General features: G+C 45.1%; 3 protein-coding genes across 8 annotated transcripts; 2 read left to right on the forward strand and 1 right to left on the reverse strand.

The window, feature by feature from the left end:
• Positions 1 to 4,848: 4,848 nt before the first annotated feature.
• SCAI (suppressor of cancer cell invasion) lies at positions 4,849 to 85,591 on the reverse strand. Of its 5 annotated transcripts, none has more exons than XM_033137352.1 (18): positions 85,498 to 85,591; positions 83,043 to 83,087; positions 45,617 to 45,748; positions 36,299 to 36,394; positions 34,378 to 34,464; positions 34,030 to 34,128; positions 31,035 to 31,131; positions 28,085 to 28,183; positions 26,344 to 26,496; positions 23,934 to 24,035; positions 23,630 to 23,731; positions 20,737 to 20,815; positions 16,654 to 16,753; positions 15,992 to 16,073; positions 12,725 to 12,797; positions 7,251 to 7,424; positions 6,893 to 6,993; positions 4,849 to 6,218 (listed from the first exon to the last, which is right to left on the reverse strand). In XM_033137352.1, exons 1-18 carry the CDS (start codon positions 85,542 to 85,544, stop codon positions 6,069 to 6,071), a joined length of 1,818 nt encoding a protein of 605 aa, XP_032993243.1. In that variant the 5' UTR covers positions 85,545 to 85,591; the 3' UTR covers positions 4,849 to 6,068. The 5 variants fall into 5 exon arrangements, 4 of the variants coding, with proteins under 4 accessions (XP_032993243.1, XP_032993242.1, XP_032993244.1 ...); XM_033137351.1 differs by having other exon boundaries at positions 34,009 to 34,128; XM_033137353.1 differs by lacking the exon at positions 83,043 to 83,087 and having other exon boundaries at positions 34,009 to 34,128.
• An 8,148-nt stretch (positions 85,592 to 93,739) lies between these two features.
• RPL35 (ribosomal protein L35) lies at positions 93,740 to 99,486 on the forward strand. The gene is made up of 4 exons (XM_033137899.1): positions 93,740 to 93,846; positions 96,563 to 96,699; positions 97,480 to 97,561; positions 99,283 to 99,486. The coding sequence occupies exons 1-4, from the start codon at positions 93,844 to 93,846 to the stop codon at positions 99,430 to 99,432; spliced, it is 372 nt and encodes a 123-aa protein (XP_032993790.1). The 5' UTR covers positions 93,740 to 93,843; the 3' UTR covers positions 99,433 to 99,486.
• A 24,428-nt stretch (positions 99,487 to 123,914) lies between these two features.
• Positions 123,915 to 137,985, forward strand: TOR4A (torsin family 4 member A). Of its 2 annotated transcripts, none has more exons than XM_033137867.1 (2): positions 123,915 to 124,079; positions 135,664 to 137,985. In XM_033137867.1, the coding sequence occupies exons 1-2, from the start codon at positions 124,073 to 124,075 to the stop codon at positions 136,944 to 136,946; spliced, it is 1,290 nt and encodes a 429-aa protein (XP_032993758.1). In that variant the 5' UTR covers positions 123,915 to 124,072; the 3' UTR covers positions 136,947 to 137,985. The 2 variants fall into 2 exon arrangements, with proteins under 2 accessions (XP_032993758.1, XP_032993759.1); XM_033137868.1 differs by lacking the exon at positions 123,915 to 124,079 and adding an exon at positions 132,476 to 132,494.
• The last annotated feature ends 4,741 nt before the right edge of the window (positions 137,986 to 142,726 follow it).

The following is a 142,726-nucleotide window of genomic DNA, read 5'->3' on the forward strand; positions in this document are numbered from 1 at the left end:
TCTGTTACTGTGTGAGGAGCCCAACAGGCCCTGCAGACATTTTTCTCCAGACCAGAATGTCTTATATAACACCATCAAGAGATGGTTTGGGCAGCTCTTTAGGGGCCCTTTAAGGGATTTCATTTCTGTCACTATCAGCAGAAGCAACAAAACAAACAAAAATGGTGGGGTCGGAGCCATCCTATTAACTGAATGCCCTCCACTCCTCTCTTGACTATGGCACTGCAGGAGATGCAACACAGAAAGGCTGCCTGTGTCTGGTGATCGAATTACAATACAAGGGTTCACCCAGCTGCAGAAATTTATGTGGCTAGACCACTGAGTATTATATGATGAAAAGACCTAAGAGGAAAAAGCATGCACAAGAGAGTATGCTTTGGAAGCGCCTACATTTTTTTTTAAAAAAATGTGAAGCTCATTAAATGAAAAAGGAATCAATCCCTAACACAGCAGGAAGTCTTGTCCAAACCCTATTTTTTTCCCTTCCACTAAGCATAAGACACAACCTTGATTCAAAGCAAGTTCACAGGGGTACATGAACATCAATTTATATTTTTGGAGCTCCACCTAAATTCAAGACTACTCTCAGCTTTTCCTTTTGCCTTTCTGGTCTCCAAGACATGTCCAAGCAGCCATTTCAGATCAAAATATCATTTCTCTCCACACTCACAAAAGAGCAGTTTTTCTATTTGGAAACCATTAATAAAATACACTGCAAAAAGCAAGTTATGGCTTTAAGGGTCTCAACCAGAGCTAATTTATTATTGCCATGCCAGCATATAGCAGTGCTGTAATATACCGGTATTCAGAACAATACAGTTAAGTGCTTGAAGCCCCAACAAACTCTAAAACCTACTGCTCACTTTCCACCAGAACCGCTAAAGCAAGAAGGCAGGAGAACTTCCATTTTTCCTGGGTTCAAATCTGTGAAGTATTACAACAATATCAGTCTATGCTGAAGGAAAAGCTTACTTGACCAAAGGCTACTACCACACTGGAGGCAAAAAAATCTATGTAACAGGTGCTAGTCAGGTTTGCATATTTGAAAGTAGGGTTGCATGGGCGTAGCAGGATTTTTGTGGGGGGGGGCAGCTACATATTTTTATTGTTATTGATTGGGGGCAGCTGCCCCTCACTGCCCCCCTTGGCTATGCCTATGCAGGGTGGGCTCTGCAAATGCAGAGCAATGTCATCAAGCACGTCAAGGAGAAGCAGAGAGATATCATCAAGTGCCAAGACTGCAGGATAAGGAAGACTTATTACTAGACTCTTCATTCTTACACCTCTGCTTTGGCCAACAGTACTGTTTCGCTTCTCCAGTATCAGGGCTTGTTTAGTATTACATGAACTACAGTACCTACATTTTTTTTGCTCTGTGGTGTGTTTCTGTGTGTGTACAAACACACCATGGGGGGCGGGGAAATATTGGTGGTTTATGTAATACTGATTCTATACTATATATTCATAAAGAGCTGTACCATGTACTGAGAAGATACTCCTCTTAGGCAAGGTGTTGCTGGAAACTTAAACCCAACAATGCTGGCTCAAAAACAGCTAGTGTATTGGCCCATATTGAAAATCAGCAAATAGTCTCCAGAGTCTTTTAAATCCTTGTGATCATCTGGCCCTTCAGATGATCACTGGCCATGTTGGCTGGGGCTGATGGAAGTTGGAGCCCAACAACTGGATTCCCACACCTTCCCCATCTCTGACAAGCATTTTCACTGCCTTAATTTGTCTTTCTGGATTTTAAAGTTGCCTGCACCAACATAATAAATGGTTGACTCACAACTTACGAACATAGAGTTTTAAGCACTTGGCCGAAAAAAACAAAAATAAATTATAAAGGGGGCAGGTGTCTGGGGAAAAATATGTTGGCAATCCCACCTGCCACTGCACTCACCTTGAGAGAATGGTCAGAGGGGCAGGGAGAGTGTTCAGAAGCCATGGGTGAGTACAGGTGGCCTTGGGATGGCATTTGGAGGTACAGGAGGAATGGGTTGTGTGTGGTTTTTTGTTTACTATACATGATTTTGGCTTTCTGTGCTATACCCGCAACGTAACCTCTACGTAAGTTGAGAGTCGATTGTACAAGCAAAACTGAGAGAAAATGTTCCTGTTTACAACCTGTGCCTTATGTAGGCATTAGAGAAGCCAATTTCAGCTAGAAACATAAACTACAATGCCAGACTTATTCACTTAAATCTAAGTTGCTGGTTGATTTTTTTTAAAAAGAAGTCGTTCAAATAGAATATAGTACTTTTGTAGAATATATGAAAGGGGGGGATCTGGATACAAAGACCAATTCATCTGGTAAGGTCTTTCAGTATCTCTCCATCATATTTTTCTAAATTTAAAGCTAGTAGCATTTTTTTTTTAAATGGATGTCTTCATCCAGCAGAATTGTTCCCTTTGCTTGATGTGGAGATCAGCCCAAATAGTACCACATGATCACTTGAGCATTTCCTTGAGCAGTATGTGGTATGGAAAAGGAGAATGGTTGCCTGTCTTCAATTTCAGCAAACATTCCCTGCCATATCCTTGTGGCCATAATGATAGGAATATCCTGTATTTGTGTAGTTGGTACAGTGAAGAGTGTCCCTCACTATTCATTTGATTGTCCTACACGTAATTCTATATCAAGCCTGCAGATCTTTGCAGGCAAACCATCAGGCTTGTTACAGAAAAGAAGCTGCAGCAGAAAATAACAAGATTACATCAATGTGGTAGATTGGATATTCTTAAAACAAAATTGAAATATCTGTCCTTATTTGCTTTTAAAAATATAGTCCTTTAATTATTTGAACTTTGCATATCTGTTATGCTGGACTATGTATGGCTGGGATCCAGTTTTAACCTAGATCTATAGTTAAAGCAAAACTGGAACAGAATACAAAATGCAAACTCTAAAACAGAAATCTCATTTCCAAGCTTGTGGACACAAGCTATTTCAGCTAAAATGGGACAACATGGAGTAAGGTAAGTCAGAGCCAACTGTGGAAACTGACGTATGATCACCACAGGTGACCAGAGAAACCTTTGGACCTTGAAAAGGAAGAATCTACTTGATGGAAACCTTGGTTTCCAAAATGAACACAAGTGTTCCATATTCTTGGTAAATTTCCCCTAAGAACCATTTGCCATTTAAAGCCTACTCAGAGGTACATCGGCGGTATAGGGAGATGTACTGGCACCAGAATGTTTCAGGGACGTCAGTGTGTGTCCATCGTCACAAATCTAGAATTTGGTTTGCAAACATTACAAGGTCACAGTTCAGTAAGAATTAGATGAAATACTTGTCCCGAGTTTAAGGCCTACACAAGTCCCTAATCTGTTTTTGGACAGTGAAGTCCTCCAATAAGAAATTTACATTGCTGAAACTACGCTTCTGAATTATGGACCCATGAAACCACCGTCTTGAGCAACGGCACTCTTAATTATGCTCTCACAATAGAATGAATTCTGCTCAGCACCTATGCTTAATTTTTTTTAAAAAAAAAATTCTGTATTCACATGGTTCTCAAGCTATCACACACACACACACACAATTTACAAGAAGCACCCCTCCACAAGTCAGCAGACTGTGCATATAATACATATAACAAACACCTTTTACCTACATTGTTGTTATTTTACTTTTTTAAAAATCAGGAAAATGGGAGCACCCCAGAAAAAAAAATGCAGTAGTGCCAGTTACCAAACCTAACTTGATGGAAACAACTTGGCAATTAAACTGTACTTTCCAATTGCCTGTCAAAAGTGAAGGCATTTTGGAAGCAAGCTCACTGAGGAGCAGGGAAGAGAATAACATCTCTGCAAAAACTCTGTATCTACTTGCCTATGCCCCATTGCACTTTTTTGCCCGACCTAAGGCACCTCTCGCTACACCTCCCAAGCACTGCCTTCTCAGAGTCTGGAATGCATCTCAGTTCTGCTGCTGTGCCCAGCTTGTTGGCTATGGCATCGTACTTTGGGCAGCGGCGTACATGGCAGCAATATTTTATGTGGACAAAACAGATTCAGGAAGAAAAAGAAACACTTACTCCATTGTTCTCTCCTTGGCCTCCACGAAACCCAAGCTGCAACAACAAAACTCTTGTTTTTCCTATCTGACACCTCAAAGATACCCCACAACTGCAGAATTACAGCAAACACTCAATAAGCTTAAAAAAATAGAGCTTGAAATGTGTGCTCACTGTGTTTGGTGGGTTAATCCTGAATGTACTGGCCAACAGCTCCCCACAACACTCCCCCATTTGCAAGATGACCACCAAAGGAGTCTTTATCAGCAGCCCTTCCAGGACTATCTGGAAGACACTTAACACACAAACCTATGCTGTGTAATTTTGCCAGGACTTCCCATCCATTTTCAAATGAAACAGAATGTGTTCTTTACATTCTAAGTCCTTAAAAAGCTGGGTGCTGAGGACAATTTGAGAGCAGCACCCTTCCCCAGCAACCCTTTCCTTCTGCTGCAGCATTCCTGTTCCATCATAATTATATGCTAATATCTTCCTAACATATGCTGAAAACAGACATGCTGCCTTCAGGCAGTTTAGCTTCCCTTGCATTGCTCCCCCCACCCTTGACACCCCAGCAAAAACCCTCCGGCAACAGCCTTCAGATTCCTGTAGATTGCCCCTCTAGATTGCTGCTGGACTACAACTCCCATCATCCTTGGCCACAGGCCATATGCTTGCCAAGGCTGATGGGAATTGTATCCAGCAACACCTGGTGGGCTAAAGGTCCCCTGCACCTGCTGTGTAGACAGAATACTTAAGGGCTCAAATGAAAAGTCAGTATGTTGCCCCACACCTTCTCATCTAAACACAGCTCTGGCAGGGAAGATTCATGTTTTACACAGGCAGTGAGGGGAGGGACATGCCTTTCCCACAACTATAAACAAGGTTTTATTTTGAGCAGGTCAGCCACAGAGGCAAGGCAGTGATCTTTTCCCCACTACACAGCATCAATGTGTGTTGTCAAATCACAAAAGACTGGGTAGGATGTGGGGGGGTAAGAAAAGTGGCTCTCTTGGATCTGGGGAACACCACAAACAGCTTAAGGGTTTATTCACAGTTCAAGTGTGGCAGTGGTAGTTTGAAGCAGTTCCTTGCCATGTGTTCATGTGCAGAGAGAGGCTGGCATTTTCCATCCCTAGATACAACTCTCTGGGCAGAAGCTGAGGAATGATACTTCATTGTGTGGCGGAGGAAGGCAGATTGTCTCCTTCTGAGGTTTCAGAACCCAAAAACTGACTGGTTCTGACCTTCCTTCCAGGGCAGGAGGATCGTCATGGCTCTGCAAGAGGCACGGAGGGTGGTCCAATAAAGAGATGGGGCCAGTCTCTTGATGCGATTCATATGTCAGGAGACGATTCCTTCACAGGCTGAGATGGGATAAAAGTCCTGCATTCTTAATCAACATGCAACATAGCTTTAACATCTGGATAAGGGGATTTATGGGAGTAGGGAACACTACATTTTCTGCGATCCCTTCGAAAGTGATGCTCCTTCTTGAGTTGGCCATACATATCTTGTTTTGAAAGACTTTTTATTATTGCTATTGCTGCTTTGCAATGAGTGATCCCACGTTTCACATTTCAAATCCAGAATCTTTGGGGACAGAAGAGGTCTTCTTCTTGGTTTGTTTGTGTTTTGTTTTTGCTTCCAAATTTTTAAAAATCGTACAAAAATAAAGAATTTCCACATACAAGGGCAAAAAGTGACCAATAGCATTTTTTCCCTAAATACTTAGGCTCATTTATGATGTGTCGCTGGTTTTCAACCACCAAAAACCAAAATTTTAAACCCAAGGGATTCATTTAAGTCTTTAATTTTTTTAAAAAGATGCAGGAGGGATTAGTTTATAAAATTGACCCCATACAGAATGGAACAGCCATGCCCACAGCCATTCCATTTGTTTAAAAAAATAATCATTAAGTTTAAAAATAAAAATCAAGTAAATTCCTTTTGTGGATCTTCACATTAGAAAACTGCACCATTTCAAAAATCTGTGGCTGGGAAACACCCCATTGCAGTAAGAAAGCCAGAATGTGTATTTCCATTTTAATAATCATCAAGCGTGGTTTCCAGGAACACATTTCGAACATCCAGCATTGAAGCCAACTCCAAAATATGCTTTTGGAGGTGTGGATTCTCCACAGTTTCATCCCTTGGCAACTGGGGGTAGGATTCTGGATAATTTCTAGTTTCCTGCTATAGGAAGGGGGGAAGAGGAGAGAAAAAAATAAAATTTCAATTTTCCAGTAAAGTAATCATTGCAATTTCATGAAAAATATCTAAGTGGTCCTCTTTTCAGCTTCTACGGAAGACCTTCGTCTTCCAAGAAGCCTTTTAAGTAGAGATTCTTTTCCAGTTTATATCTGGAATTGTTTTAAAGGTGTTTTTATTGTTTTATTGTTTGTTTGCTACCCCTGAGCTCCTTTGGGAGGAACAGAGGGACAAACAAGATATATTTATGCTGATGATCTGTGATTTTAAATTTTACCTTATATTTTTAACACACACACGTGAAAAAAACTGTGTAAAATTTTAATATAATAATCAGCATACCTATCATAGATGTTTTCTTAATTGTCTATGCTTCGTGGCACAGAAAGGTTTATGGCAAATTTTGAAAGGTTAAAATAGAAGGTGCCTGCTGAGTCTCCTTAGGGAGAGCATTCCTACAGGACTGGGCCTAATGTTGCTAAAAACTTGACGGCTGCTTTGATTTCACTGGGTCTACTCCAAGTAGAGCTTGGTTGGATACAATCCACAGTCAGCATCTATCAAAGAGCTGTTTCGACAACAAGAAGGGAAGAATTCATTGCCGCTTTGAGATTTTCAAGCAGTATTTTTTTTAAATAAAATAAATAATAGATAAATACCCGAAAGATTTTGTGCATCCTCATGGTAGCTGAGCAAAAGATGAATCTTGTTAGAAGTAAGCGAAGGAATTCATCTCCAAAAAACTGGAGAAAGGCCTGATCTGCAGAAAGTAAGAAGGCAGCTCTTAAAGAAAAGCTGAATCCAGAAAGTTATTTTTTTAATTTCTGGAGTTGGAAAGGAGATTCTGAGTTGCATCTAATGCTAGTCAGGCTCATTAACATCAATCTGTCTACTCTGAATAGGACTAAGATGTGATACAACCTCAGATGTGGCCCTTTATAAAAATAACAAACTCATCATCTTTGTTCATTTTCAGCTGCATGGTCCCCTTGGCCTAAGCATACCTACAGTACATACCTATGGAACGGGAATGAGTCAGCAATTGTGCAATATCCCGGTTGATTTTGCGAAGGTAATCATGACACTTGTCCCACAATCCTTTGCGCATGCTTGATAATCCAGAGACAAATAGGAATGCCATTAAAGGATTGTTCAGGAAGAAGGTGAAGAGGCTGCCTCGCTGAGACTGATCTGGAAGGAAATGAACACAAAATGCACTTAGCATACGAAACAGGAGAGGTGGTTGCCCACTGTTAACAGCCATACAACCCTCTACCATGACACATAAATAGGGAGGCACTATTATAAATGCACCAAAGGTGCCCTCCTATCCAAGTCTCATAAACTTTGCTTAGCACTGAGCAGCAGCAAATTTATGTCAAGGGTCTAACAGGTTCCCTATAAACCCAAGGTTGTATCAAAAGAAGTTGTACTCAGAGCAGACCCACTGAAAGGAACATGCCTAAATTAACGATGCTCATAAATTTCAATTTACCTAATCTGAGTAGGATTGGCTACAACCCTCAGATTTATTTCATTTTGCATACAAGCTCACATTTTCCTTTTATTATTTTTTAGACATACAGTCTGCTTCATCCTTACGGATGGCATTAGGAACTAAAGGTGGGGTTTTTCTGTTTGTTCTTTTAAGCACCAACAGAACAATTGCTCACTTGACTGAAATCTCCACATGTTCATGATCTAACCTTAAGCTCCAAAAGACCGGTCCAAACAAGGTAGATTTTACACTGCTGAAAGGTGCAGGGCCGTCTTAAGCATATCAGGCGCCCTGGCATGGCCAGCGAACTCGTGCTCCTGCGCTCCGCCGGGCAACTGGAGGGTGCAGCGTGGCCGGGCAGCTCGCACTCCGCCGGGCAGCCGGAGGGCACTGCCAGTGGGGCTGGAGGGCGGAGGTGCCATCCAAGCCATTGTGCCCTGGCGCCTTGCACCAGTAGGCTCAATGGTTAAGACGGCCCTGGAAAGGTGTTCAGGCTTCAACTGTTGACAAATGGAGGGGGGAAACCAAAAGCCATTCTATGTTGTGAACTATCATTCTGTAAGGTACCAGCAGAAATCTGTCTATCCCAAAGATGTGGAACCTTAGGCCCAGGAGCCAAATATATCTGGCTTAGGGAAATCTCCCTAGGTCACACCCCTCAGTGACCCTGCTTCACACCTCAACATGCCTTGCTGGAATATGCCCTTCATTTCTGAGACCACCTTTTGCTTGTATGGATGGAGGAAAAAGAAGGAGCATGTGTGAGCATGTGAGGAAACTGTTCTGCTGTACAAAGGTAAAGTTTACATTTGTTGCCCTGCCCACCACTGGCATATGGCCCCTAGAAGATTTCTTAGAAGGGAATGTGGCCCTTGGTCTGCAAAAAGGTTCCCCATTTCTATTCTATCCTACTGAGCACTGCAGACACCCTGGTTGTGGCAATCAAGGAGTGTTTCCTAATTATGATGTACCCACTGATAGCTATATTATTTGATTATCTGGTTACCCAATGCAAAACGTTTCTCCAAAGCATCATCCAATACAAAGAAGCACTATTACCCCAATGGGGAGAGGAAGCACAATACCTTGAAAAAAACTATCCCCAACCCAATCCCCAGGACATGTATATGAATTATTATTTGCCAGCAATCACCATCCCAATTATTCACCAGAATGAAAGCTGATCCTTCAAACTTGACTAGCTCTTAGTTCTGTTTCAAATTTGTACAACTAAGTAAAATGAGAAAAAGGAGAGATTTAAGGTTTTGATCAGCAGGAACATTACACTAAACAAGATACGATCTTCCTCCCCTCTCCCGCTGGAGACATTCACCAGTTGGTAGGTGTTTTCTGCTTTAAAAAGGGTAAGTTCTATTATTTTCATCATTCCTTTGACTGAGGCTATGTACATATTATACATTTAAAGCACACCCTTCTCTGGGACAAAAAAAGAAAAAGAATCCAGGAGCTACAATTTCAAAGCACCCACAACAAACTACAGTTCCTGGGTTTCTTGGGGGGGGGGGGGAGATTTATTTATTTTTTTAAAATGTATGATGTGTACTCAGCCTCATTTAGTGTTATTTTCACAGGAACAATATTTATTTATTTTTACTCAAAACCTCTTGGCACATAATAGAACTTACCTCAATAAGGCCAAAGGGTGAAGTCTCCAGCTCCTTTCATGCATTCACTGCTGACCACCACCTTCCTGTGTCACAAATTATGTCACCAGACTGGACTTCATGCTGGGAACCAGTAGCAGTAAAGGGGCTGCTCTCTCAGAGAGCGACACACCAGAGAACCACTTACAGTTATGGGGACTGGAAAAATGGGTTGGAAAGTTAATAGAGAGCTTTCGAATCGATCAAATATTTCGCTCCCTAATTAGATTACAAGGCACTCCAAAAAGACTTCCGTTAACGTTAGTCCAGGCAAGGAAGAAACCCTAAGAGAGAGTGCCCACCACAGTTACCGCTGCAAAGGAAGAGGAGATGATACCGCCGCCCCCATCCCACATTTTATCTGTATAAACCAAAAGGACAGCGGACATTAAGGAGAAAAGGAGCTGTCGTATGCTCTGTCTGCACTATACATTTAAATCAGTATCATAGCACTAGAAACAATCACAGCTTCCCCCCAAAGCATCCTGGGAACTGAGTTTCTTAGGGTGTTGAAAGTTGTTAGATTTATTCCCCTCGACTTCCGGCGGCGACGCCATCGCCGGGTGGTCGAAGGCTGCTTCGGGTCCGAAGCGCCTTGTCCATCCCGGGGGTTAGGAGCCGCGCTACCGCAGCGCGCGGCTCCGGTTGGGGTGCGGGAAGAGCGTCCCGCACCCTGGGCTCCCCGGCTGCGCCCGCGGAGGCTCCGAACCCTTCCCCTGCCCCCCTGTAAAGGGGGAGTGGGGGTGAAGGGACAACGGAGCCGGGCTTACGGGGATATGCCCCAACCGGGATGCAAATGCGGCGGCAAAGCCCGCGGTGAGCGTCTAAGTTCTACCTGTGAAGAATGGAGCTAAAGGAACCCGGTGGTCGTGAGTAAATAATCTTGGCAGAAATCGTGTTTTTGGAACGATCCGGGGGGAAGGAGAAAGGCAGCCTGCCTCCCTCCCTTCGAGCCTAAGAAATTAACCAATTTGAGGGATTGCTGCCACAGAACTGGTTATAAAGTATTTAAAATCGATACATGAGACTGGCAAACTTTTTTCTTGGGAAGCTAACTAGCGGAAAATATCTCTATTTAAAGTTGCGGTGTTTGCGCTCCAGCTTAGGAAAATGGCGACGAACAAAGAGACAGGAGAAGAAATATGATACCCACTTCCTCCTCCTCTGCCAGTATGCTGGGTTTCGTCCTTGAACTGGTATTGAACTCTGGACTAACAGATGAACAAAGGCTCACTGCCTTGAAGGTGGAACTACTTTACAGAAAAGTTAAAGTCTTGTGTGGGGGTCTGAAATGGAACCAACTGCCCACAGAGGAGGCTAACAAAACTTTTGACACTTTGGAAGAAAATCTTGTCAAAGAGCTGAGAGGATGGATGGAAAGATGGAAAGAAATGAGTGAGCTACTTCGGAGAAGAAATTCGCTTGTTGGGGGTGGCAGCCCCAAGGCGATGTCAAGATTTGCTATATCCAGTCCCCGAGGTGTGAGCTCGGGGGCCAGGGACAGAGAATTAAGGTATTTACAAGAAGAAAAGGAATGCTACAAAGAACCGGAGAAGCTGAGAGAGGGAGAGTTGGACACCTCGGAGCTCGTGGCAAGGAGAGCTTTGGACTATGCCTGGATCTGTGGACGTTTGGAGAGGGAAGATGCATGGAAGTTCAGTGCTGATGCCATCAGGAGAAGAAGAATGGACAGAGGGGGTGTGGGGTGATGTATTAAGCAAAATCTAAAAGTAATCTGTTATGGTACTTTGAAATTGGAGGGTGAACACTGTCAACAATAGTTTGTTTTATTATCTGTTTGAACATGAAAAGAGATATTTTAAGCTTTTATGTTATTAGCAGCAGTTCAAAGGACAGAAGAGATAGATTTGATGAGGATGATCTGTGAGGATTTATGAGGATGTAGTATAAATAAAGTCGATTTAAGTGGTTTAAGTTTATAGATTAAGACGATTAAGATTAAGATGAAGATTAAGATGAATGTTTTTCTTTATATATATAATTAAGTTTAATTTCTTAAATGAAGAGGTTAAAAAGTAGATTATGGATATAAACTCGAAGGTGAAAAGGCAGGGGAAGTCAACTGTCAAGATTGGAAAAAGAATTTTTTTTTTTTTTTTTGGAGATGTCTAATTAAGAAGGAAAATCATGGCAATTTTTGTATTAGATGTGTAATTGTATTTGTTTAGTATGTGTATAAATGTAGGTGTGGTTAAGGTTGTATGTGGTTATAAGTAAAAATGTCAATAAATTCTTATAAAAAAAAAAAGATTTATTCCCCTCACAGAGATACAATTCTCAGTGTGGTTTAACAATCAATTATTCTTCCCAGGGAACTCACTCTATTTATTTATTTTGAGAAAGGGACTAATAAATATAATAAATAACAACAATAACTCTAGGAATTGTAGATTTGTGACGTGAATAGGAATCTCCTGTCAGCACCCGTAACAAACTACAATTTCCAGGATTCTCTGGGGGAAACTGATTGTTTGAAGTGGTATACTACTGCTGTAAATGTATAGCGCAGAGGGTCCTTACACAGACCCCTGGTCCATCTAGGTTGGTACTGTAGACATCGACTGACAGCAGCTCTCTAGGGTGTCAGGCTGGAGTCTCTCCCAGCCATACCTAGAGATGCCAGGGATTGAATCTGGAACTTTGTGCATGCAAAGAAAGGGCTCAACCCTCTGGCCTATGGTCCTATCCCTCAAGAAAAGAAAGAGCCTGATTGCACCTTGACCTTTAAAGCCCTACAAGGCTCAGAAGCACAATAATTCAGGGACTGCCTCTCATACAAACCAGCCCTGTCCCTGCAGTCTTCATTTGAGGTCCTTTTCTATGTGCCCCACCTGAGCATCTGAGAGAAGTGAGGAGGCTGGCAACACTTTTCAGTAGTACCACCTGCGGAATGCTCTCCCCAGACTCATGCCTGGTGCTATTCTTATCAATCCCTCGGTGCCAGCTTTTCATTTGCCCAGCAGTGGAATGAACAATGCAACAGCAACAACAGGACTAAGCACCAGAGTTTCACCAAGCATCCAGGACACATGTTTGCTTACAGGCAGCCAATTTCAAGGCTCAACAAGTATGTCAGTGAAATATTTACTGCGAACTTCCAGACGACAAATGCCCTGCTCTTGCCAAAAAAATTGCTCACTGTGGTTCAGGGGATCAAATGGGGGTCGGGAGATGGGGAGGTGTCATTGCAGCTTTTTAAGCTGGGGAGCTAATACCCCCTTTTCCACTGACTTTTTGTTGTTGTTGTAAAATACAGGAACACAATGCCACACCTCAACTCCTGTTACAGAGGAAAAACACCTTCATACCTTGCAACGCTTTTGGATATGCTGTTGGTGAAAGTAGGCACACCAGTGGTTGTCCGAATAAGTTTGTGAAATTCTGGAAGAGGAGCGAGAGAAAGAGAGAGATCTCAGCAGTTTGGTTTGAGAACACATACAACAATAGGAAGCTAAGGGAAAGGTAAACCTGAACAGTTGTTTGAAGAGGAGGGCAACTGGGAGCCCCATACAAACCCCTTTCTTTCAAAAGAAAGAGTGGAGTGTTCAGTATAAAAATAAAATTCCCTAGCAATATGTCTATGCTTCTGCATCACAAACATGTACTTCTCTGCCAAGGCTAAACACAAGGTGTTCTGGAGACATCCAAGGTCAGGCCACTGGAACCAGAGGGAATTGACTGTCACCAGGCGATCAGCACTAAATTGTGTTAGTGTCACTCAGAACTACCACAGTGCTGCTTGCAACCTGGATTACTCACTGGTGGCAAGCAAGATCCATCTCTAGTCAAAAAGGGCCCATAGTACAAAGCAGAAAGTGTGGCCCAGAATCAACACCACCAGAACAGTCATACCTGAACTTTGTGAACACTTCTCTCTTTTTTTTTTAAAAAAATATCCAAATATTTTTATTGGTTTTCATGTAAATACAAGAACAGCATATAAATACAGTAACTTTGTGCAGTGGTACCTTCTTATTAAGTTTCATATGCAGTACACAGTACATGAGCAATACGTTTATTTATGCATTGTCCATTCAAGTATCCTCTCCACAAAGATTATTGTGTTGTGTGTGGAATAAAAGTATATTCTGTCTCATTTATAAAGGAAAAGAATGGAAGCCAAGTCTCACCAAAAGGGTCTATCATTGAAATGCCTTTAATTACCTTTCTATGACAAGTAAGGTGTCCCGACAGAGCCACATTCCAAATTTTATTTACTGAGATTTCAATGGGGATTTCAATAGGTTTCCACTATTCCCAGCTACTGTTAATCGGGCTGCTGATAATATAAAAAATACTAAGTCTCTGTATTTAAAGTTATTGTTTAAACTTGAGTCTAAAGATAACAAGGCAAGAACTGAATTGGGTGGAAGGGATTGCTGCATTATTCTGAGACATGGGCAACTTACATCCACCAGGAGCGACACCTCAATGCCTTCCACATGTGCTGTGTCAGAAAGATTTTGGTTATCACATGGGAGGACAGAGTTTCAAACAAAGACATGCTCTCCCAAATCCACATTCCCAGCATGTTCACACTCCTGCCTCAGACATCTATGCTGGTTTGGCCATATCCACAGAATGGAAGATGGCAGGATCCCCAAGAATGTGCTCTATAGGGACCCGGTTTCAGGCACTAGGCCTATTGGCAGACCAAATCTGCATTTCAAAGATGTCTGCAAATGAGACATGAAGGCTCGCAACATCAACCCCTTGGAGTGGGAATCTGTTTCAACTGCAGTGCCTACAGAAAGTCAAGTTGTGCATCCCTAGCAGTAACCAGAGGAGGAATGACCACTGGGAGAAGCACAGAGATTTTAAAAAAGCCATGGCACATCTGCAGCAGCACAACTGGATGCTTTTATCTGCTCCAGATGCAACAAAACATGTCTCTCCCATCTCAGTCTCTACAGCCACAGCAGGTACTGTAACCTTCCAACAGCTTGACTTCACCCCAAAGGCAAACTGCTCCATTGTCTCAGGAAACAGAAGGATGTCAACATTAAGAATTGGTGCCTGAGTTTGATTCCCCACCCACCTCTTTTACTTCCCTGTCACTTTGCTCTTGTGTGTCATGTTTTTGTAGATAAGCCACCGTGGGAGCCTTTTTGGCAGAAGAATGGACTATAAATGTTCTAAATAAGTAACAGAAGTCTATGCAGTGCACCAGGGGTTGTGATGTGGACAACCCAACGTGAAAATTAACTTTCTGTATGCAACAGCTAATGAGACAAAGCAAAATTTTTTTGAGGCGGATGACTGGTCAGTTTTTCCAGCCAAATGAGAGTTTTCTAACATGCGGTGGAAAAGAGATGCTGGGGGAAGTTGGAAATTTAGGCAGGGGAAAGGAAGGGAAGCATCCTTCCAGTTTCTATCCAGGACTCAACCTGTTAAGACAGCAAGCGCTCTTCCAAATGTGTCAATTCCACTAAAATTCATTAAGCTAATTCCTACTAAGCTGGTTAACATATTAAAGAGCAGCTGGGTCTAATCAGAGTAATAGTCACCCCCCTTCTCTCCCTCCCAGTGTCAAAGTGATGATTAAGCACAGAGCTCTGTGCTGCTCTACCCAGGGCATGTGATATAGCTTATGTGCAATAAGCTAACTAGAATTAGCAACAGCAAAATACAACTGAAATAGTCAAAACAAGGAAGGAAGGAAGTTACAGCACAGCTGCTGGCACATTAACATTGCTATGTCTCTTCAAAGGGGCTAAAGTTATCCATGGGTTAACACATCACACCACCTTAGAGAACTCTAAAAAGGCCAGGAACATGCACAGTTGCAATTGCACTTTAAATCTCAGAAGCTCAGTACCAAATCCCAAATGTGTTGGGTATTTCACTGTTTCATAAAGGACATTTTAGTGTTTTATAAAAGTCAGTTACTCACTACTACTAAGGCGTTAAGTTTTTTAAAAAATTTGTTTGGTTTTTTGCTTTGTTCCTTTGAATAAATTTTGTGTATACACATTACAAGAATGTTCTATTTACAACAAATGGCACACGTAAAATGCATTTTTTAAAAATAATAATAATATTATTTTGGTGTAGGGAGGGGGCTGACTTTAGAAGCACTCAAAACACAGACACCTTAAAAACCATCTTATCTGTGAGTCCTGCAAGACCCTCCTCCCTGCTTTGCTGGGCTGTGGGGGGCAAAAGCAGCTGGTGCTGGAGAGGCCAGAGACTATCTGACCTGTGAGGCCAGTAAGTCCTGCTGTCCAGTATGTCTAGAAACTATTGGCATGGGGGGGGTGTTGCTTAGGAGTTATTGCTGGAGTCAAGATTTTATTCTGACATACATTATTTTAGCTGTTATTGGGATTACGTTGCTTAGTTTTTATTCTCAGATCTTATGATCTACGTAACAATTGTTAAATTTTGCTGTATACTTACTGAGAGGTTTTCATTTTTTATCACTTAAGATTTTGAATTTGGTTGCATTTTTGTATCTACTAGAGCAAATTATGTTGATTTTCTGGGGTTGTATGCCATCTAGAGCACACCTTAACTACAGAAAGGAGGCATATAAATAAATAATGATGGTGATAATGATGGAGAAAAGGTGTTACCTTGTAGGCAACGCTGTTAGAGGAGTCCACTATGATAAACAGAGGCTTCCTCGTGAAAGGATAGAGATCACCAGGGTGTAGACTGAAAGAGAGAACAGAAACGGTTCAAAAGTATGCTTGGAAGCTGGGAAGAGATGGTTGCTTCCTTAGTAACATAACATCATTCCAGGGGTCTCCCCACCCCCCATCACAACTGTCCATTTACTTATTTATAAAAGCACTTAAAGGAAACTAAGCAAACCTAAACAGGACCCTCCACCCACCAGTTTAAACAGAGAGGCCTGAGGTCATGGTCACAAGAACCTAAGAAGAGCCTGCTGGATAATGCTTGCTTGCCTGGATGGAGAGATGTAGGTGTGTGTCTACAGCATGAAGGTGTCACCTCCACTGCTCCCCCTACTGCCTTTGGGCCCACTCACCACTGGCATGCAGCCACCCAAAAATGTTGCTATTGAAGGAATGTGGCATGCAGGTTGAAAAATACCCAACACTGCCCTTGAGGTTAGGGATTTATAGGAAATGTGTATGAGTTGTCAGCCTCAAAATCCCAGTTGGAAGAAGCCAGTACAAATGCTGAAACCATGGGGCAGCAAAAGTCCCGTAACTGAATTCCAAGCGCTGAGTGCTCCTGCCACCTGCTCTTCCAGGTACATGGTACTCACCAGTGCATCTCTTTGTACGACTGGTTCCGCTTGTGGATGCCATCCCCATTTATGATGTCCCGGTTGCTGTTTGTCAGGACACCCCCAAAATCATAGGGACCTGCAGAAAATGCAAACAGGAGGCCAGAATGAACAGCAGCTACACAGCTAGGTGTTAGCAATGAAACAAACACGGGATATGGACAGCAGCCCCCACTTGGGAGAAAAAGGAGAATCTGGGAGAGCTTGCAGATTACTAATGGATTATGGGTTTGGAAGTTCACTTGACCAATGTCTGCCCCCCCTCTTGACAATACAAGATGTCCTTTAGCTTTTGATTCATTTTAGCCTATGAATTCAAAACACAACACAGATTCACTTCGTCCCAATATAACTTACTATGACCTTGATTAGAATTTGGTACAGCTGCCATAGGTGGAATAAAAAAAAATCCTCCAAGAGCTGGAATTGAGGGCTGCCAGCTGACTATCCCTGTTTTAGATTGTGTAGGGCCAAAAGGATTGTACCCATATCATTAGAGACCTCTGTAACTAAAACCGTGTTTATTTCACATACAGGTATATACAGAAAGGATCAATATACGCCATGTTTAAACCCACACACCACAATCAAAATCAATACAACCAAGAACTAGAAATCCATCCTTCCACGTTAGCAGGTCAGGAAGAACCTTTCCAGATTTGCTGTGGATACCAGCCACCAGCATAGTGAGAGAGAGAGAGAGAGAGAGAGAGAGAGAGAGAGAGAGAGAGAGAGAGAGAGAATGCTGATGGGAGGATGCCGTGGGAAGCTTTAAAAAGGGAAAGCTGGTTTTTTGACCCAACTCTGGGCAACAGCCACTTACACAACACACTTCACTACCAGCTTCACAACTGCCTAGTGGGAATTCAAGCATTTTCCACAACAAGACAATGGGATTTTCCAAATTGTCTTTGCCCTTAACCATCTCTTCCCAATGGAGACAGTATAATTTGTCTAGTTTGGCCCTAAGAGTTTACTCCATCTCCTGGAGACCCAGTTACTCATTTCACATTGCAAAGTTGACAGGTGTCAAATGTGGTCTTTAGAATCACATCTGCACTATACATTTAAAGCAGCATCAAACTACTTTAAACACACAGGGCTCCCCCAAAGGATTCTGGGAACTGCCGCTTGTTAAGGTGGTGAAACTTGTTAGGAGATCCCCTATTCCCCTCACAAAGCTACCATTCCCAGAGTGGTTTAACAGTTCCCTCTACCTGGGGTACTCTGGGAATGGCAGCTCTGTGTGAAGAATAGGGGGGTCTCCTAACAAGTCTCACAACCTTTAATAAATTGCAGCTCCCAAGATGCTTGGGGGGAAGCCATGGGTGTTTAAAGTGGTATGGTACTGCTTTAAACATGCAATGAAGATGGCGCCTCCCTCGAATGCTGCTTTCCATGCTCCTGAAGCTGTAACATTCTAGGGAACAAGAGATACTGTTTGCCCTTCCCAGTACGTTCAGCTCAGAAAGCCAATCATGTGGACTGCAGGTAGCTATGTGCAAGTCCAATATTTTTTAAATTGTCATTACAAGGCTGAATTCAGCAATGCCACAATGGTCTGTCCTGGCCACATGGATTGACAAGGATCATCTTCAGCTGACTTTTGTACATGGGTACAATTGGAAGGGCTGAGACAACAATCCTGGTTCTTCATTTACTTCCCAAATTTCACTTGCTGATTAATAACCAGTTTACCTTCCCAAGGAAAGACCAAAGCAGCTAACAAAAGGAAACATTGATTAAATAATAATAATTTTTTGTTGTGCAAAAGCAAATATCAGGAATGTTGCCATTGCAACTTTGCCTTACTGAGCTCAGAAGATTACAGGGCAGTTTCATGGGAGAGGCAGAGCCTATCCTCCTTCTCTTTTTCTTAGACCTTTCCTCCCTTTCTCTTTGTCCGATACTCCATCCTTCCATGGTTCAAGCGCTCTAAGATTATCTGCCTTGTTGTGCGTCAAGAGGCAGGGCCCATTCCTCAAACTCTGTTCAATTACAGAAGACAAACCCACTCTTACCAGCTATCAATTTACCCCTTCCTCAAATTACCCCTAATTAATTTTTACCCCTTCTGCTTTCTCCCCATGTCAATGACTTAGTCAGTCCAGCTCTCTTTCCCTCCTAGAGGTCCCAGCTGCATTAATGTAATCTCTGGAGCTGAATGGAGGAGGTTGACATTTTGCACAGATGGTCCCCAAGGCTCACCTCCCACTTTGAGCCAGAAGCGTTAACAGAAAATCTAGAAAGCTCTACAAAGGGTGGAGATGGACGTTTGTCCTAGTGTGTGTTGGGAACAACCAAAGCTCATGCAGCAGGCACAAGACCCACCCACCCACAAAAACCAGTCAAGCGAGAGGACAAAGATTTGGCACCAAAGTACACAGCAAAAAAAACCTGTAAACTTTTTGTTACAGGTGTTTTTGTGGGTTTTTTAAATATAAGTATCTGGAAAGGTTTATGAATCATGCAAGGAAAGATGAAACAAGCATGCATTTTATAAAGGAATGCAAGTCTTTTAAGTGAATGGAGCAGATATAATACGACATCTACTAGGAGGAATTTTTGTTATTGTTGAATGCAAACATGGTACCATGAGAACCAAATTCTTTCACTTTGTATGATCCATTCATTCAGCTTCAGCCAATTTTGGGAATGGATCATCTTCATGATTGTATTTTTTGAGGGGGGTGGGGAGTTGTCTTAAAAAACAAAACAACAAACAAAGCACAGATGGCAGCTGCATCCCAATGTTCTTCCAGGTCTGATAGGTGGGGTGGAGGTGGAGGTTGGGTGGAGGGAAATTACCAAAGTCATGACAAGGGCTTGAATTGTGAGGAAATATCCACCATCTCTACAGCAGGCATACCCCTCCCCCAGCAGTCATCCTGTGGCTGCACTTGAATACTATCAACATGGCTTTGTGTTCATACTGCTTTGTTTTGTTTTTTAAATAAAAGGGACAATGAGCCCCAGAAGCATTCAGGAGGCACCATTTACCAAACACTTACAAGGCTGGTTATCATCTTCGTGTAGTGAAGATCAGGCACACACCACTCCCCAGTACTGTGATGTGCTCCTTATGGAGCCTCGTAACACTTTAAGACCAGGTTGGACACCAGAGGTGGGGAATTTCAGGCCCGGGGGCCAAATGAAACCATCCAGGGCTCTTTATCTGGCCCTTAAAACTTTCTCCCTCTCTCCAGGCCATAACCCTCACTGGCTCTACTTCACACTGTGAATGGTTTTGGCTGGCTGGAATGTGTCCTTAAACTCTGATAATGTCTCTTGTTTGCATGGATAGACGCTGGGTGTTTGTGTGTATTGTTAGTGCATAGAAACTAGCCTACTGCACAAAGGTAAATATTCACAATCATTGTTCCACCCACCAGTGGCATGTGGCCCCTCAAAGCCTTCAAAGAAGGGAATGTGGCCCTCAGGCTGAAAAAAAGTATTGTTGTCCACTCTTTTCTCCCTGGAGCATGAAAGGAGAACCAGTCTGGTGTAATGGCTAGAGTGTTTGTCAGACTAGGATCTGGGAGGCCAGGGCTCAAATCCCCACTTGGCCATGAAGCTTCTTGGGTGAACTTGGGCCAGTCGCTGCCTCTAAGCTTAACCTACCTCACAGGGTTGTTGTGAGGATAAAATGATGAGAGGGAGAACCGTATAAACCACCTTGAGCTACTTGGAGAAAAAGGTGAGAGAGAAACTAATGGAGACATATGGGATACACATCTGCTGGGCATTACGCAGTATGCATGGCATAGGAGTTCGTACACCCCACTTCTTCACCACACAAAGAAGATCTTCCAGCCCAGTAAAGCACCTGAACCGGGTGCTAACATTTCCAACACCTGAAAACTTAAGGTGTGCCACAAAGGTAGACATGAGAAGAAAATCCAAATGCCACTTCCTGTTGGGTAGCCATACTCAGCAAAGGCAATGCCAGTCCACAGCTTATTCTCCAAGAGAAAAAGCATTTGGAGGCTTCCCCCATCAGATTGTGGATCATAAAGAGAATTCAGGCCCTGCTCATGACAGGGAGCATTCCTTTATTTGTACCTTCACTATCCGAACGACCTGAAGGAAACACGCCAGTGGCTGACAGGTAGATGAGCAGGACACTATTTGCAGGCAGCTCCTGGAAGTTTGATAGGAGAAGGGGGGGAGTTGGTGAGGGAAAATTGGAGAGAGGGAGGTAGGCATTTGTTTATTAATGCACAATACAGATGCATATCATTTATTTTAAGCTGTCTGTATCAAGGATAACCCAATATTAATATTAAAAATGTTTTTAAAAGTAAATGTAGCAGTAGGACTTGCACTGGATTGAAGGAATAAGATAATAAGAGCACTGCTAGAAGCACTTGCCCCTCATGTGGCTTCCAGCAACTGGTATTCAGAAGGTTGTTGATCAGAAAGTTGGCAGTTCGAATCCCCGCGACAGGGTGAGCTCCCATTGCTCTGTCCCAGCTCCTGCCAACCTAGCAGTTCGAAAGCACACCAGTGTGAGTAGATAAATAGGCACTGATGCAACGGGAAGATAAACGGCGTTTCCATGCACTCTGGTTTCCATCACGGTGTTCCATTGCGCCAGAAGCAGTTTAGTCATGGTGGCCACATGACCTGGAGAGCTGTCTGTGGACAAACCCCGGCTCCCTCGGCCTGAAAGCGAGATGAGCACTACAACCCCATAGTCACCTTTGACTGGACTTAACTGTCCAGAGGTCCTTTACCTTTTTATTCAGAAGCATTTACTGCCTCTGACCATCGAGAAACAGCATAGCCTTCGTGGCTAGTAGACATAAATGGTCTTATCCTCCATGAACTTCTGTAATACTCTTTCAAAGCCATCCAAGTTGGTGGCCTTTGTTGCCTCCTGCAGGAGTGAGTTCCATAGTTTAACTACATGGTGTAGAAACACTTCCTTTTATTTGTCCTGAATCTTTCAACATTCAGCTTCATTGGATATCTGTGAGTTCTAGTGTCCTTCTCACTGCTAGCTCCATTGAGACTCCTCTCCTGTTTCCACACAACTGGGGCAAAGGCTCTTGTCCCCCGTTTCACTCATCTGGAAATTGCTGGTAGCTTACTTCTTAGCCCTCTGGTCCAGTTTGGTGTAGTGGTTAAGAGCGGCAGAAGCGTAATCTGGGGAACCGGGTTCGTGTCTCCACTCCTCCACATGCAGCTGCTGGGTGACCTTGGGCTAGTCACACTTCTTTGAAGTCTCTCAGCCCCACTCACCTCACAGAGTGTTTGTTGGGGGGGAGGAAGGGAAAGGAGAATGTTAGCCGCTTTGAGACTCCTTCGGGTAGTGAAAAGCGGGATATCAAATCCAAACTCTTCTTCTTCTTCTTCAATGGTGCTGTTATTGAATGCCAGGTCAGTCCACAATAAGACCATGCTCACCCACAAACTGGTGGTGGATAAAAGGGCAGATGTGGTACGCATTACCAAGACTTGGGTGAGTGAGTTGGCTGGGCCAGACCTAACTCAGCCGTGTCCATCTGTGTACTTGGTACAGCGCTAGGCTAGACTTGGGCAGAAGAGGACAAATGGGAGGTGTTGCTATTGTCTGTAACAATACTATTTCCTTTACCAGAAAACCTATTGATCTTGGAATGAGCTTAGGAGATCTGCACCTGGTGCTGGGCCAGAGAGACAGACAGGGGATGCTGTGGTCTATTGTCCACCCCGTTGCACAGCAGCACCCCATCCATGCTGTCCAGGAGGGGCTCTGGAGTTGTGTTGGCAAACCCCAGGGACAGCAAGTCTTGATGTTTTTCCATTAAAATGATCAACACAAAACAGTTAGGTTTCCTATTGATCTTTTTAATGGTTCCTGTAAACAGAGGTTTCGTTACAACCAAGCGGCATATAGTGCTGAATGAATGAATGAATGCTTGGGAGGGGGCAGAGCAACATGGAAGTGACGCATCTCACTCTTATGCCACTTTCAACTTTTTTATTTAAAAAATATTTGCCAACCTCGAGACAATGCACAAAGAAACCTCTTTTGTCTTGCTGTTGCTTCTGTTCAAATAGGTTTGACAAGTCTTTTTAAAATTATTACAACAACCTGTTCAAGTCAGGATGGCTGTATACAAACCAAGAACAACAATCCTTCTTTCAACCCACCCATCTCTTCCTAATTCTAAATTTGTGTCCAACTGTACAAAATCTGAGGGAAACCTGCCTCATCTCCTCTTGCAGTAGCCTTCAATAGGCTGGTATAAAAAAATATCTCTCTTTAGAAATATATTTGGTCTGGAAACTGCTCCCTTATCTAATGGTGGTGGTGGTTGTGCCCCCCCCCCATTTGAAACTGTCTTTGGTTTTGTGAATAATTTTTTATTGCTGCTGTATTCAATTGTCTTCCACTGCTGCTTTAAGCATTCACTGCAGGGTAATTTGAAAACTAAATTGCTGTTGCTTGCTGCCTTGAGCTCTCCAAAGGAAAGGTGTATAAAACAGTTTAAATAGATGAATAAAATTCAATTCATAGCAATGATGGTATTTTTTTAATTTGTCATTATTCATTTCAATTGCGCTCCATAAACACCTTCTGTTTTCAGGAGACACACCTGTTCACTTGCATTTTGACTCAGCAAAATGGTATTTTAGGAGCAGTAGTGGCTGGTGGGGCGGAAGGCATGGAGGCCAACAGTAGATAGTGCCAGAGCCAACAATATGTAGAACCTCCTAATTCTAGTTTTGCTCCCATTCTCATCCCTGCTGAGTTATACAAGGCACTACACTGAGACTAATGAAGGAGCTGACAGGCAGCCCCCCCACCCCACCCGGAGTGGTTGCAAGTAAGAAGGCAGGAAGGTGGCGGCTGACTCATGGCAGACTGAGGTTGGTGGGGCAGTGCCTCATTTAGCCTACTGGATGAGCCTTCACTATTTGGGATATTCTGTCACCAGAAAGAGGCACCTCCTCCTTTGGCACAAACCTTAAACGACGCAGCCAAGAAGGTGTACAGCTGGCTGAAGGTTGGCTTGTACAGCAAGTACTTGTGAGGGTTTTCCCTTCTTGCTGGCTTTTCAGTTGTCTCCTGTATAAAAAAAGAAAGAAAGAAACAAGTAGCACATGCCATTAAAAGAAAGGAGGTTATGGATTGTTCCTCTCAGCACAGCTGCCCCTCAGATCTATACAATTAGCCCAACATGGAATTCCAACTGATCTCAAACCAAAGTTAAAATAAATTTCCACTGCCTCGCCTGGTGAGTGCAGGGCTGAAAGACGAGGGGACTTGCCTGCAGCCCTGGCTTGCTCATTTGTGATGCCAAGTTCATAGGTTCCCTCTCCAGAGCTTGCAGCATCCGGAACATGTCGATTGTCAGCTCGCTGAACTTCACCTGCCAGAGACACAGTTGTAAATTAAAGGTTTTTAGGATAATGAAAGCCATTTCTGGTGGGTAATTTTTTTTTTTTGTATATAAATAGGCAATAATAATTATATAACAGATGGAAATTAGAACATAAATAGCCAAACCATAAAATAGGCACATAGAATAAGTACAGTTACATGCAGGTTTTTAAAGTAATGAGGTCCAGGTCATTGGGGCGGGGGTGGGGAGTAAGAATAAAATGTGTCCTCACATAAAGAAAGAATATTAAGCATTATTTGACTGTCAGGTATAGTTCCAGATGGGTCAGGCTTGTGCCAATGGTTGCCTTGAAAATGATGGCTCTGCTGTACTGTATATGTAATCAAGAAATGTCAAATCATATATATATAAAGGTCTGGAACTTCTAGTCCTTGTTGAAAGCTCAAATTATGTGTAATTCCATCAATTAGTGCTGGAAATGAAAGTCTTTTGAGCTACCAAGTAAGTGTGTGTCTGTATCAGCTTTTTTAAAAACAAAAACGAAACCTTGCATACCGATTTACAATTATTACAATAGAAGCACAATGCAGTGCAAAATACTAAAAATAGTGCCAGAATATATTTAAAAGTCAAATCATAAAGCCATATAAAGAAGCAAAACATTCACCCTCTAAAAAGTCTAGAATACTGGCAGAACACAGACATAAAGGCAATGCAGGAGGAAGCCCAGAGCCCTTTTCAAAATTATGTTTAAAATTACCGTTGGGGGCCTATATCATTACCAGCTAATTAATCACTCTCTCTTCACAGATAATGCTAAAAATTACAGGTGTGTGTGTGTCTCTGTGTTAGGGATCTTCAGTATACTTCATAGCATCCTCATTAAACCTCTATTCCCAGAATTCTTTGGAGGAACCATAGATACTTTATGCTATATATAGTAAAGGGGCAACCAACATGGTGCCCTCTGGATGTCATTGGACTACAACCCTTACCTCTGGGCTGTGCTGGTTGGGGATGATGGGAGTTGGGGTCCAGCAACATATGGAGAGTGCCTTGTTGGCTACCACTGCTATATTAGAAAGCCAATATGTTTGTCAAATAGATATACCTTTTGTCTCATTATTTTTTAAAGCCTGTTCATATGGTTAATGCAGCTTGCAACATGGCAACAGGCTTTTTAAAGCTCAAGTTGTGATTTTGACATGTGTGACTTTTATAAATTAATCAGCATCTCTATACAGTCATACCTCAAGTTGCATACGCTCCATGTTGCGTACGTTTGACTTACAGACCTCCGCGCAAACTTCCCCCCCCCCGGGCCTTCATGTTAAGCACGCCCATGTTACGTAGCGCGATCCGGAACGGATCACATGCGTAACATGGGGTACCATGTATAGAGCCTGATCAATGGTTCTTTCAGCCTGGTGCCATCTGTTTCTGACCTGCAACGGCTCTCTCCAGGGTCTTGAGCAGAGATTTTCCTCCCAGTTTGTTTAAAAGAAATGTGGGTGGTAGGAAGTGTCAAGGGCTGCTTTATGAACCTGTGCTCTACACTCTGTGTAGCCTGGAAGACCACGTTCATCCCTGAGGACAAAGATTGGTTCAGTTCAGACATAACACTGAGCCATGATTATGGAAACTGAACCACGATTCAGCATGATGTCCAAGCTGGCAAGAGTAGAAGCATTCTCAGTGGCCAAACTTTTCCAGTTTGATAAATCTCCTATAGCGTGCATGTGTGTGTGTGGGCATGTGCGTGCATGCGCACGCGCACGCGCGCGCGCACACACACACACACACACACACACACACACACACATGTCAAGCGATATATATATACATTTCCCAAGTCCTGTTGGAGATTATGTATACTGACTGGGAAATATGCACAACTCCCTCTTCACAGACAGCTTATGTGCATGTTCTCCACAAGATCTGGTGAATGTGTGCCAGTTGTGATGCACATTAATTTTTTTTATCACTTTTTAAAATTTTAAATTCTGTAACTTGAATGTAAAATAAGTCCATCTTGTGACCTATCATATTAAAGCATATGAAGTTCTGAAGAGAATGGTGTTTTCAGTTTCTCAATGCTGGACTGAGCTTTTAAGGTTTTTTGTGTAGTCAGACAAAGCCAAAATTGTCATTTATTCTTTTCATTTCCAACCCTCATAACTCAAAAACAGGATGAGATAAAAAAATAAAATTTTAGATTTAAATTTAGTTTTGATCATTAACAAGTGTACAAACTATTAAGAAAACTGGATGACATGAGGTAAAAAAGTTGGATCGCTTGTGACATGGGATGAAAGGCTTGTGTACAGGATCCCACCTGATTGTTGCAGTTGCCAATAATAAGTGCATCTGCAAGAGTCAGCTGCCCTACGATCATCCCCTGCTCCAGCAGAGGGGCTCCCGTTTCAGAGAGGCGGTTGGAGAGGATCACAAGGGTGTTGTCATCATTCAGCACCATCACAGGGTCTGCCTGGAAAGAAAGGGAGACAGGCATGAGAATGAGGGTCCCTGGCATGAATAATCTGGACTCAGGTTAAGCCTTGCTGGAAGTAATAAAAACACAGCAACAAAAGAACAAGCAATTAGCAAGCCTCGTATTTTCCCAAATATTCTCCTGGGAGTATGTGGGTGTGGGTGTGCGGGTGTGTAGAAATTCAGAAGCTCTTTCCCATAAAGCCAACTACATTAAGCTGGATGAAAGGGGCAATAGGGCAGGTTAACACTAATGCTAACTGCCACTGTGATTTGGGATTCTGTTTGCCAATTATCCTGTACTAAGCTTGTTTCTTTTGGAGAAGACTCGCTTTACCAAGAGGATGGAGCAGCACCAGGTGAACTGCAAATCAGCCTCTGATGTATTACTGCGAGCCTCGGAAAGTCCAGGAGTAATAAGAGCAGCTGCGATCAAAGGAATGCTCCCTGCAAGATTCTAGTCTTAATTACATATATTTCCCTCACAAGATTTTGCATTCTATTCCTGCCCACTCAGGAATAAATAATTCTGTTTTTTGTATATATACACATACACACTGGCAAAAATTTTATTATCTTAGGAACACTGGATGCTACCTTATACCACGTCAGACTATTGGCTCATCAAGCTCAGTATTGCCAACACTCTTTGGTTATGACTCTTTATGGTCTCAGACAGGGGACATCTCTGGAAATGCCATATTGGGGATTGAATCTGGGACGTTTTGCATGCAAAGCAGATGTTCTACCACTGAGTGATGTTGCTTCCCTTGTATAATGTTGCTCAATTTACAATTTACTATGAAAGCAATTGTTCCTATTTGGAAAAGGCAAAGGACAATACAAAAGCAGAAGGTGAGTTACTAGGAGGGGGAATGAGTAGTAGAAGATGAAGGCACAGAGGGAAGACAATGCCCTCCCATTTCTTTCAGCATTTAAAAGCTTCTACTAAAACAATGAGAACTAGAAGCATGGGTGTGTGGTTTGCCTTTTAAACAAAAACTCTGCTTCCCAGAATAGCAAACTACAGTGGTAACTCGGGTTACATACACTTTGGGTTACAAACTCTGCTAACCAGGAGGTGGTTGCTCCAGGTTAAGAACTCTGCCCCAGGATAAGAATGAAAATCACACGCCAGCAGCGCAGTGGCAGTGGGAGGCCCCATTAGCGAAAGTGCGCCTCAGGTTAAGAATGGTTTCAGGTTAAGAACACACCTCAGGAATGAATTAAGTTCTTAACCCAAGGTACCACTGCACAATAATGGTAACTAGCTCAGATGGCTTGCTAAAAATATCCATTAACAGAGAAGACAAGAGGTATTAGTTGTAAGAATTAAGGGCCTACATAATCTGCAGCAGCCTTTAACTACCAGATGTTGGGAACAAATGGGAACACTCTATCATCCTTTGCTTGCCAATTTCTTAGGGCATTTGCCTAGCTACTGTAGAAGATAGAATACTGAGCTAAATGCCCCTTTTTGCCTGAGGATTGTCGCAGAAGATGTAGGATATTAGTCAAGATCTGGGAAGACACTGAGCTCTTTCAGAAAGAAAGGAAAATGCAGAGATTCACTTTTAAGTCCTCACCTCGACAAATGCAGCCACCTCTTGGAGAACCAGATTCCACTCCACTTGGTCTTCCGTGTTGAAGCGGTGGGTGTAGTCTTCAATCTCATCTGACAATTCCTAGAAAGCACAGAGAGCAACAAATGAGATGATTTAGTGCTGCTTTGGGTGGGGGGGCTAACTTGATTAGATTTTGTGAGTAGGCATGTGGAGTAAGTAAGCAAACATGTGGCAATACTCAAAAGAAATTGTTTAGAGTGTTCAGGGAAGTAGTAACAGCAGTAAACTAGAGGGAAGGAAGCGAGGATCCATGGTGCACGGCCACATCCACGCTGGTTGGCACATTTCCACTTCCTAGTAAGCTGTGCTACATCATCATCATCATCATTATTGAATTTTTTCAAAATATAATATAATAAAAAACAAAGTAATCAAACTAATCTAAATAAAAATAAAAGCAAAAAACAAAAAAGAGAGAAAGAAAAGAAAAAGAGGAAGCGGGCCACAACAACAACAACAACAACAACAACAACAACAACAACAACAAAAAGCCCTCCCCCAAAGGTAGATCCTTAACCCTTGTCACCCATAGAAAGGGGTTGACTTTCCTATCTCACCTGGGAGCTTCCCTTTCTTCTCCCAGCCTCCAACCCTGGGAGATCTTCCCTTCCCTGCCTCTCAGGCAGGGTCTTTCACCTGCCAACCATCACCTTCCAACCTCATTAAGTCAGAGTAGAGGACATAATGAACAAAACGAAAAATAAGCAAAAGCATAGTGGATAAAAGGAAAAAGGAAAAGGAAAACTACATGAAGAAAATAATAATAAATCATTAAAAGAGTGGTGAGAACTTCTGATTCTCTGTCTCTCAATTATGTAAATAAAGATTATTCAGAATATTCAAAGTGTTCACTGCAGGATGGTATCTAGCTGTATTCCATGATAATATCCAGCTGTTTCTCATTCAGCTAGATTATGTTTTCTCAATCTTCAACCCCAGAAACCCCAAGTTCATTCTCATTTCCACAAAAAAGTCCAAAAGGGGCTCCCCAGTTGTTATTATCATTACATGCCTAGAATAGTCTTCCTCCAATCCGGGATGTCGACCTTATCCCGAAAACAAAAACCCAACATCCATTATAAGGATAATAATTCATAGTTATGCACTTGTTGTATATTCATTAATTCATACCCAGTTCCATATCTTCCAATCCCATTTCCTGCAGGCCATGATTTTCCGTCCTAATATGGAAAAAAGTTCATTCCATTTCCTCTTCTTCTATTCCCCCCCCCCAAGAGAATTGCCACAGGCTTGGTAGCTTTTTCCTCTGAATTCACTCCAACGTACTCAGGATCATTTCTCTCTCAGCTTTATCTCTGCCATCTCAAGGTGTTTCTTAATGTCTGTCAATGGTTTCATTCCCCTCCTCCAGGATCACAACTTAATCATTTTGTCTGTTCCACTCCTCCAGCCACCTGTGTGAAGGTCCTCTCCATTTCATTATCTGCTGCCTCTCACTTTACCATTCTACTCTCATATTCAGGCAGATCTTGATCAGTATTTTTTTCCAAAGGCTCTGTGTTTTCTTTGGTCTGATCTTCTCTGATCCATCTTCGTTCACCATTTTATGCATCTCGGCTCTGAACTATCATATTCTCAAATGCGCAACTGTTCTCACAGAGCAGTGGTTCCCAAACTTCCACTCCCCCCCCCCCACAACTACTTGGAAAGTGCTTTGGGTGTTGGCAGATCGCTAAATTACTGTGTAGCTATTGTAATGCAGAGTAAGTGTGGTGTAGCAGTTAGAGTGCTAGACTAAGACCTGGGAGACCAGAGTTCTAGGCCCCACTTGACCACAAAGCTCACTGGGTGACCTTGGACCAGTCATAGTCTCTTAGTCTAACCTACAGGGCTGTTGTGAGGATAAAATTGAGAGAGGAAGAACTATGTACACCACCTTGAACTCCTTGGAAGAACTGTGGGATATAAATGTAACAATAACCATAATAATAATGCACTATGCTAGATGATTTTTAATTTAATCAAGAATGAACTCCTTAAATCCAGCCTTCTATTAAATCCACTGCTTTCCACTTCTTTCAAGTGCCTCCTCCCCTCCATCACTTCAGGTCCATACCACCTGGCTTCCAGGTGAACTGCTGAGTTCTGAGAACAACAGAGCAGTAAGTTGCACCCTCCATTCACAACTGCTGCTCCTGCAGACATGCTGTGGGCCACCTGAATGAAGCTTGCAGACCAGACCCCATCATAGAATACTGTGCCTGATATTATTATTTTTATACAGGCAAGACAAACTTCACCACCACCACTTCAAATTAATAATAGAAGCACTGCTGTTTCACTCTTACACTTGGAGAGGTTTACAGTATAGCAGAATCATTACCCCACTCTCCGATGTTTCTACATGCACTATTGTACTCCTATAACTTTCATAACAACCCCGTGAAAGAGGAAAAACTGAGAGGAAGAGAACAGCCAAAAACCTGATTGGAAAAAGAAGAAAGCCCAGAAAAGCCACATAATCCTAAGAGTGGGCAGTTCTGAGGCTACTCTGTACGTGAATAGGTTGAACAATCCAACTGCACTTTATACCCAAAGTACAATCTGCACCAAGCCAGGGGCTGACTGGAAGGAGGCAAGAACAGGGCAATGATTCATACAGCAACACAACAAACAGCCTCTTCCATGGATGGATACCCTGGGATTCCAGGACCCTTTCATTAATTTCTCACTGCAAAGAATTTGGGAATTGCTATTGGACAGTCAAGGTGGCATAGTGATTAGAGCGCGGAGCTTCAGTGGGTGGAAAGCCAGGCACAAATGCTTTCTGGCCATCCTCAACGTAACATGCACTCACATGGGCATTGCAAAGCTAATAAAAGGCTCCAAGCTCCTTGGAGCATGTGCAAAGTCTTGACTACACACATCACAATGGTACTATTGGCTTTACCTTTACAAGATCCTTGACGACATCCATTTTGTTCAGTAAAAGGCAAACCACAATGAATCGTGCATAATAACGCAGCTTCTTAACTACCAGTTCAGGCCTGGGAGGGAAGAAAAAAAGAGGGAAGAAAATTGGAGAAGGGAAAATTATTTAGCAGATGGAAGAGAAATGAAGAGGAACATGGCTCCTGTGAAGGAATATCAAGTGATGCCCATGTTAGATTTTAATCACAGTTGTAGTATAGGCAGAAAATATTTCACTTTCAGCGCATGTAGAATTATTGGAGCTTGAGAGGATGAATGCTTGGAGGACCAGAGATAATTTACTCTGGAGGTCTACATGCCTCTCTACTACCTGCTAGCACAGCTATCTGGTCAATGGGAGGGATCATAGCTCTACAGAACAGGATTTGCATGCAGAAGGTCCCACATTCAATGTATGGTACCTCCAGCCAAATAACTCAGGTGGCTGCAGATGAGGAAATACTTTTCCCTGCCTGAGACCCTGGAAAGCCATGGCCAGTGAGATCGACAAATAGTTTGGCTTGGAATAAGGCAGGTTCCTCCATTCCTAAATCCAACTTCTGACAGAAAGGAACAAAATGGCTGGATTTAGAGCATGTAAGAAGAAAGTTTGTATCCCTTAAGAAAAGGATTGGGTAAGCTTCAGCCTGTGGGGCAATCTTGGCCCCCAAGGCTGTATTCCCCAAACCATGCCTGCCACCCCATCAGCTGGCATCACGAGTGACACATATGATGGGAGGTAGGATTAAATCCTGCAATGCCTGTGGCATGCCTGTTCCCACCAGTGTTTTTATACTATAAACCACTCAGCAATCCTCAGGTGAAGGGCAGTATACAAAACAAACAAACAAACAAACTTCCACTCTTCAGCTGATGAGAAGTTAAATCCTGCTCAAGCTTAGCAGGATTCCATGAAAACCCCTTGCTGAACCAGGAAAGGGCTTGCATGGGAACCCCCTGCTAAAACAGGGGGGGGGGCTCTGTTTGGCAGCACCTTGCAAGATGTTTGAAGTCTCAAGTTTGTACCCAGTGTTGTGACATTTCTTGCAGTTTATCATCATGCATTGTGGATTTTTGAACAGATATTCCCTAAGACCTTTTGTGGGTGGCACAGAAGGTAGTGGCAGGCATCCTGGCACCCAGGAGTCTCATGTAGACGATCCCTAGCAAAGAGCACCCCAGGACTGGTTTCACACCACTGATGAAGATATCAGACAGGTATTTCCAAAACACTATTCCCCAAAGCAGCTAGCGTTAAGGCATGTTTGGTTGGGAAGGGGGTTCCAGGTCAAAGATCCAAAGCCCTTCACCCTCTCTGCAGTAGCCACTGGGGCTCCTGTCAGGAACCTACAGTTTTGTATTCTGCTTTCCCTGCAGTAAAGCCCACCAGGGGTATTATTATGATTACTGTTGCTGCTGCTGTATTTATTTATACCCCGCCTTTTCCCCTAATGGGACTCAAGGCGGCTGACAACTAAAATAGAAACAGCTAAAAACATATTAAAAAGCAATCATCAAAAAACAATTAAGCGTTAGTAGAATTAATATATATATGTATATGTTAAAAGCTGTATTATTTTGTAATAAATAAATACACACACACAAACACCATTAAAATAAGAAACATCACAGCACCACCCCTTTCCTTAAAAGTAAGCAGCCATAATAGGGAAGACAGTTCCAAAGGGCTGATTGCAGCAAGTTGCTGATTCTGTAGGTTCACCCTATCTACACTGTAATTAGTTAATAGGATCTTATTTCCCAAATGACTCCGGAAAAATGGGCTTGTAAAGCCGGCTTGACATATCATCCAACAGATATCTGCTGTGGCACTTGGCTTTGGGTTCTTGCTTTTACCCTAAGTTCTTTTCCCAAGTACAGAGTTGCCTTACTCATTATTCCATGTATTTGTGTCTTTTCTTTCTCTTTATCTACTTGCTGGCCAAAGTGTTGGAGGGGCCATTGCTTTGGAACGTTGAGCAGAGATAAATCATATTTCTGAAGAACACCTTGGAAACCCTGTTCATTCACAGGCTGGAATGTTACATCCGCTGGAAAGGGGGATGTGTTTTAGATGGAAGCAGTACCCTGGGCAGTGATGGGCTCCTAAATACCCAAGTGGCTCCACCAAGCCAGGGTGGTAATTGGCTCTCCCCAACAGAAAGGGCTTATAAAAGATTTCTGAATGAGCAGTGATGAGAAACCAGAACCACATCTCAATGCCAAAAAGGATCTGCACCCTCAATGTTGTGGGCCCAACTCTATGGAACTCCCAACAAGAAGTTAGACAGGCACTTTCCCTACTGAGTTTCAAACACCTGGTCAAGACCATTATGTTTCAGGAGGCCACTGTACCCTGAATGCTTCTTGGATGTTTTGCATTACTTTCTTTTTTTCTTTTTAGATTCTTTAGGTTTTAACTTTCGGTGGTTTAATTTAGTTCTTAAATTATGTATATGGTATACCCTATTGTTGTAAGCTGCTTTGAGACCTAGATAGTGAAAAGCAGGATACAAACTTTGAAATAAATATAATAATCTGGAGTCTAAGAACAACTGGAGAGCCACAGGTACCCATGTGGTACAGTTTTGGATAATAATAGGTTTCTCCTGGATCTGGCTCACATAAAGTCTTGGCTTCTTCCCTGACTGACTCACTTGGCTACTACTCCTGGGCCCTCATTCAACAGCTGCCTATGACTCATCAGAGATAGGGAACTTGTAGCCCTTCAGATTCTGCTGAACTGCAACTCCTTTACCCCAGACCCCAGATGGGGCTTGATGGGCATTACAGTCTAATGACATCCAAAGGGCCACAGGTTCCACATCCCTGCTCCTGCCAACACCCGCACTCCAAGGTATGCCAACTGAACTGAAAGTGGCTGCCCACCAGCTGCCATGTAACACAAGTTTGACAATACAGCACTTCTCACTTTTAAATTGCAAAAAACTCACAAGACTGAGGCATGGCCTGACCTGTCTTCTTTGTTGACTTGGGAGTAGTAAGACCTCTGGCGGATAGCAGAGTAGAAGGAAAAGGCTTCATTCAGGTAGCTGGTTTCAGACGTGCGAAGGCTGTGTGGGAAGAAACACAAAGGGCTCAGTGCTCTGCTAGATGAACATGTACCCCTCCTGCCCTTGGCTGAGAGGGCTGCCCATCTCCCAGCGGTCCTCCTGGCACTTCTGACATTCCACTGAACTTTTTGCCACTCTTAATTGCTAAGGCCAGCAAGACTTTCACTAGAGAGAGACTGAGACAGACAGACAGACAGACAGACACACACACACACACACACACTGCATCCAGGAAGGGCTATCACTTACTAGTAGTGGTAGTAAAGCTGCCCAATCTTGGAAGCGATTTCACCAATTTGCCAGCGCTTTAATCCGTACCGATTGTCCAGAACTTGCCTTTATTTTTGCGGAGAAGAAAGGGAGAGTGTCACGTTCTATATGTTTATATACATACCGGTACATATTAATTTAAAAAATAACAAAATATAATGCTGAGTGCCCAAAATAAAAGGAATTGAACATAGTAGGATATATTTATGTACCAAAATCAAGTACAGCAGATCAATATTACAAGGTTCCAAGCAACACAATTATTGCTCCAGTACATTATAATGAGACTCCTTTCTCCATTATCTTGCTGTCTTCCCTCTCTGGTTCTGATTAAAAGTGTGAGCTTTACTATACCCCAGATTTTAGTTACCCATTCTCTCATGGATACTATACTCATCCCCCCCCCCCCCAAGATTGTCAGTAATAATTCTGGAACCAGTCAAGAAATGTTGCATTAATTCCCTGAGAGATCCTCAAACTCTCAGAAGGCAGTATTAAGCTCATTTGCTGATAACCACATTTCTCCCTGCCTCCCTCTCATACACACACACACACACACACACCACCTCAAGGAGCATTTCTATACTACATGCTTCCACCAATTTAACTGGCATAGTATCCCCTCCTCCCCACAGACATTTCTGGATATTGTAGTTTGGCAGAGGTGCTGAGAGTGTATCATACAGATTCCTAGCCTCCAACAAGTAACTACCTACTCTGTGAGAGAAGATGAACAACAAGGGAAGTCATACTTCTGCTCTATTCTACCTTGGTCAAGCCACACCTAGAGTACTGTGTCCAATTCAGGGCACTGCAATTTAAGAAGGCCATTGACAAGCTGGAACATGTTCAGAGGAGGGCAACCAAGATGATCAAAGGTCTGGAAACAAAGCCTTATAAGGAACAGTTGAGGGAGTTGGGTATATTTAGCCTGGCTAAGAGGAGACTGAGAGGAGATAGGATAGGCGTCTTCAATAGCTAAAAACGGCTGTCACATGTAAGATGGAGCAAGCTTTTTCCTGCTCTGGACTGTAGGACCTAAACCAATGGATTCAAGTTACAAGAAAGGAGATTCTGGTTAAATATCATGAAGAACTTTCTGACAGGAAGAGCTATTTGACAGTGGAACAGACTCCCTCAGGAGGTGATGGACTCACCTTCCTTGGAGGTTATTAAGCAGAGGCTGGATGGCCATCTGTCACGGATACTTTAGTTGAGATTCCTGCACTGCAGGGAGTTAGACTAGACCAGTGTTTTTCAACCACTGTTCCGCGGCACACTAGTGTGCCGCGAGATGTTGCCTGGTGTGCCGTGGGAAAAATTGAAAAATTCAAAAGATTTTTTTTAAAAAAAAGATTCCAGCCAGAATATCAGCTTTGTGTTCAGCCAAACAGGCCCTGGTTGCACACTGAATAAAGTATTTTATAAATTTTCATATTTCTGTTTACTTACTATTTCATAATAAAGTAATTATAAAATACTTTCTTTGTGTTTATTTGATTCCTATTCAAGAGAATTACTTTATATATAGTCAATATAGGCACAGAGTTAATTTTTTTAACATTTTCTAATGGTGGTGTGCCTCGTTATTTTTTTCATGAAACAAGTGTGCCTTTGCCCAAAAAAGGTTGAAAAACACTGGACTAGACGACCCTCAAGGTCCCTTCCAACTCTACAATTCTATGATTCCATGACTGCAAAACAGTTAACTTGCACTATGAATTGTATTTTCTCAACTGAGTTAATGCTCTATTTTTCTGAGGGTTGCTTAAGGCTCTCTTGCCCAGGAAAGAACGGTGGCCTGGGCAACCTAGCCAATTGGCACCATCACACACACCACTCTGGCCCACATGTTCCTGGAAGAGGTAGGCAGCCATCTCGATGCAGAGTTGGCTCTTACCGGTGCTGCTGCTGGAACTTCCAGAGCTTGGTGTAAACATCAAAGGTCCGCCCAAAATACGATTGCCACTGCTTCTGTCCATACTGAGGCAAGTCTCTGCAAGAGCCAATAGGAAGAGTCCATGTTACCAAGCAGGGAAGAAAGGAGGAGGGGCATTCACTGTGGGAAGAGACAGTCCACAGACAACCTGGTGCAACTTATCTCATCATGCCTGCCTCATAATCCTAATGCTAACATTCATGTATCTACTTTACATTATGGAAAATTGTCCATTTGCTTTGCATTTGGACATTTGGACACCTTTTAAGGCAGGGGACAGCAACCAAAGGCCCATGGGCCAGAAGCGGCCCGCAGAGGTCGTATGACCAGCCCATGAGCTGCCCCCCAACTGAGTTGCCTAAACACGTGCTGTGCTAAACTGGCACAGCGCACTGCGGGGACTTGCTTCGGCAGCGCTGAAAATTGCATCTGCACAGACGCCAAAAATCACGTCTGCACACACACAGACACCGAAAATCGCGGGCGCACGCATGCACGAGATCCAGCCCATGGAGGTATCTCCACAGGACTGATCCAGCCCAGGCAAGATAAACCTTGCTGACCCCTGTCGTAAGGTATCACAATTAAATTTGGCACGATGGTTCCTGAGATCAAGCAGCAGGTTTTCATCTATGCTTGAATAGAACTGGGCACCATTTTGAATCAAGATGATAGGTGGAGCCTTTCAAAACTGCACTGATTTTAACCACTGATTTCAACACATACTATACTTCATACTCCATAAATAGTAGGCTTTATTTATTTATCAATGAATAAAATGGAATTTGTCCCACTACTTTCACCAAAAAGAACTGACACAAAAACTTATAACAGCAGCAGCTTTGGTTTCCTAGGTATCAAGATATACCTTCCCATAGGGTTATCAGTAACACACTTTAATATGTGAGTGACCACGTTCAACAACAGGTCCCTGGTTCAATTTTTTTGCATTCTAATCTCCCTGACAAAACTGACAGGTATGGCCTTGAGTACTTCCAAGCCTATTCACAAGACACAGCAAGTCCCCTCCCATTCTTAAAGCCAGCACCACTCAAGCTTAGGAAACAATCTTCTCCCCTCTTGAAATGCTCTATCCACTTAACTGCTATATAATTTAAGAACATAAGAAAAGCCTGCTGGATCAGGCCAATGGCCCATCTTATCCAGCATTGTGTTCTCACAGTGGCCAACTAGATGCCTGTGGGAAACCTGAAAGCAGGACCTGGGCAAAAGAGCAACACTCTCCCCTCCCTATGGTTTCCAGCAACTGGTATCCAGAAGCATTTACTGGCTCCAACTATGGAGACAGATTACAGTCATCTTCAGGCTCTGGGGAGGGTCTCCTCATGACCCATGAGGACTCTCCAGGGTACTCCCCGCTTATGCACATTTCACTTTTGCGCATGTGGCACATAACATAGCCCCCCACATGAATGGGGAGTCACCTGTACTGCCTGATGGGCAGCAGCTCTCTAGCTTCTGAGCTTTCAGTAGGCATCACCCATGCATATCTTTCGCAGCCAGAAGGGTTACAAAAAACTTCCTTTAAACATTCAGAGCTGGGTTCTACTTGCACCAACACATTCTGGACCTTTCCTGTGGCCCCACAACATCAATGCAGCCTACTGCTGCCAATGCCTTAGAAATTTTTCCAACACTACCTAAATTTCTTGAAGAACACTGGTACCCACAAAGGGAGGCGCATGTCCAGCATTGACAGCACAAAGCCTACTGAGGATGCACCACATCCTTCAGCTGCAGGAGGGGACACCCTCTTCCTCAGCACACTGATTTTCACACACACAATTCCTGCTTCCTCACGGTTTATAATAGGAAGAAGCTATTAGCCCAGCGTGCAGCCACAACAAGAAGCCTTTGCAGAAGGAAGGCAATTATGGGGCAGGTGGTGAAGGAATCCGCAGTGCGTCTTAGGCTTGGCTATTCTTCAGGGGAAACAACATATGTGGCCCAAGTGCTTGTTTTGGCCCTGCAGGGAACCAGGTCCATACAGGGAATGGGATCACAACGTGGTTGCTTTTCATAACCTTCCCATAGACTCTTGCACTTTCCCTCTTCTCACTTGCTTTTACACCAGCACTGGGGTCTCAGACATGCAGCTTACCAACAGTGTCATTAATGAGCAGTTGGGACAATTTGAAAGAATCCATGCCATATTCAGCACAAAAGGATCTTTCTTCCCCAAGATAAGCTGAAACACAACACTGTTTCCTGCGAATTTCAGAGTGAACCAGGGGAAACTGGCTGCGGAAGATGCCTACTGGCTGGTATCCGTGACAACACAAAGATCGTGAGCAGCTCTGAAACTATTTCACTAGAGATCCTCTTGGGTGCTAAGATTGGCAGAGCTGGCCTTCTTAGTGGTTTCTCTGCTCTCAGGAGCTTGGGGTGTTGTTGTTTTTTGCAACGACACAAGAGAGGATGTTTTATGTGGCAGCCCCTAAGTTGTAGAATTCCTTCCCCATACAGGGCCTCCGCCACCTTCATTATAATGATTCCGGTCGGAGTGCTGAAGACACACTTCCTTACTGCAGCTTTTGACATCTGAGGTGTATACAGTAGTTTTAGAATCCACCTTATTTCTGTGATTGTAAGTTGGTTTTAAACTGTTTTAATATTGTATTTTAATGTTGTAACCCACCTGGGACGTTAGGGTGAAGGGCAGGTAATAAATTTTAATAATATTAACAACAATGACAATTATTAAGCTTGTGACTTTGCCTGGGGAAGGACAGGAGAGAAAAAAAGGTGCAATATGGACATTTTTTTATTTAACAGGATTTGTTTAGCAATTGTGGAAACCCCTCTAAGTGATTTACGTAAGATGGACATATTATTAACGCGTCACTTTAAGAAGAAAAAGTGGACAGTCAACATGACCTGCCAGCCGAGGGGTAACACCAGCCTTGTATTTCAGCTCTTGCCTTGTAGCCTCTGGACAGAAGAAACAGCATGCTGGCAAGTGAGAAGGCTGGCAGAGTAGGGCGAGAGTAATCTACCCCTTCTCTGGGCCCAGCACAGAAATCAAGGCAGGAAGGCCCCCTTTCCTTTCCTTTGCCCAGAAAATGCTGCTGGCCAAAGGCCACTCAGCAACCTGCACCTCTTTTGCCAGTCAGTTCCCTTCAGGCTAGTCTGTTAAAGGAAAAATGAAACTGCAGACGAACACATTTTGTGGTCTTATTTGCACATTTCCAAGGGTGATACTAACAGAATTCAACTTGTGGGGATAACATTACGCTTGCAATACAAGTTGTGAAGGCAGAACAAGAAGGAAGAGCCCACCATTAATTATTATGGGTTACTGCCAACTAAGTCCTACTCAGAGAAGACCCACGGAAATTCATGGGCCTAAGTTTGCCATGGGTCTGAGTAGGGCTTACTTTTGCCACAACCCTATACATTCTGCACCAGATATCAGATCACCCTTGACTGGTTTGAAAATGCTGCTAATTCACATTACACACATAAACCTAAGATTTCTTGGCCAAGGATTCAAAAAAAATCATTGTCCTGGAAAGCACAACATAGGCAGCTTCCCATCTGTCTATCCTGCTAGCATAGTACCGCCTCCTTTCATTATCAGCAGCAATTTAGGATCATGGACAGAGGCCTTTCCCGTTACCTATTACCTGACCCTTTAAAAAAAAATCAGCATCTATATGCATTAGCCACTTTCCTTACAAAAGATTAGGAGAGAACCAGAGATGCCTAGGACTGAAGCTGTGACCTTTTGCATAGGAACATGGGTAAATGACTACGGTGAACACCACTACTAAAACACTCCATGCAGCAGGTACGAGGGCATCCTTTTCCTCCTCCTCTTCCTGAGCTTAGAAATACCCCAAGTGCAACCCAGAGGAGAGCTTTCCCTCCTTCTGAGCGTAGCAGTCTTGGGGTTAATCCATGATCTCCTCTGGGCTTCAAAGGTAACCTGAGTGCCTCCAAAGCTCAGTGCAGCACAGACATCAGATCCTCCCACCAGGGCTGGGTCAATAGAAACTATACATCTCTTTTCTTCTTCTTTCGCTTTCCAGGACACCCAGCTCCCCCACCCCACCCTAAATTGTGTGTGTCCTTGCTCATATACCGGTAACTTGATTTCAAAGCTGAATGGGTGAACTTAATTCTTCAGCATTAAAGTATTACTCAAATCAGCCAGACCCCTGGGGGTTTGCCAGCAGTTTCTCCATGACCATCTCCTTCAGTTCTACAACCTAGTTCTTTCAGCAGTGTCAGGATGAATGATTGAAACGTTTTATTTCGGTCACTGACCAGAGTGAAGCAGTGTCAGAAATGGGCTGGATTGGTATGGCTCCCCTTTATCACATGCAGAGCCCAAAAAGACAACAACACAAACTCACCGACAGCATACAATTCAATATGGCTAACTTAACCCAACAATACCCCCCTGCCCCTTCACACAAGCACAAACAAATCCCACTGCAGCCAACCAAACAAAGAGAATTAACCACACCCTAGGCCGCTCCAACCGCTCTCACCACCAAGGAAACATAACAAGAATAGAAAGAGAACCTATCCAAGTGAGCTGACACAAAACCCCTACACATACACTAAGTAAAAGAACAAAAGCTTTACCACCCCACCCCCTCTCCCTTGTTCCCCCCTCTTTTCTTCCCAACCCTATACTGCATATAACACCAATGTCTCACAACAAATGTAACTGGTAGAAAACACAACCTGAAAAAAGAGACAGCGCATGTGCTTTTGTCAACGAGGAAAATCTTTCAATACAAATTGCTTAAAAAAGAAAAAAGAAACAGGCGAGATTTATTCCGCCCCAGATTTTTGGTCTAACACTAAAAGCAAACAGCCAGTCCAGAGCAGGCTGGATATTGACTGACATTCACCATCCAATCCCCCTCCCCCACTCGCCACTGTAAACAGATACTGCTGTTGTGGTGGGTTGGTGCTCTGTACCTCCCCTTCCTGCTCTTACACTGACTATTATCCTGGGAGAGAGTAACTCAGGTAACTGCTGCTTACCCACAGGCACCAGCGAGTAAACCTGAGCCAAGAGCAGCAAACACCAAGTGATCCCCACAGGCCTGCAGGCACCAAGCCAGTCAAACACAGTACCATTTGCTCCAGTTTTCATTTCTGGAGAAATGTATTGGCTCGTGTTTTTCTGAGCCAAAAGATACAGCCAGAATTCTGCAGCAGCGCACCCTCCCCTTTCCACCTCTCACTCGCAGGCAGGTTGATGTACCAGACAGCATACATGTATGATTAGAGGGAGGACACACACACACACAGCCACACAGCAAAGACTATAGATGCTTGCACTCAAGAGCTCTTCTACAAGAAGCAGTTTTGTATGCGCAGCTGAATGAAGTGGCAATGAGGCCACAGCATGGACTGTACCACTGTGAGGGGAGGAAGGGAGATCACATTACAACAAAGCAAAGCAAAGCAAAAAAAAAAAAAAAAAAAACTCCTTCAAGCAGAGTAGTAGCACAGCTTGAAGCAGGCAAGGCAAGAACCTTTGTCCCTGATGTGGGACTTCATTAACATGTATTTACAAAGAAAATCATGTAGTGGAACATTCAATAACGTGAACCTGCTTCTGAAGCCTGACATAAGGAGCTGAGACCCAGTTACTGAACTCAATTCCAAGTGGCAGGGGTGGAGCAAGGTGGGGCAGGCTGCCCCAGGTACCGCCCTGGGGGGTGACTCTCAGGGCGGTGCCCCGCCCCCGCGATTGGTGCCGCCGGCGTGCAGCAACTTTTAAGGCATCAGCGCGTGCTGCAGCCTTAAAACTTGCCGTGCCGCCACACAGAAGGGCTGCTGGTCACTCGTGCCCGCCACCCAAGATGGCGGGTGCGAGCGACAAGCACCCCTCCCGACCGCGCGATGGCACAGCAAGTTTTAAGGCTGCAGCGTGTGCTACAGCCTTAAAACTTGCCGCACGGTCGGGAGGGGTGCCCGCCATCTTGGGTGGACTGCACATGTGCGGACATGCGCAGTCCACCCGGGATGCTGCACGCACGCCATGACATCATGGCGCATGTGTGCTAAGGAGGTGCCCCAGGGAGGTGCCCCCGCGTTTTCCGCCCTGGGCGGCAAAGCAGCTCCCTACGCCCCTGCCAAGTGGTATCAAGGCAAAGCCCATCTCTAGTCTCTTTCAAATGGGTCTTAAATATGTTTTTCTTTGCTGTGGCCTTTGGGGGTTAGTTTGATTGCAGTTTGAAATGGGCTATCTTGCCTTATATATTTCGGGATGTGACTGGTTATTTTATGTGTTTTCAATGTTTCATTCCTGTGAGTGTGATTATAAACCATACTGAGAGGCAGTCTTCTCTGAAAACTGGTATAAAGCCTTAAATACATGCTTACCAGTGGAGCCTGATTCATTTGGGCTAATAGGGGGCACTGCCCCACTAACCTCAGTCCACCCTCAGCTGGCCCCCACCTACCTACCTTCTGACTCACAACCAGTCAAGGAGGAGACCCTCCCTGCCGTATTCATCCTCCTTGGCCTCAGGGATGCCCTTGTGGAACTCAGCAGGCAGGAGGCTGGGAGCAGAACTCCATCTATTACTGGCTCTGGCTCCATCTACTGTTGCGCTCCCAGTCTTTCACTCTATAAGTCCCAATGGGCATCAGTCATCATTGATGTTTACATAAATACTTAACAGCTCAAGATTCCACCACCTTACTCTGCTGCCATGTGTCCATTTAGGTTATGAGAAGGTAGTTTTGGGTCATACCACTTCAGACAGAAGGGAACTGCATGTGGAAAAGTAGGGTATAAGCTTAACTGTATCTTTGATGCAGACAGAAACTGGTGTAAAGAGAGTCTCTCTCTACCTCTCCTGCAACGGAGAGGTATTCAAAACTATCCACTTGCTTGTAAACTGAAAAGATGCAGTTCACCACCTCCACCATTTCACTCTACCAAGCTCTCATGCAGCTTCCAAGAGGGCTTGCTCAAGAGCATTGGCTCCTTTTTCCCAGAACAGATCCTTCTTTCTACCTTCCACTTGGTGGACCTTGACAGTGTCAAAAACAACAACCGCTGCCTATAGGAGGCTGCTTCACATAAAGGATGGCTCTGGCACAAAGGGAGGAATTTAGTATTTGAGCTACAAAAAATAAAACATTTGCCAGAGTCACCTTGGCTAAAAGAGGGAAGGGAAAAGCAGATTCAGTACGACATAAAAGAGTTTAAATGAGAGGATCCTTGGATGCACACCTCTTAGATGCCTGCCAATGAAGCAGCTACAGGGCCGATCACTATCTTGCTTTTCATTAATTAGGTTTTTTCAGCTTGCCATTGAAGTTATAGCAACAGGTAGTGCGGTTTGAAGCACTGCCCCTCTCCTTACCTGACAGCTCTTTGTGAATATTAGCTCTAAAGCAGGAAGGTACAGGATCATCATACTGGAGCAAGCAACTGGTTAAGGCTGCAGAGGCAGTTTATGGGAGACAAATTCTTGCTGTGTGTGCCCATTTTGAGCATACCTCATGCACCAAAATTTTGAGGTATGTTCAGCACTTTACAAATCCCATTTACATCTAATTATAACCAAGGATCAGTCTTTAACACATAGGACCATAGGCAATCCAGGATTTTGGATGGGGGTCTGTCCTAGTCCTTGTTCTTTCTAGAGATGCCAGGGACTGAACCTGGGACCTTCTGCATGCAAGACAGATGCTCTACCACTGAGCTGTGGTCCTTCCTCAAAACAACACAGGGGTGGGAAACTGTGGCCCTCCAGATGTTTTGGGAGACTCACAGTAGGAAGACCTGGATTCAGGTCACTGGCTAAAGCTCACTGGGCAATAGAGAGCAGAGAATTCCAATGAAAACAGAAACAGCAGCAGAAATTGTTAATGTTCACTTATTCATCCCATGTCAAGAATTGGTATAAATCCAGCAAATATGATTGGCATTTGTCATTGTTGCTGCTTTCAGTCTGCAAATGGTATGTAACTGGCTGCATTCCTGCCTCCACTACCATTTGCATTGTGTTTCCTTTGCATTAAAATGAATGGGGTGGAATAACATAATGACAATATAATTTACATAACTATTTAAGCAAGTTACATAATTTTGCCACAGCAGACAGCAAGATGAATAACAAATTTTTTGGTAGAAAACAAACTGCAGCAGAACAGAAACAGTGTGTCATGAAATTACAGGGCAGAATGGAAAACAATGCCTTCCTACATGCCAACTGGGCTACTCTCTATGTCTGTCTCTGAAACAGGTTAGGCTGAGAGGGAAAGAAAGTTGGTTGGGTGGATAAAATGGGGTTGGAAGAAACAATCATGAATACCACTCTGAGATCCTTAAGCGAAGGATAAAAATGTGAATAAAATAGAAGTGTCCCCCCAAGGAGGCAGAGGACAGAGGCACCAAGATTTTGCAATTGTATAGCAGACACGATATCTAAACAAAATAAAAAAAAATCCTTCCAGTAGCACCTTAGAGACCAACTAAGTGTGTTATTGGTATGAGCTTTCTTGTGCATGCACACTTCTTCTGTTCTTATCTAAAGGACAATTTGGCAGCTCTGGCAGAATCCTAAGAGTTTGGGTGGTCACTGTTTCTAAAGCCACAAACACACAGCCACTGACTAAAATGATGTTCCCAAGAAATAACTTCTAGCTCTTTAAAGAAAAAAGAAAAGAAAAAGCCTGAAAACCAATTGTTTTCTTCCACATTTTAAAGTTGAGTTTCTTCACACACAAACCCATCTGGCCTCACTTGTTAATCCCTGCTCTTTTTCCTGCAATGGACACAGTCACTGCCCAGTCTCCTGTTTCATCTCCCCAAATCCTTCTGCTCATTTATGTCAGCTATGTACTCTTTTCCCAAGGAAAAACATTATATTATGCATACAGGCAACCCAATGCTCCACACCAAGAATCCTGTAAGCTGTACACACTTCAGGAAACTGAGGGTGTTCGGGTGATCTCTTATTTTGAATCACATACTGCATTATATCCTTGTGGTAGCTGGCAAGCACTTGAGAACTTCCAGATAAAGCTTCAGAAGCCAGAGGGGTGGATCCAGGAAGGTTTCTGGAGTGGAGATTCAGCATACTGCATAGCTCTGTGTTAATAGCAAAACTAGAATTGTGCAAAACACGAGGAATGCAAAATCTGCATAATTAATACAGTTTGTAGATTTAAACTTTTCCCAGGAAGGAATCTAGATTGCCAGATTCCAGAATTTTTATTGGTTTCTCCACCAGCTCAAGCCCTACCTATACAAAACACTTGAAACGGACTGACCTTAAGCCATTGAAGAGCTGTTTGGATTTATCCAGCAGATAACAGAAGTCCGTGACAGTTTTCCTCTCTCCCTGAGGGATGTCATCCTCCATGCCGCCTGTCGACATGGCTTCTTTCAGGGCAAACTCAGTCCTAGAAAGGGAACACAGGCAAAAATCTAGATTAGCCATGGGTGGCAGGAAGGTCAGAATGAAAATGCTGCAGCTGGGAGTCTGGTACATACAGTGTCATAAGAATGAAAAGGGGGGAAAAACACACATGCAAACACACATCATCCTCCCCACAGAGGCCTACTAAAATCAGCAAGGAGAGAGTCTCAGCAAGTGACTGTTATTTGCTGTTTCTTTGCTCTATTCACTACTGAACTGCATACATCAACGGGGCCTATTAAAGTTGTGGGTTGTTTTGTTTTTTGTTTTTTAAAGGATCCCTGTGCCAGTGCAGTTAAGTCTCTCTAGCTTTGTCTGCTGTAGAGCTGTAGGTTTATCCCACAGCAAGAATTTAAGAACAGCCCTGATAGATCAGGCCAATGACCCATCTAGTCCAGCATTCTGTTCTTGCAGGGGCCAACCTGGTGCCTGTAGGAAACCTACAAGCAGGACCTGAGCACAACAGTACTCTCCCCTCCTGCAGTTTCCAGCAACTTATAAGTAAGTGTAGATGTGTGGGTGCACACACACACACACACACACACACACACAGGTTTTTCATGGTAAAATAAGATAATGGCTACAAAAACTACAAAAAGAACAGGTAGAATATGGAATCCTCTCCTAGAGGCAATTTGCAGCCCCCACCACCTACAGAGGGTAGCATTCCTGCCCAGATCCTTCCTTTCTCCTCCCAGCCTCTCACACTGGGAGACCAACATTACCCTGTCTCCCACCCAGGGCACTTCATCAACCATCTACCACCCCCATGCGTACACAATCCCCAAAACTTAACAAAGGACCCAAACATAGGACTCCAAAAGGAAAAGGGAAACAGAAGAAAAAAAGGAAAGAAAGAGGGAGAAAAAAGACAAAAGACGAAAGAAAAAGAAATATCAGAGATAGATTAAAAGGGCTTCTGATTTTTTGTCTGCTGGTTACATGTCCGTGCTAAAATCCCTCCACTATGTGATTACATATTGCAGGCATGTCTAACAGGCAGATCGTGATCTACCGGTAGATCACTGGACGTCTGTGGTAGATCACTGGAAGATCAGTGGCTCCCCCCAAAGAAGCTAAAAAACTTTGGCTCCCCTAAAATCTTTGTCCTGCACCCCTAAAATGACCTGAACCACCAAAAATAGGGCTTTCCTTCCTAAAAAAAAGCTCAATATCGCTTTCCTCTTCCCTAAAGCTCAACAACTTTCACGTGAACCCCCTAAAACAGGGCTTTCCTTCCTAAAAAAAAGTTCAACAACTTTGACCTGAACCCCCACTGCCAGTTTTTAACTCTGTGAGTAGATCTCAGTCTCTTGGAAGTTGGCCACCCCTGACATATTGGAATAGTATTCCATATTTCCCCATTCTATATACCGGTACTTTAATTCAAACCCATTTCCTTACGTTCAAATTCTATTTCCTGTTGTTTTCTGTTGTATTTATGATAGAATCCCAATCTCCTCCTCTAGGACCTTCCATTTTCATTTCCCCCAGCCTTTTTTCCAGAGAGAGTACCGTGAATTTAATAGTATCATTCTCTGATTTCACCCCAAATCGTATGCAGAGTACTTTGTTAGAACAGAAGAGAGGCCAGGACTGAAGTTTTCCAAAGCCTCCCCCCACCTCAGCTCCATCAATGCCATATCCAGTTAATTTTCCATCACTCCATTTATTACTCCTCTCCTTCTTCTCCAAACCCTTGAATGGAGGGCATTTCCATTTCACCATCCAGCAACTGGTAAGTTACATGAGCAAGTGGAAGAATGGGGAGGAGAGAGGAAAAATTGAACTTGCTTGATGCAGCTTCTAAACACCAGCTTGCCATACTGCAAGTGGCTTCCCAAACACTTGATAGCTGAAGCAAAATAAGATTAAAAGGCACCCAAGAACATGCACACATCACCTTCCACCTCCCAGTTGTACAATCAATTGCTAGCTTCACTGTTCTTTACAACAGCCCCATCCTGCAGTATTCACAGTGCTAATGAATGCTAAAAGGGGAAATTAAGAAAAGTAAAGTCAAGACCACAAGATACCTTCAATTAGGGCTGTTAAACTTGAAGCCCTGCAGATGTTGTTGGACTCAAACTCCCCAGCAGCCCAAGCCACCAAAGCCAAGGGTCCAGAATGATGGGAGTTGCAGTCTAACTGTGCCTGGAAGGCTACATACAGGTTCCCCACCCCTGCCTTTGATTGACAGGTTTTTCCTCATCAGCAGACCTCCTCTGCCAGCCATACCACACTGAGTATCCCCTGCCTGGATCCAGCCATACTTTCCAACATGTGGCAATAACCAGCAGGACAAGTCACCAACAGGTAAAATGGAAAGCAGGCGAGTTAAAGGGTCAAGGGTGCTGGTTACACCAATGCAACTTCTGCAAAGATTTGCTTCAGACGTGAAAGGGTGCTGGCCAGTCATCTCTTGCAGGTTTTTGCTTAATTATGCTCCAGGAGCCCCCAAATAATTACTGTTTGAAATAATGAGGTTTGCTAATGAGGTTTGAAAAGCTCTGGTTTCAGCGTAAAAGTGATTGCTGATTTAATGCCAAAAGCTGTGCTTAAAACACACCCACACACCCACACCAGGGTTATGAACAGAAGACTGATTTTTTCATTAAAAACCCCCAAACCAAATCATTTATATTTTCCAACTCATTTCCCACCCTTATTATTTTTCCTCTTGAAAAATATTCAAATTCACACTACTATCTGGAGTTCCATGCCCACTTTACTCACAAACATGGCACTGCTCGACCACCCCCACAAAAACCCCTACCCTGTCTCACTGGATATATTCTAATGTGTGGTAATGGGCTTCTTCAGGCCATACAGTCTACCAAGTGCTGATTTAGACGGGAAATAACTCCATGTTTCGGGGGGGGGGGGGAATAGAGACCAAAGGGACTGATGGGAGGATTAGCAAGAGCAACCAGGAGACACTGTTAATGCTGATTATTTTAATTTGGGGCAACATTTCTTTTGAATGGGATGTGCATGCATAAGCAAAGGAATATAGGAATGACCTGTGAGAAACACAGGGAAGTCTTTCTGGGCCTCAACAATAGTTGAGGAAGAAATGGTAGTGGGTACTATTTTTTTTTTTTTAAAGAGCAAAGCAAAAGAGAAGAGAAAAGAAAAGAAAAGAAAAGAAGACTGTTTAACCCTGTGAGGAGGTTATGTGGAGACAGCACCTTGGCCACACATAGTGAGGATCACAGACAAAACAGGTTTGAAAACACTTTTCCCATGTCACTTTCCCAAACTGTTACTATCTATCACCCACCTTTTCCTTCAAGGAGCTGAAAGCAATGTACATGGTTTTCACCCTCCTAATTTAATCCACACAACAACACTGTGAAGTAGGTTAAGCTAAAAGGCTGTGAATGACCTAGGGTCACTTAATCAGCTTCATGGCCAAGTGGGGCTTTGAACCCTTGTCTCCCAGGTTCTAGTCCATGGGTAGGGAAACTAAGGCCAGAGGGCCAGATCCAGCCCAATCACCTTCTAAATCCAGCCTGCGGACGGTCCGGGAATCAACGTGTTTTTACATGAGTAGAATGTGTGCTTTTATTTAAAATGCATCTCTGGGTTATTTGTGGGGCATAGGAATTCGTTCTTTCTTTTTCTTTTTCAAAATATAGTCCGCCCCCCCCCCACAAGGTCTGAGGGACAGTGGACCGGCCCCCTGCTGAAAAAGTTTGCTGACACCTGTTCTAGTCTGACACACTAACCACTGAATCTCAGTGTGTCTCTACATAGGGTTGTGCTAGAGGCAAACTGTGACTCTTGTGGTGGCAGGAGTGAGGCAGGCAGTTGCATAGCAAATAAACAAGAATAGGGGCAGGAAAAGTGTTATGGTTTATTTATACACCATGTTTTGCCTCCCTCCCCCTCCAAAGTGTGTGGAGTTGGACATTTTCCCAGGTAAGTACAGAAGTGTTAATCGGGAGACGGGTTTAATTTCTCTTGTGTAATGGGAACAGTATTTTTCCACAGTCCTCAAACATATGACATACTATACACCTGCCACTCATCTTCTCACTTGAGATAACATCAGAATACAACATCACATCTTCAATGTTTAAGTCAGCAGCTGCTGTATTATTCAAAGCAGCAGTGCAAATTGCCTAAAAGTCATCAGGTCACACAGGGCCATCTCGTCATAGATGCTGGGTGGCGCAGCGCCCCCGCAAGCTCGCCGGCATACCGGACGCCCCCTCCCCAACCCTGCCCCCACGGGCGGGCGAGCTGCAAGCCGGCCACCCTCCGGAGCCCCAGCTGGAGTGCTGGGAAGGGTGCGCAAAGCCCCGCGCCACTCCAGCGCCACACCCCTCATCCCCCGCCTGCCCGCCCCCCCTCCCGAGGGGCGGCCAGCGCGGGAGGGAGGCGGGCAGAGAGGCGGCACGCCGGGGGTGCCGAGGGATCGTTGCGCCAAGGCAGCCGATCCCTTTAAGACGGCCCTGAGGTCACATCACAGTGGTAGAACATCTGCTTTGCATCCAGAAGGTACCAGGTTCAATCCCCAATGGCACATCTTTGCTGTGCTGAGAGAGATCTGCTGCCTGAAACCCGAGAGCTGCTGCCAGTCAGAGTAGGCAACACTGAGCTAGCTGAACCAACAGCCCAACTCTGTATGAGGCAGCTTCCTATGTTCATAACAATGAGGACTAGAATGCCACTGGAGTCAGTATGTTTCTGTATATCAGTGCTTGGAAATGGAAGGAGGGAAGAGTGTTATTGCAGACAAGTCCTGCTTTTAGGCTTCATATTGGGGCATCTGGCTTCCCACTGTGAGAACAGGATGCTGGCCTAGATGGGCCACTGGATTGATCCAGCGGGGCTCTTCTGATGCTCACTGCCCAGTCCTCACCAGAAACACAGTCCTCACTTTTGAGACTGAAAATCAGCCCATTAGGCAGGGTGGGGATGGAGGTGGTGGGGATGGAGGTGGTGGGGATGGAGGTGGGAAGGGGGGGGGAGAGGAGAGAAGTTCCTTCCTTCCTTCCTTCCTTCCTTCCTTCCTTCCTTCCTTCCTTCCTTCCTTGAAATTATCTCTGGAAAATGTTAATACCACTGTATTTGCATTAAAAAGAGCAGAACATGTTGCTGTAGTTCTATCCCCAGAACCTTTACATGAAGTGTACAAAAAAGAGAGAGTAAAAGACTAGGTGGAAAACACCAAGATTGAATTTACTTAAATAAGCAAGTAAACAAGATGGTGTGAACAAGCCAATGGAAGCAGAAACAGATGGAGAAATGGCAAGGCAGACCCAACAGAGCGGGGGGGGGGGGGTAGGAATGAGAAAACTGAGAAAATGCCAGTTTCCCTGCCTCTGACAGAAAAGCAAACTGGGAAGGGTGGGTGGGTGCGGGGAGAGAGAGAGAGAGAGAGAGAGAGAGAGAGAGAGGACAGAGAAACAGATATACAAAGCAGGCTAAAAATATCCAGACGCAGAAGGAAAATGGGGCAACTGGAAAGAAAAGGCAGCGGAGGGGGAACAGAAGAGGATGAAACCCCAAAAGAAACAGTGGAACCATTCTGCAGAGAGGTTGTTTCTCAAGGTGTTTTAATAAGTGACACACCCAGGGTTGCATATATGTGTGACTCTTAAAAACATGCTTAGCACAAATTTTGTATAAAATTGAATTCTGCAATCAGTTCAGTATAACACGCACACACACGTGGTTTCATTACTATCATTCTGTCTAACAACACTTCAGGCAAGCTTGCTCTGGATCAGGGTAGTCCAATGTGCTTTTCGGGTGGCCCTCGGAATCATCTGATACCCCCTCCCAACCCTTACACTGCGTAAGCAAGGCGCTGGAGTTTGGGAAGGAGGTGTGAGTGCTCTGACAGGTTCCTAGATTTCTCCTACGTCTTTCACAAAGCCTAGTTAGCCAGAGGCTTGTGCCTCATCCCCGAAGCCTGGAGCCTCACTAAGCCAGCTTTGGAAAGGCAGTGCAAGGGCAGAGGGGGGCGTCGAATTTTGACCTTGCTCCGCCACCCCCACACAACAAGGCATTGTGCATCCTATGGGTTTTGTGTCAAAGTAATCTTGCAACCCACTTGGTATGAAAAGTCTTCATTTTCCTGATAAGGAAGGGCAAGAAAATGGAGACAGACAACTTCAAATCTAGCAAGTTTCAGGAAGATTAGTCCTCCAACCTTGAGCAAAAACAAGGAGATTATAGAAGGCTTGTGGCAGGAGAGAGAGATCAGAGAGCCAAATGTGTTCCCCATGCCAACTCAAGAGAGCATTTGTAGGGAAACCTCCTCCAACCTGGTGCCTTCCGAGTGTTTTGGATCTCAGCTCCCATCAACCTCACCCAGTAAGACCATGCTGGATAAGGTTCGTGGAGGCCACCAGGTTGGGTGAAGCCTGCTGTAGAGAGTGGTGGCTGGAGGAGTGGGCTAGCACTAGGATGCTGGATAACTTTAGCAGACATAGAAGCAAAAACTGCTGGTGTTCACTTAGCCACCCCATGTCCAGAACAGAAAACAATGCAGTGAAGATAGAATCATGATTCACAATGAGCTTAACAAATTGGAAAACTGGGCCAAAACCAACAACCTTTTCCCAAGACATTATGTTGAAGACACCAACTTATCAACTACAGATTCTGTCATCAGGTGACATGCCAAGGACCAGGGAAGAACACAGTGAAATACGGTAATAAGGGACAAGGAAAGGCCATACTTACAAATACTGGCCACCTCATAGGCACAAAGCAATTGGAAGGGGGAACAGCGTCCTTTCACAAACCTCCCTGTTAGTTTGGCACAGATATTCCCTTCCTGGTTTCCCCCAAAGACCCTAATACAATGCCTCATTTCTCTACCATCTGCAACACGTTCCTTCCGGGGATCTCAGGTTATTCACAAATTAGCAGCTGCCTTCCTAGCTACCTACCTGCCTAATCACAGCTAAATAAGCACTTTGTGTTCTAACAAGTATTGTGTTTTTGCAGGCCACAGTTGGTTCCCCTTTACCTCAGAGGGGTAATGCTTCTGAGGCAGATGAAGTGGTCAAAATCTCCACTCACAATTTGGGGAAATGAACAGAACAAAGAATGAGAGTCGGAGAAGGCTTCGTATGCCCATCCACCTTCTGGCTTCATGCAGGAAATCTAGCACTAGAATATCCTCACAACAAGAGTCCAGACCAACTGCCAGATGCTGCTTGAAGAGATCAATAATTCAGCTCACGGGCACTAACTTAATAAAATATGGAAGGGGGCTAGATAAGCCCTGCCCCCAATCCTAGCCTCTTTAGGCTTAGTCATTGCACTCATCCTAAATCACCTGCAGCGCCTTCACCTGCTCCATGGTGGTGGGTGGCATGCACACCTTGCACTGGGACCAGAATCATGTTCAGGCTTTCCACTCTCCACCAGCACCTCCTTCAGCCCCTGAACCACAGGCCTGGCCACCACCCCTGCCAATGGACAACACCACGCTGAGAGCAGTGGGAAAGGTGTGTGGCACCAAGGCAAGCTAGTAGCTGCCACCACTTTGTATCAAACGTGGTGCTATGGAACTTGCAATGCACTTTTTTGACTAGAGTTTATTCAAAATGGGGATTCAGGTGGTTCACCTGCCTATCTTAAGTCACTCCTACTGGACATAATACTCTGAATTCTTAAACCTAAAAAGGGACTTGAACCCAGCTGTCCCCAAACCCAAGTTTCTAGTATCTGGTTGCCTCCCCCCCCCCATCAGCCCCAATTTTGAGGGCTGGCTGCAAAATTATGTGTATGCCTGCTTGGACACATTTTTAGGACCTGCCTTATTTCTGTGACAGTAGGGTGTTTTAAAATGCTTTTAAATATTTTGTTTTAAATTGTGGTGAAATATTGTGTTTAATTGTTGTAACCCGCCCTGGGACTATGGCGAAAAGTGCTGATTAATAACTAGAATGATAATGAGAAAAAGTGGGGAGCGTTATCCTCCAGTCATCTGAATAAGGCACTCCTAGTTGAATTGTTTAAAATGGTGAATGACCAGGAGCTGCTTCCTCTCTCCTCCTGGCAGAGCTCTGTGAACCCGCCCTGTGAAGCAAGCAATTTGCATTCTCTCCCAACTCCTCTTTCTCTGTTCAAATCACAAGGGCCATCAGAAATGATGTCAGAGGCTTTTGCCCAATCCCAGGTCTCTTGCCATCCAGCATGCCTATTACAAGTTCCTTTACAGCAGGCATAGGCAAACTCCGGCCCTCCAGATGTTTGGGAATACAATTCCCATCACCCCCGACCACTGGTCCTGTTAGCTAGGGATGATGGGAATTGTAGTCCCAAACATTTGGAGGGCCGGAGTTTGCCTATGCCTGCTTTACAGGGCTTGATGGGAAATGGGGTCCAAACATGGAAAAGAAAGAAACATAGTACTGTAATGCCCATCAAACATTTTATTGCCGGGACCGAAGGGACCTGGGCCCCTAGGAGTTGGTGCCTATAATTCAGCTTCATCTGCCTCATTCTCTACCTGTGACCTTGGTTCTTACCTACCAACCAACTCTAATCTCTTCTCTTAAGTTTAATATGATTTCTTTCTCAAATTTGTATCCTGCCTTTCCAGTTCTTTTCCTTGCTGTTCCTTCTAATAGCCTAAGACTCCCACCAAGAGCTACATCTCTCTCATCCTCAAAACCCATCTCAAGGGAGGTGCACAAAAATCACACAGTAAGGTAAGTTCTTCCACATTCTGAAAGGTCTCCTCCTTGGGAGGGACAGGTAAACAGCTTCATGTGTTAAAGGACAGTCTGAGCAGGACAGTCAATATTACCTCAAGAGACAGGTGAGTTTACTAAGGCTTTGTCCCATTTGAAAAGCTGGGAGTGGCTAACAGATCCATGTAGTTTACTACTGAGGAACAGTCCATGCTGAAAGCACATGGCAAATGGCATGGAACCATTAATGTTCAGCCCAGAGAGCTTGGCAGGCACAGGCTATGAAGACTCTAGTCAGACAAATGATGGCAAGAAGCATGTGGCTGGACGCTCAAAAAAACAGCAGTGACAGTATCAAAAGAAACCCTTGTGATGCAAGGAAGTGTGTGTGTGTGTGTGTGTGAGAGAGAGAGAGAGAGAGAGAGAGAGAGAGAGAGAGAGAGAGAGTGCGCAAAGCCATAATATTATTCCCCCTCCCTGCCCACCTCTAGCCTCCTAGCCAGCAATTTGCCTGGCTGTGCCATTCAAAAAATGCAGTATGATCTCAACTGCCAGGGCAAAGCTTCCCTTTGCACAGCCCACCAAGATTACCGAGCAGCATTACAAGGAACAAGATGTCAAGCTACCAAAATTAGTTCAGAATAAGCGCTGGCAAAGGAGGTGGTAGCCATTTAAAGGGAAGTGGGGTGTGCATAAAACACATTCCCACCCCCACCCCCAAAAAGCATCAAAAAGTAGCCAGGAGAAAAGCAAATCATGAAACTCCAGATGAGGAATCTGGGGGGTGAAGGCTGCGAAGGTTATGTGATGGGTGTGAATATATACCAACTGAGCTCTTGGAAAATATAATGCTCATTGTGCCAATATATTTTCATCTAATTATTTATTACATTAAATTTACATACTGCTTGACAAAAAAATGCAAAGCAGTTAACAAGGAGAATAAAAAATAAAATTATTTTAAAAACGATTAAAACCAGCTATTTAAACACTCAAGGAATAATTAAAATCAAAGATAAACTAAAAACAGGTTAAAGCACATCAACATTTTATATATCCAGATAGGTTTCCCTAGACAAAAATGTTTTCAGAAGGTTTTCAGAAGGTGCTGAAAACAGTAATAGTGAAGGTGCCTGTCTGATACAAATAGGCAAGGAGTTCTAAATCATTTAGTGCAAAACGGGCATTATGTTGTACCTGTAATAGTGCCAGTTCCACAAAATGTGGTGACCGAATTGACATATATAGGGTAAGGTGATCTCAAATCTGACTCTGTAGCAAATCAACAACTTGTGCAGGTCTCTGAGCTGACAAGTTATCACTCCTGTTGGCAATTATGCTGCAGCATTTTCCATTAATTGCAGTTTGCAGATCAAGTGCAAGGGAAGCCCCACGCAGAGCACACTGAGTAATCCAATACATGGGTGAGGTATAGAACATTTAAAACCAAAAGTGTCCAAGTACTCCAGCCCAATGCAGCCCCCATCCTAATTTCATGAAGCCTCTGGGAAGTGCACAATGAAAGAACTAGAGTTGCAGGGAGACCTCTCTCATAGAAGCATAGAGTGAGAAGATAGCTCAATGGTCACCTAGTCCAACCCCCTGAAATGCAGGAATCTCAGCTGCAGTATCCATGACAGATGGCCATCCAATTAAAAACCTCCAATAAAAGAGTCCACAACCTCCTGAGGGAGACAGTTTTCCACTGTTCTTCTCTACAGCTCTTACGGTCAGAAAGCATTTCCTGATCTTTAGTCGGAATCTCTTTTCTTCTAACTTGAATCCCTTGGTTTGAGTCCTAGCCTCTGGAGCAGGAGAAAACAAGTTTGCTCCTTCCTTCATGTGACAGTCCAAGAAAGGAAAAGAGGTGGTAAGGGAACTCCTAGCTAATTTAAATGAATTCAAACCTCCAGGGCCCGATGAGCTGCACGCACCCAACAGCACTAAAGGAGCTTGCAGATGTAAACTCATAACTTCTGTCTATAATCTTAAAGGACCTCACCTGTTCTTCAAGAGTTCTCTAAGACTGGGTGCCTTCCACTTATTTCTGACAGAGTTTGAGTTCCAACAGATTGGGGGAGAAGTGAAGTCTGCCATACTACTATATCTCTTCTTTATGAACGTTAAGTAATCTGCTGTACTAAAGCATCATCCAAGTCTGGCAGATGGTCTGGCTTGGAGGCCTATAGCAAACACTGTTGTCTCCCTCTCCTACAATTTTTACCCATAATCTCTCAACTTGCTTTCCACACTCCAAGTCATGGATCTCTTCACAAATGCACACATCTTCCCTATTCTTCCCTTCCTGTTTGATCTACAGTGGTACCTTGGGTTACATACACTTCAGGTTACATACGCTTCAGGTTACATACTCCGCTAACCCAGAAATAACACTTCAGGTTAAGAACTTTGCTTCAGGATAAGAACAGAAATCATACTCTGGCGGTGCAGCAGCAGCGGGAGGTCCCATTAGCTAAAGTGGTGCTTCAGGTTAAGAACGGACCTCCGGAACGAATTAAGTATGTAACTAGAGGTACCACTGTATTTCTTATAAGCAGGTTGTACCCCTCAGTTTCTACATTCCAGTCGTGAGTCTCATCCCACCTGGTTTCAGTAATTAGGCCTATTGGGGTCATATTTGCCAGCCTGTATGAAGAGTTCAAGTTCTTCTGGCTTGTTTCCCCATACTCTGTGCATTTGTGTAGAGAATACTGAAACCATGAGTCATTCCTCCGAGCACTGCTGCTGGCTAGCCCCGTATTTCTCTCCCTCTCCCTCTTCACCTCTCTCGGGGCTCTCGATGGCCCACCTACAAAGGAGTGAGAGAAGCATCTATTATGCCTGGAAGGTTGAAGTCATTGTTAGGGTGGGAGGAAGAGAAGTGGTGCTGTAGAGTATAGGGTTTGGGGGTTTTCAGTCAACTTGGAGCCACCTTGAGAAGGGCAAGAGCTGTCAGACCCACCCTTGCAGTTTTGAGGGTGGTGATGAGGACCTCAAAAAGGGGGGGGGTATCCAATTTGAAAAGCATGGTTCTGTTTTTCTAGGGACAGGTGGTAAACCCACATCTTCCACACCCAAGGCAAAAAGAAACTCAACAATGCATGTGTGCAATCTCTCTCTCTCTCTCTCTCTCTCTCTCTCTCCAGGCTATAAAAGCTGTCAAAAGGAAAGTGAGAGGACAGCACACTACAGTAGGACATTTCTGGCCCACCAAAGTCTTGCTGCTTCTCTCTTCAGCCCGAATGGTTATGTCAAAGCAGCTTCCCTTTTTCTTTTTTTTTTTTAAAAACTACTCAGCTTGGGGAGGGAGGAGAGTGGTATTCAATATGCCACTTACTAGACTTGGCACATTTTAAATGCCAGTTTAATTAGATGCCAAATTATTTCCCCCGAGTTATCAGCCAAGCTCTGGACAGCGATAAACTTCTCATGACCCAGGGAACTGATCGATGTGACCCAGTGAAGCTCCTTAAGCTAAAATTAGAAGAAAGAGGGGGGAAAGATTGGGGGGGTTCTTTATTTTATTTCAGGCTCCAGCAGTTTCAATTACTTTTGCTTCCGGCTCTGTCCCTTAATAACCTGCCAGCATCTCTGCAAGACAGAACAGAGGGGGAAAGGACAGCAAAGAGTTTGGTAATACTGATGGAAAATGTATATGATAAAGAATACACAAATGTTGGTTGTGTTTTGCTTTATACACCATAATGGTGGGAGTGATAGGCAACCTCCAACCTCTAGGCATGGCAGATATCCTAATAGATATTCCCACCCCCAAAACACAGCAGCTTGCCCTACACCTGATGTCATGTGTGGGGCAAGCAAATTTGCACCTGCAAAGTATTAACATATGGAGCAAGTGCATGCTGGCTTAAAAGGTTACAAGAATAGCCCTTCTTATCAAGTTTGGGAAAAGGCATCAGCCAGTAGGGCTGGGAAAGAATCTTTCTCTGCCTGAGAGCTTGGGAAAGTCACTGCCACTTGGGAGTAGATAGTACTGGGCCTCATCAGCCTTCCCCAACGTAGTAGTACCTGTCAGATGTTTGGGACTAGAACTCCCATCAGCCTCAGCCAGTGAGACTAATGATCAGAGATGACTGGACTTGTAGTCCAACAACATGTAGAGGATCCCAATTTTGGAAGAACTGAGCTAGATGGGTCATGGCTCCATACAGCCGATAGCGCACTTAATCCAGCATCCTGTTCTCACAATTGCCAAACAGATGGCTATGGGAAGTCCCCAAGCAGGACTTTAGCACAAGAGCACTCTCCTCTCTTGCAGTTTCCAGCAACTGGCAATCAGAATCATTTCTGCCTCCCAACAGTGGAAGTAGAGCAGAGCCATCAGGGTTAGTAGCCACTGGCCCTCCTCCACTAATCGGGCTATTTCTCTTTTAAAAACAATCAGGTTGGTGGCCATCACTGCGTCACGTGGAAGCACATTCCAGAGAAGGTAGATTACCCATTCCGCCGAAGCAGATACCCATGGAGAGCAGTGGGCCAGGCATGGCAGAAGCAACTTTCTAAACTTCCTTTTGGGTATACCAGGTGCCTTCCTGTTAGCAACACTGGTTGCTACTCACAGCCAAGCTCTCTGCACTGCAAAGTAGGACACAGGATAGGTAACAGCAAAGGGCCTAGGTTCTACAGATGAATGAACTTCCTTCCTGCTGTGGACCGTCTTTGTGGAATGTCTTTCAAGTGGCTGTGGTGCTACTCATCTCCCTCACAGACATGATCTAGCAGTCAGATCTGCTTTTTGCAGGTACGCTGTTTAGCACTGGAGATGGAGGAGGGAGAAATCTAGTGATAGATTATGCTGCAGATCGAAGCAGTTTAGCTAGGCAGTCAGGCAGAACTGCAATAATAGAAGGGGGGAAGAGAGGGACCTGGATGATACATTAGGCTTAAGAGAACCAGGCCTCTACCACAACTCAAAAGAAATTCCAAGTAGAATATAGGGAGGCCAGACATTTTGTTCCTCAATTCCAATAAAATCTATTCTAAGGAGACACCCACGAGAGATGGTGGAATCTCTTTCCTTGGAGGTTTTAAAGCAGAGGTTGGATCAGAAGTGTACGTAGGCTCCCTTGTACCCTCAGAAAGGAGATGTATCGGCACCTTTGAAGCTGGAAGAGACAATGTACTGGAACCATTTTTAAAAAAAGTTTTTTGCCACCTTTCCCACTTACCCAGTGATTTCCTCTGTGGCCATCAAGGTTGGATCTGCTCTCCTCCATCTCTATCGGTCCATCTGTCTGTTCCTGCCTCTCTCTCCCTCCCTCCCTCCCTCCACTCACTGCTTTCTCTTCGGTCTCCTCCCACCCTCCCTTCGTTTTTTTTCCTCCTCCCTTCTAATAGCACCGCCAGTCAACTGGAGAGGGGGCCCTGCAAGGTTGTTGCAGTGGCCCATGCCAGTGACCAGATTCCTCTGCCAAGGCTCTCAGAGGAGCCTGCATGCCTCACCCAGCTTCCCACAGCTATGGAAGAGCAGCACAAGAGGAATGCATGGACAGACTTCTAGCCACTCTGAGCCAGAGTGGAGAGGCATGATTTTTGCACCCTCTGCTGGGCCTGTGCCCTGGGTTGGATGGCCATTTGTCATGTATGATCTAGCTGAGATACCTGGGTTGCACTAGATGAGGAACCTTGGGGTTCCTTCCAACTCTGCAATTCTATGATTCTATGACTCAGAAAGAGAGGGCTGACAACTCTTAATCACATAAAAAGCACTAGTCTCGGGCCTTTGCCTCAAGCAACATACTACCTTGCATACAGATCTCCAGCCTTACTAGAGCACAACCTGCTGTTCCTTGGGAGCACGTGATCCTATCTGCCTTCCTATCTGTGTTTTCAGCTATTAGCCTCATGGACACACCTCTTTCCACTACTGAGTTTAACTGGACACCTGGCTATACATCTGCCTCTGGCCACCCACTTGAAGAGGGCCACCTCCCTTGCTTTGCCTAGGAGCTACTCTAGTGGTATCTGCCACTCCATCCAGCTCTGAATTCATGGGGGCTTTCCGCTATAGGCACAAATTTTAGAGATGGGAAGGCCAGGGGGGGTCTGGTAAATTGGGGGGGGGGACCAGTTTTTTCCCCAACAGCTTTGGGAAAAATAACAGGGAAAAAATCCTGCCCCCCTTTATTTTTCTAGTTTTTTTCCCAGGCCTTACCATCTATAGGCCCAATATAGCAATATGGGGAGCAGCTTAATATCAAGTCAGACCATCTAGCTCCATATTGTCTATGCAGAATGGCAGCAGTCCTCCAGGATTTCAGATATTGTTTTCTCCCTGAACCTGGGACCTTCTGCATGCAAGGCAGCTTGTCTCCTAGTGAGCTACCTTCAGTGCCAGCAAGTCAGCTGAGGACTTAAGGAAAGTGTGTCAACTTCTTTATATTTTTGATTATAGTCGTTTTGCTGCATGAGGCGGTTCACAGTTTTCTGCCGAGCTCTGAAGTTCCTTTGTGGCACGAAGCAATGCAGATATGCAGGTGATGCACATTTAACATTTATATAAGCCAGCCGTTTTTTCAGACTGTGTTCCAGAGAATCTTATCAGCTCCTCAGCAAGAGGATCAGTAACAGCAAACAAACTTCCTTAAAGACAGCTTGCCCGCCCCTACAGATCTTCCTCACCTGCTGGGGCGCATGAAGCATGCCCTAGATTGCACTCCATTCATGCAGGGCAGGAGCAATTCCCAAAAAGAGCAAGTATCCTACACAAACCAGAAGTATGCCCTAAACCAGAAGCAGGGAACCCCTGTCCTGCCTAATGACCTAATCCAGCCCACCAAACTTTCCAGAGTGGCCTTCCACAGGCCCCAAGCCCAATTTAGCTGTGGTGGTGATAGCATAACAACTTGGAGAAAATGTGACAATGGAGCTTCATGGGACCTTCATTGGGGATGGAGGAAATCCATGGATGGGCTGTCCCTCCCAGTTAATCAACAGTCAGGAATATGCAAATTAGACAGATCTTATATCATAGTGGGAGGGCAACTGGCAGGGCCTTGACAAGTGTGTGATGGAGGCTGACCCATGAGAGAGGTCCAGTGATTTATGGGCAGCGAGTGGGGGGGGGAGGGGAAGGGTTTGAGCAGTCAGAGACAGAGATAGGGATGCAGGAATAGGCTGTTCAGGTAAGGGGCAGGCCAGCCAAATCCCCACTGCCCTCTTCCCTGCTGTCTCCTAGAACCAGAATACAGATGTGAAAATACAGTGGTGCCTCGCAAGACGAAATTAATACGTTCCGCAAGACTTTTCGTCTTGCGGAAATTTCGTCTTGCGAGGCACCGTTTCCCATAGGAACGCATTAAAATTTAATTAATGCATTCCTATGGGGAAAAAAGTCCGTGGGTGCCGGTCGGAAGGGGCGCCGGCCGATCTTGGCGGGCGCGATAGGCTGGCGCCCCTTCTGACCAGCACCAGAGCCACACCGCGTTTTAAGGCTACAGCGAGCGAACAGCAACGCTGCTGTTCGCTCGCTGCAGCTTTAAAACGCGGCGTGGCACGGTCCGGTGCCAACTTACAGTGGTACCTCGCCAGACGAATTCGTCTTGCGAGTCAACTAAAAACTCGCAAAACCCTTTCGTTTTGTGAGTTTTCCGTTGTGCGAGGCATTCGTCTTGCGGGGTACCACTGTAGTCCTCTAAAGATTTGTGCTTGTGCAACAGAACATCTCCCACTGTGCCTCCCACCCTTACCAAACCTGCTCCAAAGGGTTAGGTCCAGACACAAAACAGATAGATATGTGAGAGAAACATAGGTGAAGAAGAGGGGGGAAGCTCTGTTGCACAAACATGTTTCTTTGTGCTAACAGATCTACGCAGTTACTTCACACTACACTGAATACCACCCAGAGAGTCTGAATGCCACCACTATGAGCAAATATCAATAAAATATGAAGCGTGGCCATCCTAAAGCGTCAACCAAAGAGAAGCACAATGCCAGATTGTGAAAAGAAGATACATGCAAGGCACCAGAAATCAGAGAACCATAAGGGGGTGTAAATGAAATGCCTTGTTATTTTTAGCATTTAATAGCAGCTGATGGCTGGTGGTTAGAGGCAAACAACAGAGCCCAATTAAGACAGCAAGAACAAGACTAGGCCTCACCGGAGCCCCAATCAGCCTTTGCGCATATATTCCAAGAAATAAGTAGCTATTAATTCTATTCATCTTAGAATGCTATTCCTTCCACTTGTCATTTGCTTTGACAATCTCTTTCTTTCTCCCCGCCCCCTTCTGTGTACCCCAAACACCTGTACAGACAATACAATTTGATATACAAAACCCCTCATACAGTGAGTTCCTCCCTTTCAAGACTTCTATTTCTAAATACTAAAACACAATAAATGCAACTTATTTTGAAAAGGGCATATCTGCAGCAACAGAATTAGCCATCTATATTCCTTTAAGTCGGGGATAACTGGCTCTTCACTCTGCAGCATTATATACCACAAATAAGGCACATACCCTTTCAAAGCAATCCACTGGTGTGCAGAGGTGCAAACGACACGTTGCAAAAGGGGTTGCACAAGCGTGTAAGGTTGCAGTTTTGGGGAGGAGCTGAAGTAAGGAAGAGACATACCGGTAGTTTTCACCTCCCGTAATCATTTCTCCATGTCAGTTGCACCTGCCCAAACTCATGCAGGATTCCACATGTATATACTTCATAGGACACACAGTACAATTCAGGTACTGCTACAAGCCCAGCAATGAAATCATCGGTGGAAATGGGTGGGTGGGTTTCTATTATTTAAAAAAAAACTACAAATAAATTAGGGGGGAAAGCTAAATCAGTGCATAATTCTGTATCTCCAATCCCCCCAGGACAAAATCTAAGCACAGTGGATCCTATTGACATCTAAACAAAAACTTTTATATAGCCCCAGCAAGGTGATGATCCAAGGAATACAGAGACCTAAAAACAAATCTGCAAGGTTAGATTTTCAGGAAGAAATAGATGGAGCCTCAGACACTGACATGACCAAAGGCAATATGAGGACTCCAAAAGGCAGGAGAGTATCTGCCACAATAGAGGAGGACAGATATTCAGATGAGTACAGTATGTAAATTTTTAAAAAGGCAGGCACTTGCCTTGGACTGGGGAGCAGCCCTAGCTCTGCTTGAGCAGAAATTTGATATGCTATCTAACCAGCTATCAGATATTTCTAAAACAGCAAATGATGCACACAATCTTGCTCTAACCAATCAGTCTGAGATCCAGCTCTTACAAATGATGACTGAAGATTTAGCTATGAAGCTAGAGGAACAATTGGACAAGGATTTCAGGGGGGGAAGTCTACAAACCTACTAGAGAACCAGGAAGTGGGGGACATGGTTCAATTCATTGATTGGATACTCTCTCTGAATATAAACATACCAAGTCTGTCCCCCAATGACACAGAAAGAGCTCATTGGGTTCCAGGAGGCAGAAGCAGAACTGGGGAAGCCCTAAGAGATGTGGTAATTTGCTTTGAACACTATAGGTTCAAAGACTCAATTTACAAAGCATTTACAAAATGTTAAAAACATAAAATACAGCAAAGCCACCATTGAAATATTCCAGGACATCAGCCTGGCCACACAGGGATGGTGGTGGTGGTGGTGGGAGCTCTCTGGCCTTAAACATTGGCACTAAAAGAAGTGGGCATAGCATATCACTGGGGCTTCCCTTTCAAGCTGATAGTCCAGCACAAAGGCAGAACCTGGGCTGTGAGTGATAACCAGCAGGCTGACAACATGCTCAACGAGCTCCAGCTCCAAGCAGCAGATGACCCTCCCCAGCGCCTCTCCCCATCTCAAGCACCACAAACAACCATAATGACCTGAAGGGTGCTGCTTCCCTAACATACAGCAATCTATTATATCATGAAGCAGGGGGTGATAGAGGTCTTTAACTGTATGAAAATCAGATTTTGGCCATCTAGTTGAAGATCACAAATGGAAAGGTATTTGGACACACACACACCCCCCAAAAAATCTGCTCCTTGCAGGAGGACTTGCTCAAGGACATCCTCCATTGGCACTGGACACCAATCAGGCTGGCAAAAATTAATTCCTCACTTTCATACTGGAAGGGCTGTGAAAATCTTGGGTCATTTTTTCTTATTTGGTGGGAATGCCCCCATGTTAAAAAACTTTTGGAATAGAATATTGTCACTTATATCTGCAATTACAAGCCAACCCCTTTCTCCAAATCCTGCCTTATCCCTACTATCTTTGGACATTGAATTCGATTCCACCCTGCACCACAGAGAACTTGACCACAGCACGACCAGCGATAGATCAACGATAGAAGAACCAGACTGAAATAAAAAATAAAAAGTAGTATGTTTGAATGCTGAATGCGAACATTTATGTCTAGAGTAATGGATAAAACAAACACCATTAGATGTACTACTAGATGGTGCTTAATGCTTCCTGTATTTATATCTGTATAAAAACCAATAAAGTAATAAAAATAAACCAGGCAAAGCAATGAGATCAACCAGGATTAAACTGCAGTGCAGATGTGAGCTAAGAAATATATGAAACTTCATTGGGTCTTTTTAAAGAAAGAAACTGCTTCCCCCCCCCCATAAACCTAACTGAACCTCAATACATTTCACCTATGACAAAGTGACCAAAGGGAAGGTCTCTCTGTATTTACTGAAACTGCCAGCATTTCAATCCTGACATGCCGAGAAAGACAGTTGGGTGGAAGGATATAATTACAGGCACCATTCCTTTTATTCCATATGCATGTTACACAATCTGCTTTCAAGCTGGTTTCTCTCTTCCTCACCCATAAATTGTTTCAGCATATAGCAACATGATTTGGACTCAACATTACTACAGAGGAGAAGCTAATCCTATCAAGGGTCCTTGACAGAGCTCTTAAGACCCCCAGTGTTTAAATGGCAAGGGGGAACGAGAACAGGTCAAGGGAGATTTACAGTTAAACTGCAGCTTGCCTAAGGAGCAGGACTGCACCAAGAATACCAGAACCAGTGAAAGGTGCAGCCATGTCTACCTGGGATTTGGTTTGCATCTGTAACCCACAAAGCAATTGATGAAAGAGGTGAAGGGCAATCAAGTAGAAAGTCAAGTGTAGAATGCTTCAGCCAGATGTTAAAAGAGGAATCCTAAAGAAGCATTCCGGACAATCGTCTAAGGGCTACATGCTAGTTATGAGTTGAGGCAGAGGCAAAGGTGAGCAGAGAAATGGATGCAATTTTTTTCTTTGTATAGTAAGTTCGTTTCCACCCACCCACACACACACACACACACACACACTATCCTCTATCTAGACAAGGGAGATGCATGATCAGAGCTCAAAGATGCAAAGAAGGGCCAGCGCAACCTGGAGAGACTTCCAAGGGCTATAATAGCCGAAAAGCCTGAGGCATTGCATTTAGTTCCGAGGACTTGAAATTCCCACCACCAGCATAGATGTTACTGCTGCTGCAGCTATGTCAGATGCTTATATTTGAAGATTCCATGGCATCCTCAGTGGCATCTACTCACACCAGAAGTGCACAACTTAAGAAACTATGCCCAAATGACACCATATGTATTTGTTCCCTAGAAGATGCACTCTCTCCTCATTTGGGCAGCTGGATAGTCTGCAGCTCTTGCCTGTTCCTGGTGACAGGACCAACTGTTGAATGCTCTGCGATGTAAAAAGAAAAAAAGAGTCCACTGTCTTCAGAGGTTAACTGATGTTATTGTAGTTATTTCAACTGCCCCATCTGATTTAGCAACTGTAGAGGCCTCAAATTTGGTCACTCAAGGAACAAACATACAGCCCATTTCATCTTCTTACCACATCACCATCCTGCAGCAAGTTCAATCCATTGATAGAACAGCAACAGATAGCTCCACACTGGCACAGCATTTTTCTTTTTCTTACTTAACTCCTTGGCAAAGCGAAGATGTTGCTACCACCACAACAGTGTCATGGAGACTCTCTGATGTTATAATTACAAAGATCCAACATCCTAATAATTATTTTCCTCTAATCACCCACATGGAAAATTGTATGTGTACAGGAGAATGTATTTTTAAAATTAGCTACTCTCACAACAACCAAAGTTGGGCGGGACTAGCATAGAGACAAGAAGAGGAACTCCATTCCTAGATCCAAACAGAGTTTCAGGGCACCTCCTGACTCACATTGGTAGTGAGTCACCAATGTGAGGTACCTACGTGAGATGGTGGTCCCCCTCCTCAGCGGCCCAACCTGAACAGGAATGCATGCATTCAGGTCCATGAAGAAGCATTTTTGTGAACCAGCTGAGACTCATGATGCAGTGTAGTAATCTGTGTGGTTGAAATGACTGTAAAAGGGAAGGGGTCTATCACTGTGAAAAAAACAACCTCTAGCGAGGAACCACAGCTCTACAGCAATGCACATGCTTTGCTTGGATATCTGGTTACTCTCTTTGGCCCCTTCTGCACTATTAATCTGAAGCAGAGCATACCACTTTAAGCAGTCATGGTTTCCCCCAAAGAATCCTGGGAAGTGTAATTTGTTAAGGATGTGGAGAGTTGTTAGGAGACCTCTCTTTCCGTCACAGAGTTACAATTCTCAGAGGTTAAATGACCAATGAAGGATAGGCGTGCCTGGCGTACTCTGGTCCATGGGGTCACGAAGAGTCGGACACGACTGAACGACTGAACAACAACAACAACAAATGACCAATTCCTTTTCCAAAGAAACTTTGGGAATTGTAGCTCTGTGAAGAGAAGAGGGGCCTCCTAACAACTCTTGGCATCCTTTACAAACTATGCTTCCCAGGCTTAAAGTGGTATGATCGTGCTATAAATTGGATTATGCAGGTGGAGCCTCAGTCTCTTCCACTCCTAAACCAAAGAAAGGAGACAGCAGTGGCAGTGGCAGTGGCAACAGAGCTGCTCCAGCTCACTTTTAAGGCCACCTCACAACTCAACTCCCAACCTACTAGCTGAAGGAGAACAGCAACAAATCAGAGATAAGACAATGCCACCTCCTCTCCCACTTATGTTTGAGGTGCTGCTGCCTCCATCAATTAATCCTGCATTTGTCGAAACACCACCCTCAGTGCTTCCTCTTTCACCACAGTTCACGACCTCTTGTCCAGTCCACACACAAAAGCCAAAGGCTACCAACATCACTATGGCAATCTTGATGCCAACTTAATCAGTTCTTCTTTCTTTTGTTTTCTTTTAAACTGAAGTTGCCATTGATTCAGTCAAGGAGTGATCAGCTTCCTAATTACCCAGACAGGCAGCTGGAAGTCAATTCAACTTTCCATAACAAGAAATGAGAGGTGGACATCTCTCCTGTCCTGTGCCAAGGGGTTATTTCAAGTAAAAAAACCAGAGGCCAGAGGTAGAGCTCTGTGTGTACATGTGCAAATGCACGTGTGAAGGGTGCAAAAGTGTGAGGGGGGAGACCCAGGGAGTAGTAAAGCCACTGGACTTTGCCTAAAGTGAAATTTCAGGACAAAAATCATGGAAGAGCAGCCACTTGTGAGAAGCACTGGAGAAATTTCAAGGGAAGCAAACAGATACACTGTATTGAATAAGATGTGCAGAAGGAGGGGGAGAGGGGGAAAGCTTCAGAAACAATGCTATTTAGGCTCAATAAGAAATGTAAGTGGGACCTGTGACAAAGGATGGAAGGGAAGGTGGGATATAAATGGTAATAATAAATAAAACAAATAGCAAGCAGTAGGGCTGGGCCATATATTGATATAATGTCGATTTGAAGTCCATTTGTGATATCAGTTTCATAATTTTTGACCTGGCAATATACTGCAAATCATGATGTGTGTTATGACTGGGCCATACATTGTCCAAAATTGATTTGAAGACCATATTGTGATACCGGTTTGATAACTTTTGACCCGGCAATATATTGCAAATCACGGTGTGTGTGTGTGTGTGCAATGCGAAAATCACAATGTAGAAAACATTGTGAAACCATCCAATGCATCTCTTGATTCCTGCAGCCCCTGTTAACTCAGTCAGCTCAGCTCTCCCCTACCTCCTGCAGGGGGCAGTGAATCACAAGAGCAGGTGCAAGCAAAACTCACCATGCAGGAAAAACTGTGAAGCCAGCTGATGCTTCTTCATAGCCCCATCCTTATTTCAGACATTGTGATACATCGGTATATAAAAATATTTAGCTGGAGATGTATCACAATGTTGAAAACCAGACATTGCCCAGCCCTAGCAAGCAGTAACCCCCAGTTAGGCACAAGAACACCTGGAAACAGTCAGTTGCCTTAATGATTATCAGCACTTTTTTAAAAAAAATATTGTTTTAACAGTGCACACTGCTTTCATGTTTTATGATATGGCAATATATAAACATTTGTATAAATAAATAGGAATGGAAACCAATAATTATGCTTGTATTCAAGACTGACTGGCCAGGACTGTAGAAACCCCAGCAGTTGAGGCTCACTGTGCCAGATTGTCTCCAAGTTGCAGAGCAGAGGAAGGCAGCCAACTCCTTTTGCTGCACATGAGGTGGCAAGATGCCAGTTTCACTCAGAGCAGAGCCAAGTCCTGCCCCCTTGCATTGAGCAGTCAGGAAATGCATCCCTAGGAACAGCCAAGTTCCTGGAGAGCATTGGAGTGACAGGGCTAATTCTTGCTTCTTCAGAAGGCAGTCCTCTGAGAGGAACAAATTCACTCAAGCTAGACACACAATTAAAACTATCCCTGGACAGCCTGGTCCAACCATGGTTAAGAGAGAGAACAATCAGGGTTTCATCTGTACCAGACCAAAGCATAACAAGGCCCATGTAAATATGATTTCAGAGGTTCCAAGATCTACTCTGCTATAAAGCTCTCCAAATAGTTTTGGGTATATCCCTCTCTGCCAAACCTCTTCCATACAGGTGAGATAGTCACTCTGTTCTATGGAGGAAAGGCAGGATATAATGCAAATACAGAGTTTGCCCAAGAAAGCTGTATACATATGGCTATACATCTCAGAATCTATATTGGGGATGAAATATCTGACCTAGATGCAAGGAAGTTTGTAGTCATGTTGGCAAATCCATGCATTCCCCCACCCACTCACACATGCTGCAAAGCAATACACACCACCTCTGTCAATGGCTGCGTTTGCACATAACAGTGAGCCAAGAAGACTGGTGTAATAAACCATACTGTGCACAGGTCTCCATGCTAATGTACTCACTCCAATTTATCCTGCTTCACTCTTCTCTTGGAGGAAAGAAGTTAGCTTAGTGCTGCACCCAAACCCAGATGAGTGGTTACTCTCTAGTAGGTTACGACTGCTAGCAAGACTGAAAACTACGATTTACCAATGGCTAATAGACAGGGGCTACGTAAGGAGGAACAAACTACAACCCCAGGTTTGGACACAATGAAAGTCCCAAGGCATTTACTCACTTCTTACAAAAGCAGAGTCAGTCAGGAGTGACTGGGCACTTGGGTTTATTAAGCCGAGCTACATGGCTTATTATAACATGAAATAGTGGCTAAAGCAGTTGACACATAACACTTCTTTCTCCCATGATGATGGCAAACCAATGCTCCTCACCAAACGTTTCAAATGCAGCAGACACAAAGCACAAAACAATCAAGGAAAGGAGTACATGAATGTAAAAATGGTGGTGGTGGTTTGTTTTGTTTTAAAAGTATCCCACCTAAAGTTTTTCAGGTCGCAATTCAAACTTGCTTTCTTGCAAATTTAAACCAGCATGGGTTCGGCCTAATAAAAAGATTCCCTTGCAACCTATTCCATATCTTCTGTGCAAATCTATGATAACTGTTTTCTCTCATTTATGTTTTCATGGCTAAGTGCTTAGAGGCAGTGTTCCCTTGACTACCAGATGGTAGATATGAGCAGGTGAAAGCTATCATCTTATCACCCTGCTCATGACCTTCGTGAAGTCACCTGGATGGTTGATCCCAGACTGCGTGCAACATTGGCAAACCTTTAGTCTGATCCACTAGGACTGCTCTTATTTATTTATTTTTTGTCACTATCCTGAAAGCACAACATGGGCAACATGGAACTTTTTGGGGTGAACACCACCACCAGCCATCACAAATTATAGACACATCCAATACCTGCTGTTCCACCAAGGTATTTCTTGCCCTGTCCTACTCTACATCTCAGGAAAGCAGAATACAGTCGTATCTCAGAAGTCAAACAGAATCCGTTCCGGAAGCCTGTTCAACTTCTGAAACCTTCGACTTCCAAATTGTGGCTTCTGATGGGCTGCAGGAAGCTCCTGCAGTCCATCAGAAGCTGCGGAAGCTCCGCCAGATGTTTGGCTTCCAAAAGAAAGTTTGAAAACTGAAACACTCACTTCCGGTTTTCGATCATTCAGGAGCCAGAACGTTCGACTCCCAAGGCGTTTGGGAGCCAAGGTATGACTGTACTGTGGTCTGCTCTTACAGTAGAAGCCCAAATGGATTCCCTCACCGGGCATAAACTGCAAGGTAGCATTTATTTTGGCAGCAAGTTCACATACCGGTACTTTAGATACAAAGACGTCCACTCGACCTTGTTTGCTTGTTCTTGCCCATGCATAGTCGCCTCTGACTGCAGAAATGAACGGTGCTCAACAAAAAGGGGGCAGAATGCAGGTTAAGGAGAATTGGAATGTTTTAAGGCAGAGAGGGAAAGCCTGTGACCTTGCAGGTGCTGCTGGACTCCAAATCCCACCAGTCTCCAGCTAACAGGTCAAGATCAGGGATTATGTATGCTGCAGTCCATCAACATCAAGAGGGCCACAGGTTCCTCATTTCTATCCTTAGAACAGGCACCCCCAAACTCGGCCCTCCAGCTGCTTTGGGACTACAACTCCCATCATCCCTAGCTAACAGGACCAGTGGTCAGGGACGATGGGAATTGTAGTCCCATAACAGCTGGAGGGCCGAGTTTGGGGGTGCCTGCCTTAGAACAAGGCAAGGTAGAGGGGTTTGGTCATTTTCTGGTTTCCCAGACAAGCAGCAATAAATGACCCTAGTTCTAAAACAGGGAACCCTTTTCAACCCACATTCCCTTGAAGGCACCCCTCTGGGTGGTGGGCAAGGCTAGAAGCATAAAGTGGGTGGAACAAAGAACACTGATTTCACCTTTGTACACCAGGTTTATTTCTACACACACCCAGCAGGTGCCCAGTGTATGACTCTGCTTCCTTGTGGACCACATCCAGTGAGGCTAAGAGGTGGGTCTTGTCCTCTGGGCAGCCCAAAACCTCCATACACACTGCCCAAGCTTGAGCTCTGGAGAGGTCATGGTGGTGCTGCTAACACTGCAGAAACAATGCAGGAGGCAACTGCTACGAGTTACCAGTTTCTGCAGTCACAGCTGGCACTGTGATTCTCCAGTGGCTTGACTTCACCCCCAGAGGAACACTCCAATGTCTCTCAAAACATATAAATGCCAACAATATCACACACATCTCTACATTGTCCAGGCAAGAAAGCAGCATTATCAGAGTTCAGGGACACATTCTAGCCATGCAAAGTAGGTAACAAAGCAAGACTGGGGAGGGGTATGGAATGGGGAGAAGGGAGCAGGTGTTGCTTAGAAAGAGTCCAGAGGGCCAAACAGCAAGGTGGCCCAAAGGCATTTCGGCACCTGAGGCAAAACTTCCCACTGCCAGATCCCGCCCCCGCAGCAGTGGGGCTTTGCAATTGGCTCCTCCCTTCAGAAGTTGCTGCAAATTATCTAAAGTCAAATCAAATATATTTATTGTGGTCCATAGACCACAAAACAGTTTCAAAACAAGATACAGTTAAAACAACCAACCAGCAGACAAAAGAGACTGAGTTAGTCATTTTGTTATGTCTAGAGCATGATGGTCTTTGATTCTTACAACCTCCGAAAGAAACTTTGCCATGGTCAGTGTAATATCATTTGACCTATCCTCCAGAAGGTATTTAATATGGGAGGCTTCAGATTTTCCTGGCAGATTTTCTAGTAAGGGTTTGATCAGTTGATCCCTTGCTTGCTCATCTAAAGTTGAAAACCTGGGGTGGGTGGAGCTCTGGAGTGAGACCTCACTCATTAGATAGTGTTGATGGTTGAAATCATAATTCCAAGGGTAGCTGCCAGAGATTAAAGGCAAGACTAGGAACAACTAGAAGCCTGATGGAAGTTTGCATCTCTGGGAAGTGGAAAAGATATTGGAAGGTTCCAGGCAACTCTTTTTTAGGTTTAAGATCATCTAGGTAAGGATGTACGTATGTTCCTTCCCTGGTGCCACTACACCATGGGAAGGCAAACTAAGGCCCGGGGGCCAGATCTGGCCCAATCGCCATCTAAATCTGGCCCACTGACAGTCCAAGAATCAGCATGTTTTTAAATGAGTAGAATGTGTCCGTTTATTTAAAATGCATCTTTGGGTTATTTGTGGGACATAGGAATTGGTTCATATTTTCCCCCAAAATATAGTCTGCCCCCCCCAAAAGGTCTGAGGGACAGTGGACCAGCCCTCTGCTGAAAATGTTTGCTGACCCCTGCACTAAACCTTCGTAAATCTCCTTGGAGATGAAGAGAGGCCAAAGGTTAAGGCTTGGAAGTGGAACCGTTAGGTCTCATACGTGAAGCACCAATGTCTCCTGCTTATGGAAATGTGAAGATATGTGGGGAAACCATTGGTATCTATGTATCTCGCTAAAACTTAAGACTTGCAAGAATGGACTTTAAAGTCTCCATTCTGAATTTGTGTTTGGCCAAGGAATGGTTGGCAGGTTTGAGATAGAGAATTGTGCATGTTTCCCCATTATTACTTAACACCACTGGGTGGGGAATGGGACTCTGACTTCTCTGTTTTGAGGAAACTGGCTCTATGATGTGGATCTCCAGAAGAGGCGCGATGCCAATTGCATTCCTTTTATGTCTAACTGGATTGAGACAGGGGAACTGACACTCTCCCCCATTCTTTGAATTCCAAAGCACAGCGTGGTACTGATGTCAAGGGTTCCAGCAATTAGAAGGTGTTAAGAATCGGACAGGGGGGGGCAAGGGGGAGGAATAAAATTGACGACCCAACACATTTTCCACAGAAGGCAGAGTAGAGTCAGGCGGAGATAGGCTGTTGGGATTGCAAATAATGTCTAAGCTTGGGTTTGGGCCCCCCATTGCTGCTGCTGCCATATGGGATTGAAATCACTTGCAAGAGCAAGTAGACTTGGAGGAATCAAAGGATTTAGCTTGCTTAAAGCTTTTCTTGTCGGAGGCATTGTGATACTCCAGACCAACGGGACCTAGCCTGAAGCTGCCTGTCCTCCTCCCCAGAATGGAGATTCAAGTGGGCTGGCAAAGGAGGAATGGAGCAATTTGTCCCTCCACCAGCTGCCGATTTCACTTGCCTACATGGAATTCCTGGTCACTTTTGATCACCAGTGAATGGTTCAAAAAACAAGACTGCTCTAGTTCTGCAGAATGCTGCCTTACACTGAGTCAAGCCCTTGGTCCATCTAGCCTAGTACTGTCTGCACTGACAAGTAGTGGCTCTCAAGGATTTCAGAGAGGGTTCTTTCCCATTCGTACTGGGAGTTGCTGGTAATTGAACGTGGGACCTTTTGGATGCAAAGCAGCTGCCCTACCACCATTACCCTGATAAGACAGTTCCAAAGCTGCACACTTGCTGCTAAAAAAAGCCACAGCAGGTTTTATTCCAGAAAGAGATGGAGGCAGCACATAACTTTTTAAAAATGGGAAATTCATATGGAAGAAAATGTGCTCACAGATAGGATTGGCCCACTAGCTCCTTGTCTGGATGCTTCCACCTCTTCTCCTTCCAGATTTTAGTTTATTGGAATAAGAACACACAAACACACACCACACTTCAATTCCTCGTTGCCAAAACAAAGCTCCTTTTTGCTTGACTGCTGCCAAGAGCAGATCCCACCCTTTGTAGTTCTGGCAGAGCTGACAGAAGGAGCTGGAACCAAATGCCAGAATAACTTGATATTTCAGTTCAAATGTAAGTTACTTTGCAACAACTTACCCAAGGCAAGCAGAGGGACAGTGGGGGATAAAGGAGGAAGAGTTATCTCACTTCCAAAAAAAACCCCAACGTTTTCTCTTGCCACTACTCTGCCCTGCAGGAAATGCAACATAGAGCATTTCCAGTCATTCATGCCACAGTCAGAGATGTGAAGATCCAAGCATTACACAATCAGGTTTATCTTGGGTCACAAAATGCACTCTAGATCTCCAGCAGTGACAGTATCTGTACGATGGCTAAGAGCTAAGAGCATCTCTCATGGATTTGGCCTGCTAAAATCAGTAAGAAGGCACTGGAAGTCAGCAGCTGGAAGCCCCAGTGCCAAATGCAGCCACCTTCAGTATCTTGAGCTGTCTCATCCAAATGCAGCTTAAGGATAGTCTGGTGCCTTATGCTCCACCTCAAACACTGAGATCCGCTTATGCAGCATTTTGGGTGGTTCCCTATGTCACTGAAATTTGGTTGACCTTCACTAGGGACCAAGCCCAGCTGTCAGGCACCTGGGAACTGGGCAGCAGAAGCCTGCTTTCTTTTGCCATTTGCACTTTGCACTTTAAGGCTCCCAGTTGCACATAGGAATCTGTTGTTCCACCTGCCACATACCTGATGTCACATAAAGTATGGGGCAAGCAGGCGTGGTTTGGGGAAGGAAATTACAGGCAATATTTGAACCCCTGGTGGGCACAGGGTTCCCCACCCCTCTTCTAAAGGGAAACAGAAAAGAGGAGAGCACTCAATTGTAATATGCTGGGGAAACAAGATGAGAAGTCCTAAAGGTACAAAAAGAAGACAGTGAAGAAGAAAAATCAAAAGATGTACAAGTTTCAATCTTGCACATTCTTTAGAGAAACTCTAAATACCCTTGCCATAATGTCCGTGTTTGCCTACTAAGAAATGATAATGAGAGTTTGTTCTCTCTTTCTCTCTTTCTCTCTCTCAGCGTTGCATGTTAACCTTCCCAGTCTAGATCCGATCTTTGGGTGTTTGATTTTCGTTGTTGTGTATACTGTGTATATACGGACAATGACAATAAATAAATCTTATCTTATCTTAGAAACTGGAAAGCTACGAGTATGCCAATGAAGAACAAATGCTGTTCCTTCCAGGAGTCAAAACATGCAATTTTCCTGAGAATGTGGAAGCTCAAAGTGTATTTGTATTTGAGTCCCCTCACACCAACCATATTCTTTTCCTTGCTGACCCCAAGGCAAAGATGGTGGGCTGCTCTATTACTGGATGCCACTTTATTTTCCAGGACAATAATACAGTATATTTTACTCGCCAAATGTTTCCCCAGAGTGAGTACTTGGGCTCTGTAAAAAAAAAGGGGGGGAGTGCCAAATAGCAAGGAAGGTTTCACTGTTTCAGAATACACGAACTCAGGCCTAGTTAAGGCATTACATACCACACACCCCAAAAGCGATGTATCACTGAAGTGTGGAATTTCTCAAAAGTTTTGTAAAAATACACCACCACTAACCCTCTCTCTGTGAAAGCACGGGGAATGGTGGTTGTTGTTGTTTTTAAACCACAGATTGATTTACATGCTGCAGGGCTGTCAGTTTAAAGAAGAGTTTGCAGCCTAGTGGTAGATCATCTGCTTGGCATGCAAAAGGAAATGGGTTCAATCCTGACATATCCAGTTAGAGATTGGAGAGATCCCAGTTTTAAATCTTTTGAGAGCCATTGCCAGACAGTGTAGACTGCTGAGCTAGATAGACCAAAGATCTGACTCTGTGTAAGGCAGCTTCCAGTGTTCCTGTTTAATTCAGCCTCTGTATTCAGAACCATAAGTAGAATCTTGATTTATTTTTAAATGAATTGCAGCAGCAGAGTACATGCTTTGCACACAGAAGATCATAGATTCATCCCTGGTATCTCAGGGTATGGCTAGGAGAGAACTCCATCTAAAACCCTGGAGAGCTAATGACAGTCAGTGTAGACAATACTGAGCTAGATGGACTTATGGTTTGAAACATTATAAATGCAGCTTCCTACGTTGTCATGTGTCAGATAAGTTGGTTCTACAGGGCCAGATCTACCAGCTGGCTACCCTTCTCACAACTGATGAAGACTATCATGGGTAAAAACTATCTGGGACAGTTCCAGGGTAAAGAGAGCCCAGGCAAAGTACCCAGTGGTGGACCCCTCCTGCCTGAGCCACAGGTCAGCAACATCTGGAGGGACAAAGGTTCCCCACACCTGGTATACACCTTAGACTGAATTCTAATCTACATTCAGCGGAACAAGGAAAAACTGAGTGTAGTCAGACATGCACTCTGGACTTTGGAAGGTCAATTTCAAAAGGCTTAAGAAGCTACTGAGTGAAATCCCATGGTCAGAAATACTCAATGAGAAGGGAATCCAAGATGGATGGGATTTTCTAACGGGTGAAATACTGAAGGCCCAAATGTAGACAATTCCAACAAGAAAGAAAAGTGGAAGGCATCTAAAGAAACCAGTGGGGCTGCATAAGAAGCTTAAAGATGAGCTGAGATTTAAGAAGGGCATGCATAAGAAATGGAAGAAAGAAGAAATCACAAACGAAGAATCAGTGCTGGAGGAAGCCACTTGGTGCCCAGGGCCCAGGGCAGCATATGGAGGCATCCCCTGGGGGCGTGGCATTCTGACGCTTGCGTCATGACATCACGACGCACGTCAGGACGGACTGCGTATGCGCAGTCCTCCGTGCTGGCGCTACTGCTCCCATGGTGACCTTGCGAGCCGCCGAACGATCGGCGACTCGTGGGGCTACCCCGTCTGTGCTGCTTTTCAGTTGGTGGCTCACAAGGATACCGCAGGAGCAGCAGCGCCAGCACGGAGGACTGCGCATGCACAGTCCATCCTGACGTGCATCGTGACGTCACGACGCAAGCATCAGGATGCCCCGCTCCCAGGGGGTGCCTCCGTTTGCTGCCCCGGCCCCAAGTGGCTTCCTCCGCCACTGATTGCAAGGTTGCTGTGGGAGCAGCAGTGCCGGCCCGGACGGGGTGTGCATGTGCGACATTCCGCACATGTGCACTCCGTCCAGACTGGCGCTGCTGCTCCTGCAGCAACCTTACAAGCCACCAGCACACGGATGGGGTGCCATGCCGGGTGGCGGGGCTCGGCTTGGGGTATGGTGGGAGGGGCCGCTGAGTGTCACCCCCCTCCCCTGGAACCCAGGGTGCCCTGCCCCCATTGCCTCCACCTTCCTACGCCACTGGGAAGAATATACAGAAGTAGTCAACAGCTGCAGGGAGATCAGGCAGGCCCAAACTCAGAATGAACTCAGGCTTGCAAGACAGATTAAAAATAACTAAGTTTCTTTGGCTATGTTCACAGCAAGAGGAAGAGCAAGCAAGTAGTAGGTCCTCTGTGTGGGAAGGTGGAGAAAGGCTATTGGGTGACAGAGAGAAGGTGGAACTGCTCAACACCTACTTTGCCTTTGTCTTCACCCAAAAGGAAAGCAGTGCCCAGCCTGGTGATAACAGAATGAACAATACAAGGAAGAGCTGCAGCCCAAGAAAGGAAAAGAGGAGGTAAGGCAACATCCAGCTACTTTAAAAGAATTCAAATCTCTAGGACCTGATGAGCTGCACCTAAGGGTACTAAAGGAGCTTGCAGATGTAATATCAGAGCCTCTGTTTAAAATTTTTGAGCATTTTTGGAGAACAGGGAAGGTTCCTGTAGACTGGAGGCAGGCAAATATTGTCCCCATCTTCAAAAAGGAGAAAAAAGAAGACTCAGGTAACTACCAACCATGAGATTGACATTGATACCAGGAAAGGTCCTAGAACAGATAATTCAAGAGTTCTTAGAAAAGGATGCTGTGATTACAAAAACCCAGCATGGGTTTCTCCAAAACAAGTCATACCACACAAATCTCATTTCTTTTTCTGATGGAGTTACAAACTTGGTGGATCTTGACTTTATTAAGGCTTTTGACAAAGAGTCCCATATATTCTTGCAATGAAGCTGGTAAAATGAGGGTTAGATGAGGTAACTGTTAGGTGGATTTGTAGCTGGTTGTCTGACCAAACCCAATAAGTGCTCCCTAATGGTTCCTCGTCATCCTGGAAAAAAGTGTCAAGTGGGGTGTCTCAGCCTACCCAGTGGCAGTGAAGGCAGAAAATAAGGCATATATTGCTGCCTCCACTGCATCCTCATTATATCATCCGGCAGAGTTTTTCCAGGTTGTACAGGACCTTTTGTCCGGAGCACAGTCTAGTCCTGTTGTGTTGGATGAGTTTTAGTTGGTAAGGCTCGAGGAGGTAGACAAGGTGCCTTCTCTGCAGTGGCTCCCTGTCTGTGGAATGCTCTCCCAAGCGAAGTTCGCCTGGCGCCTTCATTATACACCTTTAGGTGCCATTGTTGTTCAACATCTTTATAAATGACTTGGAGTGGAGGGGGTGCTCATCAAATTTGTATATGACAACAAACCGGGAGGGTTAGTGAATGCCCCAGAAGACAGAATCAAGATTCAAAATGGTTTTAACAGATTGGAGAACTAGGCCCAAAGTAACAAAATAAATTTCATTAGAGACAAATGTAAGGTTCTATACATAGGCAGAAAGAACCAGATGAAGAAATATGCAATGGGGGGCACCTGGCTTACAGTGTTCGAAATTAACCAGTCGCCAGTCATTTGTGCGACTCAAGAGAGCCATCTAGCAACCAAATTGAGATTTGCAGCCACCTTGTTTGCCAGTGAAATAAATCTCCCCTGCAGGAGAACAATTGAGCTTCTAGCATCCCCTTTCCATGATACTCCCCTGAAGACTTTTGATGTGCTAAAGAGAGACTCCAATGTGGCACTGTTTGCATAAATAAACAAACAACCTGCAAAGCTCTCTTGTGGGTAGGGAGCAGGAGGGGAGATTTAAATCCTAAGCAGGAGACAAAGCAAACTGCCATTCAGCCCACCCACCCCCACTGCTCCCTCTGTCTCTTTCTGCTGTTCCACTGTTAATGAAGCAACAGGTTTCAGCTTGCTCAAGGAAGAGTGGGGGCTTACTTTGTTATTTGACAATAAGTTTACTTTGTTTGCGGGCATTTCTTTCTTGTTTACATAATGAGGTACTGGAAGGCTCCTTTGGAGAGGTTTGGGACCTCCTTTCTTCCCCCAATATTTAGTAGAAATATTACGGCATTTTAAAACTTAACACATTAGTCTGACATCTCCTTGTTGTCCCAATGGCTGGGACAAGAAAACACTCTTGAGAGGACATGGGCACCCATCAAGGGAGAGGGGGAGGATGGTGCTTAAATTAATATTTTAACGTTTTAAGAGATTCTCAGATTCTGGATATTAAAAGAAAGGCCTGCAAAATGCACTAAAGTTTACATAGTTGGTTTGCCACAGTAATTGTGGCATCCCAGGTACCCAGAACCTTTCATGTAACAGAATTTTGAAGGCTCAGGTGTACAGGCAGTCCTGCAAAAAAAAAAAAAAAGTTATCTTGTGAATGGAGATTACTGCTCAAAAATAATGAATTAGGTCGCAATCCCAATCCCATTTGCTTGGATCTATTTCAGAAAGATCTATTTCTGTGTAGAAATGGTTATGATTTTGCTGTTAGGCCTGTTCTTGTAAGAAGTTTGGTATAATAGGCATATTTAACTGTGGCTGCAGTACTTGCGGAAGCTGCGACATAACATATTGAGCGCTCTCTCTCTCTCTCTCTCTCTCTCACACACACACACACACAAAAGTATTTACTTATGGTTAGCCACTATTGCAGAGGCTGAGCTCCATTTATGTTTGTGGTGTCCAGTTAAGAACTGCTATTAAAAATGTGTTATTAACAACGTGTCACTGATGTGAATTGTGTATTGGTTCATGTGTTTCAAAAAAATAAATAGAAATTGCTGCTGCATGGGTGGGGTGTGTGTGTGTCTAGCCATTCTGCTTTTATGCCTGTAACCCAGGTTCCAGGAGCCATTTGGCTCCTAGCTTTTCTATCTCAGTTTCTAACACTGCTGGCTTACTAGTACTACATGTGAATCAGATCTAGGGGTCATAATGGACCACAAGCTTAACATGAGTCAACAGTGTAATGCAGCAGCAAAAAATGCTAATGCTATTAAAGGCTGCATCAAGAGAAGTATAGTGTCCAGATCAAGTCATAATACCACTCTATCCTGCTTTGATCAGCCCAACCAGATGATCAAGGGTCTCAAAACAAAGCCTTATGAGGAATGGTTGAAAGAATTGGTAAGTTTAGCCTGAATAAAAGGAGACCGAGGGGAGATATGATAACCATCTTCAAATATCTTAAGGGTTGTCACATGGAAGAGGGAACAAGCTTGTTTTATCCAGCTTCAGAGGGTAGGACATGAACCAATGGCTTCAAGTTACAAGAAAAAGGATTCCGATTAAACATCAGGAAGAACTTTCTGACAGTAAGAGCTGTCTGACAATGGAATGGACTCCCTCGGGAGGTGGTGGATTCTCCTTCCTTAGAGGTTTTTAAGCAGGGGTTGGATGGCCATCTGTCAGGGATGCTTTAGTTGAGATTCCTGCATTGCAGGGGGTTGGACTAGATGACCCTTGGGGGTCCCTTCCAACTCTATGATTCTATAACTATTGCTCTACCATTGAGATTTTCCCCACCACCAACATCCTATAATGCACTGTAGGTGAGCTACATGGCCAGAGGTTTAGGATTATGACCTTAGGCTGTACAAAAGCTCAATTAGTTGCATATCAGGCAATATACAAATTTCAGAATGGGAAACCTGACCAGGTACAGAAAAACAGAGCCCAGTGTCTTAGGAAAACTCCAGAACACAGACCTACCTGCATTCCCATGTACAGTAATTCACTGGGGCAATGTATGTGTGTGTGTGTGTGTGTGTGTTTGCAACAGAATTCACAAGATGGCCTCTTGGAGTTCTGCTTGGGCCACATGTAAAAGGGCCCAAACCTCAAAACTATAAATTGCACCTGCAAAACTACAGGAGGTTCAGCTCAGTTCTTGGAGCACCAGCACAGCACAGCCCCCAATGGTTATAATCGTAACAATTTTGCCCAAAGAGAATTTTCAACCTGACAGTGCTGGAAAACTGCTAGTAACATTACACAGCAAACACTTGAAAGAAAATAAGATGCAGAAACCCGAGCCACTTGTAGAATCAACAATGCCAACAAGCAGAGGTGAGCGAAGGAGCAAGAGGAGGAGAATGGCAGGTAGGAATCCATGCAAAACATCTGCTTAATAATAAAACCTTAAAAAAGCATCTACTGCATTTCCCTCCACCCCATTGCCTCCTCCTCCTCCAGAGGAGTCACAGTGTGCGCTTTCTCTCTCTCTCTCTCTCTCTCTCTCCCACACACACACATACACACACACATACAAACTTACCTGCAAACCCTTCAGGATTCCCTTTGCTTTCTACACCTTTGTGGATACACAGAGAAAGCATCCTGCTCAAATGGCGGTGGGGTGGGAGGTAACAAAACCTGCTACCTAAAGCTCTTCAGCTATGGCAGAGCACTCCAGGAATGCAAGGCAAGGTCTCCTGACAAATAGCAGAGACTAGGGGGGAGGGGGTTGCAAACTTCTCAAGCCTTTCCACAGCATACACTGCCCAACAGACTTTCCTACCCCAGTTCACAACAGCGTGCATCACACGCAATTTTTTCAGGTAATATTTTTCAGCCGTTGCCCACAGCTGCCTCTCTTCTTCTTCTTTTACAAAGCAATCCAGACACCAATAAAAAAGGCAAGTCTGTGAGTGCAGCCAGTCAGCAGACTAGCGCTCAGTAGAGAGCTCACATAGGAAGTGTTGATTCGCATGCATGCATGCATGCATGCATGCAAGGCGCTGATGTCATTTCAGTAACTGGGGTGGAAGGTATGTTTTTCCAGCAGTAGGTAAGGGGGGGGGGGGCAGGGAGACTCCAGAACACTCAAGAGTCTTACATGCCAGAGGCTGTTTACAACACATATTTTAAAAGAAGGGGGGCAGATAAAACCTGTGGAATAAGCCCATTGCTACACACCAGGGAGTGATGCTTTGGTACAGAAATTAAAACCCTAGACTGAAGAATGGGAAGTCAACAGGAAGTGCAGCCAATATGACTGCAGTGTACATTTCCAGACAAGGCTCTTCTAAGTCAAAGAGAGATGCAGAAATGAGTGTACATAAACACTGAGAAACATACTCCCTTGAGTGTTTTTGGGGGGGATGGGGGTGGGGAAGCATACATCCAAGAAGATGGATTGTTCCCTCTTAGAGATTCCTCCTCAAGATTTGAGGGGTGAGGCAATTAATTACCTTCCTGTAAGTAGCACTAAGTAAAATCTCTCTCTGCAGTTATAACCCTGTTTAGAATTAAGAGCCAGTCAAGAGGTGCAGTTCCATCTTTATCTTCTCCAGGGCAACGGCAACAGGAAAACAAACAGAACCTGTTCACCTATCAGCTCGATTTTTCAAACCAATCCCAAACATCATTTCTGTTCCCCCTACCCCACCACACACACACATGCAAAAACAAACAAACACACACAGAGAGACACACACAAAGGCACTGCTACAGTAACAGGGAAAGCAAGATTAATAGAGGCTACTGCACCTGTCAGCACTAAACTGAGCACTAAATTGGGGAAGGGTCTGGAGGAAAGATATGCCCACCCTCTTACCTGCTTTTGCGTCTGCGATGGGGCTTCTCTGCCAGGCCTGTGGTTCTGGAGCAGGCGGGGGGGGCAGGGAGAGAGAGAAGGCAGTGACAGAGGGCTGCGGGGACAAGCAAGGACAGGACGACAACCCCACTCCACCCAAGACGAGCACACATCAACAGCCACCTCCACAATCACAGCTTACATACTTGCCTGTGTTTGACAGAACATTACATTCAAAGACATCTTAAGCACTGTAGAGCAATGGGGATCAATAGGTGCAAAGCAAAAGGCTTCTCTCCTTAGGAGATCTTATGGCTCCTACATGAGACAGGTGTCACCCTTATTTGGAGTCTTTTCTTCCCTATACACACAAAAGCAAAGAACGGATCACTTACACCTTTCCTAGCCAACGAGAACATTGCCCCTATTTTGTAGTGACTTTGCTCCAGGTAGCACTGGGTAACAGTCATGCCACCCCCTCAAGGACTCCAAGTTCTTTACCCATCAGTGCCCATACCTATTCATAGGTCACTTCACCTTGCACCCAATGCAACAATCTCCCTCCACTCAATATATGTCATCCACCTTTGACCCAAAGATGGGACTGTTCCTGGGCCAATGAGACTGACACCTAAAGCAGTATCCTCCACAGCTTGGCACCCATCCTACACCTATTCAAGGTCAACGACCGCCCACCAACCATGCCTATGACCCAAATCTTTCTCTTGACTATCACCTTACCAACACCACCAGCATCATCCACATGAAGCCTGTATCTTCAACAGTCCCATAACAAGCCTCCTGTTCTCACAACATCCTACAAAGCAAACTGTCTATATCCTCTCCACCTGAAATTCAGGATAATTCATTGCATTAATTCCACCTGTCACATACAGTGCACCTACAAACAACACCCCAAACATTAAACTCTCAATCCAAATGCCTCACAGTAATTATTTCAACACTTCAAACACCTCTGCCCCCAACTTCCAACCCCATTCCCCCATATCCAGAGTTCTCATACCACAAATCTCTGAACTAACCACATTGCCCCACTCCCTCATACCTTTCCACCCCAATCCCCTAACTCTTCCCAGCACCCTCGTGCTTCTCTAATCCCCAATATTACACAACCCAAACAAACCTCCAAGGCAGCCTCAACCCCTTAAAAATGTCGTTCCCTTTCAACTCAGCCTCTACTAACCCTTTATGCCCCAAACTCATGAAACAACTCTAACCCTTCTGGTGCCTTCTCCCACTTCCCACCCCTAGCTCATCAACCCCCAATTCTCCCTAGGCTCCAACCCTTCACTTCTCTAGCAATATCCCTTCATACCCCAAACCCTTCCTAATTCTGCAGACAGACCCCAAATGTGAGGGCCATATTCTCTCATAAGCCACCTTTTTGGAGCCACGTTCCTGTTATGCCTGGGGTCATAGGAAAAGTGGAATGCAATCATCAACCTACCACACTCTTCTACTTCTAACTTGCACACAACCCCCCCCAAAGGAACCTCACCACCCCGTCATTCTCCCCCAAGTCATGCACCTCAACCCACATTTTTCCAGACACCCCACAACTCAGCCCATCAAGGTGAGGGCCCCTCTCATTGCCCCATCCTTCACTCCTCTATCCTGTTCATGACTAAACCAAGTCCCTTCATACTTCAGCATATAAACCCACAGCATAGCCCGCAAATCCAACTCAACCCCTAATTCACACATCCCAAGACAACCCTCAATCCATCCAATAGCCCTTTGCCACTTATCCTCACTACTGTATACCCCTTTTGCCCCAACCCCCTCAAATCTCAGCCTTCAATTGCCATTCACACTATAGACCCCCAAGCTTCCTTTCAGTAACCCTGGCCCCTCCCCATGCCCCCCATGTTAGCATACAATCCCCTAATATAGTCCACACAGCCCATGATAATGTTCCACTCATTGCTCTCACGTATCTAACCCCCTCCCACTAGGCAACACCCCTCAAATCAGATGACCCTCCCATACCCCCAAAGCCATACCCCATACCCACAATACCCCTCCCCATGCCCGCTCTCTCCTCCAGCCTCCTCATGCCCAACTCCTGCGCCCCAGTCCCTGCCCAGACGACTCCCAGTCCATCAGGCAGCCCTTCCATGCTCACCCTTCTCATGCTCCGGACCCCTCGCCATCTCCCTTTCTCAGCCCCCCAACTTCCACACGCCCTGCGCCCCAGAAGCTCCCAGCAGACCTTCAAAGCACCGGAAAGCCCCTTTCCCTCCCCCAAACCCCTGCACCACCCTTCCCCCTCTTCAGCCCCACCACGTCCACACGCCCTGCGCCCTAGACGTCCCCAATGCACCAGAAATCCCACTGCCCCTCACCACCGCCCCCATCTTACACACACCCCAAAAAAAAACCTCGCTGAAAGGGACGCTTCCCACAACGAACCCCACACCCGCTCCACCTTCGGCCCCTCCCACGCGTCGCTTACCTGGAGGCCGGGCCGGTGCGGGGCTGGCGAGCCGCCCCTCTCACCATCCGCGCTCCCGAGCGAGGATGGAGCTGCGGCAGCGGCGGCGGCGGCGGCTGCTGTTCGCTGTCGGCTGGAAGGGAGCGATGCCTCCACCTCAGCCTAACCTGGGCACGGCCTCGCTCGGCCCGCCCTCGCCTCGCCACTCCGGCGCCCTCATTGGCCTCGCGGCCCAAGAGGAAGCGTCCGATTGGCTGGGCTCGCCGCCGCTCTCGCCTCTGAGTCTCCAGGCGCTCGCCCTCAGAAGGCTGAAGCGGGAGGGGGGACGGGGGGGGGTTGAGGGGTGTCACAGAGCGCCACCTTGAGGGCAAAGCGAGGCGTTGCTCTGAAAGGAGAGGCAGATTTAACGAACCCTGCTGATCTGTTCTAACGGTTTTTTTTTTTTTCAATTTTGATATCTAACTTTTGATATTTTAAAAAATTGTTGTAACCCGCACTTGGACAAGCTAGTGAAGGGCGGGTAATAAATGTATGTTATGGTGGTGGTGATCATTCCTGCGAACAGCAGGGAGGAATGGCTGATTGGGATGTGTGTGGGACTTTCCATATATAATCTGATATCTTTATCATCATGATATGCTAATATAGTGAACTCAGTTATCCCAAGTGTGAGTCCATATGCAGCCAAAACGTAACCACGATGCACAATAACAGGCTTGGGGGGACCCTCAAATTTTGCAGAAGTATAAAAAAAATCTGGGGTTTGGGAGGTAGAGAAACCCCAAAACAGCACGAAGAGGTGTGAGCATGCTCGGTGGCAGAGAATGCTGAAGCATGCACACGTTGGTGGGGGGAAGAAAACCAGGGGGGGGGGGGAGAGTTGAATGGGAGTATCCTGGATCCCTTAGCCAACCCAGACTGAAACCACTGGAACAAGTAGCAAGGAGCCAAGTTACAGTATCACCAATTACATGATATGTTTAAATTAGATAAGAAAAAAATGCTTTTTGGACTAAAGCTCATCAATTTGAAAAAGAGCTATTGACGAACATGGAAAAAATTATTGTCCAAAATGTATAAACTTTTATTGGAATGGGAAACAAAAAATGAGCTGGTTAAAGTGTTGAAGACCCACTGGGCAATGGATATAGGATATAATATAGACTTAAACCTCTAGGAGAAACTTTGGAAGAATGATCTGAAGTTTACTGCATGCCAAACACTGAAAATGAATTAAATGGAAATTATCCACAGATGGTATTTAACTCTTGAGTAGCTTGGCTAAGGTGTATAATGTGGAATCGGACTTATGTTGGAAATGCAAATAAGTACAGTGGTGCCCCGCTAGACGAAAATAATTCGTCCCGCGAAAATTTTCGTCTAGCGGGGTTTTCGTCTTGCGGAGCGGCAATGGGAGCCGCGCTCCGCAAAACGAAAAAAAAAAGACGAAATTTTTTCGTCTTGCGAGGCAGCCCCATAGACTTTTTCGTCTAGCGGGGCAGCCTCCCGCTAGACGAATGCTTTCGTCTAGCGAGTTTTTCGTCTAGCGAAGCATTCGTCTAGCGGGGTACCACTGTAGAAGGAACTTTTCCCCATGTGTGGTGGACATGCAAAAATGTTAAAGTATAGAAATGATATATAATGAGATTTTTAAAATGTTTAAAACAACACCCCGCCCCAGCAACCAGAGGCATTTCTGATAGGAATTGTTCAGACAGCTGTTTCCAGGAGTCAGAAGAACTTAATTCATGTATGCTACAACAGCGGCTCGGAATTTGTTAGCCTAAAATTGGAAAGTGAAAGAGGTCCCTATAAGGAAAATTGGCAATTTAAGAAAATAGAATATGAAGAATTAGCAGTTCTAACAAGTAGAAAAAGAGAAAAAGAAGAACAGGTATTTAAAGAGGGGTGTAAACATTTTGTCGAGTATATCGAAAATATTTGTGCACAGTTAAAAACGCTGGCAGTATTAAAGTATTTCAATAGTATAACTATTCTGAACTGATGTAAGATAGGAAAATTAAATTAGGAGGATATATTTAAATGTGCAGGAATGGTGGATAAGTTAAATGAACCTTGGAAGGTGTGGGCTCGTTTAGCTTAGTTTAGTGGTTAGACACAGCCACTCTCAACCTTGGATTCCTATGTTGTTGAACTACAGCTCCCATCATTCCCAGCCAGTATGGCCAGGGATGATGGGAGCTGTCATTCAAGAACATACAGGGACCCAAGGTTGAGAAAGGCTCGGTTAAAGGATTGGACTAGGACCTTGGAGACCAAATCCCCACCTGGCCAATATGAAGCTCACTGGGTAACCACTGGCCAGTCATCAACTCTTAGCCAAACCTACATCACAGGGTTGTTGTGAGCATATTTTAGAGAGTGGGAAAGCCATGTATATACCTGGAGCTTCTTGAAGGAAAGGTGAGCTATAAATAAATAAGTAAACAATACATGCCACTTACCCTGGCTGGCAGCAGCTGTCCAGGGTTTCAGACAGGTTTATCTCCTAATAATAGTAATAATAATAATTTTATTTATATCCCGCCCTCCCCGGCCGAGGCTGGGCTCAGAGCAGCTAACATCATAAAAACAACACAAAACATAACTTTAAAATACCGTAAGCAACCTACATCACAAAAGTAACATTCAACAATCATTAGGATGCTATAAAATAATAATAATATCAACATAAAAAAGTTAAACAGAAATCCACTCAACAGTTACAATAAATAATTTCTAAACTATAATTCATAAAACAATGGTAAGCCACAGTACATAAAACCCTAACCCGGAACTTCTGGTGAAGCGCCATTCCGTTCAGTCGGGAGCTCTCTCAGCTCTGAGGGGGCTCCAGTGTTTTCAGGTTAGGAGTTACCGCAACCGCGCTGCGGGCTCCATAAAAACCTCAGGAGGAGCGTCCTGAGGACCTGGGATCCAGCTGGTATAAGAAGTGACGTCCTTGCTCTTGAGTAGACCTAGTAAGGTCTGTTCAAGCAAGTGGGGCTCCGGCGCAGTACTGAGGATCTACCACTTCCCCGATTACATGAAGCAGCGACTGCTGGCGGTTTTTGAGCGTTTTGCTTTTCCTCGATTTGGACTTAAAAGAAGGACTCTGTAAGTACTTGCAATTCGTTTTTTAAAAAGTTATTGAAATTTGGCTTACGGAGAGAGATTAAAGAGGAAGTCCGTCTCTCTATGACAGCGGCAAGATCAAAGTAACAACAATAAACTGCAGACGCGAAAGACTTGCTTTTAAGTGGATCGCTGATTTTGCAAACTGTAGAAAACCCTGTTTGGGGGTAAGACTGAGTATTAGGATTTATTTCTTCCTGTGGATTATAAAATTAAAAGGAGAAGATACCGTTAACCCTCTGGGTTAAGGAGTTCGGGTCAGGCAGTGAATGGCGGCCATTGGGCTGGACTGTAATGCACAGTAGGAAAGTTACTGAGACCCTACCATTTCCTTTTTTCCAAACCTCACGGTGTCTTTGAAGCTGAGAGGATGGAAGACGCAACATTGACAGCTTTCCAGCAGAGGCTGTTAGTAGAGTGTGAATTGCTTCAACAGAGGGTTACTGATAAGTTTGCCCGGATTGGAACTGTTTTTGCAAATTGTTTCATGAATTTACTGGATGGAAAGGTTGCAGAACTGGAGGAAATTGCTGAAGAAGAGGTGGATTACAAGGATTTACAATCAGGAAAACAAGAAGGGCTCGTTAAGTGTGAGAGGCTTGGAGCCCAGGGACTGGACAGAATAGAGAGCTCTTGGAGTGAGAGACCAAGAGTTCAAGGACAGCAACAAAGGAAAATGCAACATGTAACAGAGAATGAAGAAGAGATACTTTATGGCTATGTCAGAGCAGTTATCCACCAAGAAGAAAGATACAACCTGGAAAAGAAGAAGATACAACTTAAAATGTCAAGCTTAAAATTGGGCATGATGGAAACAACAAAAGAAGATGAAGGAGCTGGAAAGAGTGGACTTTGGGGGGGGAGAGACCTGTGGGGGATGGGAAGGGAAAAGGGAAGGGTTAGGATGGTTAGGAAAGGTATGGGGTAAAGGAAGATTACTTAAAGGGGATATAAAAATGGCTGACCACGAAACTCCGAAACCAGAGGGGGGGAAATGGTGTATGAGAACTGGAAGAAACATTTAATTATTGGATAGGATGTGATTAATTAATATCTGAAATTGGAATCAGAAGAGATTTGGGCTACAGTAATTAGAAGTTAAGTTAAGAGAGGATATAAGAAGTTGGAGTTGTGTAATGTTTGTTTTATTAGGAATAAGATTTTAGGTATATGATGATTATGATTTGTGAGAATAAGATTAGTTGTGAGAAGGAAGATTTTACAATGTTATAAAGTTACTAAAGAAGATTAGAAATGAACGCAGAAGGGAGGACGTGAGGAAGTCCCAAAATAAGGTTTTAAAGAGGATAAGGATAGTTAAATGATTGTGCGCAAGTTTTCTTTTTTGTATTTTTTAAAATTGTTTTGTAGTTCTTTTTTGTAGTGTTTGTTGTATTTTGTTTGGTTTTTATGGTTAAAATTCATTAATTCTTATTTAAAAAAAAAAAAAAAATCCTAACCCTAACTGCAGATGCCAGGCAAGATGATGATTCATTCAATTTCTTACCCTTCCTTCACCAAAAGGCCCCAGAGCAAGTTACAGCAATTGAAAAATACAATAATTAAAACTGTTGAAAACAAATCAATATGCCTAACCTGATCCAAAACACCCACCCACCCCACTCACACAGGAAACCAAAGATCACCACAGCCAACCACAAAAGAACACTCATGCCCCACGCCAATCCTGACCTCTCTCACCGCCAAAGAAACACAAGTGAACAACAGAGAACCTACATAATCAACGCTGACACCAAACCCTAGATATATTAAGGAAAATAGAAACATCATCACCCCACCTCACCCATCCCCCCCAACCCACCCACCTCTTCCCCCCTTCTCTCCCTAATGTCTCAATAACCAAAACCAATTTGTAAAAATGTTACATGGAAAAAATACAAGAGAGACATTGCACACACTTTTGTAAATCAATAAAATCTTTAAGAATAATGATGATGATGATGATGATGATGATGATGATAATAATAATAATAATAATAATAATAATAATAATAATAATAATAATAAACTGTTGAAAACAAATCAGTCACCATAATTTAACCTGGAATCTTCCACATGCAAAGCTGATGCTGTATAGTCAAGCTGCAGCCCTTCCTCTAAAGTAGCCATTTGTCCTGCTGTACAGAGGGTAATCCTCTGTTTGAAAGACTGGCAAGGAACAGCTCTCTATTTTTCTAGGCTGTCCAGTGCAAGTCCAGTTTAAAGGATCATAAGAAGGGAGAGCAGGGTTGGCCTTTGTTTTAAAATCTTTGGGTACACACATAGAAGACACACCACAGAAAACCAATCCTTCACCCTTCAAATTTAGGAAATAGTCATTGAGGAAAATTACACAGTATTTTAGCACACAGAACAATCCCAAAAGCCATCTTTGCTTTTCTAATTGCTCTAAATATTTCCTATGAAGAAGGAGATATCTTGGAGAATCCTTTCCCAGTACTGTAGTTATTTTCATTTAAGAATCCTTAAAGGCATATTTGTATATGAACAGGGTGGGCTTGTGACCTGGATTCAAGAGCTAAAGTACGGTATTTGCAAATTACAAAAGAATGGCCAGGCTGCCCAGGTAATGCAATCAGCAAAACATTATCAGGTATCCTGGCAGCCAGGAGAGAAGCCACACTCAAATCTCTGTTGCAGACTGCCTCCTGTGATGTATGTCCCTTGGGGAGCTGGACAGCAAAAGCCAAACCCCCTCCCCTATTTTCCTACAACACCTTGAAGTTACCCATTGACAGTGAGCACTAGCATTAGTGCAGTTTAGAGATGCAGCCTCAGTGCAACATATTGTGTGCATCCATGCCCACAGTGTTGTCTGCATCATCATGATCTTGCGTTTCTGTCTTGTAAACAACCCTGAGATCCTTTGATGTGGAATATATTATTCTAATGAATTAAATAATAAATAAATGACTTCTGACGTTATCCACAAGGACTGGGCTGTAAGAAAGCTCATGTGGTCTTTCTGTTAGAATCCTCAACGCTAAGCAAATTTGCTCAAGCAGAGGTGGGATTTATTTATTATTAAATTTCTAGACCGCTCACCATCCAAGGATCACAGGGCAGTTCACAATATAAAAACACAAAAATACATAATGTTACAGATTTGGGGGTAGCAGGCTGTTCTTATGGTCACATTCCAGCCAGGCTACATACCAGTAACTCAGTGAGGCTGGTAAGAGGTACAGCCTAGTGAGAGCTGTGCTTTGAATAGGGTATGTGGTCTGAGATGCCTGAGGAGCAGAGAGAGAGGCCCAGAGAGCCACATTTCCCCACTCCATGCCTGAGGTCCCCCCCCCATACCAATGTAAATAATAATGCTCAGTAGAACTCAATTCCAATGAAACAACACACACAACATCAGACTGCACATTGCCATTTTAGATGTTCCTGCTAAGTATATCATAACAGATTCATGACAAATTCCCAAGGAGAGAATGATCCTGAGATGCATGTCAACAGTTGCTAGGTGAAAAATGCTAAATCTTGATTTCTGAAGATAATGTTCATGATTACATTGTATAATCGTGTGTGTTTTATTTGTGAAACCATCTCCAGAAGAGTAGCAGTATCAGTGTGCAAAAATAACAGGCCTTCTGGTACCTTGGAGCTCAGGATGAAGAACCTGCCCACCAATGAGGTAAGGATAGCGGAAGCACAAGAGGTGGAGTCCTGCCTGACCCACCACTTCTGCCCATAGCTATCAACTTTTCCCTTTTCTTGCGGGGAATCCTGTTCGGAATAAGACACTTTCCTTTAAAAAAAGGGGGGGAAGTTGAGAGCTATGCTTCTGCCACTGCCAGAATGCCCCCCTCTCGCGGGTGAGACAAAGGTGTTCTGGTGCACAGCATTGCCACTTGTCACACACACACACACCCCACTGCCGCCCTGGGGCAGAAATGAACAGCAACACCTTGAGGAGCACCCTGGTTCTCCCTGAGCTGAGCAAGAGGGAGAGGGTGGCATTCTAGTGGCATTGGAAGGGGTGGGGTCAGCAGTAGGGGGCAGGGAGCAGCATATTCCTGTTTCACCGCAGGTGGCAAAATGGGATGGTCCGCCCCTGTCAGGATGGAAATGCCTGTGAAGACGTGGAGTGTAATACACAGAAGCTTACAACAACTTTCCCCAAACAGGTGCCCTCCAGAGGTGTTGGACTACAACTCCCATCAGCGTGGTTTAAACCACAGCGACACTGAGTAAATACGTCCAGGATTGCACTAGTTTCTCTTTCTCTTTTTGTGAGTAGTCTTGAGCATTTTCATGGAATTGCTGGTATATAAATAATAAGGGGCGTAGGTGGCACTGTTGGTTAAACCACAGAGCCTAGGGCTTGCCAATCAGAAGGTTGGCAGTTTGAATCCCCGCGACAGGGTGAGCTCCCGTTGTTCGGTCCCTGCTCCTGCCAACCCAGCAGTTTCAAAGCACATCAAGTGCAAGTAGATAAATTAGTACCGTTCTGGTGGGAAGGTAAACAGCGTTTCCATGTGCTGCTCTGGTTCACCAGAAGCGGCTTAGTCATGCTGGCCACATGACCCGGAAGCTGTACGCTGGCTCCCTCGGCCAATAAAGCAAGATGAACACCACAACCCCAGAGTTGTCCACGGCTGGACCTAATGGTCAGGGGTCCCTTTACCTTTAAATAATGTAAAGAAAACAATTAATCCATTAATTGTGGAGATTACTCTTATCTGGTAAAAGATAGCAGTATGCTCTCTTTTTAAATAATAATTCATAATAATAAAAAATGTAAAAATGCCCACATCACGAGATAGCAAATGTAACAAAACCAACCACCACCATCAAAACCAACAATTTTTATTAATATGCCTCCCTTATGATGAGGTTTTTATTTCGTTTCATTTGCAATTAGTTGATTGAATTGCGCTGCTTTCTAATTGCTAAATAATTCGATTACTACATTGATCATCCCTTTAATGCTCTTAATATAAATGCTTAACATAAGCCCCATGAGAGGCGGGCGGGCGAGATGGGGCCATAGAATTCACAAACTCTGAAGCTGAGCCACTCATCTGGTTACATGGGCTAAACCATTACGAGAGGGGGAGACTAGAATAAGACCTTTTACTCTTCTCCCAGTCCCCCCCCGCGCGCTATGCTTTCATTGGTAGAGTCCGCCTTACCGGCTTCCTGTCCCTTGCAGGCCTCCGTTCTTTCTTTTCGCGTTGGTAGCCTGGGATCGTAGTGGACGCCATGGTGAGTGCGGGGCTGGCGGGGCGGTTTTAATCCGCTTCCATCAGGCCCTAGAACGAGGTTTTGGGCAACGGGGCTGAACGGGACGGGACGAGGGAAAGCTGGAAGATTTAGGCGGCATGAAGAGCTCGTTTTTTGGTGGCTTTTAAGCGGATGTTGAATGGCCGTTTGTCTTGGATGCTTTAGCTAGGATTACTGCATTGCAGGGGGTTAGACTAGATGACCCTTGGGTTCCCTTTCCATTTTATGATTCTACGAAATGGGGGCGATATTGCGATACGGAGGGCGCCGAGTCAGGCTTGAGGGAAGAAAGAGCCCCGATGTGGGGAGGAAGATAATAGTTTACAGGGCTTTCGGACTGCGCAGCTTGTTTCCTTGACTGTCTGGGTGAAATGCCAGTGGATTTTTAATTTTTTGGGGAAGCTGGAGAGCTCCTAGTTGGGTACGTGAAGGCCTTTTCTCACGTTACAGCGTGGCACACCTAGGTTTGCTGTGGCAAGCATCCTTGTTGGGGGCTCCCCAATAAACTTAACCCGCCCTTGCACGTGATTCTTCTGATGTCTGCAGCATCAATTCAAAGCGTGTGTTGCCCAAAACTTGAGTGGTGGAACAGAGGTGCTTGCAGGTGGTCTTTGGTTCAGTTACCCAACATTTCCTGCTTTTCTACGTCTCTGGGGGCTACCTGGTGTCTGTATAGACCCCTAACAAAAGAGATTCCATCACTTTCCAAGGTTGTCTGTTACACAGTTCTGCCACACCTGTGGGCTGATTACTTTAGAAGTCTGGCTGAAATGTAAGAGCAGGATGTATCGTGTCATAGGTAGCCTAGAGCAGTGTCACCCAACCTTGGGCCTCCAGCTGTTTTTGGCCTACAACTCCCATCATCCCTGACCACTGGCCTTGCTAGCTAGGGATGATGGGAGCTGTAGGCCAAAAACAGCTGGAGGCCCAAGGTTGGGGAACACTGGCCTAGAGTATATCCATGTTCTGCAGTTGCTATTTTTTAATGTTAATGTGTTTCTGGTTTTTTTTTTTTTTGCACATCTCTTATCCAAACTTTGTTTCTCACTGAGCATTACTAATGCATGTTGTTATAAGGAAAAAAAAACCCTGCTCTTTTCCCCTTATGGGGTACCCAAAAGCCCATATAGCAGGTTTTTCCCCCCCTTATAACAATGTTAAGAGAATATTGTTCCAAATCTTATCTGGTGTATCTAAGAGTGTGCTGTGCCAGTTATCCTAAGCTAGGCCTTCTAATGCAGATGTAGTCACTATGATGCCCTGAAGATATTCTGGGGCAACTCCTGTAATGCCAGGCCATTGGGCATGTTTGCTAGGGTTGGTGGTAGTGGAACATCTAGAGGGCACCACAATGTGTAACTGGGAGCACAGGATACATGTACAGTATTTCCCCACCCCATATACAGGGGTGACCACAGAATTCATAACAAAATAAAAAATTATTTCCAGTAGCACCTTAGAGACCAACTAAGTTTGTTCTTGGTATGAGCTTTCGTGTGCATGCACACTTCTTCAGATACACTGAAACAGAATTCATGTTACAGGTAGGTAGCAGTGTTGGTCTGCCATAGTCGAAACAAAATAAAAAAAAAATCCTTCCCGCAGCACCTTAGAGACCAACTAAGTTTGTTATTGGTTTGAGCTTTCGTGTGCCTGCACACTTCTTCAGATACAGAATTCATGTCCTGTATGCCTGAGACAGCAGAATGAGCCAACTTGAAAAAACCCCTCACTATTTGAATGGCAGGGATCAGTATCGTAATACTAAAGTAGTGTGTAGTTTGGCCCTTTTTAAAGCCACTTTAAACAGTCATGGCTTCCCCCAAAGAACCCTGGAAGCTGTTGTATGTTAAGTGTTCTGAGAGTTATTAGGCCTGTTTCCTCTTGGAGCTACAATTCCCAATGTGGTTTAACAGTCAGTCCCTCTTGCCCTGGGGAGCAGTGAGAGTTTTAGCTCTGTGATGGGAATAGGCATTTTCTTACAACTCCATGGAAATAGCACCACTGATCTCAGATAATTCCCAACAACTTGAGGGTTTTTTTTTTTTAACTTGAAAGGGCTTTTTAAAAACTTTTTTTATTGTGGTATGCAGTTTAACTTTGGTCCTCAAGAAGATTTTATACATACGTATTTAAAGGACAGAACAGAGAGCAGCCTTAATTGACTGGGTTTTATCCAGCTGCATTCTACTTACAGTAGACCAGGGGTGGCCAACTTCCAAGAGACTGCGATCTACTCACAGCGTTAAAAACTGGCAGTGATCTACCCGCTTTTTGGGGGTTCAGGTCAAAGTTGTTGAGCTTTTTATTTAGGAGGAAAGCCCTGTTATTTGGGGTTCACGTACAAGTTGTTGAGCTTCTTTAGGGAAGAGGAAAGCGACATTGAGCTTGTGTTAGGAAGGAAAGCCCTGTTTTTGGTGGGTCGGGTCATTTTAGGGGTGGAGGGCAAAAATGTTGAGTTTTTTTAGGGGAGCCAAAGTTTTTTAGCTTCTTTGGGGGGAGCCACTGATCTACTAGTGATCTACCACAGACGTCCAGTGATCTACCAGTAGATCACGATCTACCTGTTGGACATGCCTGCAGTAGACCATTGAAATGAATGGTCCTTAGTTAATCACATCCTGCTCTGAGTGGAACTGGGTACAACCCAGTGAACTATTTTGTCTTGCTCTGATTCCATGTTTAATCTTGTTCCTAGGCCAAAATCAAAGCCCGTGACCTACGAGGGAAGAAGAAGGAAGAGCTGCTGAAGCAGCTAGATGACCTCAAGGTGGAACTCTCTCAGCTGCGGGTTGCCAAGGTGACCGGTGGAGCAGCCTCCAAACTTTCAAAGATGTGAGTTCACCACCACAGCTGTGCTATAAGCCCTGACATTTTGGGACCTGGGTGCCTGATATTTGTAGGCAGAGCCTTTCAGCGTTGGAAGCAGACCTCTGCTCATTGAGTAGCTCTGACTGCTAAATTTAGCTTCTGTATTCAGGAGCAGTACACCTGTGATTACCAGACGTTGAGGGCAAACACTCATCTTGCTTTTGATTTCTAGTTGGGTTGGTCACTGCTGAATATAGGAGACTGCTGAATGGACCATTAGATTCACCCATTTCTTAAGCTGAATAGGTTGGGTTGGCCCAACCAAGTAATTGACACCACAGCTCATTAGTACAGCACTACTTTGTTCACTTGAAGCCATTTTGAATAACTTTAAGCCATTTTACCCACTTAAAGTGTGCATGCACACGAAAGCTCATACCAAGAACAAACTTACCGTAGTTGGTCTCTAAGGTGCTACTGGAAGGATTTTTTAAATTTTGTTTTGACTATGGCAGACCAACACGGCTACCTACCTGTAACTGGAACCTTTTTAGCTGACAAGGCTAACACAGGGGCTTATAGAAGTTCCTGCCCCAGGCTTACAGTCTAAAAGACACAACACAAAAGAAAAATGGATGAGGTTGGAAAGAGGAAAAATAAGCAGACACACTCATCCGACTGTGTTATCCTTCAGCAGTAATGAACTTTAAGTGTCCAGTGTGTTGGAAAAACTTCTGAATTAAAGTGCCAGCTTTTGGCTGCGCTTTGCACTGAACCATAAGTCTCTCTTTCTGCCCCTTGCAGCCGGGTGGTTCGCAAATCCATCGCCAGAGTACTGACAGTCATTAACCAGACCCAGAAGGAAAACCTCAGGAAGTTCTACAAAGTGAGTCTGAAGTTTCATTTTAAAGTTTATTTTTCTGTCGCCCACCCTTTTTCTTGCAGTTGCTTTTGGTGGATCAAGGGGGGGGGGACTCCCAGTGAAAGTGTTGGCAGCATGTTCATAATGGGTTGTATCAAATGTTGGTCATACTCAAAAGAGCACACCCATTGAAATGAGTGCACATGTCTTAAGTTAGGCCCATTAATTCCAGTGGTTCTGTTATGAGTAGAACTTGGTTGGATGCCACCTATTAACTCTGGAAAGAGCCTTAAGTGGATTAAATATTAAGGCAAATTGGATAATCTCAATATTGGGGGCGGGGGGAGCATCTTTCCAAAGTGCCAGAGATTGCAAGGCTAACACCCAGCACTGCTCGAAACTCCATGGATGCAGTGTGAATCTGTACTTGCTAAAGCAGCCTCCTGCTGGATAACTTTTGCTGGGCCATGTGGTCTAAGCAGTTGTCTAGTAGGTACACAATGCTCTGAGGGTGTCTTACTTCTGAGCAATGATCTGGGCCTCTGGGTGACCTTTCTATGGGCTGATGGCCAGTGATGTAGCTCTTCTGAAAATCTTTAATCAAAACACATTTTGGGTGGTGTGGATATATGATATTTGTAAGCAAAATTTTAAAAACTAGACAAGAAGCGTCATTAATTTTACTGTGTATGAGTATCTGAAGATTTTCAGGCCATAGCTCTTCATATTATTCATGCAGAGCATCTACTCTGCCTGCATAAGGTCCCAGGTTCAATCCCCTGCATCTCCAGGTATGGCTGGCAATGTTCCCATTTGAAACCCTGGACATCCACTCAGTGTAAACAGTGCTGAGCTAGAGGTGTCATTGGACTGACTGAGTATAAGACAACTCTCTATGTGCCAGTTTGAGTTGACCAGGCAGGAAGAACTTTTGGCCCTCCAGGTGCTGCTGAACTACAACTCCCATCATTCCCAGTGAGCACAGCCAGTGGTCAGGTACAATGAGGGTTGTAGTTCAGCAACATCTGGAGGACCCAAGGTTCCCCATCCCTGATTTAGACAGTTCTCCAGCAACTGGTATTGAGAGGATCTGTTTTATCTGAAGAAGTGTGCATGCAAACGAAAGCTCATACCAAGAACAAACTTAGTTGGTCTCTAAGGTGCTACTGGAAAGAATTTTTTATTTTGTTTTGTTTTGACTATGGCAGACCAACACGACTACCCACCTGTAACTGGTATTGAGAGGCTTAGTGCATGGATAGGCAAACTAAGGCCCGGGGGCTGCATCTGGCCCAATCACCTTCTCAATCCGGGCCACGGACGGTCCAGGAGTCAGCGTGTTTTTTTGCATGAGTAGAATGTGTCCTTTTATTTAAAATGCATCTCTGGGTTATTTGTGAGGCATAGGAATTCATTCATTCCCCCCCCCTCCAATAGTCGGCCTCCCACATGTCTGAGGGACAGTGGACCCGGCCCCCTGCTGGAAAAGTTTGCTGACCCCTGGCTTAGTGCCTCTGATCCTGGAGGGAGCATATAGCCGTTACAATGGCTAGTCCTTTTGTAGCGTTAGTATTTGCCACAGGCAGCCAGGCAAGTAGCCTTCACCAAGCCTTACACAAAAGTGGTCACATTTTTGTGTACCCAGAATTTCAAACAGCAGCTGCCTCTTGTTTTTGTTCATGAGGTCTCCCATATATCTCTTCTAAAAGTCCATTCTGAGCCTAGCTTCTCTGTTCTGCAAACAGGGCAAGAAATACAAGCCTCTAGACTTGCGGCCTAAGAAGACACGTGCCATGCGGCGCAGGCTAAACAAGCATGAAGAAGGTCTGAAGACCAAAAAGCAGCAGCGAAAAGAACGCCTGTACCCGCCTCGGAAATATGCTGTGAAGGCATGAACAGCATTCTGATCCTCTGGCCAGCATTTTCCTATTAAAGGTGTTTTGGCTGTAGTTGAATCTCGTTGACATGGTTTCTTGCAGCTCTGGGAGGGTAACTGAGGGTTTTTTGAAAGATGGTCAGATTTCAAAGATATACTTTTGAGGATAATACCATTCATGTAGAAAATCTGGGGGGGGGGGGAGACGTGGAAAATCAGAAAATGATCAGAGTGCTATTTCTTTCCTTTCTCATGAGCCAAGGCATGTCCTGTTATAAGGTCTAATTTGTGTGGCATTTCCACAGAAGCAGCAGAGGACCTGCTTTGCATTCATAAGGCCCCAAGTTCAAACCCCAGCTTTTCCTGGTGAGGCTGGGAAACACTGTCTGCCTGAAACCTTGCAGAGAGCCTGCCAGTCAAAAAATAAGATCACATCCACTCCATTTAACTAAAAACCCTCAGAACTGTAGTTTGCCTTTTCATGGAGCTACAATTCCCAGCACCCTTAACAGACTCCAGTTCCCAATATTAAGGCATGCCATGTGTTTTGCACTACAGCATGGATGTCTCTACAGCCACAGCAGGCACTGCAACCTTCCAACAGTTTGACATGGCCCCCAAAGGCACAACAACAAGGATGTGATCTAAGTCTAGGTAGACCAGTAACAGTGCTTTAGGATATGTTTAATGAATACCTAACAGGTCATGAATGAGACAAAGGGAGGAGAGAGAATTAAATACTCAAATTGACAGTCAGTGTTTGGTCCTAGAGAACTACAGGAAGCCCACAGTAAGTGAAGACATGACAATATCTAAGATACGTGGTTTAAAAGACAATATCAAGGCAATTTATATAGAGGAGATGCTTAGAAGAATTTAAGCTTAATGGTATCTGCAGTGCAAAGAGCCTGATTTTTGACGGGGGTGGTGGGGAAAGTAGGTTGGGAGGTGGATATGCTTTTTTTAAAAAAAACAAAAACAAAACAAAAACAAAACAAAACTCCCAAGGAAAAGAAAATGTTCAGGAAAAAGAATGAGATTCCTGGACAGGTTCCTATTTCACCATCCAAGCCCAGGAAATTTCCAATAGCGTTCTGGTGATGATCCAGCCAGAGAAGGGATAGTCCATTGAACTTAATGGCTAGTAAAGGGGTCTCAACTGAAACATTTAACACCCAAACGCTGCCCTCACCCATCTTAAATTTCCAGAGGATCTGGTAAGAAACTCTGCTTTTAAGTCAAGAAACTTGTGGTCCTCCAGCTGTCTGGATACCCATCTGATGTGCATGGTCTGTAACATCTGGAAGCCAGAGGTTCCTTGTCACAGCCTTTACCCTATTTACTATTCACACCAACTCACAACTGCACAGATATTTCTCATTTATAACCTCTATATCCCACCATTCCTTTCAGGAACGTAAGGTGATATACACAAGTTTTTTCCTCCATTTTACTTTCAGAACAACCCTCTGAGGTGGTTAAATAATATTAATTTATTTGCTGCTATTATAACCCACCTTTTTCTCCAAGGAGCTCAAAGTAGCATACATGGTTCTCCCCTTCCTCATTTTATCCTCACAACAACCCTGTGAGGTAGGTCAGACCAAGAGCCCAAGTGACTGGCCCAATGTCGATGAGTGAGTTTCATAGCCAAGTGGGGATTTGAACCCTGGTCTCCCAGGTCGTAGTCCAGTACTCTTATACACTTCAACAAACTTACTCTGAAACCCAAGAGTCCTTGCATCCTAAGTATCTATGCTTGTGGTTGCTTTAAAAAAGGATTGCTGTTGAGTAGTGTTAAAAGAGTTAAGAGCAAAAAGGGTGCCTGCTAGAGAGAACACAGAACCGTAAGCCTAAGTGGGCGCAGGCACGTGGCTGCATGCACACACACATAGTGATGTTAAATTCTCAAGAATAATGTTTTGGAGAATATTCTTGAGAATATCCTTGATTAATGAGAATATTAGAGAATTTTCCTTTAAAATAAAACATTTTAATGCATTGAAAAGGATATAATTAGTTAATATACAATGGTACCTCTGGCTAAGAACTTAATTCGTTCTGGAGGTCCGTTCTTAACCTGAAACTGTTCTTAACCTGAGGTACCACTTTAGCTAATGGGGCCTCCTGCTGCTGCTACGCCGCCGCTGCACGATTTCTGTTCTCATCCTGAAGTAAAGTTCTTAACCTGAGGTACTACGTACTTCTGGGTTAGCGGAGTCTGTAACCTAAAGCGTTTGTAAGCCGAGGTACCACTGTACATGTTTATTCACGGGAAAACATGTTCAGATGGCAACCAAAAACTACAGATACTTTTATTCAATGGGGAATTCTTTGATTTTTTGCACCAAACTTGAAATTGAAAATTCAACGTGAATGACTGAAGTTAATCACTAAGCCTGCTGTTTTGGTGGGTAAAACACAGCTTGATAAACAAAACTATATGCATACATATAAAAAAGAAGCTATTAAATATTAAATATATTATCATTATATGATAATATATTTCAGTATGTCAGTCTCTGGTAAATGGCATGTTATACCATTGAATGGCACTGCAAAAAAACAACAACAGTTACTGGCACTAAATAAAAATATAGAAATGTCAGCTGTTTAAATCAAGGCCACCACACATGCTGTTACACATAATTGTATAGGCCTAGGTATTTGAAGTGTATAAAGCATTAAAGCTACTTTCTGTAAAAAAAAATATCACACTGTATGGCCAAGGGTACAGAATTGCTAAGAATAAGGTCACACCAAAATAGAAAAAAAGGCTATACAGTGGTACCTCGGGTTACAGATGTTTCAGGTTACAGACTCCGCTAACCCAGAAATAGTACCCCGGGTTAAGAACTTTGCTTCAGGATGAGAACAGCGGCAGCGGGAGGCCCCATTAGCTAAAGTGGTACCTCAGGTTAAGAACAGTTTCATGTTAAGAATGTCACAGATAGGTAGCCGTGTTGGTCTGTCGTAGTCGAAACAAAATAAAAAAATTCCTTCCAGTAGCACCTAAGAGACCAACTAAGTTTGTTATTGGTATGAGCTTTCGTGAGCATGCACACTTCTTCAGATAAGTTCTTAACCTGAGGTACCACTGTAGTTGAAATACATACGAATTCAAATGTTCATCAAATTAAATGAATAGCATTTTTTAAACTTAAAGTTTTCTGTAGCTCACATTTCAGAACTGCCAATGGTGAATGACAATGCTCAGTAATGTAACTGAATAATAATAATAAAAATCATTATTCATTACTTACACTGGCAATATCACAGCTTGACTTATTATTTACTAGATTTTTTAAATGTGGCTTGTAAAACTGGTTCTTACATTAGAATTTACAGTTTGTGGAGAATATTCTCCGGAGAATTTTCTATCAGAATATTCTCACCTCACCACACACACACTGTATTCATTGCAACAGCTGCAGCTCCTTCCTGCTCCACCCTGAGCAAACTTTAGTTGGGTCAGATCAACTTTTTGGCAATGCCGCACATGGCAGCTGGCACTAAGGTAAGTGGTTGGGGTCAAAAGCGGGAGGGAGTGTGGCAGGAGGTAGCTGCTGGACAGGTTAGGTCTGAGCATCCTGTTTATTCAGTTGCAACTGGGTTCCTACAGGTAGGCAGCAAAGAACCCAGGACAAAACTAAGGCACTATTAGTTACTGAAGCTGGGGAGGATTTTTGTTGTGTGTGTGGGGGGGAGATTTAAAGAAGATAAACAGTCATGCGAACACGTTCCCCCATTTCTTCTGCTGTTTTATTTCAGGTGTCTTTTATGGCCTTTTGAAAAAATGGAAGCAATTAACCATTCCAAAAAGATGGCATCAGAAATAAAATGACCTATACCTTTGTATTTTGGGCAAATTAATCTGGACGTTTACTGATTCTGTACCAAACAACAGCAATTAACATTTATTATAGGCCTATGCAACTGATGGCAGAGAGGTCTAATGCATTAATTAATTAATTAATTAAAATGGATGGTGGGAGAGAGAGATGCAGGAAGACAATGGGCTGCAAATTAATGGGCTGCCCGCTGTTCCCCAGAGAGAAAGATAATGCAGGAAGATATGGGCTGCAATTAATGAAAGGACCCTGTGTCTTCACTGAGTGCTCCCCAAGTCACCCCAGGGTGCCATGGCACTTTGTTTAACAACCAATGCCTTAGGTTTTGGGGCAGTATGTAACATCACAAGCTGCCAAATTACACATAAAGGTGGGAGGGGTTTAGATACAGTGGTGAGGGATGCACTGTGGTGCTGGGTGCAGATACAGTTACATTTGATAGGGTTACACAGGTCTGACAACTTTGGGTGATTCAGAGAAAAGGCTTGCAATCAGAGTGGTACCATAGGTGTCAGAAGCAAGGCATTCAGATGCAATGAGACGTCGTATTGACATTTAGGCTTTGCCTTTCTACATAAGGGGAAATAAATTACAAGTCAAAGCAAGTTCCTTTGGGACAGACAGGTTGCTGACAATTCCAGAACTTCCAAGGTTAAGAAGGAATGTAGCCTCAGGGTGGAACAACAGAAGGGCCTTTGCCCCAGGAAAGAGTCTGCAACAGTTTTGTCTTTGTACCCCAATAAGGTTATTCTGATTCAAAGTCATTTGTCCTTGTTACATTATTTGTGACATTAATAAAGGTTGCAATTTGTTTATACATTTGTTTCAGTTTCATACAAGTCTTATGTCAGAAAATGGTTTAAAAGTTGACAGGGTTAACAGGGTTCCCAAACTTAATCCGCTCTGGAAGTCTGTTCCAAAAAAACAAAAATGTTCTAAAACTAAGGCGTGCTTTCCCATAGAAAGTAATGCAATATGGATTAATCTATTCCAAACAAAATAGAAAATTCTTTCCAGTAGCACCTTAGAGACCAACTGAGTTTGTTCTTGGTATGAGCTTTCGTGTGCATGCACACTTCTTCAGATACACTGAAATAGAAGTCACCAGACCAGCACGGCTACCCACCTGTAACTAATCTATTCCAGGCATTTAAAAACAACCCCTAAACAATGGCAGAGGAAGGGGGGTGCAGTGGGGGTGGTACGCCCCGGGTGTCTTCCCTGAGGGGGTGTGCGACATCACTGTGCCACCCCCTGGGACGCTTGATGCTCGCCACGGATGGCACCCCCCTGGGTTGCTCTACATTCTACACCCTCCATGGGCGGTGCACCTGTGGGCAGCTAGCCCCACCCTGCAGGTGGCTAGTCCCACCCTCACCCCCGGGTGCACGGTATGTGCGCTGCTCCGGGTGCCGGAGCAGCTAGCTCTGCCTCTTCCCCTAAAACAGCAATTTAACATGAATTTTCCTATCTAATGAGACCATTGACCCATAAAATGAAAGCAATAATCAATGTACTGTACTATCAAATAAATAAGACAGTATTGTAGATGAAAAAAATTAAAATTATTTTTTTCCTTATGTGCACTGATGATAGTCGTTGTTTGGATGGAGGGCTTTTATCCATATCTGCAGTCACACAATGAATTAATCAGTAGCTGAACTGGGTTCCACACAGTCACAAAAACAAGTCACAAAAACAAAGTCACAAGCCGCAGTCACAAGTCAGTCCCATAAAACGAAGAACAAGTCACAGTAAAAAACCCCCCGAAAAAGCCACACAAACAAAAACACAAAAATAGCAAAAACAAAAGCTCCAAATATCACCTCTGTGTTGTGTGGGTGCTTGGGACTCAACAGCCGGCAGACTCAACAGGAAGCCTCTGATTAACAGCCGGGGACTCAATTTACAAACGGAACACACTCGACAGGAAGCGGAATATGTTCCGCTTCCAAGGCAAAGTTCACAAACCAGAACACCTACTTCCAGGTTTGCAGTGTTCTGTTTCCAAGTTGTTCATAAACTAAGCTGCTCTAAAACCAATGTACCACTGCAAAAAGGTGGTTTCTGGTAGGTTTTATTTTGGAACAGTGAAAACCTGGTATAAACAGGACTTCTTTGCGAATTTGAGACTTCCTCTTTCAACTGACTCCCCGCTGCGCAGATTGACAGGCCAATTTAGCTTGTTAGCGCAGTTTTGGGTGCATTTATCTTAACGCACCCCTAGGTGAATATGTTTGTGTGGGGCACACTTATTTACATTCACCCCCAATGCATGTGTGTTCTCTCTCTCTCTGTGTTTTCTTTTTCTTTTCTTTACAACAACACATGCATGCAAGCTCCTACTAGGGTTTTCACTGTATATCACCACCTTTGGTCGGACAAAATAAGGAGCAAGTTGTTGGTGGTGGGGGGAACTGGTTGGTGTGGGGTAAAAATTACTATACCTGGTACAGAATGAAATGACTTCAAAGCAATCAATTACAAAGGGTTGTTTCCAATGCTGGTCAAAATCATAAAGTAGACTCAATGAAATTTATGGATCTAAGTTAGCAATGCACATTAATTTCAATGACTCACATCCTCTCCCGTTAACTGAATTTCTGTCTGCCCGAAGAATGGTAAATGTAGAAACCCTGCCAAAAAGAAAGAAAGAAAGAGGTGGAGATAGCAACAAATTCTATTTCTCTTCATAACAGAGCTTTGCCTCCAACATCCCTTTCCATATACAGTAGCTGCTAAGGTCAATTCACACCCACACCCACACCCACACACACACACACTTTAGTCAGACAAGTTCAGCCGACCACTTGGGTTACATCTTTTATTGTCACATATTTGAGACATTTAAAAAAATTATTCATCTGCTATCCATAGGAATTCATAGAATCATAGAATTGTACAGCTGGAAAGGACCCTGAGGGTCATCTAGTCCAACCCCCTGCAATGTTAACTAAAACATCATTTAAAGCACTGTTATACCACTTTAGCAGTCATGGAGTCATGTGTGTGTCCCCCCCCCCCGAATCCTAGTTTGTTTAGAGGCCCCCAATTCCTCTCACAAATATATAGTCCCCGGAGTCCTCTGGGAAGAAGGATTAATTGCTATACCACTGTTCTTTCTTAGGTAGCAAAATGTCTTGGGCCAACCTAGTTCTGCCTCTTTAAACAGACAGGAATGGCTTCCTGTTCCTTCCAGCTAAACGAAACTAGGCTGCCCTTCTGAGCTAAGGTGGTTTGACAGTTCCTCCTTCGTGTTCCTCCTGGGGACAGTGTCTTAAACTGCTTTTCAAAGTATTTTTTTGCTGATTAAACTGAAGGTGGGGGGGGGAATCACAAGCCGCTGTTGTGGGTCACATTCCCAACTCCTACCTAGGTATCAGATGATCCTTTTAAGAGTGGGCAGCCCCGTTTTACTTATTTACACTTTTGCCCACCTTTCTCCAAGGAGCTCAAGTTGGCAAACATGGTTCTTTTTCCTTCCCAGCAATCCTGTGAGGGAGGTTAGTCTGTGTGTGAGCAGGGCCAGCGCATCCATTAAGGCGAACTAGGCAATTGCCTAGGGTGCCAAAATGGAGGGGGGGAGCTGGCCAGGCTTGGGCAGGGGGGCGGGACGGGCTAGCAGCAGCTTCTTTGCTACAGCAGAGAAACTGCTGCTTGCCTCTCCACCACCCCCACCTCCCGCTAAAGCAGGCTTTGGTGGGGGGGCGGGGGCGCCAGAAGGTGGTTCGCCTAGGGTGCAAGAAGCCCTAGCACCAGTCCTGAGTGTGAGTGCCTAGCCCAGGGCCACTCAGTGAGTTTCGCGGCCAAGCAGGGATTTGAACCTGTATCTGGAGCACCTTGGAAGCTGCTGTGAGTGCTTTTCTTGTCAATAAAGAGGTGTGCCTTTATATATGTTTCTTTTTAAATCCTCATGAGAACTCATCAGCATTTTAAACTAAGTTTACCAGATGTTTTTCTAAGAATCTGGGGACACTTTTTTTTTTGAAGAGAGAGAAAAAATTATTTTTAAAAAATTAAAAAATTAAGAAGTAATATCTTCTATTCTGGGTTCCTCTGTTGCACGACCTTCCTCTGGGCCCCGGCCTGATCTTTTGGAGCACTATGTGCCGTGGAGTAGGCTCAGGTCGGGCCTGGGCTCGGCCACATGTCCTTGTCTTCCCGGTGCTCTTCTACCTCTCTTCCTCAGTGGCAGCAGCGGCAGCAGCGCGGCAAGGTGCGGGGCTCCCCTCTTTCTTCTCCTTCCTCTTTGTATCTCTTCCACCTTCTTCTTCTTCTTTCCTCCTCCCTGCGTCGGCTCCGAGGTTTTTACTGGCCCTGGAGCACCGCTGGGAATTCGGCCAGGTGGCCGGGTGCTCTCGCTCCCGCCTCGATTTGGGTCATGGGGGGGATCAGTGGTTCCCCCAGTTGACGTGCCAGGCACCCCTGGTTCCCCCTTGGCAGCGGCAGTCTCAGCAGCCTGGAGCCAGCCTGGCAGCGCAGTTGGCTCTGGCTGGCTTCAGGAGCTGCTCACTGCCATGGCACCCGCCATTTTGCCTCGCCGGAAGTCCCCATATGATGTGTCTTGTGCCGTTCGTTCGTTCCCTACTAATAAATCTACAACACTTAAAATATAAATGAAATCCGGGGACATTATGGGGACGGATTTTGTCCAGGGACAGATTTGTAAATCCGGGGACTGTCCCCGGGAAACAGGGACTTCTGGTAACCATATTTTAAACTGAATTTATACTAATAGCCACTCAGTTTCGCTTAATATACACATTGGTTTTGCACAGCATTCCCCACTAGCACAATGCATGTTATTTTAGCCATTCGGGACATCCTTATGCGTGCTTTGCCATAGCAGATGCATTTTCCTACATACGAGTTGGCTAAGAGAACTGCTTTGCAAAATCCAGGGAAGTGAGAGTTTTGAAAGATGGTGCATATTTTCCTTCTGGCCTTGTTTCAGAAATTGCGAGGTATAGGTTTTCCTTTAACGGAATCTGATTCCTTCCTCCCATCTCTAGTATGAACACAAGAGGGATATGCTTCTTGTCAGGGGGGAAACACGTCTCTCCTGCTAAGAAGCCAAAGCTTACAAATCAGAAATCTGTTACACAAGCCAAATGAACCACACCTAATCCTTACTCCAACTGCTGAAATCCTTGCCTAAACTGTGTGAGATAAGACTTGTGTGACTCAGCTTGCATTTCCGCACGGAGTTGAGGTACTTTACTTTAGGATTCTTGTTATTGTGCAAGTCAGGGGTGCCAAGTTAAATAAAAATATGGGGGGGGGAGATAAGCCCCAGCCCCAATCCTACCCACCTTAGGCTTGGTTCTCTATAGTCCTCCTCAGGCGGGGATGTGATACCCAGGCATCTTTTCATAAAGGCTGTCAATCCCCCCCCCCCTTTTGGTAAATAAATTTTTATTGGTTTTACAATTTCATCTTCAACAATTTTTTTCCATCAAAAAAAGAATGAGAAATACAAAATATCCAACATGAAGTATAAGAACTAAAAACAAACAAACAAACAAATAAACAAACATCTTTTCAGAGGTTCTCTTTAACCTCCTGACTTCCCTCCATTTCCTTTCCTGGCTAATTGAATATATATATATTTTCTGCATAATTATACTTAAACCTCTTTTTTCTTATACTTATTATTTTATCCTAATTACATACCATCAGTTTTTATTGTTTCAGTTCAAATTTCCTTCCATAAACTTTGTCTTATTTTAACTACTTGCAAGTGTTTAGTCAAAGCCTGCCAATGTTTCTACTTGTTTACAATATTTTTGTACATATAAAATAAATGCCTCCCATTCTTTTTTAAATTTCTCAATGTCGTTGTCTCTGAGCTTTTCTGTAAGTTTTGCCACTTCTGCATAGTCCATCATTTTCAATTACCATTCTTCTATTGTTGTTATCTTATCTTCCTTCCACATTTGGGCTAGTAAGATCCGGGCTGTTGTTGTTGCGTACATAAACAATTTTTTATTTTCCTTTGGGATTTGATTTTCTGTTATTCCTAGTAAAAACATTTTCTTCAGTTCATTAAACATTTTAAACATTTTCTTCAGTTCATTATATATCATTTCCCAGTAATTTTTAACCATTTTACACTCCCACCACATATGGTAAGAAGTACCCTCTTTACATTCCCAACACTTATTAGAACTTGTTGTATACATTTTTGCAAGTTTTACTGGTGTTATGTACCAATGATACATCATTTTCATATAGTTCTCTTTCAGTATTGTACATGCGGTAAATTTCAAATCCACCTTCCAAAGTAGAATTCCAAGTAGCTGTGGTAAAGCAATATCTTCATTAGGACCAGCACAAAATTAGTATTATTTAATTATTATTGTCATTGATTTAGCAATCGTGTTCTAAAACAATCTACACATAATGTGGTTTAAAGCATTTCAAAAACCAAAGCAACAAATACATTTAAAACTAAACTAAAACCCTACCAAACAAACCCTAACTTGTGGTTCAGACCCACTTAAGGTAAAGGGACCCCTGACCATTAGGTCCAGTCGTGTCCGACTCTGGGGTTGCGGCGCTCATCTCGCTTTATAGGCCAATGGAGCCAGCGTTTGTCCGCAGACAGCTTCCGGGTCATGTGGCCAGCATGACAAAGCCGCTTCTGGCGAACCAGAGCAGCGCACGGAAACGCCGTTTACCTTCCCGCCGGAGCGGTCCCTATTTATCTACTTGCACTTTGACGTGCTTTCGAACTGCTAGGTGGGCAGGAGCTGGGACCGAGCAACGGGAGCTCACCCCGTAGCAGGGATTTGAACTGCCAACCTTCTGATCGGCAAGCCCTAGACTCTGTGGTTTAACCCACAGCGCCACCTGGGTCCCTTCAGACCCACTTATCCACCTGGAAAAGCTTGTTGGGACAAAAATGTATTCAGCTGTCTCTGGAAAGTGGGTTCCTGTCATCAGCACTGAATTTAGGGGTTTTTAGGTTGTTTTCTAATACAGGGCACCGAGCTGAGGAGGCACAAAATAACACCACCACCACAAACCTATATTTATACCGTTTCCTACTCTAGTTTCTCCTCGCTCTGGGCGCCATTTTATAAGGTTACCAGATGCCCCTGTTTCCTTGGGACAGTCCCCGGATTTACAAATCAGTCCCCATACAAAATCCATTGAAGTTGAAAAGTGTCCCCAGATTCATTTTAAAAAATCTGGTAACCTTAAAGGTAAAGGGACCCCTGACCATTAGATTCAGTCGTGGACGACTCTGGGATTGTGGCGCTCATCTCGCTTTACTGCCCGAGGGAGCCGGCGTACAGCTTCCAGGTCATGGGGCCAGCATGACTAAGCTGCTTCTGGTGAACCAGAGCAGCACATGGAAACACCGTTTACCTTCCTGCCAAAACAGTACCTATTTATCTACTTGCACTTTGACGTGCTTTCGAACTGCTAGGTTGGCAGGAGCAGGGACCGAGCAACAGGAGTTCACTCCATCATGGGGATTCGAACCGCTGACCTTCTGATTGGCAAGTCCTAGGCTCTGTGGTTTAACCAATATTACTAAAGTCCATCTCTGCTGTCATATTTCATCAGGAATGCTGTTCCACAGAACAGAGGCAGCCACACTAAAAGCCCTGCTCCAGGTTACTGCAGATTGGGTTTCTGGGATCTTTGAAACTTGCAGGAGAATCTCCAGCAGACCACAGTCATCTACAGAACTCTTATTCAGAGTGGATGTTAAGCAAAAAAAAAAAAAAAAAAAAAAAAAAAGGAATCAATCAAACGAGCGAGCAAACAAACAAACAAACAAACAAAAAGTGGGGGGAGGGGATGGAGCAACTCCCACCTGAAGAAATATTGCAGGATTTGGGGCTTTTTAGTTTGGACAAAGGGCAACTAAGAGTTGGCATGATAGAAGTTTAAAGAAATTACGCATGGCATGGAGACGGGGGTAGGGAAAAGCTTTTCTCCTTCTCTCAAAACACTCAAACTTGTGGGCATCCATTGAAGCATAATTTTGAGAGATTTGGGACAGATAAAAAGAAAGTGACTTCTTCATACAGTGTTAGGTTGTGGGTGGACACAGCAGATGACACAGTGATTTCCAAGCAGCTCTTGTTTATTCTCAGGCTGGAACAGAAGTGAGTTGAAAAGCTCAGCAGCCTGCTTATATAGAACTCAGCTGCAAGCAACAGTAACAACTTTCTGTAGTTACCCAATCCCTGAACGTCACTTTTCAATCCTTCATTTGCATGTGCAGACCTGAGTGAAAACAGCAGCAGAATGAACTATACACAACACCCCTAGTGGCCTAGGGTGAGAACTTCAATACATAACATACAGCACATAGTTAAACTACGGAACTCACTCCCACAGGAGGCACCAGCCTAGATGGCTTTAAAAGAGGATTAGACGTATTAATGGAGAAGAGAGCTAACCATGATGCTACACTCTGCCTGCACAGCTGGAGGCAGCAATGCTTCTGAATACTAGCTGCTGGTAAGGCAGCACGATTGGTTCCGCTGCGCTGGGGGCCGAGCCTAGCGGGTGCTGCAGGGCATCACAACTATGATGTAGTGAATTGAGCAGAATAGTAGGCGAAGGGGGGCCCTACACAATTTTGGCCTTGCACAGGGTGCTGCTGAAATTTGAAATACATAAAGTCCGTCCCTGAGGGGATAGCGCTCTTATTCTTGGGTCCTGCCTGCAGGTTTCCCTCAAGAATCTGGCTGTCCACTTTAAGAACAGAGCTCCAGTCTGCAGTCTTTTAAAATGGACGATGGGAGTGTTTTAGGATTTAATCTGGATGGGTTTATGCCTTTCCCTTCCACACTGATTCCATGATAAAGTTCACACTGTAGCTCATAGCAGTTTGGAGTGTGATGGAGGTCACATTGGGGAGAAAGCGCTAAGCTTATGGCCCAGATCCAAATTTTGTATTGGTGGCTGCTGCAGGGTCACTCAGCCCTCGTAGACACAGCGCTGTGTTCTGTTTTGGGAGCTGGCTGTGAATTTGCCAGAGAGTTTTGACTCTCAGGAAGAGGGAGAGCAGAACAGTGATTTGGTCCAGAATTTGCAGGGTATGGAGAGATCTAGGTTCTGGAGTTAGGGAGTGGTAGCTTTTCTGGGCTGGCTTCAGCTTACATTTCCTTGTCTCCCTGGTTTCTGAAATGCTAGGAATTCAGGCTCAGATAATCTTTACATCCGGTGGGAAGGAAGTATCAATCTCCAGCTTCCATCAAGATAAACCATCCACAGAAACAGCCCAGAATTCAGCTGAAATGAATTTGCTCTTCAAAATCTTTTGCAAGCTTGATGTTTCATTCCAGTCGTTTGATATTTGGCTGTTGCTATTTGACATTACACTATTCAGTATCTGACATGCAATTGCATTGAGTAAAGGTAAAGGTAAAGGGACCCCCTGCTCTGATGGTGCCTCTTGCGTGTCTGGAAGGAGACAGAAAGAGGTATGTGTTAGAAACCTACTGGACAAAAGTCACACTGATTGTCCATTTTTGTCTATAGCCCTGCCCACCACTGCCTTGCAGACCCCAAGAAGCTTCCCACAAAGGAGTGTGGCCCTCAGCTTGAATAAAGGTTCCCCCAACTCTGTTATAAAACAAGAGTCTGCAGCAGGTTAATATGAAACTGAAGAAACTGTGGAAAGCCCTCCCATCAAATGTCAAGGAAATAAACAACTATCCCGACTATAAAATTGGACATTGGAAGGCAGCCCTGTATCGGAAAAATAATTAATGTCTGATTTGCTACAATTTTTTATATACAGTATGCTGTAAGTTGCCCACTGCCACTGCAGACCATCCAAACAATTCTGGCTTGAAAGCAGCTAGTTAAAATTTTAAGCAGTACAGGTGGAAAGGCAAAAATTCATTTGCTTCCTTCTGTTTGTATTCATTTTGTAGGGTCTGTCTTTGTTCAGTTCCTCAGCTCCACACCCTCTCACTTTATCCCTTCTGCACCCTGGCTATCTGGCTTGGTAGCAGAAATGAGTCCAGCACATAAGGGGCCACCACCCAAAGACCCTGTCACTGCTACCTATCCACCTCATCTCTGAAGGTGGAGGGATTCAGACTGGGGACTCCAATGATTATCTCAATGATCAGACAGATGTGAATGGGACTTAGATGTTCTTCAGATGCTGCCTCATTCCTAGGCTGTCTAGGGCAGGTGGGTGGCACCTTTCAGCCTTGACGGCTATATTCCATTCTGGGCAACTTTGGAGGGTAGCAGGGGCACATAGTAGGTGGCTGAAAGAGCCAGAGGTGAAAGTGGGCAGAACAATGAATGCAAATTTTACGCTTTGTAAAATAAGCTAGTTTCTGCACATTCATCCACACACCCCTCCATCCTCCACCCAGGCACGCAAGATAGATTATCAGAGTTCAAGGACACACTATAGTCAGGTAAAAGCACCCAAGAAGTCTGCAAGAGCCAGTGGGAGGCATTAAGGTGTAGTGTGGGGAAACCCCTGCGGGAGAGCCCTGGATGGCTGCATTTAACCTCCAGGCCCAAGGTTCTCCACCCTCTATTTAGGGGCTTTAACAATATTATCTTTAGCTAGCCAAAATGCAACTTCCAGCTTTTATTTAGAAATGTGGACCACCTTGCAAAGAAGCATTACTGTTTGATCTGCTAGCCTGTAGTAGGAGCCCTGTCGAAGGAAAAAAGTACCATCTAGCCTCTGCTTGGTTCTTTGACATTCTCTATGCTAATCAGCCACCGACAAACTTGAAACCCACCTTAGCACCTAATTCAGTTGCTGGAACAAGGAAAATCTACAATTCCCCTGTGTTGTCCCATGCCATTCCCCCCCCCCCTTCCATTTACCGTACACCACTGAACTCAATGTCGGATCCAGCTGGACAGGTTGGGCAAAGCTCAAGCATCTTTTTGCTCTTGGGCGCAATTCTATCTCGTTCAGCATCTGACGGTTGGCCCCACCCAGCAGGCAATAGGGAAAACATGCAAAGCTTATGTTAGCACATAGCTTGGGGGAAGCACCTCTTTCCTTGTACTTTGTGCCAGAGATTTCTCCCCCGGGTTTGTTTAGCTGAAGATGCTGCAATATGCAATATGGCATGCTCCAGACTGGAGAGCAGGTGTGGGGGACATGCCCTCCAGGTATTGTTTTGGAGATTACCGTATATACTTGAGTATAAGCCTAGTTTTTCAGCACACTTTTTGTGCTTTAAAAGCTGCCCTCGGCTTATACTCAAGTCAACCATTCCTTAAGAAGCGTACAAGAACGGTGGTTCTTTACTCTCCCCAGGCAGCTTGTTCCATTCCTGAACTGCTCACATAAATGCAAACTTTAGACCCCAGAAGGCAGAAAGCCTATCAGTTAAGGAAGTATTAAAACCCCACAGGTGCTCACTTTCCCTGGCTCCTGCTTAAACAGGACAGGATCCCAGCCTTCTCTGTATAACACAAGGGAACATTGCGCTGTGGGTTAAACCACAGATCCCTAGGGCTTGCCGATCAGAAGAATGGCGGTTCGAAACCCTGCGACGGGGTGAGCTCCACATCAGCAAAGGAGGAAGAGGAAGGAGCAGCCCAAAGGGCTGCTTTGGGCTGCTCGTTCCTCCTCTACCACAGTGACAAAGGCGAACCGGCTTATACTTGAGTCAATAAGCTTTCCCACATTTTTGTAGGGAAATTAGGTGCCTCGGCTTATATTTGGGTCGACTTATACTCGAGTATATACGGCACTGTATATTGCCTTTCTTCTACAGCCGGAGTCTAAGGCAGTTTCCAAATGGATGGATGGATAGATAGATAGATAGATAGATAGATAGATAGATAGGTAGGTAGGTAGATATAGCAAGCACCTCAGTGTATGAAACCCCCATACCTCCCCCTCTTTAAAAAGGGCCTGCAGATACCTTACCTTTAACTGGGTTTTCAGGGATATTTAATTTTTTAAACTGTAAATTTAAAATTTAAAACTGAGATTTTTAAAGGCGACAAAGTTACAGCATGGCATGCTCTCCTTCAAGGTGACAGCCAGCCTGCTGAGCTATGCCCTTTTCCAGGGGACACCATTACATCTCCTGTGAGGATCTGAAAGGGTTACACACAGATCTAGCTACGCCGTCACACAGGAACTGATGTCATGTTATGCTTTGTAATATGAGACTGCTGTAATTCTCAGAGAGCGAGTCTGAAGTCTGTGTGAGAAGGTTGCTTTCGTTTTTGCCTGTACCGGAGAGGAGCCATGAACGCCTCATCTCCGGGCTTTTGAGTTATGCTACGCTGCAATAAATCTGTTTTGCTGACAGTGGAGGAGTCAGTGTACGTTTGTTAAAGACTGCTGATTAACAAAGACGATATTGCAGGAGGTTTCGCTTCAAGAACGCTGTGCATTTGAACTCTGCTATGAAGGTGAAAGTGTTTTGGAACTACGCGATCGGGAAGCCTGCCGGACCCATTTTGGTGATTTGTGGCTTCTGAACGCAGGGGTTTTATTGCTCCTGACCCCTCGCAACACAAAAGGTTATGGGCAAAAGGTTATGGCTTTGCTAATTGCCTGCCTGCTATCGTCTTCAAAGGGAGGAATGGACAGCGTGCCACGGCAGTGAAACCCAGCTGGAGTGCAGCCAGGGCTGGCAAGCATTCGCTGGTGGGACGACGCCATTAATCCGGAGCCGGGAGTTTGAGTTCTACAGCAGTAAGTAGAAAAGCCCCGGGGGGAGAGAATGGCTGCCGCTGCTGAAGGAAATGAATCCTTTTCCTGCCCCTTTCCTCCACTGAATGGAGAAAATTATTTGGAATGGAGAGTGAAAGCCCAAGCTTGGATTCTTGCCAGAGGGCTTAGTGAATGCCTGAGAAACCCCCCTGTCCAAGCTGCTGCTGGCGCTGGAGCTGCAGCGGTCGCAGCTGCACAAGCTGAGCAACGCAGGGATGAGAGAGCCAGGGGAATGCTCATAATGGCCCTGGAAGGTTCCCAATTGCCCCTGATAGCTGGACTTGAGAGTGCCCACGCTATCTGGGCCGGGCTGGAAGGAATTTATATGAGACCTACAGCTGGTGCAAAAATCCATTTGACCAGGCAGCTGTATGGCTTAAAGCTAACTCCTGAACAGAGCGTCCAAGACCATGTGCAAAAGGTGATAGCCACGTTGGAAAAGCTGAGGCTTTTGGGCATCACGTATACGGAGGAGCAGAAGTCGTATATCTTGCTCACTTCTGTTTTTGATGAGTATGAGAGCCTTTGTCTCACTCTGGAAGCCATGCCTGCTGCAGATCTTAATCTCCGGTTGATTGCGGGACGCTTACAGGAGGAGGAGAGTAGGAGGCACAGTGACTCCGGCAATGGATATGCTGGAGGCTGCCCTGTTCCCAGCAGGAGAGGGGGGGCAGCTAGAAGCAAAAGCCATGATTTTACTGTGCAGGCCTATGCTGCTACACGTCGCTGTTATCTCTGTAATTCGAGTAGCCACCTGCAACGAGACTGCAAGGCCAGAGGCGCTGCTAATGTAAACACACAGATAAGAGGTTTTGGCAAGCCTGGAAACGCACGTAGGAGAGGCACAGGTGGGGGCTCATCGTCTGGAGGAAACCCACGTCATCTTGCTGCTGCTATGGCTACCGTCAAGGACGTTCCTGTTGCTAAGTTACAGTTCATGATTGACACAGCAGCATCTCACCATTTTGTGCCATCTGGTGACCATGCTCGGGACTGCAAAGACATTGTTGGAGGCAAACAAGTTTCCCTTGCTGATGGTTCAAAGAAAAAGCTACAGACTGAAGCTACTGTCTTTGTTGATTTTTTACAGGCTGATCTTCAATGCTTTGTTCTTCCAGGCATGAAGCGCTGTTTATTGTCTGTGTCTTCTCTTTTAAGGGATGGGTATGTGGTTCATTTGGAGAATGATGTCTGTACCATCTCTAAAGGGGGTAAACTGTTGGTCAGTGTGCCTTGTAATGATGATGGAGTTTTTGTTTTGGAAACAGGTAACAGTACCTCTGACACAGCACAGGCGCTGTGCGCGAATACGCCGATGCATCGCGATTGTTTACACTTATGGCATCGACGCTTTTCCCACAGGAATTGGCAGTACGTAAAGAAGGCCCCAGGTAACACGCAAGGGTGCGAGTTTTCACCATGCTCACGGTTTCTTGACTGTGCTGCATGCAAACAGGCCAAGGTAAAAACGTGCCATTTTCCTAGGTCAGATAGAGTCACCACGGAGTGTTTTGCCCTAGTTCATGCAGATCTCTGTGGTCCGTTCCCGACGCCCAGCATGGGCGGAGCCAAATTCATTCTAACTCTCACGGACGACCACTCGAGAGCAGGATGGTCGATTCCGCTCAAACACAAGGGGGAGGCGGCCAGCATGATCAAGGAGTGGGTCGTAGCGGTTGAACTTGAGTTTTCCTGCAAAGTTCGCAGCTTTCAGTCGGACCGAGGAATGGAATTCTTAGGGTCCACACTGCAAGGGTTTTTCCGCCAGAAAGGTATCAAGCACAGGTTGTCAGCTCCATATGCTCCTCCCCAGAACGGAGTTGCCGAGAGGAGGAACAGGACGCTGCAAGAGGCGGTGTCAGCCATGCTTTTCGATGCTAAGTTGCCTCAGAAGTTCTGGGCTGAAGCATGGAAGTGTGCTTCTTTCTGTTTGAACCGCACCTACAATTCGGTGGTAGGTGACACGCCCTATGCTCTGTTGTATGGCAAGAAGCCAAAGGTTCACTTCATGAGAGTGTTCGGCTGCCAGGCTTATGTGCTGCTGCCTAAAGCCAAGCGCCGCAAAGGTGGACCTAGATCCCAAAAGATGATCTTCGTCGGGTACGAGCCAGCCTCCAAGGCCTGGAGGTTCGTCTACCCTGAGGGGAAGGATCAGTCTCGGGTAGTGCTCAGCTGCAGTGCTGAGTTCTGCGAGCAGGAGGGGTGGAAACGTGTTCACGGCAATCCAGAAGTTCTCACTGACATTCTGGAAGGTCCTGAAGATGTGGGACAAGCAGGTGCACCACCGGCTGGTGGTGGTGGTCCGGGTGGTGGTCCGGCTGGTGGACCAGGTCCAGCTGGCGGACCAGCCCCGGCCGTTGGTTCAGCTCCGAGAGGTAGTGGTGCTGCCACTCCTGGCACTTCTGGTGGTTCGGGCCGAGCACCCAACCAAGGCCAGGTTGCACCACGTCCAGTAGCTACTCCGAAGCAAGAGCCGCGGAGTGCACCAGTTTCTCCAAAGGCTAGATCTGGAAGACAGTTCAAGCGCAGTAGAACGTCTCCAGAGGCTGGTCCAGGGGAACAGTCCAAGAGGAGCAGGTCAGTAGGAGAGTCACCAGACGTCAGGGACTCACAGGCAGAGTCCAGCTCGTCTGGGTCAGAGGGGGACTCCGATGACACACTGAGGAGGTCCCAGAGGACCACGAAAGGAATTCCTCCTGAAAGATACACAGCCACTAGCGTGTGGGCTTGTATGGCTCTGTGTGAGCCAGAGAGCTTTGAGGAAGTGCAGAAATTGCCTGAGCCGGAAGCCACGAAGTGGCACCAGGCAATGCAAAAGGAGATGGACTCCATGAAGGCACTGAAGGTGTTCTCCACAGTGACGCTGCCCAAGGGCGAGCGTGCTGTGAGCAGTCGCTGGGTGTTTAGGCTTAAACCCACAGCAACTGGAGAACCTCAGTATAAAGCTAGGCTAGTAGCCAGAGGCTTCACGCAGAAGAAGGGCTTGCATTACACGGAGGTGTATGCGCCGACTTCTAGAAGTGAAACTCTCCGGTTTTTGTTAGCTGTAGCTGCTCAGAGAGGCTTTGTAGTGCACCACTTTGATGTGGACGTCGCTTATCTGAACTCGTCTTTGGAGGAGGTTCTGTACATGCTACCTCCACCAGGGTTCGAGGGCAATAATCCAAATGTCGTGTGGAAGCTACACAAATCCATTTATGGCTTACGGCAGTCCGCCAGGAACTGGAATTTGTGTCTCCATCAAGCGCTGGAAAGCATGGGTTTCCAGCGGAGTCTTGCTGACAGTTGTCTTTACCTGGCAGGTTCCGGCCAGGAGCAAACTCTGGTGCTCTGTTATGTCGATGACATCATTTGCCTTGCCAAGTCAGAGAGTCAGGTGCAGGAGTTTGCACAGGAGCTTAGTAAGCACTTCAAGCTCAAAGAACTAGGTCCAGTGAGTGTTTACCTAGGAGTCAAAATTGAAAGGACTGAGGATGGCAGTTTCTTGCTAAGTCAGGAGAGCAAGATCGAACAGCTATTGGAGAAGTTCAGGATGTCTGACTGTGCCAGTGTCAGAACACCAATGGAGACTTGTTACGTAAAGGACAGTCAGTCCGGGGAACACTCTGCGTTCCAGAGCCCCGAGGTGTTCCAGTCAGCACTTGGAAGTCTGTTGTATCTCTCCCAGTGGAGCAGACCGGATATAGCCTTTGCTGTAAATCTGCTCAGCCGGGAGGCAGCACAACCCAGTGTGCATGCCTGGAATGGCATCAAGAGGGTACTGAGGTACCTACAAGGTTCCAGAGATTGGCGCCTCAAGCTGTCAGCAGAAGGTGGAGCACAGCTCTCTTGCTGGTCTGACAGCAGCTGGGCCAATCTGGACGACAGGAAATCAGTGTCTGGACTCGTTGTCAAGTACGGGGAGGCTCTGGTCGGGTGGAGATCCAGAAAGCAGAGTCTTCTAGCTCTCTCCTCTACAGAGGCTGAATTCAGTGCGTTATCTGAAGCCTGTAGGGAGATGGAGTTCTACAAGTGCTTGGTCCAGGAAGTCAACGGGGAGTGTTGTTTACCCATCACAGTTTGGGAGGACAACCAGCCCTGTATGAAGCTGGCAGAGACTGGACAGTTCAAGTCCAGAACCAAACACTTGGACATCCGGTTTAGGAATGTTTGTCAGAGTATTCAGACAGGCTTGGTGAAGCTGAAGTATTGTCCAAGCCAAGAGAACCTAGCGGATGGGTTCACCAAACCTTTAGGGTTCCAACTGCATTGGGAATTCTGCAATGGTTTGTATCTGGTGTAGACCACAACCTGCACCGTGCCCTGTGTGTCCGGCGAGAGGGGGTGTGAGGATCTGAAAGGGTTACACACAGATCTAGCTACGCCGTCACACAGGAACTGATGTCATGTTATGCTTTGTAATATGAGACTGCTGTAATTCTCAGAGAGCGAGTCTGAAGTCTGTGTGAGAAGGTTGCTTTCGTTTTTGCCTGTACCGGAGAGGAGCCATGAACGCCTCATCTCCGGGCTTTTGAGTTATGCTACGCTGCAATAAATCTGTTTTGCTGACAGTGGAGGAGTCAGTGTACGTTTGTTAAAGACTGCTGATTAACAAAGACGATATTGCAGGAGGTTTCGCTTCAAGAACGCTGTGCATTTGAACTCTGCTATGAAGGTGAAAGTGTTTTGGAACTACGCGATCGGGAAGCCTGCCGGACCCATTTTGGTGATTTGTGGCTTCTGAACGCAGGGGTTTTATTGCTCCTGACCCCTCGCAACACAAAATCTCCTTCCCCTGTTTTTATTCTCTGCCTTCTAACAGTCAGTCCACATTCTGGGCCAATGAGTAGGGTCAGTCCTCACTGGTCAGTTTAGAGGGTTTCTCCCCTTAGCACCCCATCCGTTATTTGTACTTCTGCAAACTTGGGAGTTCCCCAAAGCCTGCCAGTTCTTCCCTCGTGCATGGCTGGTACTAGGGCTTGTCCACACTTTCCGCTGAACAAGCGGTACAAGCTTAGCCTACGCACATCCAAGCCATTCCACACCGGTACACAGACTGCATTCTCATGGAATGTTACAGGTGAGTAATTGTACAACCTTACAGTTCAACTATTTGTCTACGCAGGCACACAAATTGTACACTCATTGAAAGTAACAGGTGAACACACTCACACTTTTGATCACATCAGCACCCATGCTTACAGAGCTTGCTACTAGCATCAGACTGTAGTATTATCCTAATATCCATTTTAAAAAATCAAGTAAATAAATATAAATACTTAACTAACTGACCAACTGCATCACAGATAGCTCAGCACTAACATAAATCCTGTCTAAAGGTAAAGGTAAAGGGACCCCTGACCATTAGGTCCAGTCGTGTCCGACTCTGGGGTTGCGGCGCTCATCTCGCTTTACTGGCTGAGGGAGCCGGCGTACAGCTTCCAGGTCATGTGGCCAGCATGACTAAGCCACTTCTGGCGAACCAGAGCAGCGCACGGAAACGCCATTTACCTTCCCGCTGGAGCAGTACCTATTTATCTACTTGCACTTTGACATGCTTTCAAACTGCTAGGTGGGCAGGAGCTGGGACCGAGCAACGGGAGCTCACCCCGTCGCGGGGATTCGAACTGCCAACCTTCTGATCTGCAAGCCCTAGGCTCTGTGGTTTAACCCACAGCGCCACCCGCGTCCCTAAATCCTGTCTAAGTCCATGGCTATCACCATGTTGCAGCTGGTGGTTAGGCTGAGCTGTAAGGGGGTGGGGCTGAGGTATAAAGAGATGGTGTGTTTTTTTAGTTACAGGTGGGTAGCCGTGTTGGTCTGCCATAGTTGAAACAAAATAGGAAATTCTTTCCAGTAGCACCTTAGAGACCAACTGAGTTTGTTCTTGGTATGAGCTTTCGTGTGCATGCACACTTCTTCAAAGCTCATACCAAGAACAAACTCAGTTGGTCTCTAAGGTGCTACTGGAGAGAATTTCCTATTTTGTGTTTTTTTAGTCAGGTGTAAAGTAATTAGAAGTTGGCCAGGTGTGGGGGAAATGTGGCTGGCAAAGGACCCAGCAGATAGGCAGGGTTGGCAAGTGGAGTGAGCCCTAGCAGGATGCATGCACACATATAGTGCACCTTTGGCCATTTTTTATTGATTTGCACATATTTTATTTAGCATTGTTTTACAACTGTATTCCCCCCCCCACACAAAACACACACGCGCGCATACATCTGTATGACAATTATGCAAATGACAGAATACACCGGCCCATTGTTGAGTCTTCCAAAGGGATTTGCATACTCCTAACTCTAGGGCTCATTTCCCTGCATAAGGTCAGAAGAGAAAAACAAAACCGTTCATTGAACATTGGGAAGTTTGGTGGAGGAAGCCAGAATTTGAAAGGGGCAATGACATGGGACTGTTTTCAGCTGATGCAGCAATAGACCCTTCCAGTGGTGAGTGACTGTGGCCTTAGGAACTGTAAATGAGGGGAGAAGAGCTGTTCAAGGTATACCCACAGCAGCCTTTAAAAAACAAACAAACTTGCAACCCTGTAATTATTTGCCTGGTTTGATTTTGTTGCTGTACTGGGTGGCTGCTTCAGCAGACAAAAAGCTGGGATGGGGAAGGTCTGTGGCATATTTTTTATTTTATTATATTCATATCCTCTGCCTACCTGCCAGGCCTTTTGCCAACCCCAAGGTCACCCAGTGAGCTTCATGGCCGAGTGGGGACTTGAGCCCTGGCGTCCCAGGTCCTCGTCCGACAGACATTCTAACAGCTACACCACCAGTTGCCATGAAGCTCACTTGGGCAACCTTGGGCCAGTTGCTGTCTCTCAGCCTATCCTACCACACAGGGTTGCTGTGAGGATAAAATTGGGCAAAGAGAGAGAACACTGTACAACCACCTTGAGCCTTTTGGAGGAAAGGTGGGAGGCCGCAGCAGGTGCTGTAACTCTTCAACCGCTTGACTTTACCCCTGAAGGCGTCCTTTTTCATTGTCTCTCAAGACAGACAAGTGCCAGCAACAAACTATGTTCTGAGGCTTGGATGTTTCTTGCATAGGAGTTGGTGTGGTGGTTAGACCAGGGGTAGGCCACATTCATACCACACATTTAAAGCACTCTGATAACAGGTTATGGCTTTGCTCAAAGAATCCTGGAAACTGTCATTTGCTCTGGGTGCCGAGAGTTGTTGGGAGACCTTCGTTCCCCTCCTAGAGCTACAATTCCCAGAGTTCCCTGAGAAAAGGGGATCAACTGTTATACCGCTTTTGAGAGCTGTAGATTCATGAGTGGTCTCCTAACAACTCTTAAGTTCCTGTAAACTAAAACCATTGACTGTCCACAGTGGTATCATGGTGCTTTTTATGGTGTGAATGTGGCCTTAGATGGGGATGGTCCAAATCCCTTCAAATAGAGGGTTGTCCTCTGTAAAAGTTGGTCATGTGGCTCATGTAATGAAGGCCTCAGGCGTCACAGCTGGAGAAGGTGGCCCAAATGGAGCACAGCAGCCTGTGTGAACTCATCCACCTTAATTGGGGGCCAAGTGAGAAGCTTCAGACTATCCTGTGGTGCAGGCCGGCTGGCCTACCGCCCCTTCACCTCTATTTGACTCAAGAGGCCCGTAGCGGAATGGGTGGCGAAAGTGGCCTGATCTGCCTCACATAACCAGTCAGGTTTCCTGTCGCAACCCAGACGCAGCCAATGAATGGGCTTTTTGCCCGTGTGTGTGTGTGTGTGTGTGTGTGTGTGTGTGTGTATGTGGTGTTTATGTTTCTCTCTCTGTGTGTGTCTGAACTCTTGCAACACAGACAGGCCAGCAGCCAAACACAGCTGCACAGTGCTTTAGCGATAAGGCCTCATGAGGGTGTGAGGAGGAAGCTCAGGAGGGAGGAGGGCCCTTCTCCCATCTCTTGCTCTTTTCTCTCTCTCTCTCTCTCTGACACACACACACACACACACACACGAACAAAAGAGAGAGGGGGGCAAGGTCACATCAGCTTTGCACAAGTGGTTGCACACTCAACCCTGCTGACGCGGCTTCCAAAAAAATGCCACATGGCTAACGCCGGCTCCTTGGGACTGGCCCAGCTCCTTCAGAGGAGGGAAGCAAGTTCCCTGCTGGTGCAGCTCCGAAGAACGCCCAATGCTTGGTAATGCTCTCTGTCTGTCTGTGGTGGGGCTGGGTTGGATGGGTGGAGCGGAGAGTCCAGTATTTTTTATTTTTTTGATGGGGTCAGTACAGGGTTGTAAAGTTGCTGGCTGCTCCAGAAGGAAGGAAACAACCTTGTGTGTCTCACTGTGCCTTTTAAGAGTATCTCAGTCTGCAGCAGTAGCAACAACTTGTCTTTGCAGTGTTGGGAGGGGGGGGATTATAATCACCTGGTAGTGGTCTTCAGATCAAGTTGCAGAGGAACAAAAGTCTAGTGTATGAAGTTTGCAACCATGCAGAGAAATCAATGCCCCAAGCAAACTTCTATGCTGTGAGTAACTGGCGGGCATGCAGTTGGTTTAAACTTTTAAGAGAATTAAATTTTTACTGGTACAGAACTGAAAAGGATGGCGATGAAATGGCCCTTGCTGAATTTCTGCAACTGAAAAAATGCTTTCAACTGTTAGGGGTTGTATGAGGCTGCTTTGGGTTGGCACTATCTTTTTCCTTCTGTAACGGCCAGGGAAGGAGTGAGGGGTGTGGGCCTGGGTTTGCCAGCTGACCAGAAAAAAACAACAGACCTGGCCTGCATTTCACAAGTCACTTGATCTGTCTGCTGGCAGAGCCTTTCAAAACAGCTTTGCCATCTGCTAATCAATGTATGCCTGTTGAGGTTCAGCTAAAGGCAGATGAGCAGGGTTACCTTAAAAGCTGGCAACTCTAAGGCTGCCATTAGCTTCCCCCCCCCCCCAGTTGGGCTCCTGCACTTTAGCCATATGAAAAGCAGGGAAGCTATAAGTGAAACTTTTTCCTGGTGTGGAAAGTGCATGTAGGCAGACTTTCCCTTGCATGTACTGTACCTGGGAGTGATATTGTGGCTTATCAGGACATCTTTCTTTGGAAGTAGTTTGCAACTTCAATGGCAAGTCATGAACCTCTGGAAACGAGTTCTCTAACTAGGAATGAGACACACGTTGCACAGCGCTCAAACGTAAAATGATGCACTTCCTGCTTTGGAACTTCAAGGGAAACGCACATGTCAAAACAGATGGTTGGAAATTCTCTGGCAGTGCACACAGCATGACCACGTTGGCGATCAACTGGTCACCCATCTGATGAACCGTTTCTCCACTTAGAGGGATTCTGGCTAGTGTTGCCACCTTTCTGCCTATTCCTGTGCTTTTAACAGCTGCCTGCAATTGGGTAAATTGAGCAGCCGAGGTTTCCCCCATTGCTTCAGCTCCATGCTAGGAAAAGCTTCAGTTGCTCAATTTGTGCCTACAAAGCAGGAGTGGGGCCTCCAGGCCTCTCTATGTGGCCCTCAAAACTCTTCCATGACCACAACCCCTCTCCGTAGGTAACGCTTCGCATTGACCCTGCTTCACACCTTTAGTGTTTTTGTCTGGGTGGCCAGTACCCTTAAACTCTCATAATGCCTCTCGCTTGTCCAGGATGGAAGATAGAGAGGTGTGTGTGTGTGTGTGTGTGTGTGTGTGTGTGTGTGAGAGAGAGAGAGAGAGAGAGAGAGAGAGAGAGAGAGAGAGAGAATTAGCTGACAGTACAAAGGTAAAATCCATTGCTCCACTCACCTTTGCTCCTGGCCCTGTGTACCAACTGGTATGTGGCCCTCAGAAGGTTGTTTAGAGGGTATGTGGCCCTTGGGCTGAAAAGGTTCCCCTGCAGTTGCTGCAGTTAAAAGCACATCAGTAAAACAAGTTGGTAGCCTTACTTCCAGAGTTTGTGTGTGTCAGATGAGGTGACTCAACACATCCGACACCCACAAACCATATGAAGACTGCTGGTCGCTGTTTGCCCAGATATCAGTGGAGAAAATGGTGGTGAGATAATGTTCTGCAAAGCATTCCCTGACTAGTGTGGTTGCAAGTTGACTGCAACGACCAGATGTTTCCACATCCTGAAAAATGCTTGTGATCCTTAAATGTGGAAATTCTGAAGCATTCTGCCCTACTAGTCCCAGGAAACACTAATCAGGAGTCTGCAAATACTTTTGCTCCTTTCCTGTTGCTAGCCTTGCTGGAGATTTACAGCAGCAAACAGGGGGGTGAGCACCTTCCATCAGTAGGGGCGTGAAGTGTTTCTGCTCAAGAATGAGGCCCAACAAGTTTTGCCTGCTCTTCCTGGGTCCTTGGAATGCCAGTGTTCATAAGCAGCTACCCATTTCCTGAGCTATTAGTTTCATCCCCTCCAACCCCCACACTGAGGGCTTAGGGCAGGGGTCAGCAAACTTTTTCAGCAGGGGGCTGATCCACTGTCCCTCAGACCTTGTGGGGAGCCGGACTATATTTTGAAAAAAAATATGAACGAATTCCTATGCCCCACAAATAACCCAGAGATGCATTTTAAATAAAAGCACACATTCTACTCATGTAAAAACACCAGGCAGGCCCCACAAATAACCCAGAGATGCATTTTAAATAAAAGGACACATTCTACTCATGTAAAAACACGCTGATTCGCGGACCGTCCGCAGGCCGCATTTAGAAGGCGATTGGGCCACATCCGGCCCCCGGGCCTTAGTTTGGGGACCCCTGGCTTAGGGTGATGGTGGATACCAATAAAGTTAAAACCATAAAGCTTCAGTTACAGAGATTAAGCCCCCTCCTCATCTCATGCCATTCAGACCATTGGTCTATCTAGCTCAGTACTGTCAATGCTGACTGGCCGCAGCTCTCCAGGTTTTCAGACCCAGGATCCTTCCCCGCTTTGCCTGGAGATGCCAGCGATTGAACCTGGGACCTTCTGTGTGCAAAGCAGATGCTCTACCACTGAGCTATGGTCTTTCCCTTTAAACTTAGGAAGATGCCTTTTATGGAGTCAAACTATTGGTCCATCTAGCTCAGTGCTGCATGCCCTGACTGGAAGTGACTTTCAAGGATTCTGGCACATGGAGTAGACCTCTGAGCTAAGTCCCTTGAAGGGCATAAAGAGGAGACCTGTTGGATCAGACCAATAGCCCATCTAGTCCAGAATTCTGTTCTCACAGTGGCCAACCAGATGCCCCCTGGGAAGCCTGCAAGCAGGTCCCGAGCACAAGAGCCCTCTCTCCTCCTGCAGTTTTCAGCCACTGGCATTCAGAAACACACTGCCTTCGACAATGGAAGCAGAACATAGCCACCATGGCTAGTAGCCATAGATAGCCTTCTCCTCCATGAATCCTCTTTTAAAGTAATCCAAGCTGAAAGTCATCAGCAGGGACAGAGGAAGGGGGGTGACATCAGCAGGGACACCACTGAGGGGGGTGACAAAATGCCGGGTGACACTCACCACGGGGTCCCAAACGGTCCGCCCGCTGCCTCCCCCCCCCCAGCTGTAGGGTGGCTGAGTGGGAGGAGGCAGGCAAACTCTTTGGAGGCCCTGCGGAATGTCCTGCCCCAGCTTGCCCTGCCCCATGGGCAGCTGGCCCCGCCACTGGGCGCAGGGCATATGCACTGCCCCAGGCGCCCAATTGGCTTGCTCTGCCGCTGGTCATCACTGCCTCCTGTGGGAGGTAGTTCCACAGTTTAACTGTGCTGTGTAAAGAAGCCCGCCCTTTTGCACGTCTTAAATCCTTCAACATTCAGCCTCATCGGGTGTCCATGACTTCTAGGATTATCAGAAAGGGAGGAGCACTTCTATCTATCCACTTTCTCTGTGCCAGGCATAATTTTAAACATTTCTATAATAATGTCGCTACTGAATGTCCTTCCCCACCCCCCTAAACGAAGAAAGCCCCAATTGCTGAAACCTTTCCTCACTGGGGTTGTCTGTCCCAGGGAGCTTGGGTAAGTTTCAGAGCAATGCTTTCAAAACCTTTGAATAGCTGAGCTTTACTTTACAGAAGGAGGTGAGCTTTGGATACTGAGAAAAAATTGCTGTGCATCTGTTGCTAAGCCGTATGAAATGGTGGGCCAGGCAGATGCTTCTGGGAAGCTGACCTCTTGGGAAGCCAGAAAAGGTCCAGATCTAGCCAGTAATCCTCCGTATGCTACCTTGAACATAAAAGATCCACTGTTAGCCCTTATTGCTAGCAGTCACCGATGGGCCTACAGATCTGTCCTTGGTGAATTGCATAGCAGCTGCTGTTCAAGGCGACACAGATAAAATAGGGGCTTGTCCACGCTTACCTTTTCACCTGCTCTTTCCAGGCACAGATCTGTGCTATAAAGCTCTGCATCTGAGTTCTCTCTCTCTCTCTCTCTTTGCCCCAGAGGTTTGCCCGCAAAGCTGAAGCGCAACCAACAGCGGTTCAGGTTTTCCACAGATTCAGCTTTAAAGAGTGGGTTTTCATGGGGAAAGCTCCAGAGCAGAGATAAGAGCCCTCAGAAACGGAGCTTTAAAGTGCAGACTGTTCCTAGAAAGGGTAATCCCTAAGAACAGCTAAAAACACAGAGGAAAAATAATTTAAAAACTATTAAACATGAATAAAATTTAAAGTGTCTATCATCTACCTACCTACCTGATCTATTAAAAACATACAAGCAATCACAACAAAAACAGTACAGCACCAGTCCTTTCATTAAAAGCACTCTGTTCCCAAAAGCCTGTTGGGGAAAAGGTCTTCTTCACCTGCGGGCGGAAGGACAATAAGGAGGGAGCCAGTCTAACTTCTTTCAGGTCAGGAGGGAGTGCCAACGTCTGGGAACAAGATCTTGACTTCCTCCTGTTAAGTATAGGTTTGAAGGAGGAATAACTCCCTTTTGCTTTCTCTGGAACATGCCACCAGTCATGGGATGACCTAGGTTCACTGGAGGATGCTCCATTAGAGTGCATGAGATGTTCCCCCTACCTGCCTGCCATCTTATTGGCATCCTTTCCAGGGTGTGGTGGTAATGGCTGTCAGCTTCCTTCCCCCTGAGTGTCAGTGTTTTCACTGAATGGGGAGAAGTTCCATTCAGTTCATATCTATTGGTGACCTTAACCTAATTCATGCTCTCATGGAATAATATGCAAAATGAAACGCAGCCCTCCTTCGAAATTTGCACTTTTCTGAATTTTGCAGTGCAATTTTTCTGGCCAAGTAATGTGTATAAGAATGCATATACTAGGGTAAAGTATGCATAGAAATGCATATATTAGTGAAAATAACATACAAAAGGCATTGTATTATGGGAAGTTGATTTGCAAAAATGTGTTTTCTTTTCAAGGGCAGCAAAGTGATGTAGAAAATGAGAGTCACATCAACCATACATTTAAAGCACTCTTATTCCACTTTCCACAAAGTGTCCTAGGAACTGCAGTTTGTTGAAGGTCTCCTAACAACTTTCAGCACCCTTAACAGACTACAATTCTGATGACGGGGTGAATGGGGGTTGTACAGGGTCATGGGGGATTGTAGGCCCTTTCCTTTTTGGGGGAGCAGAGTTTCTATGTTAACATCCTACACACCAAGCTCCCACAAACTGATTTGCATTGACTTATGCCTTGATGCTGCAAAGTTCTGCCGTTAATTGGCTCTAAGCAGCTAATGAATGAGTCCACTATTTGTGCCTGTCATTGGCTCCCTGACTTCTGCCAATGGGCAGCAGCCACCACAGCCTGGGCTTTCTAGTAATCTGAGAGAGAACTGGTTTATTTCCTCTGTTTGCCGCTGGCTGGAACTCCTCCTCCTGGCTGCCATGACAGACCAAACGTACAGAAAGTGCATCATTGATTCTGTAGCATCTGACTCATAGTTTGGGTTTATGTGGTAAGAACAGAGCCCTTGCATGGATTCACTGGCTTCCTCAAAATATAACTACCAAAAACACTAGAAGCCCCTTTTGTTCCTTCCTGTGCAGTGTGTAGCAGGAAGAAGAAGGTTAAAGGGGGTTAAACTTTAAGGACATAGGAAGAACTCTGTAGCATTGAACCGAAAGGTCCATTGAGTAAAAGTATCCTGTATCCACAAGCCTGGCATGGTAAGAGAAATGGTCCCCGGTTGTTATTACCCAGGTCCCCCCCCCCAGCATCCTTTGTATTGTACATTTATAATGATTTGTGCTCATGTTGTTATCAGCCACCCCGCTTTTGATCCTGTTTGAGCCTGCAAAAGTTTTGGGGCAGGTATCCTGCTTCGTTTCCTGCATGTTCCATAGCTTTCTGCTGAAATTCTGTAACTTTTCTTACCACAATTGTTCTGGTTTAATTTTATGAGTGTCCTGTTTCTGTTCCCCCTGTAGTACAAGTGTGCCCACCCCCCCGGCAGCAATAATGTGGTACCATTTAGGGGGCACATCACAGAACAAGAAATAAAATAGAATGATGACCCACCCAGTATAAGCCCTCTACCAATGCACTGTTGTTTCACATTGTTAAACTCTGGAACTCCCTCCCAAAGGAGGCACTGGTAGCCACTAACTTGGAAGGCCTTAAAAGAGGATTAGGCAAAATCATGGAGCAAAAGACTATCAGTTGCTGTTAGTCATGATGGCTATGTTCTGTCTCCATAACTAGAAGTAGTATTGCTTGTTTGAAGCCGCAGGAGGGGAGAGTGTTGCACTCAGGTCCTGTTTGCAGGATTCCCATTGTGTCATGAACTGGCTGTATGCAAATGAGTGTTGGGAGGCATCAGCAAGGGGTGCCCCCAAGGGAACCCCCAGGGGAAGAAGGCTCAGAGCCAGGGGATTGGTAGTGGGACGGTGATGTGTGCAGGGCCGGTGCGTCCATTAAGGCGAACTAGGCAATTGCCTATGGTGCCAAAATGGAGGGGGCGCTGGCCAGGTTTGGGCGGGGGGGGGCGGGCGGGCTAGCAGCAGCTTCTCCGCTGTAGCGGAGAGGTGCTGCTTGCCCCCTACACCACCCCCTGGCTCCCGCTAAAGCAGGCTTTGGCGGGGGGCGGGGCGGGCGAGCAGCAGCTCCTCCGCTACAGCTGAGAAACTGCTGCTTGCCTCTCCACCACCCCCACCTCCCACTAAAGCAGGCTTTGGCGGGCGGTGGGGGGCGCCAGAAGGTGGTCTGCCTAGGGCGCAAGAAACCCTAGCACCGGTCCTGGATGTGTGGTCAGAAGGAGAAGAGGGAGCAGATTGGGAGAAGGAGGTGCCAGAAGCTGAAGAGGCAACAGGGTTTAGTGAGCAGAAAAAGCCAAGGACAGAGAGCAGTCCAGGCTCAAAGGCAGAAAAGGAGGTGGGACAAGGGGGGGACAGGGGACAAGAGGCAGCAATGAGGAAGGCCACTGAAGAATCCAGGGAGTCTCCCCCTCCTGCTGCAACCAGCTCCCCCGAACTGACCTGGTCTCCCAGAACACGCAGAGAGATTGGTTGTGCTCAGAGGCAGTCTCTGATTGCTTGGGGGGAAACCCTGGGGGGGACGGAACTTAGGCAGCTGTGGGAAGGCGGGAACTTCAGTCCTTGTAGCTGCCTCATTGGGGCAACACATACCAGGGAGAGATGGTAAGATTACTGGCCTGCACTGTTTTGGTTGCTTTGAATAAAGAGTTAACTTTACTGAAACCATCTGACCTACGCTTGACTCTGGTTCCTGATACACTGGGACATCTGGTTGGCCAACATGAGAATGGAATTGTTGTTGTTGTTGTTGTTGTTGTCATCTTAATGTTTTTATAAAGCTCTGCTTATGCTATTATGCTTCAAGCCAGGTGTGGGGAACCCTTGGCCCCCAAAAGTTGCTGAACTACAACTCCCACCATCCTTTGCTACTGGCCATGTTTGATGGGACTTATGAGAGTTGTAGTTCAACAAAATCTGGTGGGCCAAAAGTTCCCCACTCCTGGACTGAGTTATATTCAGAGTAAACCGTTTGTCCATTAGCTTCAATGAGGCCTGTAATGTGTTTGTACAAAAGATCTCAGGTTCAGTTCCTGAAATTTTCAGGTAACAGGAAAAGACCCCTTGTCTTAAAATTCTGGAGAGCCATTGCCATTCACCGTAGACAGTGCTGAGCTGGGTAGAGCGATGGTCTGACTGGCAAATGTGGCTTTCTATGTTACCTGTATATAAGGCCGGCCCAACTGCTTGCCTTCTTTCTTATTACCACTCAGGTGGTGGTTCTGCCAGTCATTGGCTCTTTCTCCACCTAATGTTCATCTCCCTGCCTCCTGCCCTACAGCGGAGGCTGATCTCTTAGGGTGAATGGGTAACTGCCCCACCAACCTCAGTCAGCATTCACTCGCCAGCCTCCTTACAGCCACTCCAGAGGGTTGTCCTGCCTGTCACCTTCCTCTTCCTTACTGTCAGCTTTGCCCTTGTAGAACTCAGCAGGGAGGAGGAGGAGGATGGGGCCTAAGATAAAATGCCCTGGCTCTGCCTGTCATTGGCTCTGCCTCCACCTATCATGGGCTCTGGCTCCACCTACTGTTGCCCCCTCCCCTGCCTCCTGCCCTACCAGCCCCAGTGTGTACCAGCCACCACTGCTCTTTCCTCGGGAGATTGCAAGTGACTGGAAATGGCAGGGGAGCAGAGCTCAGGTGAACGTTAAGACGGTAAGAAATGTTTGACGATAGAACAGCCATCCCTCAGGAGGTGGTGGTTTCCCCCTTGCTGTGGTTGTTTGAAACAGCTGCTTGGACTGCTCACCTGTCAGGGATCCTGCAGTCGCCACCTGCATTTCAGATCTTGTACTGAGTAGCTGGTTGGATTGGATGATTTCTAAGGTCCTTTCCACCAACTAGGTGACTTGCTGATCTCTAGAAGTTAATTACTGAGGTTGAAAATGCATGCCTTTTTTGCTGCATGCTTGATCTAGGCAGCGCCCATCCTGCTGTTTTGCATCCTGCTGTCACTGGATCAAACATATTTTTCTAGTAGAAGTTTAACCCAAAGAACAATGGGACTCTTGGCACTGAAATCAGTGCTGAGGAGTGAATGAATGCAGCCTGGTGGTGGGATGGGCCTGCCTGCTACCCTCCTGATAGCTTCTCCCTATTGTCTATAGAGGCTTGTTTTCATATTCCCATCCTGCTTCTCCGAGTTCAAAAGTGCCAACGGAATTTATAACATCCCACAATCCAAACTGTCCATTATATATATATATATGCACACAGTTCTAAAACTAGGAATGAAGGCTGTGTTATGCATAGTCAGGACATTCATCCATCTAACCAGTTTATTCTTATTATCATTAGTACTATCCCCCCCCCCAGCTCCACAAAGTCTTCTTCGTGGACCAGCTCTGCATTTAACATGCAGGATTTCCTTACCTCCCCCCCCCCATAAAATTGCAGTATTTCGACCAGCCAGCCTCAAAGCATATATAGTTGAAATTGCACAAGTTAAATCTGCATAAGACGCAATCCCTACTGCTTATGTCCATAGTTGTCTTTATTTACTCTACTGGATCTAATAAAGAGAAAGAAGTGGGGGGGGGAGATAAATAAATAACACTTAGGGGGCAAACAGAACCTACCATATATACTCGAGTATAAGCCGACCCGAATATAAGCCGAGGCACCCAATTTCACCACAAAAACCGGGGAAACTTATTGACTCGAGTATAAGCCGAGGGTAAGGAATGCCAACAGGGGCAAAGGCAGAGGAGGAGGAAGGAGCAGCCTGAAATGAGATTAGACAAATTAATACACAACGTTTTTGCGCCATTGCAGCCCCACAAAACAGTGGATGCGTGATTTTTTTGGTGCAGGCTGTAGCCATGGACATGCTATGTGATCTGATGGTGAATTTGGGGTGACCCAATGCAAAAGTCCTGAGGATCCATGTGCTTTTACCTCCCCCCACCCAGGCAGCCTCCTTTATTGCTAGTTTATTGCTTATCTCCTTCCGATCTCTTGCAATCAGCTGCTGAACGGGAGGCAGCCTCTCTCTCTCTGCTCAGCCAGCTGCACAGCAGCAGCAGCAGCAGCAGCAGCAGCAGCAGCCCTCCTTTAAGTTGCCTTCCTTTAGTTTGGATTGCTCTAAGGTAAAGGTAAAGGGACCCCTGATTATTAGGTCCAGTCATGGAAGACTCTGGGGTTGCGGCACTCATCTCGCTTTACTGGCTGAGGGAGCCGGCGTACAGCTTCTGGGTCATGTGGCCAGCACGACTAAGCCGCTTCTGGTGAACTAGAGCAGCGCACGGAAACGCCGTTTCCCTTGCCGCCGGAACGGTACCTAGTTATCTACTTGCACTTTGACGTGCTTTCGAACTGCTAGGTTGGCAGGAGCAGGGACCGAGCAACGGGAGCTCACCCCGTCGCGGGGATTTGAACCACCGACCTCTGGGTCGGCAAGCCCTAGGCTCTGTGGTTTAACCCACTGCACCACCCGCGTCTACCCATCAACCAACCAATGGTTATTGAAGTGATTCATCACGGAACTTAATGAAGTTGTTAAAATTAATGGCATTGTTATTTGCAATCTGAAGAAGTGTGCATGCACATGAAACCTTCTACCAAGAACAAACTTAGTTGGTCTCTAAGGTGCTTCTGGACATTTTTTTTAAATTTTTAAAATATATTTTGACATTGTTATTTTTGTTAGTCATTTAAAAACAGTGAGTTGGGCCATCTACTGAATGCCCTTTATCTTCCTGTCTGCCACACGCTAATGCTTCAGAGTCAGGTTAAATACGAAAGGTTTTGTGGTTCAGCGGATCCATGCTTTTACATTGCAATATTATTACAGTATTATTATTATTTTTACAAATAAATGAATCCTGTTTTGCAGTCGGCTGTTAAAAGCCGACAGGAGTATGTATGTTTTTTTGAAAGGCAGTAGCCTCTAGATGGCACTGCTCTCCAAGAAAAGGGGATTGCTTTTGACTTAAAAAAAAAAAAAAAAAACCAACACAACCCCCAAAAACCTACATGCTGGTTTATCTGGTCTGGTTTCGTGAAACAGATACTTATGTGGAGAGTGCGTCCTTTTAAAAGGGGGTTAAGAGCCACACAAAGTGTGGTGCTGATGGTAACCAACTCTTCCGTTGGTTACCTCTTCCATGCATTTCCCCAGATTCCTGTGGTAAACCAACAAGCAGTGCCCCTCCCCCACCTGACATTTGGAAGTGGACTGTCTCTGGACCCAGAGGTCCCAATTACTGTCATGCAGGGTCAGTGCCAGACTCTTTTGGGGAAGGGGGGCTTGGCACAGTGCCACCTGCACCCACCCACAGACAGGACACAGTGCTGCTTAAGAGGGCCACCACACGCCTTCTTTTTTGCCCACTAATGAAAATAATTCGGGGCCCAGTGAATGGCGGTGCTGCTGGATTGGGCTGGTTAGGAGCTCTTCCAAGCCTCTGGAGCCCTTGACTAGTGCCCAACTAGACTGACGGCTGGCACCAGGCCTGGCAGCGTAGTTAACTTATATTTATATATGTAAGAATTGTTTGTGGGAACATAAGTTGTTTTTAAATATGGAATTGTTTTTACTGGATTTATTCATGGAGCTGTTTTCTTGTCTTATGGCTGCATTTGTTTTATAATTGCATATTCTAATGTTACAATCTGCCCTGGGACCTTATGGTACAGGTCGTGTAAGAAATCTAATAAAATAAATGAGATTTCTGCTGATAGGAGATCTCTCTTCCACAAATGTGTCCCGCTCAGCTCCCTCTCCTCTCACAACAACCCTGTGGCATTTTGATATGGGAAGTAAACCACTGTACCATGCTGCCTTTCCTGCTGTGTTCTTATGCTTCTTTTTCTTCTCCTGTAGAGAAGACAGGAAAGCGAGACCCACGGCAAGAGCTCACAATGGAGGGCCGGAAGCAGGCCTTGAAAAGCCCACAAAAGCTCTCTCTGCTCTCGTCCCCAGTGCGGGCTGCCATTCGCCTGCGGAGGACAGCTCATGCCTTTAAGAAGAACTTCCTGCCTGGGGACTCCAAAGTGAAGCTTCTCCAGAGGCAGATTTCCTTGGGGAAGGCCCGGCTGGGCAGTGCCTCCGCCTCTCTCTTGAGCCAAGCGAGCTTTGAGAGTTCTCAGTACTTCACTTTTGATACCTCGGTGCAGGAGCCCTCAACAAGATCCAGCAAGCGGAGGAAGAGGTCCAAGAACCCCAGGGTATTGTACCCAGGAAGCTCCAAGAAATACCTCCCTGCTGAGCACAAGAGCAAAGCCAAGAGGTGCCTCCTGTTGCTCGTCGGAATTGTCTGCTTCCAGATCCTGAACGCCATCGAGAATCTGGACGATAATCTCCTGAAATATGATCTGGATGGTCTGGAGAAGACAATGCACCGGGAGGTTTTTGGGCAGGCCTTAGCGGTCGAGAGCATTGTGGCGTTGCTCAAGGACTACCTAGCAACCCACATACACAACAAACCACTGGTCATCTCCTTCAACGGCCCAAGCGGGGTTGGGAAGAGCCACGTCGGTTGGCTGCTAGCCAAACATTTCAGGTCAGTCATGGGGCACAACTCTGTGCTCCATTACTTCGCCATGCACCACTGCCCGGACAGCGCTTCCACATCAGCCTGCCAGCAAGATTTATCTAAGACGATCAGCGAGATGGTCACCCAAGCCGAAATTGAAGAGAAGATCCCCGTGTTTATCCTGGACGAGGTGGAGTTCATGTCTACGGCCTTGCTGGAAACACTGGGTGGGTTCTTCCAGACAAACCAAACCAACGAGTTCCTCAATGCCGTGTACATCCTGATAAGCAACCTGGGGGGCAACGAGGTCGCCAATGTTCTCCTTCAGAATGCCTCTGGCGACCTACTCCTGCAGCCCCAGAGGAAGGTGGAGTTGCTGCAGGCTGCTCTCCGTCCTGTCCTTGACCAAGTCCACCCTCTTTGGATGTTGGCGGAGATCGTTCCCTTCGTCTTGCTGGAGAAGAGCCACATCCTGAGCTGCTTCTATGAGGAGATGATGAGCGAAGGCCTTTATCCCGATCCAAGCCACGTGGAGAGCTTAGCCAGCCAGCTCAACTATTACACTCAAGGGGGCCAACAGTATGCCATCACCGGTTGTAAGCAAGTTATAGCCAAGGTGAATCTACTGTAAAGGACAAGTGGGAACCTCTGACAAAAGGGCTGCCTTTCCCCCTCTTTTCATTATGGAAGGGTGAACTGCAGGGGTCGAGAACTTTCAGCCCATGGGCCAAATGCAGCCTTCCAGGCTTCATTATCCCTCACATGTACTGGGTTGACCAATGTCTAGACTTGTTTGCAAATGAATAGGGATGAGAGCTGGCTTTTGGTTGCCAGAATGTACAGCTAGGAATATAGGAAGCGAAGGACTTACACTTGAGCTTGCTTTTCCCCTCTTCCTTCCCATTTCTTTTTTTTACCTCACATGTCATGTCTTTTTAGATTGTGAGCCTGACTGCAAAGGACTGCCTTAGTACTGGTTATTGTGAGCTGCTCTGAGACCCTTTTCTTTATTTCTTTCTTTGGCTAAAAGGTGGGGATGTGAATGCCATGAATAAATGAATATGCCTTTAGGGAGAGGGATGATTTTTCAACCACTCTGTAAACTGTAGCTCTGGAAGGGGGATAGGGGGTTGTCTAGCAACTCCCAGCAGTCTTATCAAACGACACTCCCAGGACTCTTTTGGGGAAGCCATGATTGTTTAAAGTGATATGATACTGCTTGATAGTGTGGATGGAGCCCGAGGTATCACTGGAGTTGAAGGAAAGGCATAACTCTCATGGTGTTAATGTGAAGCACGGCCAGTGAGAGGTGTGGCTAGGGGAGAGTTCTGAGGGCCAGATAGAGAGGACATGAGGGCCACATTTGGTCCTCAGGCCCTGAGGTTCACCATCCCAGCTATACCTGTAAATGCTTCTGAATCGTGCTTTTTCCCTTTAAGGGGCACCAGCAAGTTTCCGATCTTGAACTGGTGGCTCCCAAGGGTCAAAACAGAAGAAAGCCTCTTTGAGTGATGGGTAAAAGAGAAAAGCTTACACAATTACAAGGAGAAACAAAGATTAGAATATAACTGCATTTAATCCTGGTGGTTTTCAAATAAAAGTTGCCTCCAGATGGAGGCTTAATATTGTAAACAGGTCATTCAGATATTGCAAATGAGTTGTTGGCAAAATATTTTTTCTTCAAAAAAAAAAAGACTTACTGGATTTGTAGCCTCTAAATCTGGATTAAATGGGATGGCAGGATGCAAGCTGGTATTTTGATGCGGATGTTGTCATGTGGATGCTAGATAAAGCCTGAATGGATGAGGAGCGCCAATCCTATCTAGAAGCCCCCAAGTTCTTTGCTGTTCCGTAACACTGTCCATTTTGAAAGCAGCAACATTTTCACAAAAACACGGTCAAAAATTGAATTAAAAGTTTGGAAAAAAATGTCAATCTAATCATATTATCAGTACTGTATTGATTTTGGTTTATTAGTATTCTTTGATAAAGATGCAGCAAAAATGGGTTGTGGCCAATGCTATTCGGAGCAGACACATTGAAATGCATGAATGTGACTCGTTAACACTTCCACTTGTCCCAGCACTTTCCCCTGGGAAAACCCATTGTTTACCACTGAACCAGAGTAAATGTCAGTTGGAAAACTGTTTGGACCCGTGCTTTCTAGGTATGGGGCAAGTGGGGCGAGCCCTAAGGCAGTGTACACATTACTGCTTACAGTGATGACAAAACTGAGCTAGATAGACTAATGGTCTGACTTAGTATAAGGCAGCTTCCTGTGTAAGTTGGCTGTTCATTCAAAACCACGAGGACTAGAATCTTACTTTATTTCTAAGGGAAGTGCCATCGCTCAGTCATAAAGCTTCTGCTTTGCATGCAGATGGTCTTAGGTTCAATTCCCATTCTCTTCAAGCAGGGCAGGGAGAGAACCCTGTCTGAAACCCAGGGTCCATCAAAGCCACGGTTAAGCTGAGGTGTGCTCATTTCAGACAGCTGCTACACATGTGCAGATAACAGCACAACACTTCACTGGATGGGAATTCAGTCCTGGGGACAAAACAGGTACTGTACTGGGCATCGGGTAGAGACATCCCCACTAGCTCTCCAGGTGTTCTCAAGATCTCACATTGTCAGCTCTTTCTATTTCTGCCCCTGTGTCCTGAATTAGGAAGCAGCTTCAGGCTTTGCCCCATAGCATTGCAATTCTAAAGAAATGTTTCCCACCACCCCAAACTCTGGGCAGTCCAATATTCCAGGGGTTCCAGGTGCTTACACAAGGCCCGTGTTTCCTTTTGGAATGAGGCACAGTGGCGACCGTGGTGTCTTTATGATATTTACACATATATACAACCTGAGCCTACGATGGAGGGGTTCACAGCATCAACACCCCAAAAGGGTCTTGTTTCTCTCATAGCTTTCGCCTTGGATTCAAACAGATATCAAATATTGCTCTCAAACATTGTTCTGACTCTCTCCAACTTGCTGTTTTACCTCTAGGTCACATCACTCTTACTCAACACTGCCTTTTCCTTCTAAACACGAGCTGGGGGAGCCTCACCCATTTGCCATCTCTCAGAGAGCCCCCTTCCTTTGTTCTCTTAATGGCCCATCACACAGGCAATCACCTTCACACAGGAAGCTAGCCTGCCTTATATTTTAACAGTTGCTGGATCCAGGGGTTAGAAGGATCTCACATATAGCCTACTCCCCTCCCCCCAATACCTTATTTCCAACCTACACATACTTACAAAAATAATTTTGGGCACTGGGACAGTTGGCATGATAGAGCAGGTGTGTTGTTGACTCATATATATATATATAATTTTTTTTGATGTGCGGAGTTTTCTGCTCAACCAGCAGTGGTCTATTAATAACTTCTCCCTAAAAATAGCAATGCGTGTGTTTTAAGAACATGCACAAGGTATTTGTCTGGTCAAGCACAACAGTTTATATCCTACGGGAGGGCATCCATCTTTTGCAATTAACGACAATAATTATCAAACAAATGAGTCAGAAGAGGCAAAGGGATTTCACCAAGCAGATTGTGTGTGTATGTGTTGATTTTTCTTACTGTCAATTTGCCTTGCAAATAATTTCCAGTTTCATGGCAAGGAAAAAATGTTTGGGACTTCATGCAATCTAGAAGCCTTGGTGGATGGCTTGGAGGTAAGGCGATGGGGTTGGATCAGCTCAGGTTTGTCACTTAGAGGAAAAAGCCAGGCCATCAATAAGGCAGAACCTGATTTGGCCCACAGTGTCACCTGATAGCTTCCAGGTTGGTCACTGAACACTCTGCCCATCAGCAATGGGAGGCCTATGATTGGCTAGACCAGGAGTAAATACTCCTCCCACCTTTCTTTTAAAACAGGAAACTGTGGTACAGTTATCTTATATTCTGGTCTTATGCAGGGTGGTGGTGGTCTTCATGGGATAGGGCTGTAGCTCACTGGTAGAGCATCTGTCTTGCCCAGGGGTCAGCAACCTAAGACCCATGGGCCAGAAGTGGCTCATGAGGGTCGCTTAACTGGCCCATGAGCCGCCCCTGAACTGAGCCGCCTGCTTGGCAAGTCCCCGCGTGCTGCGCTAAACCAGCACAGGATGGCATGGGGGCTCTCTTCTGCAGCTCCGGAAATCACTTCTGCGCATGCCCAGACACTGAAAATCGCGTCTGCACATGTCCATGGTGCCAGAAATTGCTTCTGTGCATGCCTAGACGCTGAAAATTGCTTCTCCACAGGCACGATTTTCGGCATCTGGGTATGCGCAGAAGTGATTTCTGGTGCCGCGGACATGTGCAGACGCGCTTTCCAGTGTCACGCTGCACCAGTCCGACCCACAGAGAATCTCCACGGGAGTGATCAAGCCCATGCCCGGTAAACCTTGCCGACCCCTGGTCTTGCCTGTAGAATATCCCAAGTTTAATCCCTGGCAACATCTCCTGGTAGGACTGGAAGAGACCCTTGTCTAAAACACTGCAGAGCCAGTACTGAGGTCACTGAATTAGATGGACCAATGGTCTGACTATAAATCAACTTCCTGTGTCTTAAGGTGCATGCCATAACTCAGTGGTACAGCATCTGCCTTGCCTGCAGGTCACAGGTTCAATCTCCAGCAGCTTCTCCAGGTAGGACTGGGAAACTTGCTTGTCTGAAACCCTGAAGAGCCACTGCCAGTCAGTGTAGATAATACTGAGCTTGATGGAACAATGGTCAGACTCCCTGTATTACTAGATAACAATGTAATTTTATTCTTTATTCTTTAAATGGGTTTTGGACCCACGCCCCACTGATCTTGAATTCAGTCCCAAATCACTTTGCTTTTAATAGATAGATAGATAGATAGATAGATAGATAGATAGATAGATAGATACCGGTAGATAGATAGATGAGTCCTCCTAAAATCCATGAACATTTTTGGGCACATTTCTCCTAATATACACATTATTGCATGCAGTTTTGTCCAACGTGCACATTTTTGCAAAGCAATTTCTCCTAATATAGAGCATTTATGTCTGTTATTTTCACAAATGCATGCAAGTATCTTTTATCTCACTTCCGTATATTACCAATAGTAATGTACGGAAGTGAGAGCTGGACCATAAAGAAGGCTGATCGCCGAAGAATTGATGCTTTTGAATTATGGTGCTGGAGGAGACTCTTGAGAGTCCCATGGACTGCAAGAAGATCAAACCTATCCATTCTCAAAGAAATCAGCCCTGAGTGCTCACTAGAAGGACAGGTCCTGAAGTTGAGGCTCCAGTACTTTGGCCACCTCATGAGAAGAGAAGACTCCCTGGAAAAGACCCTGATGTTGGGAAAGATGGAGGGCACAAGGAGAAGGGGACGACAGAGGATGCGATGGTTGGACAGTGTTCTCGAAGCTACTAACATGAGTTTGGTTTTATTGCGAGAGGCAGTGAAGGATAGGTGTGCCTGGCGTGCTCTGGTCCATGGGGTCACGAAGAGTCGGACACGACTGAACGACTGAACAACAACAACAATCTTTTATCTGTCCTGAGCCTTCTAACATTGGATGCCCCAAAGTTCTAGTTTAATGGGAGAGGGAGAGAAACTTTTTTCTACCCACTTTCATAATTTTAAAACTTCTAATTGTATCACCTCTTTGCCTTTTCTCCAAATCGAAAATGTTGCAAACTTTCTCCATAAGGGAGTTGCTCTATCCCCTCAGTCATTTCGGTAGAATCTTCCTTAGATCATGCAGTGAATCAGATTTCTCCCCCATTCTCGTTTGGGATTGGGCTGAGAGGAAGAGGAACCCAAGTGAGCGGCTGCAATGAAGGGTTGTCAACAAAAGTCAGGCACCTGTTGGTATCAGTCACAGCTGGGGAATCACCCGGTCTGCCCCTGTTTGATAATAGCTGGCATCAGACAAAAGAGAAGAAAGAGATCAGTTTAATGGTTTAATGGCTCAAAGGTGTTCTGCTAAATTAAATTTCACCACTGAGACCTTGCTGGAGCTTGGAATGGGACGGGTGGAGCGCCTCAAAACGCCCTGGGGCCTCAGCAGGTCATAGCAGGCCGAACATGCTCTCCCTCCTCCCGCGACCCACACTAGCGTTGTTAACACACAAGCGTTGTTAGCAACAACATCTGAGTCCTTCACATCTGCTCTACCGCACCCCCACCTTGGCCGCAGGCCTGAGAGATAGCTGTTGCTCTTATTTATTCCAAAAATGAAAACCCACCCCCGCCCCTGAGGCTCAGCAAAAATGATAACAAGACAAAACAGGAAAAAACATAGATACCCAACAAAATCAAGTCCCTGTTACAATATACATATATAGGCATAACTACCACCTCGAAGAATAATTGGATAATAAAGAGGAGCCTGTGGGAATGCTGGAGCACTGTTGTACGATTAAGGTTGCCAAATCCTTTTCTCCAGCAGGGC

The sequence above is a fragment of the Lacerta agilis genome, chromosome Z (genome assembly GCF_009819535.1).
Source record: "Lacerta agilis isolate rLacAgi1 chromosome Z, rLacAgi1.pri, whole genome shotgun sequence".
In the NCBI taxonomy this organism is placed as follows: domain Eukaryota; kingdom Metazoa; phylum Chordata; class Lepidosauria; order Squamata; family Lacertidae; genus Lacerta; species Lacerta agilis.

Coding starts and splice junctions, on each gene's coding strand:
- SCAI (XM_033137351.1), bottom strand. CDS start 85,544: ATGGTGAGAGGGGCGGCTCGCCAGCCCCGCACCGGCCCGGCCTCCAG. Junction 12,798..15,991: donor CTAACAGCGTTGCCTACAAG/GTAACACCTTTT, acceptor CTCCTCTTCCAG/AATTTCACAAACTTATTCGG. Junction 6,994..7,250: donor GACTCATTCCCGTTCCATAG/GTATGTACTGTA, acceptor TACTTTCTGCAG/ATCAGGCCTTTCTCCAGTTT.
- RPL35 (XM_033137899.1), top strand. Junction 96,700..97,479: donor GCCTCCAAACTTTCAAAGAT/GTGAGTTCACCA, acceptor TGCCCCTTGCAG/CCGGGTGGTTCGCAAATCCA. Junction 97,562..99,282: donor ACCTCAGGAAGTTCTACAAA/GTGAGTCTGAAG, acceptor TTCTGCAAACAG/GGCAAGAAATACAAGCCTCT.